Raw genomic sequence first — 115,272 nt, 5'->3', positions numbered from 1 at the left:
TAATAAAGTTTCCCAGGCTCATGTGGCGTGGGGCATACTTTATTTTCTCAAGGACTGCTTTAATGAACGGTGGAGCCGAGCCAAGGACGTACTTTGATCTCTTGGTAAGCGGTCAGCTTTAAACAAGAAAATTAAGAAATACAGAGAAAGATCAGGCAAGGTCTCAGGGCCATCTCCAGATACGAGATTTGCCTATGGCATCAGGTCCTATCTCGACCACTGATTGCCAGGGGGACCACCTGGGGCTTCGCTCCAAGAAGCTCTAACCCCAATCCTTCAGCAGGCAAAAGCCAGCGCAGAGGCATTTTGTCACTACACGGCAGTCACTGCTGTGGACGTGGCAGTTTTTTGTTCTGACACTACTGGAAATTGAACATAGGGCCTTGTAAATGCTAAGCAGTGACTGACTCTACCACAGGGCCACATCCCCAAACCCTGGAAAGCTTTTGCAAAAGACATTTAGATGCAAGCTAGGTGGCAGTGGTGCGTACCTTTAATCCCAGCACTTGGCAGGCAGAGAGAGGCAGATCTCTGTGAGTTCAAGGCCAGCCTGGTCTGCAGAGTGAGTTCCAGGACAGGCACCAAAAAGACATTTAGATATTTAGATGCACACCTTATACCATATACAAGATTAAATCTAGGGCTGGAGAGATGGCTCAGTGGTTAAGAGCATTGCCTGCTCTTCCAAAGGTCTTGAGTTCAATTCCCAGTAACCACATGGTGGCTCACAACCATCTGTAAAGAGGTCTGTCGCCCTCTTCTGGCCTTCAGGCATACAGACAGAATATTGTATACATAATAAATAAATAAATAAATAAATAAATTTTTAAAAAAAAGATTAAATCTAAACTGATTCATGAACTAAAGCAAAAAGAAACTAGGCTGTAGAAGGAAACATGGGTGAATTCCCCCTTATCCATGCACTTAGAAAGGCGTCCTACAAGTGATTCTAGCTCCAGATGCAGTAAAATACTGATAAATCTGACTTCATGTAAATGCACACACAAAAAATCTCAGATAGAGCCAATTCTGGCCGGATGGTGATGGCGTATGCCTTTAATCCCAACAATCAGGAGGAAGAGATGGGTGGATGGATCTCTGTGAGTTTGAGGCCAGCCTGGTCTACAAGACCTAATTCCAGGACAGGCCCCAAAGCTACAGAGAAATCCTGTCTTGAAAACCAAAACAAAAAAGAGAGTCAATTCTGTACTTTTACTGGTATATAAGTGTAACACTATGTTTTATTTCTAGTATACTCATTTTTCTTATGTGTTCTCTCTGTGTATGTGTCCCCACCATGTGAGGCCTGGGAATTGAAGTCAGCTTGTCGAGTTTCTCAATAAGAGTTTTTACCTCCTGAGCCATCTCACCGGTTCCCATTTTGTTGTTTCTTGAGTGAGTCAGGGTCTCACTGTGTCTTGAAAAAAAAACCCAAAAACAAAAATAAAAATTAAAGAAGAGGGGCTAGCAAGAGTCAGTGGGTAAAGACACTGTGTAAGCCTGATGACCTGAGTTCAAGGTTTATGAATGGTTGCCAGCGTGTATAAGTGAACTACATGCATGCCTGGTGCCCACTGAGACCAAATTGGAGAGAGTTCCTTGAGAGACCCCATCTTGCTGGATGTGGTAGTGCATGCCTATAATCCCAGCACTGGGAGGTAGAGGCACTTAGAACTCTGTGAGTTTAAGGTCAGCCTTATTTACTTAGCAAGTTCCTGTGTTGAGGAATGTTTAACTATGTAAAGATGTGTTGCTGTTTTACCTTGCCTGCTTAAGGTACCTGATTGGTTTAATAGCAAGAGGAGTTATAGGTAGAACTTCTGGGAGAAGGAGACGCCAAGACATGCCAGTGGCCAGCCAGACACAGAGGAAGCAGGAAAGTAGGACTTACAGAATGAAAGAAAGGTAAAAAGCCCTGAGGCAAAAATGTAGATGAATAGAAATAGGTTAAATTAAGTTAAATGAGCTAGTGAGACCAGCCTACCCTAAGGCAAGCAACGTCCATTTGGAAACAAAACGTGGCTAAGCTTTGTTTTTTAGTGTCTGGAATTCCTTTGCAAGCCTTCTCAGGTTTTAAGTGGATTTTAGGTGGCCCTACATTGGGCGCTAGTTTGTTGTAGGAGGTTGCTTGTTTGTTCTCGGCTGCGCAGCCCTGAAATAATCACACAGAAGTTATATTATTTAAATCACAGCTTGGCTATTATTCTGTATATTGCCACAAGGCTGTGGCTTACCAGGAAAAGTTCCGGTGTCTATCTCTGGCAGGACTGCATGGCTTTTCTCTGATTCTGTCTCCTTTCTCCCAACATTCAGCTTAGTATTCCCCCGCCTACCTAAATTCCGCCCTGCTATAGGTCCAAAGCAGTTTCTTTATTCACCAAGGGTATTCACATCATACAGAGGGGACTCCTACATCACAAGCATTCATAACTAGTAGTAACAAGTCTCTGTGTCTTTATTTGGGAGTTGGTTGGCAGCCCAAATAAAATGCCACCTATATCCCAGGACAGCCAGAACAACATAATAGAGAGAATCCCTGTGAGCATGAACACACACACACAGTGTGTGTTCACCACTGTTGAGAAGCCAAGGCCTGAGCCATCAGTTCAGTGATGAAGCATTCTCCTGGCATGTGCAAGGCCTATGTTCAATCTCTAGTACTGAGAAGGAAAAAAAAATGTCAGAGAGGCAAGAAGAGGGCACCCACAAGAGAGCAGGGAGAAGATCCAAAGTTTTCATTGGTTCTGTTTTTCCACTCTTACCCACACTGTCCCACAAGCAAACCCACAGTGGCAATCAATGGAGGGGATGATACAGGAGCAAGGCCTGCATCTCAAACTCTGGGAGGAACACTTGCCTATCTGGCAAGAAGAACCATGGTTTTAAGTATAAAGAGCAAATCCTCACTGTGTTTTGCTGTTTTGTTTTTATAGAAAGTTAGATGGGGGTAAAGAGATGTCATCTGCCTCTCTTCCTTAGAAGGGCTCCCAATGCCTACATAGAGGCTCATAACCCATCTGTAGCTCCAGGTCTGGAGAATCCAGTGCTCAATTTTGGTCCCTAAAGGCATGGATATAGATTCAGACAAAACTCTTATATACCTCAAAAACCACTAACTGTTACCTGTGCATAGGTCCTCAGGGAAGTGTGGGTAACATTCCCCCCATACCTCCCATCTTAAGCTGTTAAGAGCTTCAGTCTCCTGTCTACCTTGCATAGGTATTATAACTGCTGTGAGTTCGGAGTAGAATATCCATGCCATGCCCAGGCAGTCTGCATGGCCTCCTCTTGAGCTGATGAGCAGGGGAGGAAGCCTCCTGACCAGTTTGGTTTGCTTACTCTATGCCCTGCCACTAAGGCATGTGGGGTCTTCAGCAAAGTGATTTTATCTCTACTTCTGCTGGGCAACCAACTGGAGTAAAAATTGCCCTTATTGTTTTGGGAGCTTCAGGAGTTTTATTTTTCTTGAATTTTTTTTTTTCTAGCTTCTCTAGGCCTTTTCACCCAGGACCCCAGCTTTTACCAACTGACGAAGTAAAGTCGGTTTTAAATGGAGTACCTGATTGGCCAAAGTCACAGTGTAGCTGGGAGCCAATGTTATAATAAGCATGTGTGGGGATGGCTGCCCCAAACCTGCAGAGGGCACTGAAATGGGCAGGCCAGTAGAAACAGCAAAACTCCTGTGTATCCTTTGTGTATGTGGTAGCTACCCAAAGTGGCAGAGCTGTGGTCCTAAGGTGGCCATGCCTGGGGAAAGCTTTTTGTGGCTGTCTCCCCATCTTCCTCTGGGAAGACATCTAGAGACAGACTACATGACGGTTTCTGAATGGTGCACGGCTCCATTCATGTGCAGGCTCCCGTGAGTGGATGCTGGTGTGGGCACGGGGAGCTGGCAACTGAGATCATGAGACCCAAACGGGAACACCAGAGAACTAGCCAAAGAAACTGAAAATTCGTGGAGAAATGTAATGAAATATGGATAGAAATTAAGCTCCAATTGAAGCCAAAAAATGAAATAGATTATCAGAATAAATGTATCAGGTAGAAAAATGATTTAAATAAGATAACCTGTAACAGGCCCCCAGGCCTCAGCACAACTGACTCCATAATGGAAATAATCAGTCAGGCCATAAATCTCAGCATGTAGTACCATCTGCCAAAACGAAAACAAAGGCCTAATTCACCAAAGTCCATAGTTCTGGGACAGCTTCTAAATGTACTAACCTTGGCGTTTGGCTTCTTTAGTTCTCCTTCTGGCCAACTGTTCTTGCTAACTGAACTATGTCAACCCAGGATATGGTTTTTATGCTTAAAAGCTCACCGTGAGAAAGACTCGGCCTATACTGGGATCCCGAGCACATGGTGTAGTCATTGGCCAGCCAATAGATTTTCCATTGGCTTATATCCATGTCCAAGCAGTCTTCTTCTGGTAGATACTCCATTAACAAACCATATTCTTTTTGTTGTTATTGCTCTTTGCTTCTTGAGACAGGGTTTCGCTGTGTAGTTCTGGCTGTTCTGGAACTACCTCTGTGGACCAGGCTGGCTGAACTCAGAGATTCACCTGCCTGTGACTCCTGGGTGTTAGGATCAAAGGAGTGAGCTATCACTGCCTGGCCTTTTTTAAAAATTTATTATATTATTTATTATTTATTTTATTTTATGTGCATTGGTGTTTGTCTGTTGGATACCCTGAACTGGATTATAGCTAGTTATGAGTTGTCTGTGGGTACAAAGGACCTGGGTCCTTTGGAAGAGCAGCTGAGCCATCTCTCCCACCCCAAACCTATGTTCTTAAAGAAAATAGTTCATAGCTGGGCATGGTGGTACACACCTTTAATCCCAGCACTCAGGAGTCAGAGAGTTCGAGGTCAGCCTGGTCTACAGAACGAGTTCCTACGGGACTACACTTGAGAAACCCTGTCTTGAAAGAAAGAAAGAAAGAAAGAAAGAAAGAAAGAAAGAAAGAAAGAGCCAAATTAAGTAAATAAATAGATAGATAAATAAATGTAGCAATATAGAGCTAGGCTAAAAATGTATTACTACACTGAAAAAAAAACTCAGGTAGAAGAACTAAGTCTCTAAGCAGGTATTAGACAACTGTAAACGACAAACTGACCTTAAAGACAAAACTATCCATTGGTACATTCATAGGAAGAGATGTTAGAAGAAGGGCAAACGTGGAAAGGAAGAAATCTTTGTAAACATGCTTACTAAATATGAAGACCTACAGAAAAAGATGTCAGACCGAAACTGTGATCAGTGAAAACAACAGAAAATCAAAGAGAAAGGGCAGCCTCTAGAGAGAAAGTGAGTACCCAACCAAGATCCAGCCTGACAGCAGACTCTCTGAAAGAGAGGGACTGTGGAAGTAGGCATCAGAAGGGAAGAAGACAAGACAGTAAAGTCCGTCTCCTAGGTTCCTCTCTTTAGTAACTAGAATCCCTGTACCTGAAGTCATTAACCTAGAGGGGACAAAGGTGGCCCTGTGTCTGAGATTGCCTCCCAATTAAGGGTTGCTGCTGTAGCTCAGCAACAGCCTAGTATTCAAGAGGGGGCCAAGGTCCAGTTCCTAGCACAGCCCCAAACAACATCAAAATGGTAAAATGGTGACAACTGACAATTAATACACAGCAGAAACATTTCAGTCACAGAAGATTAAGTTTAAAAACTTCTTAGCTGGCCGTGAGAGCACACCCCAGTAATCCCAGCACTTCTAAAGTGAAGGCAGAAGGCTCAGAAATTCAAGGTCACCTTGACTGCAGGGTTCAAGGCTAGCCTGTTTTTATTTTTTCCAAACCCGTTGTTTCTCTGTAGCTTTGGAGCCTGTCGTGGAACTAGCTCTTGTAGACCAGGCTTGCCTTGAATCCAGAGATCCACCTGCCTCTGCCTCCAGAGTGCTGGGATTATGCCACCGCCCGGCATAAGACCCTGTTTTAAATCAACTTTTTCTTTAAAAAAAATAATTTTTAAAGAGAAATAATTTATTTTGTAACAAGAAATAAAAAGAACGTTTAGATTTTTCTTTCTCTTTAAATAATTTATAACGGATTTTCTTGGCTTTTTTTTTTTGAGACAGATCTCCCTGTCTCAAAAGGCTAGTCCTGGCTAGAACTGGTTATGGTGACCATGCAGCTTCGATTTGCAGAGATCATCATGTCCCTTCCTTCGGCTTAAATTTATGTTTAAAAACTACATCCGACTTAAAGGCTTTTTATTACAATATAAAACATACTGTAAAGTTCACAAAGCGAGATTGTTTTTACAGGAATGAAAACTGAAACAACAGATAACCACAGTTCAGCTTCTAATATTAGCAAACCTTACCAGTAACTCAATAGATGTGCTTTTTCCCCCAGTTTTATTTATTTATTTATTTATTTATTTATTTATTTATTTATTTATATTTATTAAAGATTTGTCTCTTCCCCACCGCCGCCTCCCCTTTCCCTCCCCCTCCCCCAATCAAGTCCCCCTCCCTCGTCAGCCCAAAGAGCAATCAGGGTTCCCTGCCCTGTGGGAAGTCCAAGGACCACCCTCCTCCATCCAGGTCTAGTAAGGTGAGCATAATAGATGTGCTTTTGAATTAAATACCTAGACTTGAATATTGACAGTCTTCCCTCGTGCGTGATTTTGCCATGGTATTTAACCTCTTTGGGTTTTGGTTAAGCCGTCTACAAAGACTCTAGGGGATAGCACCTTCTAAAATTGTTGAATTGGAAGAACTCGTATAATGTAAAAATGTCTATCTCAACGCCTGATTACAGCCTGATTGCAATGAACGGTAATTATCAGGCAAATGTAATAGAGACGGTAAGCAACTACCACTTCCTGCGTGCCTTTCACTCAGTTTTGAAAGTTGCTCGAGCTCATTCCTTTTCTCCTCGCTGGCTCCTCCTCCTGCCGTAAATGGCCTGCCCCAATTGTCGTGAAACGCTCTACCCCGCCCTCCATGTGGCGAAAACGCAGTCACGCTTGACGGCGCGAGGTGGCTCAGCCGCAAGATGGCGGCGCTGGCGGAGGAGCAGACGGAGGTGGCGGTCAAGCTAGAGCCTGAGGGACCGCCGACGCTGCTACCTCCGCAGACTGGCGACGGCGCAGGCGAGGGTAGCGGTGGCACTCCCAACAACGGCCCCAACGGCGGCGGCGGGAATGTGGCGGCGACGGCGGCGGCCGGCGGGGATGGCGGGACCCCCAAGCCCGTGGTGGCCGTCTCTGCCGCTGCCCCGGCGGGGACGGCCCCGGTGTCCGCCGCTCCCACAGAGGCCGGCGCTCCCCACGACCGGCAGACCCTTCTGGCAGTGCTGCAGTTCCTCCGGCAGAGCAACCTCCGCGAGGCCGAAGAGGCGCTGCGCCGTGAGGCCAGGCTGCTGGAGGAGGCTGTGGCGGGCTCCGGAGCTCCGGGAGAGCTGGACGGGGCCGGCGCGGAGGCGGCTAACGCGCTTCTCAGCCGGGTCACCGCTTCAGTCCCCGGCTCTGCGGCCCCTGACCCTCCGGGCAGCGGCGCTTCGGGGGCTACGGTATTCTCGGGTTCAGCCTCAGGTCCTGCGGCTCCAGGAAAAGGTGAATCGCGGGGTCCCGGGACAGGAGCGCCGGCGTGAAGGGGATCTAGCGGGGAAGGCAAGCCTGGCAGGCCTGCACCTCTGCGGGCTTGTTTTGAATTTCCTGGGCCCGCCTCTAGGGCCACATGCCCGCCCCTTTCGCTACGGCGCGGGCTGCGCAGTCAAACCCTCTTCTGAGCTGTCAGTTCCAGCCAGAGGCTGAGCAGAGCTGTGGAGCCGAGGGGAGGTGCCGGGAAGCCGGGCTTGACAGAAATGGGGGACCACGGGGTTTCAGTGTTTTTCCTCTTATTTAGATTTCTGAGCCTTGCATACGTTCGCATGAACACCACTAGGACCGTTACACTTCCATACTTTGACTGCAAGTCCTTTCTGTATCTTGATTTTTCACAGCTCCGTGGTTCTCATCTCCTTTTGAGACGAGAGAACGCGCTGTGGAGTAAAGGCGGAAGGTGCTTAGGACCGCACATCCAGAGTGGTGGTAGTCCGTATTTCTCAGAATGTGGGCTAAGTGCTGTTCAGTGTTTTGGAGGATGTAAATTCCTGAGCATCACTTCAGGTGTAAACGCTCAAGGGTTTGGGGCTGAGGACCTGCCCTAACGGCTTTTAAGGAGTACTGATGTATACTAATCTTTAAAAACCCAAACTTTACGGCTAGGTGTGGGGCAGACATTTTTGTTTCTGTTGCTCTCCCTCGTGTGATGTCAGTTAAAGGCATTTTTCCTAGTTTTTTTTTTTTAATTAGGTTAATACAAGCCTAAGATGTAAAGTGTAAAATAGTGAAAATAGTAAAGTAGTGAAAAACTTTAGTTCTTGAATCCAGTCCTAACAACTCCTCTCCACCTTCCTCCCAGACACTTGTCACAAAATTCATACCATAAACACACCATTCCAGCCCAGTGGTGATGGCTCACGCCTGTGATCCCAGCACTTGAGGTAGGCGGATCTCTGTGAGTTCGAGACCAGCCTGGTCTACATAGTGAGTTCCAGGACAGCAAGGGCTGTTAAACAGAAACCTTGTCTCGAAAAACATAAATCAAAACCTCTTGCAGCAATGTGATGGCACCATGGCTGACCATCTGTGGTGTGGAAGGAAAGACCCAGCTATCTAAAAGTTGTCTTTCACACACACCATATTTTAAAGATTTAAACCCACACCTAGTATAAATTCTCAAAGGATATCAGTAAATATTGAATTAAGTTAGCCAGTGTAGTGGTTCTAGACAAGTTAATCTGTATCTGTGAGAGCATTGCCAGACCTGGCACTGTAATTTATGTATATAAATAGAGACATGTCATGTTTATAATGCCGCCAGCAGTTGGGTTGCCGAAGCAGGAGAATTACTGTGAGATTAAAGCCAACCTACACTTAAGTATAGTTAAGGGGGAAGTAAGGAATGTGTGGAAAATGTGATTGAGAAGGATCTTTACACTACATTTTGTAAGTATATTGTAACATAAATTTTATTGTTTTACATTTCTTAAATATCTATCATATGTCCAGAAACTTGACTTAGTTTTTATATCACACTTGAGAAGCCAAGGAGGAAAAGAGACCATGAGAATGACTACAATATTATAACTTTATTTATAATTTTTGCTTCAAAGAGTATGTATATCCACTAAAAACCACAGAAGTGTGGAACACTATAATTGTAGTTTACCAACATTTCCAATATTCAAACTCTGATTTGATTGAAAAAAGCATTATTGTTTGTTGTGTATTGCTACATTACAAATAAATATTCAGCCTTTCAATCTTAAAGTGATTGATTATAGAAAATTTGCTTTAAGCATATACAATTGAGTTGTAGTCTTTTATATTTTATATTGAGCCATAACAAATGTTCTCTCTTTTCATTAAAGTGGTGATATTTTGTTTGTTTGTTTTTCGAGACAGGGTTTCTCTGTGTAGCCCTAGCTGTCCTGGAACTAGCTTTATAGACCATGCTTGCCTCGAACTCACAGATATCCACTTGCCTCTGCCTCCCAAGTGCAAGGATTAAAGGTGTGTGCCACCACTGCCTGGCTGAAATGCTGATATTTTATATGAGGGGATTGATGTTTGAATATGAAGGTATCACAGGACTAGATCTATTACAGGAGTGATATACAAAGAGCTTGAATGTGTTGTATCCATTTGCACAGAGATTAACATAATTGTTTGCTTTGCATATTTATTTATTTATTTGGTGGTTGGGGGTTGAACCTAGGACCTTGTACATGCTAGACAATTCCTGTCCACTTAGCCCCAATACCAAACCTGCATGTATCCTTTGTCTTTAAATAAGACGGTTCCAGGAAAAACGTTGACTGTTCTTGTCACTGATTTAAAAATGGTAAGATGTAGTCAAACTGAAGGGCTTTTAGCTTGGGTAACGGAAAGGCATACTAAATCCCATTAAAAGGTTCTGTGATTGTGGGCTAGCAGGTTTGCTCAACAGGTAAAGGTGCTTGCTACCAAGCTTGACTTAGGTGACTCCCTAAAGCCTCCATCTTGAAAGGAGAGAATTGACTACTGTAATTTGCCTCTGATCTCCTCTTGAGCACAGTGGCTTGTCTCCCCCACCCCCATATGCAGCCTCACACATGTACACAAAATAAACAAATGTAATGCAAAATTTTAAAAAAGATACATGATTGTGTTGGGGAATAGAGGTCAAGAGGAAAAGAACAAACTTGAGTAATAACTCTCCTTTGAGCCTTAGCAAACTTCCGCATTCACATTGTGCATTTTAGATCATTTTCTTAAAAGTTGTCATTCATTTTTTTAAACAGTTGGAAGTGTAGCTGTGGAAGACCAGCCAGATGTCAGTGCTGTCTTGTCGGCCTACAACCAACAAGGAGACCCTGCAATGTATGAAGAATACTACAGCGGACTGAAACACTTCATTGAATGTTCTCTGGACTGCCATCGAGCAGAATTATCCCAACTCTTTTATCCTCTGTTTGTACACATGTACTTGGAGCTAGTTTATAATCAACATGAAAATGAAGCAAAATCGTTCTTTGAGAAGTATGTGAATTTTAACATATTTTATTCATCTATATACGTATATGTATACACACACATCTGTAACCCCACAAATGTAAGATTGTAAAGCAGAAGGTACTTTGAGAAGGAGACGTACCTTGGGCAATATGAACCTAACATGGGGCTAGGGGAATTGATCTCCCAGACAAAGCCAGACTTGAAGTGAAGTTTGAAGAAGGGCTAGGAATTAGCCAGATGAAGAGAAGAGCATATCTGGAAGGCCTGGGAGAACGGTCATGGTTGTTACAGAGGGGAAAAGAAACTGGAACAGGAAGCATTGGTTGGGACCTGGAAACAGGCAGGTTCTTGCGCTGTGTTCAGGATTTTTGTCATAGGAATAATAGGGATTTGTATTGAATGAAATTAGATTTGATTGAGTCACTGAAAACTGATATAAATAAAACTTTATTCTAAGAGCAATAGAAACTATGTTAGAATTAGGTTGGACTTAAAATAACTGACAACCCAAATAGAGGCTTATATAAAATGGAAGCTTAGTTTTTTTCATAAAGGTAGGAAGTTTAAGACTAATAAGTAAATCCTTGATCGTCAGGATGTGGCCTTCCTCGGTTTATCGTCCTTGTCATATGGTTTCTGCTGTGTGACACAGATGGTCCTTTAGCAGTGAACAGTCCTCACCGTGTTCTAATCAGCAAGGGGGCATACATTCTAGATGCACACACTTCTTTATTTTTTTGAGACAGAGTTTTTCTATAGCTTTGAAGCCTGTCCTGGAACTTGCTTTGTAGACTAGGCTGGCCTCGAACTCACAGAAATCTGCCTGCCTCTCCCTCCTGAGTGCTGGGATTAAAGGTGTGTGCCACCACTGCCTGTCCCACACTTCTTTTTCTAACTTTTCAGTCAGTGCCCATCCCTGGCTACAAATGTAGGAAATACAGTCTTTCCTTAGGTATCTGTTCCCAGCCAATAGATAGAGCATTTGGGGACAATGAGGCATCTCTGCTATAGATGTCAATAGAGGATAATTTCATTAATTTTCTTTTTGTTGTTCTTTTTAGATAGGCTCTTATTACATAGCCATGCCTGGCCTAGAACTTACTGTGCAAATCAGGCTGGCCTCAGACTGGCAGAGTTCTGCTTGCTTTTCCCTTCCGAGTGCTAGAATTATAGGCAGGGTCTACCCCACCATAGCCTGAGTATACCTCTTTTACGTAAAGGACCTTTATGCAAAGAGGCAAACATGGTGAGGGACAGAGGGGCTTTGCTTGATCAGGGTTATTAAGTGTTCTTGATGGGGGTGATACTCCTTTTTCCCCTTCGACCGTTTGTAAATATTTCAAGGCATTTTTGTTTGTCATAATAACTGGTAAGGAAGGAGAGAAGGATAATAATTATATTATAGGATGTATAGGTAGTCCTGTTTAGCAGAGAATTGCCCTGCCTAATATCTTAGTAGCATCCCTGTGAGAAACAAGAGTCTGCGGGTGTAGGTGAAAAGTAGATTGATTCAACACTTGATGGGTTAGCTATGAGGTGAAATATAATTGATAAGCCAGGTTTCTGGTCTGTCTGGATAAGGATGACTTTACTGACAGAAACCCTTGTCAAGTAGGGGAATGAATCTTTAGTTCCAAATTCAGATGTGCGTTTGATTAATTTAAAAGTCCATTAAGAATCAATAACCTTGCCCAGCTTGGTGGCACATGCCTTTAGTCCTGGCACTTAAGGAGGCAAAGGCAGGTGAATCTCTGAGTTTATGACCAGCTGGTCTACCGAGTGAGTTTCAGGACAGCCAGTGCTACACAGAGAAACTCTGTTTTGAAAAACCAAAATAAACAAATAAAAACCATTTCCTCCAGGACTGGTCAGCTAATAATCACTCTGTCCCTCCATAATGTAACCCGGTTCCCCACCCCTATATAAAAGCTGCGAGGGGAGGAGGCACTGAAGCCATACATTGCCTTGAGGAGCTCCAACATTTTTTTTTTGTTTGTTTGTTTGTTTTTGAGACAGGGTTTCTCTGCGGCTTTGGAGCCTGTCCTGGAACTAGCTCTGTAGACCAGGCTGGTCTCGAACTCACAGAGATCCGCCTGCCTCTGCCTCCCGAGTGCTGGGATTAAAGGTGTGTGCCACCATCGCCCGGCCAAGGAGCTCCAACATTTAACAACCAAGTATAAGATCTAGAAAAGGAAAGGGAAGAGAGAGAGGAGGAAATCCAGGAAGGTGTTGAGTTTCCGATGTCAAGGAGGCAGCATTGACTTGACCGAAGGGAAGCACTTGAGTGAAGCCAGGAGTCATCCACTAACAAAGATGATGCTGAAAGGGGAGCGGCAGACTCTCAGCTCTTGTATTCATTATTAAACCCATATTCCCAGCTGAGGGGACAGAGAGCAAACTGAGCCTGAGCCCCGCCGCCCCCAGCTGAGCACAAAATTTCTATTCTAATAGTCCTGTTATCAGTCTCCTGAGATAGCATCTTCCTATGTGGGAAGCTGGGCTTTCAGAAAAGGGTCTCTGCTTCCATTACAGTCTACTATGACCCCATGCCCAATGAGGGTAAAACAAAAGTATATTTAAACTTATACCGAGGCTGAAGGCTTTATTCCATTGCCTTGGGAACAGTGAAATTATGAAAGTGCTCATTGTTCAGTACCAATATTTGTTCTTTAGTTTACGTTTAATGTGTCTTAACACAGGAAGTAATTGAAATGTTTAGGCTATGAAAATCCATGTACTGATTATTTCTGAGGCATATTATTTTCTACTTCTATGCTTGAAATGTTCTATAATAAAAATTTTTAAAGAGTTGGGTTTTGAGAAAACACAGAATTCAGTAAAGCAAGGGTTCTGACATTTTTATGTATTACCGAAGATGGTTTTCAAAAGAAATACATACTAGTGGTGGGTTTTACATTCCACTCAAATGTTTCGTTCACTCTGCTTTATTTCAAATTTTTATCTTGAAATGTTTGATACATTTCATTAGAGAAATTGGTCACTTTTAAGGGTGGGTTTAGAAACTGAATTATAATCATTTAAAAATGTATTATTAGTTATCCTACAGCCTAAGTCAGGGTTATTTATATAGTTACATTATTATATTGTAAATATATCTTACTATATACTAGTTACAGATTATTCTGGGATGGTTTATAAATGTATGAGGGGAAATATTATCTTAATGACACACTGAAAAATAACTTTTTAAAATCACTAAAACAGGTTCCATGGAGATCAGGAATGTTATTACCAGGATGACCTACGAGTATTATCTAGTCTTACCAAAAAGGAGCATATGAAAGGGAATGAAACCATGCTGGACTTTCGAACAAGTAAATTTGTTCTCCGTATTTCCCGTGACTCTTACCAACTCTTGAAGCGGCATCTTCAGGAGAAACAGAACAATCAGATATGGAACATAGTTCAGGAGCACCTCTACATTGACATCTTTGATGGGATGCCTCGTAGTAAGCAACAGATAGATGCCATGGTGGGAAGTCTCGCTGGAGAGGCTAAGCGAGAAGCAAACAAATCAAAGGTATGGGAGTAAGCCTCAGAAGCAGATAATGTAGACTGGAAATCGTAGGGTTTCCATTACATAGTTTATACTTGAGAATAACCTTCCACTGCTTTTAAAATGTGGTGTTCTAAGGATTACTAGTGTATGTAAGGGTTTGGGAATGGTTCCGTGTAATAGAGCCCCAACTACAGCGGCTGAGACAAGGGTCTTTTTGGGGGGAGTAGCATAATAGTTTCAAAGTGCTGTCTGTATCCCTTGGCTTCTAATTCCTGGTTCACCATGTTTAGAATGTGGCATGCATGTCTATGCGTGTATGTATGTGTGTGTGTGTTCACGTACAAACACACTCAAATGGCTACTATGGCATTGTAGCTGAATCCAGGGAGGGGGAGGGGCCACATTGAGAGGTCTACTAAGTCTCTTAAAACCAGGACAATATATGGGTTTTTTTCCTTTTTTTTTCCTTTTTGGTTTTTCGAAACAGAGTTTCTCTGTGTGTAGTCCTGGTTGTCCTGTTACTCTCTTTGTTCACCAGGCTGGCCTTGAATTCACAGAAATCCACCTGCCTCTGCCCAAGTTCTAGAATTAAAGGCATATGCCACCAAGCACAGCTTGCCTTTTTTTTTTCTAACTAAAACTATATGCGGTGTACGTCTATAAATATCAGTTGGTTAGAACTATGTTATGTGGTAATTTGTAGTTGCAGGAGAGCCTGAAAAGAGAAATGATTTAGCCAAATACACTGAAGAAAAGTTAAATAAAAAATGTTGATTCTTTTGACTTGTAGGTATTTTTTGGTTTATTAAAAGAACCAGAAATTGAGGTGCCTTTGGATGATGAGGATGAAGAAGGAGAAAATGAAGAAGGAAAACCTAAAAAGAAGAAGCCTAAGAAGGATAGTGCTGGGTCTAAAAGCAAGAAACAAGATCCCAATGCCCCTCCTCAAAACAGGTAGGGAAGAAACTTGTGTGGAGGTGAAAGCTATGTTACAGAGGCTGAGGCTTATTAATATTCAGAGTGATTCTTAGTCTGTTTCTCTTGTAGAATCCCTCTCCCTGAGTTGAAAGATTCAGACAAACTGGACAAAATAATGAATATGAAAGAAACCACCAAACGAGTGCGCCTTGGGCCCGACTGCTTACCCTCCATTTGTTTTTACACATTCCTTAATGCTTACCAGGTTAGTAAAATAACTCAACAATTTCTTCCAGAAAAGTCAGATAAAATGGTGCTTTACCATTGAGAGAAAGTAACTAAAATGGAATTTTATTATTTAAACTCTTGGTATTATTTAACTCGGAAACAAAGGAAAGCCAGTGTGGTAGCACATGCCTTTGGTCCCAGCATATTCTAGGCAGAGTCAGTGGGTCTCTGCATTTGAGTGCAGCTTTGTCGAGGACTGTCAAAACTATAACATAGAGAAGCCCTGTCTTAAAAGAATTTAAAAAAAAAAAAAAAGAGGAAGAAGAAGAAAATGACACTGGTCAGAATAGATAGATGTCTTCTGAGTTTCAAAGCCTTTAGCAGCTTGCAAGAGCCGGAATCCTGCTTATACTTGACCCCTGATGATTGACTGGAGTTCTAACCTCTGAGGAACCTTATCTGGCTCATCTTTTGAACTTGGTTTAAGTATTAATGTAAAGTTGGCACTTTTAACTAATTCTAAATGTCTTTACTTGACTTCTTATAATGGACTGCTGAGGATGAGGTATCTAGTAAAGTACAGGAATTACTAACACTTCTCTCATGTACTCCAAATACAGAGGCAAAACGGAGTGATATCATGCTCTTCATGCCTTCAGACATGGGGTTTTATTGGACAATGTTGTAGTTGGAATTTTCTTTGGGTCACCAACTAGTTCCCAAATAAACACACAGAGACTTACTTAAGTTATGGATGCTTGGCCTTAGCTTAGGCTTGTCCCAGTAGCTTTTTAATTGAACTTGTTTTTATTTATCTACATTTTGCCTCAGGGGCCTTTTTACCTTTCTTTCATTCTTTATATCTTACTTTCCTGCTCCTTCCCCATCTGTTTGTCTGGGCCCTTGTGTTTCCCGGATGCCCCACACCCCAGCTAAATCCCTCCTTCTTCTACTTACTCTCCCTGCTGAGAAGTCCCCATATATCTCCTCCCTTGCTATTGCCTGTTCAGCTTCTCATTAGACCAGTCAAGTTCTTTAGGCAGCAAGGTAAAACAGCAACACATCTTTACATAGTTAAACAAATGCAATACATTTTTTTAAACATAGTTAAATTTTTTTTTTTTTGAGACAGGGTTTCTCAGTAGCTTTTGGTTCCTGTCCTGGAACTAGCTCTTGTAGACCAGGCTGGCCTTGGATTTACAGAGATCCGCCTGCCTCTGCCTCCCAAGTGCTGGGATTAAAGGCGAGCGCCACCACCGCCCGGTCATAGTTAAAATTTTTAAACAAAAAATATTTCACTGGGCTGGAGAGATGGCTCAGAGGTTAAGAGCATTGCCTGTTCTTCCGAACGTCCTGAGTTCAATTCCCAGCAACCATATGGTGGCTCACAATCATCTGTAATGGGGTCTGGTGCCCTCTTCTGGCCTGCAGGCATACATGGAAGGAATGTTGTATACATAATAAATAAATAAATATTTAAAAAAAATTCACAACATAAACAAATTTAACACATCTTTACATAGTTAAACAAATACAGCACATCTTTGCATAGTTAAACAAATATATGTAACAGAATGTAACTTCTTTTTTTTTTTTTTTTTTTGGCTTTTAAAGACAGAATTTCTCAGTTTTTGGAACCTGTCCTGGAACTTGCTCTGTAGACTGGGCTAGTCTCGAGCTCAGAGATCTATCTGCCTGTCTCTGCCTCCTGAGTGCTGGGATTAAAGGTGTGCACCACCACCTCCCAGAAGATATTCTTATTTTTAGTTCTGCATGCTTTTTTGGAGAACTTCATCCTTGAGCACTGCATGTATATCTCTTTTGCCTCTCATCTCTCCCTGTGTCCCCTACATAATGATCTACTCTTAATTACTATTATATGTATATACTCATATGTACGTGTATGTTTATATATACAAGTGTGCATTTAACTTTGCTTATATGTGCTTGTGTTCAGATGCCCTTTTTGTTTGTTTACTGTCAGGGCCTCACTGCGGTGGATGTCACTGATGATTCCAGTCTGATTGCTGGAGGTTTTGCAGATTCAACTGTCAGAGTGTGGTCTGTGACACCTAAAAAGCTTCGTAGTGTCAAACAAGCATCAGGTAACTGAGATGACTTATTGGTGTACACTTGAAGTTATATCTGTTTGATTCCATGGAATGTAGACAGGAAGTTGTGATCTTTGCAGAATTGATTTCACTTGAATTGAAAGGTAACACTCCCAGCTGTGTGTGGTGATATAGGCCTGTGATTATAAACTACTTAGGAGGATGGAACAGGAGGACTGAGAATTCAAGAACTGGGCAGGTGAGATGACTCATCAGGATAAAGCACTTGCTGCTGAGCCTGATGACCTGAGTTTGGTTCCTGGAACTCACATGTGGGAGAGAACTGCTTCCCAAAAGTTGTCCTCTGACCTCGCCACATGTGCTAGGCATGTGTGCACCCACATAATCACACACACTAAATAATTTAAAATAAGAGAGAGTGAGTTAAAGGACTGCTGGACTGCAGGGAGAATTCAAGGCCAGCCTGCAAAACTTAGATAAACTGTCTGAAAATAAAACAAACACCAACTAAGATAACATTTCCAATAATGAAAGAACTGTTGGGATTGGCAATGATTAACTGGTTGGCCCTCAGTTTTCTCCTTTGTAGAATGAAGGGATTAGGCCAGACAACCTTTTTTTTTTTTTTTTTTTTGGCAGGGAGGCAGGGTGAAATGAGGTTTCAAGACAGGGTTTCTCTGTGTAGCCCTGGCTATCCTGGCACTCATTCTGTAGATCAAGCTGGCCTTGAACTCACAGAGACCTCTGTCTCTCCAAGTGCTGAGATTAAAGGTGTGGGCCACCACTGCCTGGCTTTAAGATTTGTTTTTATTATTTTATGTGTATAGATGCTTTGTCTGAATGTAGGTCTGTGTACCATGCATGTGCCTGGTGCCTAAAAAGTTGATGAACCTCCATGTGAGTGCTGAGAATCAAACCTGAGTCCTTTGCAAGAACACTAAATATTCTCACCCACGGAGCCAACTCTCTAGCCCTTTTTAGATAACTCTATAAAGTTAAAACTCTAATATCTGATGATTATTTGCCTGTAAATTTTAAGAAAACCATAGTGAGGGCTGGGAGGGCCCTGCAAGTTGTCCTTTGACATCCACATGTATGTGATGGCATACATGCTTCAAATTCACTTCATACACCCAAGTGCCAAGTTCAAAGCAGACCGAGCTACATCGTGAAGAGCCTGTCTCAAACATCAAAACAAGGGGCTGGATAGATGATGACTCAGTGGTTCAGAGCACTGACTTTTGCAGAGGATCTGGGTTAGACTTCCATCACCATGGCAGCTCACAACCAGCCGTCACTCTAGTTCAGTGGCTCAGCACATGCATCTGGTGCATTCCTCTACATGCAGGCAGAACACTGATACACTTAAAGTTCATTCATCAAAACAAAAACAAAGGCACAACAAAACAAAAGCCCAAACCTCTAATAAGGTCAGGATTTTTTTAAAAGCTTTTGTTGCTATTTTTCCTAAATAGTACATTTAAATTATTTTAGGATTTTTATGAAACATAGCATAGTAGGCAAACTAGAGAATCAGTCCTGGTTCTCATTCTGAGTAACTGTGTGGTCTAGCAGATTATTAACTGTTTGAAGGTTCATTTTATTCTGTACAAGGGATGTATCACTGACTTTAGAGGCCTTAGCATAGTGGTTTTTGGTGCATAGAAAGAAATGTTGAAATGTTAGTTCTGAGCTATGATAGGATTGCCTTAAAGTGTTTTAATGAACGAACCTAAAATAATATTTCTGAACCTTTTTAGATCTTAGTCTTATAGACAAAGAATCAGATGATGTCTTAGAAAGAATCATGGATGAGAAAACTGCAAGTGAGTTGAAGATTTTGTATGGTCACAGTGGGCCTGTCTATGGAGCCAGCTTCAGTCCGGATAGGTAAAATACAAACAAAATTAAATACTGATAAACAGTATTGAGATTTAAAAGTTAACTGCTGGAAATAAAATGCGTATGTGTAGACACTTTTTAGAAAAACATCATGATTGCCTGTAGTTCAGTATCTTTTAGAATCTTACATTTGCTAATTTATCTTGGAGTACTGGTATATAAAATAGCAACTAAGTATATGCTAAATTTACAGGATCAAGGTGCACATTCAGGGCTCACTGGTTTCAAAATTTAGCTTCATCTTTGAACAACCCTCTAATAGAGGTTGAATTCCTTGAGTTCTTGGTTGTTCTTGTGGCACTTTGTAAAATTTAACACAAATTCCTTATACTAATGGCATTAATAGCTATCCACTGAAGCATTAGCAGGCTATAATGGAAAGAATGAAGAAGGCTGGGCGTGGTGGTAAGTGCCTGTAATCCCAGCTACTCGGGAGGCTAAGGTGAGGGGATTGTGGTTGAGATCATCTTCTGAAATAATAGCACCATATGTGTTTAGCTATTTTTTGATTTTCATTTCTAACTTTGTGCAAAAATGACTGGAAGAGGGAATTTTCACCCATATTATCATTTGTATTCTACTTGGATAGTAGTTTTCAACCACTAGAGTTTTAACTGTATTTGTGAGATCTTGGGAGTAAAAAAAAATATATATTTAATAGTGATTTAACCAGATGGTACATTTTACTTGAAGAAATGTCTGATTTCAGTGAAAACAGTTGACTTTTGTATTTATCCCTGGAAAAAGTAGAACATTATCATTTTGCATGGGAGTAGAGTCTGGTTGAATGGTAGACTTTAGTACTCTGCTACTCAGCTACATTCCACTCCTTTTCTTTTTTTTAAAATATAGCCCATGTGGATAGGAAATAATATTCACAAGTTGACATTCGTTTTTTTGGCTGTCTTGGTAAACATACTTTTTATTATTCTGATTATTATTATTATTTTGGTGTTTTGAAATGGAGTCTCATGCTGTATTCCAGACTTGCCTTGAATTTGCTGCAAGCCTCCTGCCTCAATCTCCCAAATTCTGAGATCACTCATGAGTTACCAGACTATTTACTACTTTTTTCTTTTCTAAAGTACTGTGACCCCCTCCCCATAATCACTATATATTTTTAATAATTAGCTTTATATAGTTGATGTTCAGAATATAGTATGACAGTATTTCATTTTAACATTAGTTTAATAATTTTAGCTTTTGGTTCTAAGTATAAATAAAGAGGTGGGGATGAGATGGCTCAGTGGGTGGTAAAGTGCTTGTCATGCAAGTGTGAAGACCAGACTTTGGATCCCCAGCACCTACAATGCTGGACTGGCATGGCAGCCCTCCTGTAATCTCAGTATTCTGGAGCTGGAGATGGGATCTCTGGAGAAAACTGACAAGCTCTGGGTTCATCTGGGAGATTGCTCAAGGAAGACACCTGAACATGTCCATGCATACCTCATACCACACACACAGGTGAAGGGCTCAGTGGTAGATTTCCTGCCTGTCATGTGCAAGGCCTGAGGTTCAGTCCTCAGCACTATCTGCGCATCTCCACATGTATGTGCACACACTGAGATATACCTAGGTCTAAGTCATTTGCTGAAATGTGAGAATGAGAAGAAACTTGAACAGGTAACCAGATTATTCTGGAAATCAAACATATCACCTCCTCTCCTCAGGAACTATCTGCTCTCCTCTTCAGAGGATGGAACTGTTAGACTCTGGAGCCTTCAGACGTTTACTTGCTTGGTGGGATATAAAGGACACAACTACCCAGTATGGGACACACAGTTTTCTCCATATGGATATTATTTTGTGTCAGGAGGCCATGACCGAGTAGCTCGGTAAGAACACTATGATCTCATGGGTTTATTCACTGAACATAACTGATTCTTGTTGCGAATACAAAGTCCAGCAAACATCATATTCATGCTATCAGGGCTGACTTTTTGAGAAGATAAGCATTTATTGCCGTAGTTTGAAATGAATGTGAGGAAGAATATTACTGTCTTTCAGTATGTGTACACTAAGGGTCCTGCTTTAACGTAATTTATAACGTTCCCCACGCGAGATGTGTCTTGTTTCCCATTCCCACTATGAGCACCTTTTGTCTCCTGTTATTGTAAAGTTTCCATTGGCAAAATTGTTCCTAGAAACCATGTAGTTACCCAAACTACAGGAAAATGGTTTTCTGTGCATTAGGAGTGGGAAGCAGTGCGTTTACAAAGAATCATAGAATTTACATGCTGGCTGGAGAGATGGCTCAGAGGTTGTTGCCCTAGAGGACCCAGGTTCAATGCCCAACACTCAAATGGCAGCCGAGAACTGTCTGTCACTCCAGTTTCAGGGGATTCGACACCCTCACACAGTCATGCATGTAGGCAAAACACCAATGCACATAAAATAATATTATATAAACTGGGTAGTGGTGGTGGTGGTAGAGTCCTTTAATCCCAGCACTTGGGAGGCAGAGGGAGAGCTTAGTCTATAGAGTGAATTCTAGGACAGCCAGACCTACACAGAGAACACCTTGTTTCTAAAAGCCAAAAATAAATAAAAGGAATTTCCATGCCCATAATCCCAGCACTCTAGAACAGGACATGGTGGCACATTCCTTTAGTCCTAGCACTTGGAAGATTAAGGTAGGGGCCGAGTTTAAGGCCACCCTGATCTGCAGATATCTTGAGTTCCAGAACAGCCAAGGCTACATAGTGAGACCCTGTCTCAAACTAGGCCCAATCTTCTGTTGTCTTTCCTTAAGATGGCAAGGAGGTGCCATTGGGAATTTACTTTGATCTGGATGTACCAATTTTTTGGGTTAAATTTTATTTCAATTAATTACTATTTTTCGTTAATTTCAAAAAGGCTTTGGGCTACAGATCACTATCAGCCTTTAAGGATATTTGCTGGACATCTTGCTGATGTGAACTGCACTCGATTTCATCCAAATTCGAACTATGTTGCTACGGGCTCTGCAGACAGAACTGTGCGGCTGTGGGATGTGCTCAATGGTAACTGTGTCAGGATCTTCACTGGACACAAGGTATCTCACACCTTATTCCGGCACACACAGATCCTTTCAGAGTCAGAATACTAACTAGCAGCATGCAAGCTTTAAAGATAGTATCCATGCCACTAAACTACAGTTCTGTCTTGGCCTTATCAGATATACTTAACCTTATTTTGCTCTTTTCTAGGGACCAATTCATTCCTTGACATTTTCTCCCAATGGGAGATTCCTGGCTACAGGAGCAACAGATGGCAGAGTACTTCTTTGGGATATTGGACATGGCTTGATGGTTGGAGAATTAAAAGGCCACACTGATACAGTGTGTTCGCTTAGGTTTAGTAGAGACGGTGAAATTTTGGCATCAGGTAAATTATTTTAATGGCTTTGGGATAAAGGTTTAGTTTTCATAAAAACAAGGCAAATACAAAGTATACATGGGAAAATGTCAGACTCTAGATGTGACGGATACTAATATTTTCTTTGGCTTTCTTTTAGGTTCAATGGATAATACAGTCCGGTTATGGGATGCCATTAAAGCATTTGAAGATTTAGAGACTGATGACTTTACTACCGCCACTGGACATATAAACCTACCTGAGAATTCCCAGGAGTTATTATTGGGTACATATATGACCAAATCAACACCAGTTGTACACCTACATTTTACTCGAAGAAACTTGGTTCTAGCTGCAGGAGCTTACAGTCCGCAATAAACCAGCGGTATTAGAGACTTTTTTGGAAGCTACTGTTTGGAAAAGGGAGACTAAAAAAGCAAATACCTCAGTGATTAGTATTTAAGCTACAAAGAATGTTTTTGTCTACATGGATCTGGGAGTATGCTGCTTGGAAAATCTGAACAGGACAGTTCCACGTTTCTCTAGCAACCACATTGAACTAATTTCCGTTAGTTGAATGAGAGGTATTATGTTCATGGAGGGGACATTATGGTGCTTTGGATTGTGTGGAAACTATGCATTTTTCTGTTCAAATGCTATTTTAATTTATTATGTTTAGAAAGGAAGTCAATTTGATTTAAACAATTTATTCTGCTTCAAGATTCAAACTAAGAAATACAGTACCATCTTGAGTAGCCTAAGAGCTCTATGAGCATGTGTGTGTCTGCTGTAAAATGAAGTTACTGTATGGCACGCAAGCACTACGGCAAATGACCCACTAACATGCTTTCCTTCACCATGACTAGTGGGATGTATGTAACTGGGTAGGAACTACAGTTCCTAAGATCTAGAAGTACCAACCAGCCACTGACATCTCAATTTCTACCTTTTAAGTTCTGAGTGCAATCATTCTACAGACCAGGTGAAGAGATCTAGATCCCATACTATACTTCAACTGACATGGCTACATACGACCTAGTACACTTGAAGTCAGACATTTCAGTTGCTTACCTCCAGTACTGAGCCTTGCTTTGGAAAACTAAGAGATTTAGACCAAGTCACTGCCAGTTTTTGCTTTTGTTGCATTTTGTACAGTTTTATATTTTTGATATCTTGTAAATAAAGACAACCAGCTTTTCCAGGTTCATAATTTATTGTACAAATTGAGTATCACATGATGAGTTGACATCAGCTTCTTCAGGCATGGAACTTAACAGATGAGGTCAGACATTGAAAGACCCTACAAAACAGCAAAAACAGTTTGATACAAATGTGACAATCAGTAATTATCACAACCCCCCCAAGATAAAATACAAATTCATCAGATTCTTAAGAGTCAGTAGGACAGACATATAAATAGGTAAGATACAGTGTCCACTACTTTGTTTTCAAGATAGTTTTTTGTTTTTTGAGATAGGGTAACAGTCCTGGCTGTCCTGGAACTAGTTCTTGTAGACCAGGTTGGCCTCGAACTCAGAGATCCATCAACCTCTGCCTCCTGAGGGCTGGGATTCAAGGCATGTGCCAACACTGCTTGGTTCAAGATAAAGTTTTCATGGAGATATATTACCCTTCCAAAGTCAGAAGTAATTTCATGCAGAAAACTGGGCAAAGTACCCAAAAAGGAATAAGAATGTACTGGACTACATAGACCCCTACTTTTAACAGACTTAAGATGGGTAAAGCTTGGGCTGGAGAGATGGCTCAGTGGTTAAGAGCATTGCCTGCTCTTCCAAAGGTCCTGAGTTCAATTCCCAGCAACCACATGGTGGCTCACAACCATCTGTAAAGAGGTTTGGCGCCCTCTTCTGGCCTTCAGGCATACAGACAGAATATTGTATACATAATAAAAAAATAAATATTAAGAAAAAAGATGGGTAAAGCTTTTAAGAGCAGAACAAAAAGAAGTGAAGAAAGCATTCGACAGAGTTCTAGCCTTCTGGCTTTCTGCACAGATGTTGCTAACACCACATTTACTGACTTCTGGATAGGTAAAAGGGATTGAAGGGGACTGTAAGAAAACCTTAAAGGGTTTTTTTCAGGGGGACATTCCAGTATTCTATGAAAATATAAAGCTACCAGAACCCAGCAAATACTTGCAACTTCATATACTGAAGGTTAGGGTTGGGACTGTCACTAGGCAGAGCGGCAGCCTAGCACCTGCCAAGGCCCTGGGTTTGATCCCCAGTACCACAAGTTTCATGTGTGTTTCTGTATCAGAGTCCAGAAAAGGGTTTTAGATGCCTGGAGTTAGTTTTGAGCTACCTGGCATGGGTGCTGGGATCTGAACTCGAGTCCTCTATTCTTACAGTACTTGATCTTAACCACTGAGCCACTGTCCAGGCCTGGTTAATCCCGCCTCTGCCCCAGGCATGGTGGCCCAAACCTGTAATTTCAAAACTCAGCCGGGGCCCGGGCGATGGTGGTGCAGGCCTTTAATCCCAGCACTCGGGAGGCAGAGGCAGGCGGATCTCTGTGAGTTCGAGACCAGCCTGGTCTACAGAGCTAGTTCCAGGACAGGCTCCAAAGTCACAGAGAAACCCTGTCTCGAACCTCCCCCCCCCCAAAAAAATAACAAAACTCAGCTGGTTGAGGAGGAATTGCTACAACTGTGAAACCATTTGGGCTATAAACAAGACTATCTCAATACCCAAACAAACAAAACCCGACCAAATTACATAAGCTTTTAGTTGAGTTGAGGGGTATATGAAGACTTGAGTTTGATCCCAAGAATTTATTAAAAAAAAAAAAAAGCCAGATGCAGTGGCACATTTGTAATTCTAGCTCTCTTCTGAAGACTGGGGGAGGACAGGCTAGTTAGCTGGGAATGCACAGTGCAGCATGAGGGCAGAAATGAGACCTGTCAACAAGGGGGAGCGAGCCAACTCCCCAGAGTTGTTCATATATTTCCTCACCAGTGTCATGACATGTGAGTGTGCAAATAAATAAGTTCCCAAAAATAAAATATAGAAGTCATCTAATTGTATTAAGAGACAAACGGTGAGAGAGAAAAGTACTTCAACAAAGCCCAAAAGACAATTTTAAGCCTGAGAAAACACCATTTTGTTGTATACCTTTCTCTGGTCTTTTTTTTTTTTTTTTTTTGAGTCAAAGCAGACTCAAACTCACTAAGACCATCCTGCTGCGCCACCCTCCCCAGTGCAGCAGGGATTACAGGTAGGAGACACTACACCCAACTCCTTGTTCTCTCTCTCAATTGTGTTGAGACCATGTCTTGCTATGTAGCACAGCTGTTCTTAACATGCAATCCTGTCCCCATTCCCCCACTGTTGAGCTTACAAGTGTATTTATACCCAGTGTTTGCTTTCAGGTACGCAATAAATTTCAGAGTGCCAATAATTTATTTTTTTATAAGGGAAGAGAAAAACCTTGACAAGAGATGGCTAAGTTACAAACTTTAAAATGGCAATTCCTTACCAGTTATGATGCTTTCACAGCTGGAGTTTTTTTAGGCCTTAACTTGAAGTATAGGACCAACAAAGCAATGCCTCCATATGTGGCCAGAACACACTGAGGAGAAAAAGATGCAAATGGAAGTTATCATATGTCTTTTATTCTAAGATATAAGTGCTTAAAGATGTAATTAATACTTACATTCATTCTACCTGTGAGAGTATAAGAGTTGAAATATTTTTTAATACCAGTGAACTGGAACTGGGCATCACTTTCAGGACCAGCCATGACTTCAATCTTAAAAACAAAACAAAACAAAAAAAGGAACAAAATATTGATTTGAGTGCAATTTATAAGAAAATAAAAATTCAGTTTCAAAACCTATGACATCTCCGTGGTTTAGCTGACATTGCAATAGCAGAGCTGGTGGGAAAAGCCTAGCTAGCAAGGACTGTTAGGACCGTCCCCCATTGCTCTTCTAAGTACTCCAGAACAGTTACGCACTTAGCAGAGGAAGAGAAGATTGTCCTTCAGTGTCTTCTGACTCAGGACAGCTTAATGTTCGCATTCTCTATCCAGCCTGTGTTACATATAGTAAACACTGAATTAGATCACTTGTAATGCTTTTCACGTCTTCTCAGTGGTAAACAACTGAAGAGAGTAACATTCTCACAGCTTTTCTCACTATAAACACTCAGGACTCCACAGGAGACAGACCAGTTGGTGATGATACTGTGTCAGTCAACAGTGGTTTCTGAAGCTGGAACCCACTCCTTATACCCAAAAGGATAAAGGAATTGAGTGGAAACAATGGAGCTAAAACCTCTTGAAGAATATTGGCAACTATTTTACTTGTCTTTGCAAAGAGAAGTCTAAAGGAAAGGAAATAAAAAATGGAGAGTCAACCTCACAAGGCAATTAAAATCAGCTTGGTGTGGCACAGGTCTTTCATCCCAGCACAAGGGAGGCTGAGGCAGGCTGATTTGAGTTGTAGGTTAAACATGCGGCCATGCCCCCCCGCGCCCCCCCCAAAGAAGAAAGGTAAAACTACGAACTTACAATAAGCATTGTTACAACTGGGGTTTAATACTGTGTGGAGCGTAAACTTTAACATTTAAAGTGTCTGTCAAATTATATAATAAATATACCTTCTATCTAGCTGGGTCATTTCTCATCCAAGAATTTACCTTTCAGAAATATCACAAGGCAGAAATACATGGTTCACAGCTAGTTACCAAACACTGTTTACAAAAGTGGAAAGATGAGAAATCCAACATGAACTGATAAATGACAATTGCTACCGAAGGAAACTGAGTACCTATCCGTGTACCATATGGAAGGAGGCCCCAAGTGATACTAAAAATCAACTCTACTTCTGGGTATTTCAGGGCTCATCAATGGCTCTCAAAGTCTGGTCCCTAAAGTAGCAGCATAAAACTCACTGGAAACTTGTCAGAAATGCAGATCATCGGGCCCTACCACAGACATACTGAATTAGAAACCTGGGTCGTTATCCGTCTTGTAAGGCCTCTAGGTAATTTTAATACACACACACGACCTCTACGTAATTTTAATACACAATACACACACACCAGAAAAATGTTTAATGCTCAATAATTATATGGGGAAACTCCTGGAGAAAATAGAGCCCCCCTACCCCCCCGACAGAGTTTCTCTGTGTAGCCCTGGCTGTTCTGGAACTTGCTCTGTAGACCAGGCTGACCTGAACTCACAGAGTCTACCTGACTCTGCCTCCAGAGTGTTGGGATTAAAGGCATGTGCCACCATCTAGCTTTATTTTTTTTAATGTGAGAAATTACATAAAAAAAAGCAACACCACACCGGTGAAATGTGGGACAGAGGATCCTTACACAGTGCTGGCACCAATGTGAACTGGTTCAGCCACTGTGCAAGTCAGAGTGGTGAATTCTCAAAAAGTTAACAGAACTACCATACAACCCAGTTACTCCACTCAGTATATACTTGAAAGACTAAATCAAAGCACTGCAAAGATACTTGCATAACCATGTTTACCGCTAGACTATTCACCAAGCAAAACTGAACTAGCCTGGATGTCTGTCATCAGATGAGTAGACAAAGAATATGTGGTACGTATCTGCTGTGTAATTATTCAGCCATGAGAAAAATGGAAAAAACAACTTTTTCCCCTTCTCTTGTTTTTTTTCGAGACATGGTTTCCCTGTGTAATAGCTCTTGCTGTTCTGGAACTTACTTTGTAGACCAGCCTGGCCTTGAACAAACTGAGATCTGCCTGCCTCTGCCTCCCAAGTGCTGGAATTAAAGGCACACGCCACCACCCCACCTGGCCCCAAAAATGAAATTATGACACAAGCAGGAGAATGGGTACAACAGATCATTGTGTTAAATAAGCCAGACTCGGAACAAATACCCAATATCTTCTCTTGTATAAGGACCCTTGACTTAAATATATATGCATATATGTATGTGTGTGTACGTGTTAAATTACGAAAACAGAAAGGGGACCTTGAAAAAGGAGGAAGAGATTTTAAGGGCGTGAGGAGAGGGAGGAAAAAAGAAGCTGTTTGATACCGTGAAGGGAGATGGGGCACTATTTGGCTGTAAGGAAGGGATCAAAATGAGTTAGATGGGGTGGAGGAAGGGGACAGTGAGGGAAAAGGATGAAAAATGCAGACACAAATCCAGAAAGCCACAGCAGAATTCAAAACCACTCAAAGTTTTGTATGTATGACTGCCTACCTACCACGACCGAGCCACAGACCCCAATGACAACTTGGAGTAGCTGGTCGAGGTCCAGGCAAGATTGGTAGACTGGCTGGCTGGCTCTAGATGAAATGGAAGTGGGAGAGAACAGTAAGGGTAATGTTGCTACGGAAACTGGCATCCCCTTTGTTTACCATTCAAAGGGCTTCAGAAGAATTCATACTCAAAGATCTTGCAACAAATTCCAGACCTTAATTTTGAACATTTTCAAAATGGTTACTGGAACAGTGAAGGAAATCTAAACTTCTTTGGGTCCTTTTCACAGACCTTGGCCAATCTAGCCAAAGCAGGAAATCACCATTAAACAAACAACTTCATAGTTTGTCAAGTTTCCCTTTTGTAAACTACAAAAGCACATGCTTTCCATGCCCTTCAATGAAGTGGGTTCTCACGAGAAACCTTGCAGAAACTCACTGACTGCTATGCTAGCCTGGTACAGTGCAGGGTGAGCCAGAGCTGAGGTGCTGTTGGAGTCACTCTACAAGACACTGGAACAAGGATGAATGCAGTCAAAGACAACAAAGACATGGTATAGGAACTGGGGTCTTAAAGAAGCTTAGATGGAAGAAGAATAGTCATGCTGATTGTGAGATAAACAGTGGTATTATCATTTGGCTTTTCAAGACAGGATTTCTTTGTGTTGCCTTGGCTGTCCTGGAGTTCACTCTTTAGACCAGGCTGGCCTTGAACTTACAGAGATCTGCCCACCTCTGCCTCTGAGTGCTGGGATTAAAGGCATGCACCACCTTCAGCAAACAATTGTCATATTAAGGCTTAAAGCCTTACAGGTCTACACCTTCCAACGAACCGAATATTGCTTTGGGGTAATGACCAGGAACCTTTTTGTTAATACTGCCCTTTATGGGATTTTTTTTTTTTTAAAAGACAGGGTCTCAATATGCAAAGCCAGATGGTTTGGAACTCACAGCGTACACCAGGATGGCCTTGAACTCAGTGATCTGCCTGATAGCTTTGGGATTAAAGGCATAAGCCATTCACACCTGGCAATAAGAATGAACTAAAATGTGTTCTCCTTGAAATCACATGCAAGTCTAGAGCCATAAATAGTGAAAAGATCACCTAAGACTAATACTTGTGAACCTGTGATTTATTAAAGATTTACTATCGTTAAACAGCATTCTGTTAGAAAGTTTAAGCAGATAGATTTTGCTTGTTTTTAAATAACCCAATACCACTCTTAAAAACAACCAGTCTTTCCACGCCCCTCTCCCTGTGAAATGGGTGTTTCATTAAAGGCTTAGGGTGATCAGTTGCCCTTGCTTCGCAATCGGTTCCTGGATATTGCTATTCTCCTGTCTTACAAACACCTATCTGGAGTACCGAGATGACCAGGTCTAAGTAAAGGAAAGTCGCCTCAAAGGCGCCCAGGGTCTACAAGCAAGAGTTTTTTTTGTAGAACCTTTCCACTGATTCCTAATACCGCGGCCCTTTAATACAGCTCCTGTTGTGGTGATCCCCAATCATAAAATTAATTTCGTTGCTACTTCATAACTGCCATTTTAACAGTTATGAATCGTAATGTAAAAATTTTTGGAGATAAATATCTGGGAAGGGGGGGTCGGGAACCACAAGCTGATTACTTCCGGAACACAGACTTAAATCTAACCCGTTAATCGCGCCCAGGCCTGGAGATTCGCAAGGGCTACTCTGCGTTTACTCTAGTTTTGACAAAGACTGCCGCACAGTTAAGGGAGGGCTAGCTTCCTGACTGCAGCTCAGAGAAAACAAATAGTTATGGCCATATAGGCCAAAACACAGAATTTAGCCAGAGATGGGGTGAGAAGCCAGAGATCGCATCCAACACTGTAGGATGACCTTGGGGAGCTCCCCTCTCGACGGGTCTCACCCTCCCACTGGAAAATGGAATATAAGGTTCTCCGCGAACCGTGCGAGCCTTGGGGCGCATGCACCTCCCGGTGCTGAGGCTTCCCAGACGCACCGCAGGGCCCCGACCCTCATTTTCTCCAGCGCCATTCCCCGGCCCCTCCCCGCAAAGCGAAGACCTCTCGCTAGTGCGAGACGGGAGAAACGGCCAGGTTCTAGTCGGCCCTGCGAAGCCCAGTCAGCGGCCCGAGCAGCCGACAGCCCCTTCTCACCCACCTTCGCCCAAATCACAAATTCCGCAGCTGATGTCCTTCAACAAACCCAGCCACCAGCACGGCCCGACCGGAAGACACCCCCCTCCTCCACGCGACGGACTGGCCGCGGCGACTCGACCTTCTGCGTTGATTGGCTATCATGAAAAGTCCCTCCCCCCTACTTCCCTTCTCGGCCCGTGTCTGAATGGTCCTCATAACGGAAGTAGAACGGATCCTGCTGACGTCTTTAGGAGAGCGGCGTGGGGCTGTTGGCGCGGTTTCCTGCGCGTGCGATCGCTTCGAACCGGCCGGTGAGGTAGGCAGTCGCAGGAGCGACGGGGCTGGAACCCAGGAGCTTCGGCCAGAGGGAGGAGACCTCATGGCTCCCACCTCGGCTTCCTGGCCCGGGTCTCCGGCCATCCTGCTATGCACCTTTGAGTCGGCATGTGTGGTCTCCCCACCCATGCCCCTTTTTGCCTTAGCGGCTCTTGTAAGCCAGGCTGTCCACTTCAAGTACCCTTAGTGCCTTCTCTGCACGTGATCGCCAGGCTCTTCGGCGCCTCAGTCTCATCGGGTCTAAAATGGGAATTAAGGGTTGGATTGCCAGCACAGTGGCCCTATTTCTGTGACGCATGCACCCATACAGACCAAATCCTGCATTTCTTCTCGGTCGTCACTTCTTTCAGTCTCACGCTGTAACTGAACTTTTATCCCCAGGTATCTCAGAATAAACCAACCTGTCTTGTGTCTTCATTTATACCTTGCCCTGGTTCCCATGGTTGACCTGCTCGGTGGCTCTTCAACCCTTACACGCTGTTTCTAAAACTTGCCTTTGAGTTACTTGCTTTGGTTTCGTTCTTTTCCTCTCCAGTCGGTAGAGTGAAGAATGTTGTTTTCCATTATTCTGTCGCTTCCCCCAAGTCTCTGAAGTACCAAGTAAAGACAAGCTACTTAGTTTTCAATTATCCTCCACGGAAGAGCCCAAGTTGATTTCCAAAATGTACCTTGTTATTAAGTGGTTTACTAGAGGGTTCAGTTTTTAAAGAAGCCCTTCAAACAGTTGTTTGATAGGCAAATGACTGGCATGTTTTGGAAAATAGGCTTTTTTCAGTGCCCCCCCTTTCTACTTATATTACTATTTATTATTATTAGTTATTTTTGATAACTAATTTTTGGTAATTGAGTTAAGCCTGCTTCCCAAGTGCTGACGTTAAAAGGCGTGGCCCATCAGACCTGGCTTCCTACTTATTGAACATTCAGCTCAAAAGCATCTTTCTCATGAAGCTTGCCACCTTTACTGAATCTTGTCACTTTTTTGTTTATGCTTTATAATTTGATTTGCATTTTAAATTACTTACATATTGTATTTATGTACACACACATGCACAGATGCACACACACCTGACATTATTACAATAATTAATATTGAATGAACATTTGCTATATTGAATCCTTTCCTGGAAGATGGTACATAGTGTATATATAGTTCATGGTTTTGAATCATACAAAGTTGGAAAGACATGGATTAACAAGAACCTGGTATATCAACTTTATATAACATACTCTTAAGTCTTGTTTAGTGCCTTGCTAGAAGGTTCTCATGCCATGAATCACATCCTTTATGAAACCTGCCCCCAATGCTACCGCTCACCATTATTCTTTCTATCAGCTTTAGGAGACGCAAACATGGCAAACCTGGAAGAAAACTTCCCCCGAGGGGGTACAAGAAAAAGCCACAAATCAGAGAAACCTTCCCAGCAGGCAGTTGAACAGGACAACTTATTTGATGTAAGTGGTGTGCTGCTTTGGTGAGACCTGAAACTTGGTAGCATCTCCAGGATGACCGAGCCTTGCTGGCAGCAGTTATGTTCCAGTTTCTTTCTCTTCAATGTCACTTTTAGAAACTGAACTTGTTAAAGAGTCTCTGCCACCTCAGGCTTCTTTTTGATGTTTAGTGTTTGATGTTGAAATGCTTTTGTGACTTGTCCTTAGGGAGTCTGTGCCAGTTGATTAAGGATGGACAAAAGGGATTTGATACTGAAGTTTTGTTTTGTTTGTGGTTCTTGGGCTCGAACCTAGGACCTTGTGCATGTTAGGCAAGTTGTCTTTTCCTGAGCTCCTTTGCCCCAGTTCTAATCATTGTGCATTTATTTAAAAGGAGTCCTAGTAAGGAGAGCTTACATTAGAATTCAGTCTCATAGAGTGGTTTGTGCTCTTGATGCTGGAGAGAAGGAAAACCACCATTTAGGGGTGTGTGGCCTTAGGTCATCGGTATTACAGAATCTCTCCACATGTATTCTAGAGTAGAAGTCATTGTTCCATGCTGAGAAACTGAGCTGTAGGGAAGGTATATGTTTTGTTGAAAGCATAAAGTTTGTTGTGGAAAAGCGTTGGAGTTTTTCCTGAGCCTCAGGATTCCATTTCCACGTGACACGTGGCTTCTCAAGCTAGGGAACTCCAGTGTCCACCCCGCTCACCAGAGGAAGCACGCAGGACAGAAGAGACATTGGGAAGTTGGAGGAGGCTTCTCAGACCCTGGGCAAGGGGAACGTTGGCACCTGGATACTAGGCTTGGGACTGCAGCAGAAATGAAGACAATGGGGTGGGAGAGTGGAGTGGCCTGGGGGAGTAAAGTAACAGAGCAAGGTAACGGGACCCCAAACCCGTGGTGACAGCTAAGATGGCTGCGTATCATTCTTCTGCATCCGTGAATCTTTTTTCTCCTCTTAAGATCTCCACAGAGGAAGAATCCACTAAAAGGAAGAAGAGCCAGAAAGGGCCCATGAAAACAAAAAAACTGAAAACTGAAAAGAGAGAAGCCAAGAAATCTGTGAGAGAGAAATTTGAAATCCTCAGTGTTGAGGTTTGTAATACTTGGTGTTCTCTGTAACGTGCTCCTTGTTTAAGTCTGTGTCTCTTCCCTCTTTTCCTTTATTCTTTGTATACATATGTGCACACAATTATGTTTTCTGTATGTGTCTATAGAGACAAGTGCAAATTATGAGAAATGAGCTTTTCCTTTGCTTATTAACTAATGCCACCTGGTGTCATTCTATTTGGTTGGTTTGGGTTTCTTTTGGAGCCTGTCCTGGAACTTGCTTTGTAGACCTGACTGACCTTGAACTCACAGAGATTTGCCTGTCCATCCGACCGTGGTCCGAGTCCGTGCCCCCCCCCCCCGCAGTGCTGGAATTAAAGGTGTGTGCCACCACTGCCTGGCTCTGTTTGGGGGTTTTTTGAGGTAAGGTCTTATGCTGTCTGACCCGTCTATGTAGCCAAGGACCTCCATCTTGCACGTACAGGGAGTACTGTGTATAGTCAGCCTGCCTCCCATCTGTCCCCTATCCCCACTCTCTGTCCCTGAGTTTGAGCCTCAGCATCACATGAACCAGATGTGGTATATGCTTGTAATCCTAGTACTTAGGGACTTGGGTTAGGAAGATCAGAAGCTTAAGGTCATCCGTAACTGTGAGTTCCAGGCTAGTCTGAGATGCACAAGACTCTGTCTCAAGAAAAAATCATGAAATTGGTTAGATATGTGTGGTTTATATATGCTTGTCTTTTAGTAGAATTTAGAACTAGAGACCGAATCTCACTATCTAACCCTTGGCTAGCCTTGAATTCATTATGCAGACCAGGCTGACCTCCTACTAATAGAGATCTTCCTGCCTCTGTCTGTCGAACACTAAGATTAAAGGTATGTCAAACCATGCCTGACCTCTGCTCATTCATTGTGTAGATGTGAAATGGCCTCAGATTAATGGTGTGGTCTTACAGTTCTTAAAATTTTATTATTCTCATCTTCATCCTCCAATATATGTTCATTTTAAAATAGGAAAATAGATTATTCTGGGGTAATTCATTAGCCTGCAGAAATATTTTGTTTTCTATTGTGATATTTTAAAAAAATTATTTAACTTGGTGATACTTTAAAAAACTAGAGATTTCATGTAAAAATGTGATGCTGGTGTCATGAAAATTCAAACTCCTGACAAAAGAAAGCCCACTTTCCCCCATGTCTGAGGACTCTAGACGCTGTGTCAGAGTTGTGCCCTTTGACTCCAGGCTGCCGTTGCTTCAGTGGTCTGTCTCCTTCCCGTGCTGTCTTGTAGGGGTTCTGTATGAGGGCTGCTAGGGTATGGTAGAGAGTGCTGGCGGCTCTAGCAGTTCATCACTGTAGCCCTGTCTGATCAAGACCTTTCCTGGCGTTCAGTGAGATAGCTGGTATGCCTGGATATATACACATGCCTGTGTTTTCCTTTTGTTTATAAAATCCCTCTAGTATTGGTGTTGGGACAAAAAGCCATAGTCCCCCTAACTGCCGTTATTGTCGTCTGCTTTACTGTATGTAGTTACTATGTATGTTTTCCTTTCTAGTCCCTGTGTGAGGGAATGCGGATTTTGGGTTGTGTGAAAGAGGTGAATGAACTGGAACTGGTCATCAGTCTTCCCAATGGCCTCCAAGGGTTTGTGCAAGTGACTGAAATCTGTGATGCCTATACTCAGAAGCTGAACAAGCAGGTGGCCCAAGAAGAGCCTCTGGAGGTAAGGGGTGTCTGGGTGAAACTTGCCCCTGGAATTAGAATAGAAATGTTGAGAAAAGAAAATGCAAGTGCCATGGAAACCATTGGTTTTTTTGTGTTTCGTATTTATTTTGTGCTGGTGTGCACATGCCATATCACACATGGGGGTCAGAGGGGACAGCCTGTGAGGTTCGGGTCTCTCTTTCCACCATGTGGGTTCCTGGGAGCCAACATAGGTCCTCAGGCATGTTCAGCAAGCATTCTTACTGCCCATCCAACTTGCTGACCCAGGGGTTGTATTTTTTTAAACAATACAGGGAATTTTTTTTTTAAAGATTTATTTATTTACTATATATACTGTATTCTGCAGATCTCATTACAAATGGTTGTGAGCCACCATGTGGTTGCTGGGAATTGAAATCAGGACCTTCGGAAGAACAGGCAGTGCTCCTAACCTCTGAGTCATCTCTCCAGCCCAATACAGGGATTTTTTTGACTTAGTCTAGGGAACCTAGAACACCTCTATAAGAAAATACCATTGGAGCTGAGGTCTGAAGGATGAAGGTTTCCCAGGTACAGGAAGAGGGGAGTCCAAGCAAGTCCGGCTGTAGCAGGAAAGGAAGTGCTGTTAGCATAGGCAAAAGGTGGAGCAGCTTAGGATGAAGGTGGGCAGCTGTGAGGAGCTGGATTACACATGACTGTACATCTCTCCGGTCTTTCTCATTACCATTATGCAGGACCTACTCCGCTTGCCTGACCTTTTCTCACCTGGAATGTTGGTGAGGTGTGTGGTGAGCAGCCTGGACATCACAGATAGGGGCAAGAAGACTGTCAAGCTTTCTTTAAACCCCAAACATGTCAACAAAGTGCTGAGTGCTGAGGCCCTGAGGCCGGGCATGGTACGTATCTGGATGTCACAGGGAGGAGGAGCATGTCATGCCGTCTCCTGGGGGTGTGGCTTAGGCCACCTTTTACTTTCTGTTTAATGCCTGTTCAGGCGGTGGGTCTTTCTGGAGTCTGTTAGGTGCTCAGGGAACATTGAAGACTTGAACCTAATTCTGTTATTGTGGAGGGAAGAAAGAAAAGTGGAAGCTTCTTTGGTAGGCACAGTCAAGTGCCTGCAGGGAGGCTTGGACCAGGTGGTAAAAAGAGTGTCTTGTGATGCTCTCCCACTAGTTCTTCAGAGTGTAAGTCTTTCCAGAACCCTGCCTTGGGAGATGTCAAGGACCCCTCAGTGAGTGCAAGAAAAGGTCAGACAGCAGCCAGCCTACCAGCTGTCTGAATGCCCAACTCTGGAGATACAGGTGAACTTAGGCTAGATCCTCCAAGTCCATTAGGTATAATAAAGGGAGCTGCACACAAATGTTCTGGTGATTAAGGGTCAGATGTATCTTGAAGTGTTTGGTTAGAAGCAGTGGGGTTTAAGGAAGGCCTATAAAGTTGAATAGGATTTAGTTCTGTTCAAAGAGAACAAAAGTAAGCCATATTGCAACAAATTGACAAGTGTCCGGGAGGCCCCCTTCCTGACAGTGCTCTTTTTGGCACTTTGTCTTGTTCAGTTCTCAGAGCAAATATAGGACGTAGTAGACAGTCTCCCCTTCTCCATTTGAGATTTCAGTGATTTCACAGAGACCAGCTAAGGCCGAAGCTGCTCACTGTTTCTCATGAAATGTATACATTGTTGGCAAAATACGCTTTCTCAAGAGTTTAGAAAAAAATGAATGGAAGATAAAAGGATGGTTCTGGATTCTCTTGGTAATCCTGGCTCTGGGTGTGATTCTATAGAGCCATGGAACTCATTGCTTAATATAAAAGATTTTTCTGTTTTTAAACACTGTCCATGTATCATTTCAAACTTGATATATAATACTCCTCACTTTCTGGAGACAAACCCTTTAAGCCCCATGAGAGAGTTGACATCTTCCCTTCTGATTTCAGGTAGGGAGCTATGATGTCAAGGTTGAGTGCCATGATTAATGAGGAGTCCATTTGTAAAGTTTATGTTTGAATGGTAGTGGAGTTGGTGGGTGTCCTGTTTGCCTTTGATATGAAACTTCTAGGCCTGCTTCCCTTCCCCCAGCTGCTGACAGGCACAGTGTCAAGCCTCGAAGACCATGGCTACCTAGTGGACATTGGTGTTGTTGGGACCAGAGCTTTTCTTTCACTACAGAAGAACAAAGGTGAGGGCTAGTGGAGATGGGGCTGGTACATGGGGGTGAGCTCAGACATACGGGATTATATTTATATTTTATTGCCACTTTGATTAGAAACAGGACAGAATAGTGACCCTGCAGGCTGGTTGGCTTTGGAGAATTAATGACAGCTGATAGGGAAGATAATGCATGGAGGGTCAGAGAATGACAAATCTCTATGGTGAGATAGACAGGCTTCAGTATGCTTAATCTCAGAGAATCTACTGAACTTGCCTGCCACTCCTAGCTTATTTGGTTCCCATTTCTGTGAGAGAGTTGAATTCTAGAGCAGTTAGGTTGACATCCTACCCTTCTCATGGCTGATGAGCATCAGGTGATCACTGGGCGGGTGGGCCATGGTACTTTTCAGGTTAGCTTGGTCCCACAGTTAAGGGCCATTCTCATGAAGGTATACTCTTCTTTTGGTGCTGGGGCTGGGCTTACAGGTGCTAAGCTCAAAATTGGCCAGTACCTGACCTGTCTGGTTGAAGAGGTGAAAAGCAACGGAGGAATTGTGAGTCTCTCCGTAGAGCACTCAGAGATTTCTTCTGCCTTTGCAACTGAGGAGCAAAGCTGGAACCTGAATAACTTGCTCCCAGGACTCTTGGTCAAAGCCCAGGTGCAGAAGGTAAGCTGTTCGTTGTTACTAATGTTTGAAAAGTTTGTTCACCAGATGATGGTAATGCACGCCTTAATCCCAGCACTCAAGAGGCAGAGGCAAGTGGAGCTCTGTGAGTGCAAGGCCAGCCTGGTTCTCAAGGGTTCTAAGAATAGCCAGGGCTACACAGAGAAACTGGTTTCTGCTTCGAACCACCTCCCCAAAAGATTTACTTTATTTGTTGTTATGTGTGTGGGAGTGTGGGTATGTGCGTTTGTGTGGTGCTTGTGAAGAGCAGAGCCATTGCATCTGCCTGGAGCTCAAGTTACAGGAGGTTGTAAGCTGCCTGGTGTGGATTCTGGACACCACACTCTGGTCCTTGGCAGAGCAGGGCACTTTTTGACCGTTGAGCTATCTACCAAGACCCTGTAAATTATAATTTTTAATAAAATATTAATATGCTTACTAATAAAGCTGATAGGGTACCCAGTAGATCTTTCTGGTCATGGAGTACTTGGAATGTGGCCAGTGCCATATGTTGGTATGACAGTATTTTGGGCAAACTATTACTCGGTTTGTTTTTTGAGACTGTAGTTCTGGCTAGTCTGGAACTACTAGTATGTAGACACCAGGCTGACCTCAAACTCAGATCTGCTTACCTGTCCCTTCCAAGTGCTGGGTTAATTAGTGTATGCTACTATGCCCAGGCTGGTCAAGCTATTATTCAACCAAATTCCATCTGGTTTTGTTTTTGTTTTGTAAAACTAAAAATTTTTCTTTTAAAATTACATTTATGAGGTTATAGAGATGGCTCAGCAGTTAAGAACATTAATTGCTATTTTAAAGAACCTGGGTTCAGTTCCCAGTGCCCATATGATGCCATCTATAACAATTGTCTGTTCCTCCAGTTCTGGGGGATCTGACCTCCCCAGGCACTAGATGCACGTGCTCTACACTGGAGCCAGAGCACTTAGACATGCAGACTAAATTTAAAAGAGATTCTTTTTAAAGTTATACTGATGTAAGCACACATCATGATGCAAATGCGGAAGTCGGAGGCCAGCTTGTGGGATTCAGTTCTCTCCTTCAACCATGTAGTTTGCAAGGATTAAATTAAGGTTGCCAGGCTAGTAGCAAATGTTTTTACTGGCTCCTTGTAAAGTCACTTTTTAAAAAGTTAAGGTTACTATGTTGTGTTTTATATGAACACAGACATGTTGTTATTTGTTTATAATTGGTAGTTTTGAGACAGGGTCTCACTGTATAGATCATGCTGGCCTCAAAGTCTTGATCCTTCTGCCTTAGCTTCTCTGGGATTGGCTTTATAGTCATGGTTTTTCTTTTTCTTTCCTTTTCTTTTTTTTTCCCCCCTTTCAGTTTTTGAGATAGGGTCTCATTGTGTAGCCCTGAACTCTTATGTAGAACACACTGGCCTTGACATCTGTCTGCCTCAACCTACAGAGTGCTGAGTTTAAAGGTGTGTGCCATTACACCTGACCTTACTCATGGTATTTCTTTCTTTCTTTTGGAGACAGTGTGTCTCTGTGTAGCCCTGACTGTCTTGGTACTCAACTCTGTAGACCAGGCTAGCCTAGAACTCAGAGATCTGTCTGCCTCTGCCTTCCAAGTACTAGGATTAAAGGCCTACACCACCATGCCCAATTGTAACCATGGTGTTTGCTGAACACTGCTGATCTAAAGTCAGATGGAGCCAAATGTGGTGATGGCATCTCTGTAATCGCAGCTCTTCAGAGACAGACAGATGGAGTTTGGGCCACATAGTGAATCCTGTCTCAAAACAGTTGATTAAGCAGCTCAGATAGCTCAGTGGGTAAAAACACTCGTCTAGTCTGATGGCCAGAGTTCCATCCCTGCGATCCACATGATGGGGGACAGAGCCAATTCCTGCAGGCTGTCCTTTGACTCCCACTTGGGTGCTGTGCTGGTGTTATGTGCGCTCATTCACACACAGAATAAATAAATTACGATAAAAAAAATTAAGTTGATTTTAAAAAGTCAAGTGATATTAAAAAGCTCATAGTGAAGAACTGTGCCATCTCTCCTGATAATAGTAGCTTCTGCTGGTATCCCGTGATTTACCAATTTGAAGCATTGTTTTCTCTCATTTGGGTGTTGGTGACTTCACTGTCACCTTGTGCCTGCATTTATTCATCTTTCTGAGAAGAAGCCTGCTAGTGGATGTGAAGTGACACCTCATGGTGATTTTGATTGGCATTGTCCCAACAGTTGAGTGAATCTCTCCATCTTCATGATGATGATGTACTCACTGGCTGTTTGTGCAGCTTCTTTGGAGAAATATCTGTTCAAAGATGCTTCACTTTTTAAAATTAAGTGATTCATATTGTTAAGGGCTAGCTATAGGACGAGAAATGCATAGTTGTGGGCATTTGTGGGATCCAGTGTTTGCCGTGAAGAATATCTCATGTTCCACTCCATCGAATTCTTTTTCATAACTTGTAATGTTTACTTGTAGGTAACTCAGTTTGGACTCCAGCTCAACTTCCTTACGTTCTTCACAGGCCTGGTTGACTTTATGCATCTGGAGCCCAAGAAAATTGGAGCCTATTCTTCAGCTCAAACAGTAAGAAACATCTAGCTACCTTTTCTTGATTCTTGATTCCTAGCTGTGTCTTTTTTTTTTTTTTTTTTTAATTTTTTCGAGACAGGGTTTCTTCGTAGTTTTTGGTTCCTGTCCTGGAACTAGCTCTTGTAGACCAGGCTGGCCTCTGCCTCCTGAGTGCTGGGATTAAAGGCGTGCGCCACCACCGCCCGGGCTCCTAGCTGTGTCTTAGACAGCTGTCTGGTGTCCTATCTAGGACTTCATGTGAACCGTATGCAGTGAAATATGGGAAATGGGAAAAGGTGCTTTGGAAAAGACACAGGAAAGACCATTGGCAAGACTGAGAGAAGTTACAGCTATAGAGGGTAGCTTTGCCTTTTACTTTAAAGGAAGAGTAGTTAGTATAGAACACAGTTTGTTCAAGTAGGAAAATGTGCGTTAAAACAGTTATGAGGCCAGGTTTAGTGGCTCATGCCTGGATTGCAACACTCAGGAGACAGAGGCAGGATGATCACCCCAAGTTTGAGGTCAACCTGGTCAAGTTCCAGGCCATCCAGGGGGGAACTCAGTTCTCTCTTTTCACCATATGGGACCTGGGGGTCAGATTCAGGCTGTCAGGGTGTCAGATGCCTTTACCTACTGACATCCATTCAGCCATGCAGGTTGTCATCTCTGTTTTTTGGACAGTCTCTTGTAACTCAGGCTAGGCTCTGACTTTCTGTGTAGCTGCGATGCCCTTGGACATGATTCTGTTTCTACACCCAGAGTGTTGACATTACAAGTGTGTGCTAGCACACCTAGCTTAGACCTGACTCCTAAAATACACCGTAATAGAAAGTATACTTGATTAAAACACTGTATAATCAGATTTTAGTAGTGACCCTGGTGAGTTTTTTACAGTTACCTAAATGTTTAAATTTTCTACACTGAGCCAGGTAGTGGTAGCTCTTTTAATCCCAGCACTTGGAAGCAGAGGCAGGCAGATCTCTGAGTTCAAAGCCAGCCTGGTCTACAGAGTGAGTTCCAGGACAGCCAGGACTACAGAGAAAAAAACCCTGTCTCGAAAAACAAACCAAAACCAAAACCAAACAAACAAAACTTTTACAATGAACATGGGTACTTTAGAATGTATGTTATTTAGAATTTTGTAATTCTCAGATGACTCAGTTTCACTTTTAAAATAGTATTACATTCTTATGTATCTTACAGAGAAATGTTTTAAGAGAAATTAGATGTTCCTCCTGATTTCAGCCGATACTGTTGACACCATAGTGACTTTTCTAGTGCTTTTTTGCTGTTGTGTTGTTTTTGTGAAACAGGGTTTCTCTGTGTAACAGTCCTAGCTGTTCTGAAACTAGACCAGGCTGACCTTGATCTCACAGAGATCCTCCTTTCTTTGCCTCCTGAGTGCTGGAATTAAAGGTGTGCACCACCACTGGCCAGCTCTGGTGGTGTTATGTTTGTGTGAAGAAGAGTTGACACAATTCGAGTGTTCCCTCCACCCCCAGACAGAGTTTCTCTGTGTAGACCAGGCTGACCTCAGATTTACAGAGATCCACCTGTCTCTGCCTCCCTAGTGCTGGGATTAAAGGTGTGCGTTGTCACTGCCTGGATGGTTTGCATGTTTTTACTTTGTTGTTCAGGTGTATGTTGGGATGTTTCAGACAGGCCTTCACTGTGTTGGTACTGAGTTAGACACAGTTCCTCTGGGACATTTGGTTTAACTTCTCCACACACTGATTCCATGGGCTGATGTCTGTTACTCCAGAAGATTTTAGTACTACCTGATTAGCACAACTGTAGTTGACCCCTTAGGGTCTGGTCTCAGCTGTCTTATGTGGGCACCTCTTGTTCACTTTGCTTTTTTGTACAGGTAAAAGCCTGCATCCTCTGCATCCATCCTCGAACTAGAGTTGTACGACTGAGCCTGCGTCCCATCTTCCTGCAGCCTGGGCGTCCACTCACCCGGATCTCTTTCCAGAAGATAGGGGCTGTCCTGGATAATGTTCCTGTTCAGGGCTTTTTTGAGAAGGCTGGGGCTACCTTCAAGCTGAAGGATGGGACCCTGGCCTATGCCCGGGTGAGGAGGCTTCTTTGTTTGGTCAAAGATCTTATCACTGGAAGGACTTTAGGGAAGATAGGTTCTTTTCTGCTTCCTTCATCCCTTGATAATCTTGTTTTTGACAGTCTCCAATGTGAAAGACTGCCCCTAAAGTCAGGACAATGACAAGTTTGTTGTTTCAGAATGCTTAGCCGCACTTGGTATGTATGGTAACTGACCAGTAGGTAGAACAGGAATGAAATAGGATCCAGACCAAGGCTTGGCAAAGACTTTGGATGTCGTTGTTAAAAAAGAAAAAAAATCTTAAAAATTTTCTGATTATTTGTATATGTGTGTCTTTGTGCCTAAGGTACAGTTCTCATGGAGACAAGAGCAGGATGTCAGTTCCTCTGGAGCTGGAGTTACGGGAGATTGAGAGCCACCCGTCATGGCTGCAAGAGCAGTACACACTCTTTACTGTGCAGCCAGCCCTCCAGTCCCAGCAGAGCTTTTGTTAAAGGGCCGGATGGAGAGTATTTTAGACTTACAGGCTCTGATCTGCCCCAGCAGCTCAGCTGTGTTGTATGAAAGTGTTCACAGCATGTAACTGAACAGGCTCAACTACAGTCCCGTAAGGTTCTTCATTTATAAAAGTAGGCACCGGCATATGAGTATGGTTTATTGATGCATGATTTAGGTGGACTGTTGTTCATGAGATTCCATGATAGGAAAGGGTGAGAATTGCTTTAACAAAGTACTGTTTTTAAAAATATTTTTAAGTTTTGAATATTTTGCTTGCTTTTGTGTCTGGATCTATTGATACTGGAATTACAGGTGGTGGTGAGCTGCCATGGGGGTGCTGGGAATTGAACCTGGGACCTCTCAAAGAACAGCCGATGCTTGAACCACTGAGCCATCTCTCCATCTCACAAACTACTGTTTTTATAGTGATGATAAATGTGTTGTCATCTCAGTCATCTCAGTGGGCTTTGCACTCTGCCTCGGAGCTGTGTTTCTGACTTATCTTTACTTTTTGATATTCTGCAGCTCAGCCATCTCTCTGATTCTAAAAAATTATTCAGTGCTGAGACCTTCAAACCAGGGAGCACTCACAAGTGTAGGATTATTGACTACAGTCAAATGGATGAGCTGGCCCTGCTGTCTCTGCGGAAGTAAGTGCCGTTAGCACCCAGGGAAGCATGCCCCTGTGCATATGCCTTTTCACTTTCTCTGGACTGGCTGGGTGAGGGTGTCCTTTCTTGCTGGCGCGATTGTGGAGGTCCTGAATTATAGGCAGCCCCTTCCGTAGACTGTGTAACTGTATGTTTTTCTTTTGTTCTAGATCAATTATTACAGCTCAGTTTCTTAGATATCATGACATCACATCAGGGGCAGTGATAAAGGTAAGGACCCGAGCATATATAGACCCTTCCCCACCATCATGCATCCTTGGTTTATATGTTAACTGTCAGCTCACTCGTCCTCTTATGTTTATATGTTAACTGTCAGCTCACTCGTCCTCTTATGTTTATATGTTAACTGTCAGCTCACTCGTCCTCTTATGTTTATATGTTAACTGTCAGCTCACTCGTCCTCTTATGTTTATATGTTAACTGTCAGCTCACTCGTCCTCTTATTAATACATTGAAGACATGTTTCTACTGTCTAAAAACAGACACTTCTGTATATTCCTTAGGTGACTGTAATCAATTTCAAAATAAAATCTTACTAGCTCCACCCAACCATATGGAGACAATGGGTCACAAGTCTTGGACTTGGGATTTGGTGGCAGCTGTTAGAGCAGATAGTTAGTTGTGTGATATTACTGTGAACCTGGCTCCAGATCCCACTCCTCCAGCATGTACCACTAATGGAGCAGATACTTTTAAGGTGGAGTTCATTCCCTAAGAGACATAGTCCCCTTAGGAGGTGTTCCTGCATGGAACATAGGAATTACATGCTCGGCCAGAAAACTTGAACGCTTCATACATAGGCCTGGCTAATCTAGCTTGGGGGAAAGGATTGGCTTACCTCCATGAGATCTGGAAGGTGACAACCCCAGTAAGAGAAAATACTGTTCTTAGGAGATCATGGTGTCTTTTCTTTGGATCCTATAGGGTACAGTGCTGGCCATAAAGGCATTTGGAATACTGGTGAAAGTGGGCGAGCAAATGAGAGGCCTGGTACCTTCCATGCACCTGGCTGACATCATGATGAAGAATCCAGAGAAGAAGTACCACCTAGGGGATGAGGTCAAGTGCCGGGTGAGCCCCCTGAGGGAGTCCATGTTGGGTTAGGGTTAGATGGGAAGAGAGAGATTCTAAGCTGACGTTTCTGCCTTTTTCTGTAAAATGAGTGTGTAATATCGGCAGGGTATCCTTTACTGAACATTAGGAAAAGAAAAGTGAGTCCCTGGCTTGTGTAGTATAATGTAAGTTAAAATAACCACGCAAGCTGGTTTTGTGGTGTTTGTTGCATGGTTTGGTGCAGGCTGTATGCTGTGGTTAGAGCTCAGAAAGAGAGGTGGGATTCAACAACAGAGCCATATTGCCATTAGCCACTGCCATACACCACATGTCCTGTGTCTTAAAATCATTCTGTCAAGTAACTGTATTGTCCTCATTTTCAAAGTGCCAATTAAAGGGTTGGAAAGCCAAGTATCTGTCCACAACTAATAAATGACAGAACCAGTTTTCAGAGTTAGCTCAGTATAATAATGCCTTCTGGACTTCTGAGGATGGTAGAACTTGAAAGATGGACAAGGTTTGGAAGGTTGTGGAAGAGAAAGGAATATGTTCAGACTCAGAAATAGCCCTGAGATATATTATGTATGAAATATAGCAAATCCCATTATTATGTATAATTAACATATACTAATCAAAACCTTATTTAAAAAAAAAATAGCCTAGACCCTGGGAGGTAGCTCATGGGTAAGGGTGCCTGCTGCAACCTGACGATCTGAGTTGGGGTCTCAGGTCCCGCATAATGGAGGAAGAGAACTACCCTCTGACCTCCGCACACATTCACCATGGCACGTGCATACCTCCCACTCCCCTCCTTATTTCCCCACATACAAACACACGTGCGTCATGGCATGTGCATGCCCTCCAACACAATAATTAAGCAACTAAAAGAATAACAGCCTAGACTATGCCACAAAAACATGAGAGATTTCCACAGATATCTAAGTCCATCGTGGAGCTTGTTATGAAAAGTAAGTGTGATTCTGCATAAGTACCCAGAATAGGGCCTGCTGAGTTTGGGTAGTGGGAGTTCCTGGTTCTGTTTTGTCCTGGTACTGATTGTTGAACCCAGTGCTTCCTGTGTGCTAAGCATGCTGTTCCACTTAAACATACTACTGGCTAGAGCTGAGTTTTCTTATGTTTACTGTATTTTATTATTATTGATGCATAAAGGGCAGTAATTGCACATTGGTGCAGATTTTAAGTAGTGAGGTCAAGGGATTGGAAACGGGTTTCTCACCAGGTGTGGTGGCACACTCCTTTAATCCCAGCACTTGGAAGGCAGAGGCAGGTGGATTTCTGTGAGGTTTTTTTTTTTTTTTTTGATTTTCGAGACAGGGTTTCTATGTAGCTTTTTTTGGTTCCGGTCCTGGAACTAGCTCTTCTAGACCAGGCTGGCCTCGAACTCACAGAGATCCGCCTGCCTCTGCCTCCCGAATGCTGGGATTAAAGGCGTGCGCCACCACCACCCGGCTTGATCTCTGTGAGTTTGAAGCCAGCCTGGGCTACAGCATGAGTTCCAGGATAGCTAGAAATGTTTTTTTTTTTCTCTCTCAAGGTAATTGGATTGCTCAGTCTTAGATCATAACTAATAATACCACTAACCATATAACAAGGTAGGTGGGCATAAGGTGTGCTATTGTAAGTTTCTGAAACACCAGGCTAATGCTGCTATACGAGACCAGTCACACTGTATGTGTGCCTGGGAAAGGATTGTTAATGTGAGAGGAAGTACATTTGCAATAGAGGTTTTTATGCCTTAGGTGCCATCCTGCAAGAAACAAAAAATCTACAGCTGAGATTATTAGAGGTGAAAGGTGGTTGGTTCTTCGAGAATGACCTATGTCCTTTGAGTTCACGGGGCAGCAGATCAGTCAGTGACAGTCTTGGTAACAACTTGTTGATAGCCTATCTTTTCCCTAGGTTTTGCACTGTGACCCTGAAGCCAAGAAGCTGATAATGACGCTGAAGAAAACTCTCGTCACATCCAAACTACCTGCCATTACGTGCTACGAGGATGCCAAGCCTGGCCTGCAAACGCATGGTGTTATCATAAGAGTCAAGAGCTATGGCTGCATCGTAAAGTTCTACAATAACGTGCAGGGGCTGGTGCCCAAGCATGAGCTCAGTGAGCAGCATATTCCTGACCCTGAGAGGGTCTTTTACACTGGCCAGGTAACCCTCTTCTGTACAGGTGGTCTACCCTTAGTGACTCTGGGAATGCAGGTTTAATGGAGCAGTGGCAGACGGCTGCTTTAAAAGATAAAGTAGGCCCAAGCCAGTTAAAATGGGGAGGGAGTGACGACCCAGGAGCTCTCATTGGAATCCAGAGGACCCAGGCCCACTACCTGAATGAAATGTCTCATTACCTATAATGAACCAGAGATGGTCACCTCAGACTCTCACCATAGGAGGTATTGGAAAGCTAGTGGGTTTGAGTTTCTCTTAAAGAACTTAAAACTTGAGGCTTATAACTGGAAGTTATTATGTCGTTGTTAAGAAGGTTCACTTATGGGACTTTTAAATGCAGCCTCTATCATCCTTTCCCTGCCCTTGGATCTGACCCAAGGACCCTGTAGTGCTCGTGGAGGGCAATTTGCTCTCAGCTCTGAAGGCCTGCTGTTGCAGGAGATGGCCAGACACATGTGGTTTCTCACCAGGTGGTGAAGGTGGCAGTGCTGAATTGTGAACCTTCCAAGGAGAGGATGCTCCTGTCCTTCAAACTGTTGAGCGGTTCAGAGCCAAAGAATGAGAGTGTCGAAAGCAGTCAGAAGAAAGGAAGAGCTGTTAACATTGGGCAGGTACCTGGACAAGCGATTGTGTCTTATGGTGACATCAGTACTAGAGGAGAAGAGGGTGGCTCTGTGAGATCGGGGGCACCTTTCCTGCCTGCAAGTGGAAGCTGGCATGAGAGAAAAGTTATGTTAGGGCATGGCCTTACTGGTCTCCTCTCTAATTGCTAAGGCCAGCCTGCAGTTTCCTCTTCCTTCTGGGAATCACAGAGAAACTGGCAAGGGAACCCCAGAGGAATCGTGGTGTGGGTGGAGATGTGGGGTCTAGAGGAAGGTGTCTTTGTTTTTAGCCTCTTGCTGACCTCTGAGCTCTTTTCTCAGGACAGACCCTAGTTTTTACCTTTTGATTCTGAGCAGTTGGTGGATGTGAAGGTTTTGGAGAAGACCAAAGATGGGCTGGAGGTGGCCGTCCTTCCCCACAACATCCCTGCTTTCCTTCCCACGCCTCACTTGTCGGATCATGTTGCCAATGGCCCTCTGTTGCATCACTGGCTCCAGGCAGGTGACACCCTTCATCGAGTTCTGTGTCTGAGCCAGGGTGAGAAACATATTGTATCCTTGACTGATACCTGGGGCAGTGGAGGGCTATGGGCGCCTGGGTGTGACATTCTAGGCAGGACTAAGGGGAGAAAAATCAACTATTTGAGCTTGAAAATACTCTGTAAGACCAAACTGATGACCAGACCTGTGCATGGAAAGCAGGAACAGGCCCAGGTCCTACCAGGGGCCAGGTATGGCTGAAGCAGTAACTCAGAAAGGTTCTTGTTGGGAATGGGGCTTAGAGTGATTTCCTTGAGTGATGCTCACGGATAATTTTTAGGACAACACTGCCCTTTCTTATTATCATAAGATAAAATCCTTAGGGTAGCAGGGTAGAGTGGGGTTCATTGGCGGCAGACAGGTCAGTAGGGGACTCTATTGGATCGTGGACATGTGCTGTGCCCTGTTGGCAGACCTCTGGGATTCTGGAGAGGAGTTAGCAGGAAGAACTAAATTGATTGTCCGGCATCATAGAACATCAGCTCCTGAAGGGCAGCCCCACTGGAGCTGCTACTTTAGCAGTTAGGGAATGCTTAAGAACTTGTTGGCCTCCCAAGCTTTACTGTGCTGCTCCTGCTGTGGTTCCCTGCCCAGAGAGACCCATAGTAACAGTAAAGTCAGTGGACTAGGAGGAGGAAATGGAGTTATAGATATTTCATCTGTCTTTCTGGAACATTCCTTAATGAAGTTCCACTAGCTTCTTTGTAGGAAGCCAGCTTTGGTCTCCACAGTAGAAGGTGGCCAGGACCCCAAGAGTCTCTCAGAAATTCAGCCTGGAATGCTGCTCCTTGGCTTTGTGAAGAGCATCAAGGACTACGGTGTGTTCGTCCAGTTCCCTTCAGGTCTTAATGGACTGGCCCCCAAAGCGGTAAGTTCAGTTCTATGTACAAGGGCCCTTGGGGAGAGAGCTCAGACTCATAGACCTGCTGAACTGAGAAGCAGCAGGGGGCTTGAGTACTTTAAGGGGGCCAAGGAGAATCATGTAAGGTATGAATGCCATGAAGTCACTGGAAAAAGGGTGAATGCAACTGATGTACTGAATGAACCTCCTGCCTGCTCTTTTGGTCCTAGAGAAAGGGGCCTTTGTCTCTTTCACACAGCAGTATTGGGTGACAGTGACTTTGATAGGTGACTGTTTGCAATGCTAGGAGGACTGGCTTGTGTTTATAGCATGTTCAGACTGAATTTTCCTGAGTAGCCCAGTATAATTTTTAGAACCTCCTGTGGTTTTTAAGGTGTGGAGGCACCAAAATATCTTTGGAATTACTTTTTTCTCCTCTGTACCATTGAATTACAAGTTTTTCAGATGGAAAAGGTCCTAACGTTTCCTTAAGTGGAACTTTTCATGCCTGCTGAAGAAACAGGTATATAACAGCACTGCACACACAGCACAGGGCTGGTTTGTTGTGGAATGTTGGTTTAACTAGGCAAAGATGTGTTGCATTTGCGTTAATTAAATAAAATTAACCTGACTCAGAGAGGTGGGCTTAGCATGGGATTTTTAGTCGGGGCGGTGTGGAAGGAGAGAGGCTTCCTGGATGACAGTAAAGAGAGAGAGTTAGCCAGTTGCTACTCTAACTCTGAGCTTGCAGGTGTTCACCCTAGCCTTTGAATCTTAAGTTTTATTAGAATAGAGATTTGGTTAAAGCTGCCTTTAACCACAGCAACAGAGCCATTGTCTGGGGGAACAGAACCCCCCCAGGCTACAGGCTGAGCAGCTGGGCTGCTCTCAGTTTAAAGCCAGCCACTGTGATGAAGGTTAAGTAGCATTTGACGCCCCATGTTGGGCACCAAAGGTAGCAGGCTGTCTTGGGCTGCCAACCCCCAAACCTTAGCAAGGAGACTTATTAATTATGAATGCTTGGCCTTACTTAGGCTCGTTTCTACTAGCTAGCTTTTTAAACTTAAATTAACCCATTTCTGCTAATCCGTGTGCTGCTCCAAGGGTCATTTATCTCATCTATGTATTGTTCTTTCTGCTTTCCTGCTTCACCCCGTGTCTGGTTGCCTGGCCCCCAGCTGTCTGACTGACTTCTGTTTTCTCTCTGCCCACCAGTCCCGCCAACCATCCTCTGCCTAGCTATTGGTCAGCCAGCTTTTTATTAGACCAATCAGGTTCCTTAGGCAAGATGAAAGAGCAGCACATCTTTACGTAGTTAAACAAATGCAACACATCTTTACATAGTTAATTAAACAGTTATTTTGCAACATAAATATAACACATTTTTATTTAAATATTCTACTACACAACATCGTCTTTAGCCCTAACTGTATTAATGGACAACTGTTTTCCTTTTCCCATTTTTTATCTACTGTTCAGATCATGAGTGACAAGTTTGTAACCACTCCAAGTGACCACTTTGTGGTGGGTCAGACAGTCGTTGCTAAGGTGACCAATGTGGATGAGGAAAAGCAAAGGATGCTCTTGTCTCTGCGACTCTCAGACTGCAGCCTGGGAAATTCGGCTAACACCAGCTTTATCCTCCTGTGCCAGTGCCTGGAAGAGCTGCAGGGTGTCCGCAGCCTCATGAGTAACCAAGGTGGGGCATGTTTAATGGAGGCAGGAAGCAGAGGATAAGGTCCAGACAGGAGTGTCTACTTCTATTGTACCTGTTGTTAGGGTGACATGGGGGCTTTCTCTAATTTAAAAAAACAAAAACAACAACCCAAAAAAAAAACCTGGTGCAGTTTGATAGAGTTTTTGTATGGCCAGTTTGGCCGTAGACTGTGGGTCTGAGTGACTTTTGTACCAGAGTCTGAGTCTCCCCCAGTAGTATGGGGCTGTAGTTGCATGCCACCTTAGCAAGCCTTTTTTTTTCTCTCCATTTCTATTCTTTCTGTGTTACTAGAAACTGAGCCAACCTAGAAACTCAAGCAAGTGCTCTACTACTGACCTGTATTCTCCATCTATGCTTTTTTGAATAGTAATGTTCATAAAGTAATCATTATGTGTTTATGAAATGACATCCATTTACTACCCAGATTAAGATGAAGATCTTCTTGAATACTTACTAGGTGGTAGTGGTGTACTCCTTTAATTCTAGCACTTAGGAGGCAGAGGCAGGTGGATATCTGAGTTTGAGGCCAACCTGGTCTACAGAGCGAGTTCTAGGACAGTCAGAGATACACTGAGAAACCCTGTCTCAGAAAGCAAAAACAAACAAAGATTAGGTTGTGTGTGCATTATGAGAGAATGTGAGTATGCCATACAATGTGTGTATAGGTCAGAGAACCGTCTGTGGGAATTGGTTTTTTCCTTCCACCACATGGGTTGCAGAGATTGAACTCAGGTCCTCAGACTGGACGGCAGGAGCCCACTGAGCCATCTTACTGGCCATAACACTAGATTATTTTGTTTTTGTGTGGGATTTGTTTTGTTGAGACAAGGTCTCACTGTATAGCCCCGGCTGGCCTGGAGCTCACTACGTGTAGACCAGGCTGTCCTCCAATTCAAGAGATCTGACAGTCTCTGCCTCCTACATCTGATCTGACACTGGATGGTTTGCAGGAAGTGAATTCACCCTTTCAGTGTTTGGGTGTTCCTCTGCTCTGTGATGCCAGCACATTTCCAGAGGAAAGAAATGCTGCGAGTGTCCTTTACTAATTCCCTGCTTTCTTTGGGCCTTGGCAGACTCTGTGTTGATTCAAACACTGGCTGAGATGACCCCGGGGATGGTTCTTGATGTCATGGTGCAAAAGGTGTTGGAAGATGGTTCAGTGGTGTTCAGTGGGGGTCCTGTGCCTGACCTGATCTTGAAAGCCAGCAGATACCATCGGGCAGGTGAGTTTGCTCCTCATGTTGGGAGACCCTGTGCTTGCTTGCTCACTGTACTGGATACGGAAATTTCCATGGTCGTATAGTAGATGAGTTGATTGAGTTGAAGCATCCTTACCTTGTGTGAATGAAAATCAAGACTATTGATAGCAGGATAAATGTTTAAGCATGGTTCTTGTGATGGTTAGTATCAGTGTATAACAGGGTCTTGAATTACCTGGGTTGGCCTCTGAGCATCCCTAGGGAGCAGGGGCATCTTGGCTCTGTTAACTACAATGGGAAGCCTGGGCTGGGCTGCACTGTGTAAGTAAGGAAAGGGAGCTGATAAGTAGCATGCATCCTTTGCTGTCTGCTCCTTGGCTGGGTGCAGTGTGATTAGTGTGTCCAGTTCCTGCTGACCTTACTCCCCACCATGGTGGGCTGCACCTTGAACTGTGAGCCAGAGCTAATCTTGTCTCCCATAAGCTGCTCTGTCAGGGTTTTTTTTTTATGGCAACAGGAAACTAAGACAAGTGCTTTTATTGTGTTTGTACAAAGTTGGGATTTTATGTTATTAAATTGCATAAATTGAGACCCACTCCAGCTGTAGCTAGGTGTGGTAGGCCATCTTGGTTTCCCTAAACTGTGGGCCATCTTTGCCCTTTGGACTGAGGGACCCAGGAGAGCTAGCTTCCCTTCCCCTTTCCACAAGGCTGATTGCGCTATGCTTGGTTCTGCATTGCAGGGCAAGAGGTGGAGTCTGGGCAGAAGAGGAAGGTTGTAGTCCTACATGTGGACATGTTGAAGTTGGAGGTCCATGTTTCCCTTCACCAGGACTTGGTGAATAGGAAAGCTAAAAAGGTAAGCTTATTGCACCTTTGTGGCTTTGTGTTTCGGCTTCCACACTACACTCCCAGCTCAGAGAATTTGTAGTTAGAGTGACTGTGTGCCTGATTCTGTCTAGGATATTTTCCACTATACCTCTTATCCTGCTGTAGCTAATAGGACGGGTTTCCATACTGGTTAGGGTGACAGATTTTATGATCCCCTAGCTTTAGGGCCAACCAGGTACTGTACCACCATGCCTTTGGTTTTTAAGAAAAGGCAGAATTCAGATTTTATTTGAAATAAATGTTGTAAACTAACTTAAGAAAAATAAAAGTCACCTGAAACTAATCAGGTCTGGGCATTTCTTACATTCAGGAAGCATGTCCACACTCGTTCCTGATGCCTCCGTATCCTTCCGTCTGATGGAAGAGCTGGGCATGGTAATCCCAGCAGAGACAGGCGGATCTCTTGATTTTGAGACCAGCCTGGTCTACGAAGCAAGTTCCAGGACAGCCAGGGCTACATAGAGAAATCCTGTCTTGAAAAACCAAAAGATAGAGTAGATTTAAAGAAAAATCTCAATTTGTAGAAAGTTTCTCTGGGTAAGATTGTATAGGTTGTGCATTTATTCAAAATGAAATGATTGGGACCAGAAGTGTTTCAAATTTCTAGGTTTTTGTTTTTGTGTTTGTTTTTGATATTTGAACCAAGTTTTCCCTCTGTTACATGGGCTGCCTTCCATTTCCTAAATGTTGAAATCACAGGTGTATAGCAGCATGCTAGGCAACTTCAGACTTTGAACTTTGGAATAGTTAAATAGACATCGCTCATGTAATATTCCTAATTATAAAGGTCCGAAACCTGAACTCTCTAAACTATAAAACTTTTGAAGTCTCATATGCTAATAACTCTCAAAAACATGGATTTGGGAACATTTTGGGTTTTAGATTTTTCAATTAAATGTGTTCAGTCTGCATTTGATCACTATCCCAAGCATTTTGTGTGTGTGTGTTCCTAGTTGTTTGTTTTGAAGAGTTTCTCATGTGTAAAAATTCACCTAGAAATCACTAAGTGGCCCTTGAACTCTCAATAGGTGTCTTACCTCAGCCTCCAGTTGCTGGCTTTACAGGTGTGTGCCAACATGCCCAGCAGTCTCCTCGGTGGTGGCAAGGCCTTACCACCTTACTGTCAGGCATGAACACAGTGAGCTCCCTCCTGCCTCAGTGATGTAACAAGTGCTCTGGGCCTGCCACGGGACCGTCAGTCAGTCTTAAGACCACTGGTGGTCTCCTGGCTGTGCATCGGGCGCACCCAAATAACTACAGAGTTGAGATTCAATAGTTCCAGGATTGGGCATAGGAATTTACATTCAAAACAAACCAAAACCAGGCATGATAGCATACCTCTGTAATCCTTGCACTTGAGAAGCTGAGGCAGGAATAGTTGAGCTCTAGGCCACTGTGGACGACTTAGCAAAGCCTTGTCTAAAAGAAAAGAACCAATGAAAGGGGATTCTGGTGATCTGGGAATGAGTGTTCAGGAAAAGAAAGCCATGTCTGTGGAGGGGAAGCTAATTGCTTACAGCCCAGTCTACTGGTATCAGGGGCCTTCTTTACACGCTGCCATGTGGAGCAATGCACAAAGTAACCGTACTGTGTGAGAGTGAATATGACTTCCCTTTCCAGCTGAGGAAGAACAGTAGACATCAAGGCATCGTGCAACATCTGGAGGAGTCCTTTGCTGTGGCTTCCTTGATGGAGACTGGCCAGCTTGTAGCTTTCTCCCTGACCTCTCATCTCAACGATACCTTCCACTTTGACTCTGAGAAGCTACACGTGGGACAGGGTGTCTGCCTCACTCTCAAGACCACAGAACCAGGAGTGACGGGTTTGATTTTGGCTGTGGAAGGGCCAGCTTCTAAGAGGACCCAGAATCCAGCTCAGAGGGATTCCGAGACGGTTGATGGCAAAGAGGAGGAAGAGGAGGACACAGACTTGACTGTGAGGAATAAAAAGAAGCATGGCCTGGCTGTTGGGGACAAAGTCACTGGGACCATTAAGTCTGTGAAGGCCACACATGTCGTTGTGACCCTAGAAGATGGCATCATTGGCTGTATCCACGCCTCCCGCATTCTAGACGATGTTCCAGTGGGCACCTCTCCTACAACCACACTTAAAGTTGGGGAGACAGTCACTGCACGAGTGATCGGTGGACGAGACGTGAAGACATCCAAGTATGAGGTTTTGGGAGATTGGGCTGGCTTTGAGGGGAGTTTGCAATGAGGGGAGGAACAGGAACATAGGCAGGTAAATATTTCTCTCAGTTAACTACAAGGAAATCAGTCAGAACCTTTAGCATATTGTTTTTAAACATAGACTATAGTGGTTAAAAGGTAGATTTAAAGTTAGACCTGCCTTTGAATTTCAGATTAACTGCTGAGTTATTTCCATAACTTGTAAAGTGAGACTAATGGCCTAGTCTGCCTTGGAAAGCCATTGGGAAAATGGAAAAAGTGAGCATGTATGCTGCCTGCTTAGTAAGTTGCTTCCGCATAGCTCTTACTCAGTATGTATCAGCAGTTACCGTAGTGCATCCTCCGTGGCACATCTTTGTTTTAATATCTGTGTGTTTGCACACATGGGTTCACAGGCATGCACACACTGTGTCCCGTTTCTGGCAGTTAGAAGACAGCTTTCAGGAGTCACTTCTCTCCTGCCACCTTGTGGGACTGGAGGGGTGACCTAAGGTGGTCACTACTCCACACAAGCTGTCTTAAAGGCCCCTTACTTTAAATCTTGTTGTGTAGAATTTCTTGCTCTAACAAGAAAAGAAGGGGTTCAAAAGTCTAACATATAGTTGGCATACTGTTGTTGGTTGTTAGTTACCCATTGCTCTTTTTGGCTCTTTTGGGGGCTTGTCACCCAGCTCCCAAATAAATATGCACACGTAGTCTTATTCTTTCTTATAAATGCCAGCCTTAGCTTGACTTGTTTCTAGCCAATTTTTCTTAACTTAAATTATCCCATCTATCTTTTGCTTCTGGCTTTTATATTTTTCTATTTCTGTATACCTTTCTTTCCTTTTTTCTCTGTGACTTGCTGTGTAGCTGGGTGACTGACCCCTGATGTGTTCATTTCCTTGTTTTTCTTGCTCCTCTTCCTCCCAAATTTCTCCTATTTATTCTCTCTGCCTGCCAGCTCCACCAATTCTTTCTCTTGCCTTTCTATTGGCCATTCGGCTATTTATTAGATCAATCAGGTGTTTTAGGCAGGCAAAGAGTCACAGCTTCACAGAGTTAAACAAATACAACATAAAAGAATGCAACACATCTTTGCATCATTAAAACAAAAGTTTCACAGCATAAACAAATGTAACATCTTAAAATAATAATACACAACAGCATACTAATTTCAAGAACTAAGCATAGGATCTTCATGAAGGCATTTATCCTCTCTAGATCTCGGAATGAAACAGTCAGTCAAGCCTTTGTCAGCCTAGCGTGCGGTGTGAGGGGAGAGAGGTGGTGGTAATCAGTTTGGGGGAGGGTGGGGCAGAAAGACCCTGAGTTGGGATTGTTGTGTTAGCAGAGAGGACAGAGTAATTTGATTTCTTTCTCTCTCTAGGTTTCTCCCAATAAGTCACCCCAGATTTGTTCTGACCATCCTGGAGCTGAGCATTCGGCCAAGGTGAGGGAAACTCTGGCAGTGCCTCATGGAAAGAGTTCTGGGCTTTGGAACCAGTAATCCTGGGGTCTTCTGGTCCTACCAGGCTTAGGGCATCTTTGCCTCTCTTCGTCCAAGTCTCCTTATTTCTCTAGACAGAGTCTGTGTCTATAGAGAATTGCTCTCCCTTTTCCTCCTGGTAGACTCTGCAAACTCATCAGAGCATATCTACAGTTCCAGCTCAGCATCTCGTCAGGGAGTACCACACAGAAAGATTAGGCTTTGTCTGTTTTTAGAGAACAGAATTCTTGACTACATGGTTTTGTTTGAGCATCCTGAGGGTGGCAACCAAGGTCTTATGTTACCACACAGCTGTGCCTCAGCTCCTGGCTGCCTTTTTTTTTTTTTTTTTTTTTTACTCCCCTAAGGCTTGTGGGAGGAATGAAAACTAAAGTGGGCTTTGAGCAGCAGCTCTCAGCCTATGTTGTGACTCCTGGGTGTGTCAAACGGTCCTTTCACAGGTGTTGCCTAAGGTCATCAGCAAAACTAGACTTAGGAAGTAGCAATAGCAATGCAATCATTTTATGGTTTGGAGTCACCCCAGCATTAGGAGTGCTGAGAACCAGGGGAATAGAGGCTCATACCTGACATCCTAGCACTTGAGGCTAAGGCAGAAGGAGTGTCACAAATTCAAGGCCAGGCTAGACTACAGTAAGAGCCTGTCTCACAAAGCAAGAGTGGAATGTTAGCATTGCTTCTCTGGCCCCAATGTTTTAGGACTCAGTAATTCCTGAATTAAGTACCATAGCCAGGAATACTTATTCTGTCAGCACGTGTAGCTTCACTGCTTCGTGACAGATGTGACGTGATGTGGCCTTTTAGGTGTTCCAGTGAGTTCTGTGGAGTGACACTGTGTGAGAGACTCCTGGGAAGGACTGTGGTCTCTGTGGTAGTGACTCATGCAGGCCTGCTCGTTTCTGCTTTGTCTGTAAAAGACCCCAAGCTTTCAGGGTTGGTGGACCATCAGTAAATGATGCTGAAGACATGTGACCATGGGAATGCCATGCAGGGTCACCTGGGATGATACTTACTTTTTTCTTCATTAACATTTTGTTTTTGAAGAGGTCCACCTCTAGCTGATAGCAGAAGTCAATAGAGGCCACTAAGATCCTCAGTTATTCTTGCTTCTTGCATTAATGCTTAGGGAACACATCTAGGTCTATGAACTCTTTTTTGTTGTTGTTACTGTTTTTTGTTTGTTTATTTTTTGTTTTTCGAGACAAGGTTTCTCTGTAGCTTTGGAGCTTGTTCTGGAACTCACTCTGTAGACCAGGCTGGCCTCGAAGTCACAGAGATCCACCTGTCTCTGTCTTCCAAAGGCTGGAATTAAAGACGTGCACCACCACCGCCCTGCTGCAAGGTCTGTGACCTCTTACAAAGTGTTCTTTTCCTTTCTCTCACTAGTAGCTGTTCAGAATGAGTTATTGAAGTTTACTGTTCACGTGTGAAATACTTTGAATCAAATGTATATGTGTGTGTTGTTTGGTTTCTTTTGAGACAGGGTTTCTTGTGTAGCCCTGGTTATCCTGAAACTCACTCTGTAGACCAGGCTGGCCTTGAACTCAAAGAGTTCCACCCCCACCTCTGCCTCCAGAGTGCTGGAATTAAAGGCATGTACCACACCCAGCTCAATAATAAATTTTCTGTTTTCTTTAGGTAAAGACTGGCTTTTATTAATGCACTTCCTGCCCTCTGAGTTTTCTGTGTGTATGGGCACTAATTGGGCTAAAAAAAAATTGGTTGCATTATATTAAAAAAATGATTTTGCATGGAAGATTGTTGCTCGATAGTAGAGCTTACCCGGGATCTGCAGGGGCCTAGATCCCTAGCACTGCTGAAAAGAAAGTTTTGGAGGAGATCTACTCATTTAGGATCAGTTTAAATGGTAGTAATTTATCCCATCAAAGTGCCAAACCATACTCATTCTCAGAATGACGATTTAAGTTTAGGTCTGATCTTCCTTAAAATTACAGAGAAAACAGCTCTGAACTCACCACTGTGCTCACGTGTAAGCATTTCTTTCAGGTGGAGTCACTAAGTCAGGGTATATGCAGTTGTGCTTTTCTAGTATAAGGAGCGTTTCTACGTTCACTAGCACATTTGACTATATTTTGCATTTTTGCCAGCATCACTGTACTATTTAATATATGGTTGAGTTTTGTTTTAGAAATGATCTGAGTGGGTGAGTGGGATTAGTAGTTTTTCCTCTTTTACCATTTGCTGGTTTAGTGATGTGTAGATTGACGACAACTTTCAGATCGCATGCCCTTGCGTGTCTGAAGATAAATTGATAATGGTAGCTTAGCGGTTTTTGTTTGTTTGTGAAGTACTGAGATGACTCATCTGTGTAGCCCTGACAATCCTGGAACCTGCTCTGTAGACCTGGCTAGCCTCGATTTTAAAAAGCTCTGCCTGCCTCTGCCTCCCAAGTGCTGGGTTCAAAGGTGTGCCAACAACTCCTGTTAATAGAAAAATTTTATTAAGTTTATTAAAGACTCATGAGCTAGTTCACTGCTGGTTTATACATAGATTGATGACTTGGGGAAGAGACGATTTGTCCCAGGTAGGCTATTTAGAAGGGTCTCCTTTAAGGAGAAAGTTGGCCATGAGAGTAAGTAATAGCAGAGTCCCGTACCAACTCTGGCAGTTTTGCAGCAGTTCTTTCAATCTAGACTCTGCCCAGTGATTGGTTCATCTTTCCTTTGCCTTTTTGCAAACAGTGATTTGAAGAAGGATGACTACAGTGCTCTTAATACTCAGTCTGTAAGCCCCATGGAGAAGACTCTGCAATACCAGGCCGGGCAGACTGTGACTTGCTTCTTCAAGAAGGTGAGCAGTTGCTGCCCTCATTGCAGGGCTGACCTTCCTCCAGAGCAGCGTGGGTGACACTGGAGTCAGAGGCTCTGCACGGGGCATTCTGTGTCGTCCTTACTTACTCCCATGGAGGCTTCTGCCCCTAAAATCTTATCTCTATGTGGGACCAAGGAGTGGTGGCAGGGAGCAGATGTACCTCTACTATTCTCCCATCTGTGTATGTCCTGACTCTGGCCCCTGACTCCAAGGAGTGTCTGTCCAACTTTGCAGAAACATCTTTTACCTTAAAGTTTGAATGGAGTGAGAGTACCAAGAATGTAATACAGAGGGCTGCAGAGACAGCTCAGCAGTTAAGAGCTCTTCCAGGAGACCTAGGTTCTGTTCCCAGCTGCCACCTGGATCTGTCAGCTTTAGTTATGGGTGTCCAGGGATTCAACATGCTCTTCTGATCTCCCCAGGCACCAGGCTGCACATGCTACACATACATATATGCAGGCAAAACACTCACACATAAAATAAAAATAAATCTTTTAAAATTATGTAATAGAGAGGAAAAGGTTGAAAAGACCAAAATTTTTTAAAAAAACGTCAGAAAGGCAGGATAAACACAGACAATGCCAGAAGGACCAAGCAGTACAATTGGTTGAAAATGAGTAAACAGATCGGTATTTTGGCTTCCAGAGTTCAGTCTTTAATGACAATAGCAAAGTGACAAAGTCCATGGCCTGTGTGGTTAAGTGGATTGATGTGGTGTTAATCAGGACGGAGAAATTAAAGCACCATTTGTGACTGTAGCTGTCCAGCTGCAGCTGTCTAGTGGAAGACAAGAAGAGCAGCAGCAGAGCTGATACTGCTCAGATGCTTTGACCTCAGCGTGGAGCTGCTGCAGGGCCAGAGCACTCCATGGGCATTGTGGCCCTGGCTGAGCAGAATGAGCTGTCCAGAGACTGACAGACACCTTGATACTAAGTCTGATATGCCGCTGTTTGCTAGACAAAGACACCACGTGCTGCGATGCTTGCCGCTGTACTTTAACGCTGCAGCTTTCCAGACTCAGTAAGAAAGACCAGTCTTTCTCTACTTGGTGGGGTTTGTTTTATTTTGTTTTTAAGACAGGTCTAGAATTCATTTGTAGGCCAGGCTGGCCTTGAATCCATAGAGATCTGCCTGCCTCTCCCAGTGCATCACCACACTCAGCATGCGTCTCATCCATAATCAGCTTTCTGAGCATGTCACTAATATTTGATCCCTCTAGTCACCCCTGCCTGTGGACATTCACAGTCCCTAGATAGATGACTTAGTGCAGCCTTGACAACCATCTTTGTTTTTCCTCCTGTCAGTATCATGCTGATTCCCGTACCTGATTTACCTATTTTTCTTCTGTCTAGGACCCTTTAAGGGTCAGAATCTACCATCTTCCTTGTAGTTGATAACCAGCATATTCCTGTAGCATGCTGTACTTTGTATACACTGCTTAGAGCTCTAGTTATTTGCATGCACATTGAAGTTGCTTCTTAAAGTGTAACCTTGAAGGCAGGGCTTGGCTTTGTTTACCACTATGATAAGCCATTTTTAAAAAAATATTTATTATGCACACAACGTGCTGTTGGCATGTTTGCCTACATGTCAGAAGGGGGCACCAGATCTCATTATAGATGGCTGTGAGACACCATGTGGTTGCTGGGAATTGAACTCAGTTCCTCTGGAGGAGCAGTTAGTCCTCTTCACCGCTGAGCCATCTCTCCAGCCCCAATAAACCATTTTATTTTATACAGTGACTTCTTAGTAAATGTTTTATTTTATTGAGTTGAAAGTTAGAATTTATACAGGATGTGGTAGTGAGAAATAAAGATCTAAATTGATCTTGAAATAAAACGTTGGCCTCTGGAGATGGTTAATTGTCAGAGAACAGCCAAGTGCAGAAAGAGGGTGGGATTGTGGGATTGGTCCTGCTGTGTCCTGAGGATGTCTTCAGCATGTTTCTTTTGGTCTCAGCTGAGACACCGGAAGGACTCATTCTCTGCCAGGCTAGACTCTGGTTGAAGCCCATGAGATGTGGAGGTGGTCAGGGTGGATTCCTCTCCTTTGGAAAAATGTGGGGTTTGGACCTTCTCAAGCTTGTGTTCTTAAGAGAGTGTGTTTTACTGGTGGGGTAGCCCAGGAAGCTCTTACATCTGCCTTGTACCCCGCACAGTACAACGTGATTAAGAAGTGGCTGGAGGTAGATGTTGCGCCAGACATCCGAGGGAGGATTCCTTTGTTGCTCACCTCCCTGAGCTTCAAGGTTAGTGCCTGGTAATCCTTGGAGAAGACTCGAGTTCCCATGGGCTACAAAGAGCCCTGGGCTAATATGGGGTTTAGTGGTTTGGGAGATATTTACTGTAGAGATTTAAATGTTATGTTTTTGGCTATGTGACAAACCTTTATGGGGATATCAGAAGTTGTTTTTTGTTTTTTTAAATCCTTTAAGGTTCTGAAACACCCAGACAAGAAGTTCCAGATTGGGCAGGCCCTGAAGGCCACTGTGGTCAGCTCAGACATCCCCAAGGCTTTCTTGTGTCTGTCACTCATAGGTATGAAAAGAAGCGGTCTCTAGATGGAGAGGGGCTTGCAAGAGGGGCCAGGAGAGAGGGTCTTCAGTCCCTGTCTGGGTAAAAGAAACCCTGCAGTGGAGAGCTTCCTGGGAGTGGGTTGTTTGGCTTTCTCTATATACTTTGTTCTCTGGTTTGTATGATTGCATCACTTTCCTGGCTCTTCTTTTTCTAAACTTGATTTCCTCGGGTCTTTAGAAGGATTACCTGTCATATGACTATGGGGTTCAAGGCTTCAAGCTATGATGAGCCTACTCAAGTTGGCTGCCTCAAGTGTACCTGGTCTCTATCTCCTCTGGGCTGGCAGGCTGTAGTAGGCCAGACTGGCAGCTGCTATCTTGTTTTCTCTGCCCACCAGGTCCTTACAAACTTGAACAAGGGGAAATAGCCATGGGCCGAGTGTTAAGTGTGGCACCCAACAAGGGACTGACCGTCTGCTTCCCCTTTGGGAAGATAGGGAAAGTCAGTTTATTTCATGTGAGTGACTCCTACTCCGAGGCACCTCTGGAGGACTTCTTTCCCCAGAAGATCGTCAGGTAAGTAAGCCACAGAGCCCTTCCTCTTCTGCCTATGTATGGAGTTGGTGGGATTTCTTTTTAATTGATGTGCAGTGTGTGGTGTGTATGTGTGTCATTTTAGTTCCCCTGTTCCGCCCACCGAAAAATTTAACAGGTTTACTACAGTTGATACCAAGTTGATCTGCCAAGACCTTTTCACTGGAGCATCCTATGTTTATTAAAAATTACACACGCAGCTATAAATGGAAAAGCTGTTCTACCTTATTTCTGCCCCTGTTCTCTGATAGTCACTTCCCTGGGTCCTTCTGACTCTATATGGGGAAAATATCACTAGCATTAGAACTACTGATAGCAGGGAGAGGAAAGAAAACAGAATTGAAAGAGAAATGTTTCCATACACCATAGCACATGTGTGGAGGTCAGAGGACAACTTGTGAGAGTTGGTTCTCTACTTCCATCATGTGGTCTTGGGGATCAAACTCAGTTATTAGGCTTGGTGGGCAAGATTTATCTTAGACCCCTGAACCACCTCTCTGCCCCAAGAGTGGATTCTTTTTTTTTTTTTTCCCAAATATTTATTTATTTGTTATGTATACAATGTTATGTCTGTGTGTATGCCTGCAGGCCAGAAGAGGGCACCAGACCCCATTATAGATGGTTGTGAGCCACCATGTAGTTGCTGGGAATTGAACTCAGGACCTTTGGAAGAGCAGGCAATGCTCTTAACCTCTGAGCCATCTCTCCAGCCACCCCCAAGAGTGGATTCTTAAGCATGTCCCTCAAGCATGCAAAGTGGTAACTAGGTATCTTTTGACATATTATCATGTGTTCTGTGTGGATGGTGCACAAGGTGCCATCTTCAGAAGGCCCATCAGGTAGGCCTCACCTGCCCCCTCACAGCACCCGCAGCTGTGCCCTGGGAGCACAGCTATTTAGATGTCCTGAGCAGTTTTCCTGCCAGCTCTGCCAGAGGAGTCTGTGAATAAAGAAATTAAGTGGACTTCAGGTAGTGTCTAACTTCACATAGCCTGTCATTGTTCTGTGATGCTGTGGTCTCCTCTCTGGGCCAATAGAGAGTGCACACTCTTGTAAGCACCTTTAGAAGCTAGTTGTCTTGTGTGTGCATTTGCCAGCAGTCAGCTTTACAGCAGCCATGGCATAGAGACCTCTCTCCTTGAACTGGAGCCCCAAGAGCTAGGAGTGGCACTAACTAGAGAGCAGCTGTGGTACAGCTGAGAGCATGATTAGTTTGAACTTCATTAGCATACAAAATAATGGGTATCATTATGGCATTTCACGCATAAGATCATTGTACCTTGCTGAGACTCATCCTAGTACCTTTCTCCATCTCCTTGGCTGGTCCGCTTCCATGTTATTGGGGGTGGTAGGTGGTTGCAGTTAAATCTCAGTTCTGCATATAAGAAAATATATTTAGCCCCATCTCCCCTCCATTACTGTCTTTTGCTCTTCTATTTATTTATTTGCTTGCTTACTTTGTTTATCTTATGTGAATGGGTATTTTTCCTGCATGTATTCTGTGAACCACGTGTGCCTGGTGCCCACAGAGGCCAGAAAAAGACATTAGATCCCCTGTAACTGGAATTACAGGTGATTGTGAGCTGCCAGGTAGATGCTGGGAATTAGTCCAGGAACTCTGAAGAGCAGCTGGTGCTCATTATCCCCATCCATCTCTCCAACTATCGTTTTCCTCTTCCTACCCCCATAGTCCCTTCCTTTTCATGTTGCGTGCATGTGTGCTTGTGTTTGTTGTACACGTGAAGGAACTGTTGTGACCCTGTCTTTCTGAGTCTGGTTTATCATGATAAACTCCAGTTTTACCCACTTACCTACAAATGATGTAATTTTATTCTTTATAACCAAGCAAGATTATACTCCGTGAATTTGTAACATTTTCTTTATTCATTACATCCTATTGATGAACATCTAAGCTGAAACCTGAGTTTTTTTTACTGGAAAGAAAGCCTCAAATATAAAAATAGTATAAGTTCCTGTTTCTCCCCCCTCCTGCTTTTGCCATATATTTTGACCTCACTTAAACACATATGTGGGTATAATTTTACTTCATTTAGTAATAGAATTTATTTTATATATTATTTGCAACTTGCTTTTTTCTCAAAGCAGTTTATTATGAATTTCTTTTTCATGCTGATACCTTGTTCTTTCACCTTATTTTTAGTATTTATTTGTATTACCCTACTGTTATCTAGACTTACGCTGAAGTGCCTGTCTTACACGTTTGGATGACAGTACAACTCTGAGATACAATTGTAGTAGATTTCATGGACCAGTTGACGGTGCAGTCTGCAGGGTTGCCCCTTGCTTACCCTACCTAACAGTCACATATGTGACTGCTTCCCTTTGCGTCCTAGGTGGTAGTTCCCAGTTATAAGACTGGATTTGTTTATTTGTTTTGTTTTGTTTTATATGTATGAGGCTTATGGGTATGTGTGCCATATGCATGCTTGGTGTCCATAGCTGCCACAAGAAGATATTAGTTTCCCTGGAACTGGAGTTCCACGATGTGTGTGAGTGCTAGGAATTGAACCCAGGTTCTCTGACAGAGTAGCCAGTAATCTTAACCACTGAGCCTTTTATCCAGCCCAGACTAGGTATTCTTTTTTTTTAATTAATTAAACCTATTCATTTATTTTACATCCTAACTGCAGTTTCCCCTCCCTCCTCTACTCCCATTTCCGTCCTCCACTTCCTCCAGACTAGATAGGTACTCTTTTTGTTTTAGATCTTTTATTTTAATTTACATTTCTTAAGTAGACTTTAAAAAATATTTTATGTGTATATGTAAATCACCATGTGCATGCAGTGCCTGTGGAGGCCAGAAGAGGGCATTGAATTTGGAACTGGAGTTATACCCAGTTAGGAATTACCATATGGGTGCTAGGAACCAAACCTGGGTTCTCTGTAAGAATAGCCAGTACTCTTACCGCTGAGCCATCTCTAGCCTGTTAATTTGTGTTTCTTATATTGTCTCTTTTATGTTTTTTCTGTGCTCTTGTTTTCCAAGTCAATTGTTCATTTATATTTGAAATATTCATATTTTTAATAAAAAAATCATCTGTATGTGCTTTTTGGGGGTGGGGACTTTATAAACTGTTTCATATGCCCACAGACAAACCTGTCTGGGAATTTCCTTTGGTTATGTATTTTTGAGCTGAGACACAGGGTCTTTCTGTATAGTCTGAGCTGGCCTCAGTCTTGTGATCTTCTTAGAGGCCTTCCAAGTACTAGGAGCACAACATACTCCACAAAGCCCCCACTCTGTTTCAAGACCATTTTTGTAGCCTGAGAAAACTGACCTTGAAGAGCCAGATTTCAAGGTCTGTATTCTACTCCAAGCCAAGGCAGAGTCACTCATGGTAGAGTGCATACCTCTGGGAGGCAGAGACTAGAGAGCAGTCATGGCCCACTCCCATCCAAATGTCCCAGTTACCGACATACGCCTAAGTTGTCAACTACTTGCAAACAGAACAAAAGTACCCAGAGCCGGGCAGAAGAAACCAATCTGTGACGAGTCCCTGAGAGACACAGATCATCTCTGGCTTGTCTCTTGAAGCTTACAAAATGAGGGTGTGGTTTTAGCAACATAGTCATTTTGAATACTTTTTATGATAGCCAGACCTGTGAGTAGCGTGCAATTAGAATTCCCTTCATCTGTCAGATGTGGGTAGGCAATCATTTGCCTCAGGGTAGTGTCTGAAGTCTCCTTCCAGATTCAAAAAGCAGACGTTCTGCTGTGGGAACCTTTGCATGTATTGTGGCCGTGATCTTTTCTACCTCTCCTGTTTCTACTTTGTGATAAAGGCCATGAGTCAGTTTTACCTGAGCTGCTTGGGACCAGTGAGGGCCAACCCCACTTCTCTCTTAAGAGTGTTGCTCTGCCCAGACTTAACTGCTGCATGGCTGCTCTGCTGTTTGCAGCTTCACTCAGTAGTCCCTTGGCCATGTTTCTTTGTGGTCTTGGTGTCTCTTGGAGATCATAGTTAAGAATTAATGTGGGAGCTGGGTGGTGGTGGTGCACATACTTACTTGGGAGGCAGAGGCAGGCGAATATCTTGAGTTCAAGGCTAGTGTGGTCTACAGAGTTAGTTCCAGGACAGTCAGAGCTACACAAAAACCGGTTCAGAAAAACAAAAGAATTTGGAGTTGGTCTCATCTTTTAAGTACTGTTTATGCCAGTAAACTTGTAAGATGAAGATGCCAGAAGCTGAGAATACACTGAGAGTATCCTGTGTCTTACCAACCTTACCGGCCTGACCAAAAAAACCAATTTTATGTATGTGAGTGTCTCCAGAATATTGATGGTTGAATGTGTCCTTCTTTTGTCCATTCCAGATGTTATGTTCTGTCCACAGAACACAGTGTGTTGTCTTTGTCATTACGATCGTCCAGGTAAGTGTTGGTGTTGGGGTGGGGAGGGAGAAAGAACAACCCAGAAGACTCAGTATGGATCACATTTCCTGCGACAGAACTCCGAGCTTCTGCCTTTTCTGCCCAAGGGTCGGGTGGGATTCGGGTTGCTAGAAGAGCCTGGCTCTTGTCTCATAAGAAATGGTTCACTTACCTAAATGTGGAGTCTAAGGTAACAAGATGGTACCAGGGAGGGGAGGTGTCTGGTTCCAAAGTTCATTGTTGGGATAAGTATAGGGTAGGAGGGACTGGCCAGTGATCCATTTATTCCATGACTAGAAATAGGTGTGCCAACGTCAGGCTTTAAACAGGCCTCTCTCTGGCTTGTTTCTGCATAGCCAGCTGTCAAACACACAGCACTGGCCCGGCAGGTCTGCGGGAGTGAGCAGGCTGGGCTCTGTAGACTGTAGAGGTGCAGAGGCAGCCATACACAGGTGATTACTGCAGGTGTACTGGGGAGCAGCACTGGTTAAAGGGATGTCTATGTAAGCCTTGTATTCCTTTAGGGCTAACAGAGAAGCAAAAAGTAAAATTGAAGATCCAGAGATTAACTCCATCCAGGATGTCAAGGAAGGGCAGCTTCTGAGGGGCTATGTGAAAACTGTCCTGTCAGATGGTGTGCTCGTAAGGTGAGTAATATCCAGAGACCGCTTCTGTGGGCTGCTTGCTTGGTCTTGAGCATGCTGCCTCCTCCCCCAGGTATCTTTGATAAGAACGTAGAAGAAAGCTTGTATATTATCAGCTTGTAAAATTCCAAAAATGCTTATTTTTTTATCTTATGTATATGAATGTTTTGTATGCATGTATGTGTAATGTGTATTCCTGGTGCCCTGATGTGTGCAGAAGTCAGAAGAGGGTATCAGATCCCATGGAACTGGTGTTACAGATGGCTATGAGCCACCATACGGGTGCTAGGAGCTAAACCTGGGTCCTGGAAGAGCAGCAGCAAGTGCTCTTAAACATGGAGCCATCTCTGCAGACCCAAAAATTTTAAATACTTTTTTTTAGTTTTGAGTTATTTCTTGTTTGGTGTTTTAGAAAAAGAATATTTCCAGTTTTAGGTTCTGGATTTCCTGATTTTAGTGTTTGATCATGATTCTTTGTTGTGCTGTTGTTTTTATTTATTTGTTTATCTTTTTATTTTGGGGGCAAGGTGTTGCTATGAGACTGTCCTGTATATAGGATACCATATAGACCAGGTTGGCTTTGAACTCAGAGATTCACCACCACCACCCAGCCTCATGGTTCTTAATGTGGTCACATCATGTTCCTAAGCACAGCACATTCCCTGCTCTGTCTCCTCTCTTCTGTCTGTTTAGCAGTTTGTAATTTAGACGTGGTGCTGTAGTAGATACAGTGGGTGTGGTGCAGCAGAGGCAGGAGGATCTCTGAGTTCAGGGTTAGCCTGGCCTACGTAGCAAATTCAAGGCCAGCTAGGACTACATAGCTCAGTGATGGGGCTGTTGCCTAGCTTCCCTGGGATGGATTTTCAGTACCACAAACAAAATCTGAATTCATAGCTTCATTATACATGATAATTTGTTCCAGTTTCTAAAACCGACTTTATCCTCCTGGATGCCATGAACCAAAGTGGAGGCACTGGGTGTGGTTGGGACTGTGTTATGTTTGTACCTACAGGACTCTCTTGTCTGTCTCTCTTTCAGCCTTGGGCCTTCAGTTGTGGGTTTGGCCCAGTACTCACATGTGTCTCAGTGTAGCCCGCCCAGGAAAGAGCTTTATGACCATTACCTCCCCAAGGGAAAGCTGGTCACTGCCAAGATCCTACGGTAGGTGTTGTCTCTCCCTGTTCCTTCTGTCCCTCTTTGTTTGGTATGAATTAGACCCCTTCTCTGGGAGCCTTGGGAGGAGATTCTGAAGTAAACTCAGAACATGAGGGCATGGGCACTCAAGGAGTGAAAACCCTTTGATGTCAGCTCCAGCCTTCACCCTGGAGTAGACATGGCCTCTGTTGTTGGTGCTGAAGCAGGTCCATCCTAGATGATGAAATGTGTAAATCCTCCCTGAGATGCTGAGCATTCCAGGGCAGGTGGGCAGAGCCAGCTCTGACTGATAAAGAAGGCCTGGACACTGAACAGCCTGCGGTGCCAGTCACCTTCTGTCCTTACTTCCTGCCCTTATTCTCTTCCTGCATTAGCGTGAACCCCGAGAAGAGCCAGGTAAAGCTGTCACTTCTTCCCAGCGACACTGGGAAGCCGGACGTGTTTTCTGCCTCCCCAGAACCACCACTTCTGAACCAAAAGGAGAGGAAAGAAGGGGCTGAGGAGAGGGCCCTAAAAGGAGAAGAGAAAGAGCAAAAGAGCCAAAAAAGGAAAGAGAAGAACCAGAAGGGGCAAGAGGAGACGGAGATGTTCAGCCAGGAGAAGAAAGAGCCCCAGAAGTCACAGAGGAGCAGGCAGGGCAAGCGGGAGCGCCAGGAGCCTGCGAGTGAACAGGTGGGTGCTCGGGGAGGGTTAGCCTCGCCTCGCCCGCCTCCCAGCCTTCTCTCAGAGTGAGAGCACCATGAGGGCGAAGAGAAAACTTCTCTTCCTACACCCCCACCATTTCAGGAAAGAGTGAGCAAGAGACTGAAGCAGTCTGGGGCACCAGAAGAAGACGACAGTGGTGTGGAAGTCTATTACCGGGAGGGAGAAGATGAGATGGAGCAGCTGGGGGTGTTTCCCAGGGTAAGGGTCACCACCAAATGGAGGAAAAGACTTCTGGGGGGAGAAGCTCCTTGTGTTCTTCCTAAAGAACTCTGCTGTGCCAGCCCCATCCTCATTATCTCATTTTCTGTAAGGCAGTGGCTGATGGGTAGCTGCCTCAGCCAGTCTAGCTCCTTGACTGGGTCTGTAAACATTAATAACATGTTTATCAAGAGCTGAATGAGAGAGGTGGGCAGATGGAGCCCAGGCTCCTCACGGGTGCTGCTTGAACAGAGAGGCTTGGGAGTCTCAGCCATGGGGCAGGGCTCCTTCACGTTTGTCAGTCAGTACTTCTGCCATCAGCATTTCTGTCCCAGACCTACTACTGGGAGTGTGTGTGTGTATCTTACAAAGTCATTGTTGCCTGGCGGTGGTGGCGCACTCCTTTAATCCCAGCATTCGGGAGGCAGAGGCAGGCGGATCTCTGTGAGTTCGAGGCCAGCCTGGTCTACAAGAGCTAGTTCCAGGACAGGAACCAAAAAGCTACAGAGAAACCCTGTCTCGAAAACCAAAAAAAAAAAAAAAAAAAAAAAAAAAAAAAAAAAAAAAAAAAAAAAAAAAAAAAAAAAAAAAAAAAAAAAAAAAAAAAAAAAAAAAAAAAAAAAAAGCAAAGTCATTGTCTAAGAAATTGATTTAGAAAGAGGATTTTTAAGTTACTGTTGTCCCCCCAGGAGACTGAGAACTGAGGGGGGCTTTGGTATGGCTGTAGGCAGGGGACAGGGAACAGTCTGTTCTGTGCTTCCCTCAATGCTCTGTGATCCTGCAGGGAAAGCAGGCAGAGCCCGCAGAGGTGCCCCGGCTGCAGCTCTCTTCAGGCTTCATTTGGGACGTGGGGCTCGACTCTCTGACTCCAGCCTTGCCACTTCGAGGAGAGAGTTCAGACAGCGAGGAGGATGAGAAGCCACAGCAAGCCAAGGTGCCGTATTTCCAGGGCATTGCTTCTCTTGCAGAGACGCCTGTGCCCTTTTCCAGCTAGGTATCTTCCTGGTGTGGTTCATGGACTGTCCTGTGAGCCCATGGCTTCTGCCTCAGCTTTCCCTGGGCTTCATTGAGGGAGCAGGTGACTCACTTTCTTCCTTCCATGCAGAAGAAGAAGGGCAAGAAGGAAAGGGAGCTGGAGAAACAGAAGGCAGAGAAGGAGCTGTCGCGCATTGAGGAGGCACTCATGGACCCTGGGCGACAGCCTGAGTCGGCGGATGATTTTGACCGGCTGGTGTTGAGCTCCCCCGACAGCTCCATCCTGTGGCTGCAATACATGGCTTTCCACCTGCAGGCCACTGAGATCGAGAAGGCCCGAGCTGTCGCCGAGAGGGCCCTGAAGACCATCTCCTTCAGGTCTGGGCTAAGGCTCTTCACTTTGTCTTGGCTTACAGAGTTTGCCACCATGGCTCATTTCTTCCTGGACAGGCTAGTGGCAGTCCATGGTCTTTCAGGCTCATCTCTCAAGTGTGGCCACCAGAAACAGATTACTCATTTATATTTTATGGTCCTCTTCGATGAAATCACTATAGCAACATTTACTAGTCTCTGTGTGCTAGCAAGGTTCCTGGTGGCTTAAAACAAGCAAAGCAGGGAGAACTCGGCACCCGCTTGGGTGTAAACCTATTCTTGGCAGAGCGGAGGTGGCTTTCTGAAGCCTGGTGTAGAGCAGTGGCAGTTGTATGCTTTGCTCCCTTCGTGGGGGAGAGAATCAGACTCAAGATTCTGTTCCATTCAATATTAGTCCAGTTTGTAATCTGGAGGCTTCCTTCCCAGGTATGGGGGGAGAAATGGGGAGGCCCAGAAGTGGCAGTAAGAGCTAGGTCCCCCTTCCAGTGGGCTGCAGTGGAGAGTCTCAGTATCTGCACTTCAGGTGAGACTTGAGGACATAGATAGTTGTTGCCTGGGAGAAAGCTAGTTCTGGGCCTCCAACTCTGAATTGATGGAACTCATGTTCTACCCACTCCACCTCCAGAGAGGAGCAGGAAAAGCTGAATGTGTGGGTGGCACTGCTGAACCTCGAAAACATGTACGGCTCTCAGGAGTCCTTGACTAAGGTCTTCGAGCGGGCTGTGCAGTACAACGAGCCTCTGAAGGTTTTCCTGCATCTGGCTGACATCTACACCAAGTCAGAGAAGTTCCAGGTAAGATGTTAGGCTCTGGACCTACTTGCCCCTGGCCACCAGGCTTTTGAACAGGCCAGCAGTGTGTGAGAACCCCACCTCCTGGGTCCCCTGTACTGTCCCATTCCAGCCTCTTAGGCCCCTTCCCTCTGCTTTCCCTTGCTATTCTCACACCTGTCTTCTGTCCGGGACTTTCTTCCCTGGAGAGGTTACTCGGAGACTCCTCCCTCCCAGCCTCCCCACCTTCCTGGAACACCACATCTTGTCCTTTCCTTCCTTTTGTATCTTTCCACAGGAAGCAGGTGAGCTGTACAGCCGGATGCTGAAACGCTTCCGGCAGGAGAAGGCTGTCTGGATCAAATATGGCGCTTTTGTTTTGCGGAGGAGTCAGCCTGGGGCCAGTCACCGTGTGCTGCAGCGAGCCCTGGAGTGCCTGCCCACCAAGGAACGTGAGTGCTCTTCCCAGTTCCTGAACACACTCAGGCCTGACACCTGCAAGCGGCAAGTGGGATCTTGTAAAGGGTGGAGTCGCTCCTGAATTAGGAGAGCTGATGATGTGCTTGTCAGATGCTGGACCCCAAAAGACAGAGGAGCGAAAACAATTAGCACTGATTCTGTTGTCCATAGGCCTAAGAATGGGGGTGTCTGCAAGGCTTGTATGTGTATTTGGTTTCAAACCCAGTGTCCTTTTGGGGTTTAGCTCTTATCATATCCTAGATCTTGGCCCTAGAGCAATGAATTGGACTAGCCCTGTCCCCATAGCATAGTGTGCTGTGGGGAGGGGTCTCTGCAGTTGTCTTGCTTCTGACCAGTCCTTTCTCCACAGATGTGGACGTGATTACCAAGTTTGCCCAGCTAGAGTTCCAGCTGGGGGATGCAGAACGGGCTAAAGCCATTTTTGAAAACACACTGAGCACCTACCCAAAACGCACAGATGTCTGGTCAGTCTACATTGACATGACCATCAAGCATGGCAGCCAGAAGGAAGTCAGGTGAGGGGGACAACAGTCAGGGCTGACTCCTGGTGGGGTCTGAGGTGGGAGGGGGCTTTGACCATGCTGGTGATGTTTAGCCACCCATGGCAGCTCCCAGTTATCTGACTTGACATGGAAAAACAGCTTTGTCATGCCCCCCCGGTCCACTTGACTGAACCCTCTGCTGGGATCCCAGATGAGTCACATTGTGCCTGCCCCTCATTGACAGAACCTTCATGGGCAGACTTTGACTTTTGTCCCCCATAGTCCCTTCTAGGCAAGGAGGGTTGGAGGTGGGTAGATAGAGCAGGGTCCAGAAAGAACAAGTGCCTCATTCTTACTTTTCTGTGGGCTTACGTTGGGCTTCTGTCATTATGTATCCCATCCCAGTAGCTTTGTCCTCTTCACCATGTAACTAGGCAGGCTAAGTCTTTTGTCTGTGGCAGGAGTTCATACTTAGGATTACAGGGACCTAGGGCCTGAGAGCAAGTCGGGGAGTACTAGAAGTCATGAGGTAGGGACCCTGAGGGAATTGCTTCCGTGTTCTTCCTCATAGGGACATCTTTGAACGCGTCATCCATCTGAGCCTGGCCCCTAAGAAGATGAAGTTCTTCTTCAAGCGCTACCTGGACTACGAGAAGCAGCACGGCACTGAGAAGGACGTGCAGGCTGTCAAGGCGAAGGCCCTGGAGTACGTGGAGGCCAAGAGCTCAGCACTGGAGGACTAGTAGCCCTAGGCTCACTGGACACTGTAGCAGCAGGCAGCCCAGCCTGCAGCAGGCACCTTGGACACTTAGGAAGTGGTTGTCTGAGGACAGTTTAAGTGCTGCTTTTTCTGCAGCATGCCTGAGATAATCCTGTCAGAATAAAGAATTCTGAGAGGCTTTCTCTTTTAAAAAATAAAATTAAATTAAAATTTTTTATTTTTTATTTTTTTTGAGACAGAGTCCTCACTGGCTGGTCCTGGCTGGCCTGGAACCTGCTGTGTAGACCTGGCCAGCCTTGAACTAAGAAATCTACTGCCTCTGCCTCCCAAGTGCTGGGATTAAAGGCGTGAACTATCACTTCTTGTTTTAAAAAATATGTATATATATATATATATATTTTTAATTTAGGGTTCTACAGATTGAGCCAAGACCTTACACATGCTAAGCAAGTGTTCTTCCGCTAGACTCCACCCAGTCCTTGAGGTTTAATGCTCTTGTTTTGTTTTATGTAACACATTACGTCTTCCTTTTTCTTTCCTGAGGCTGCTCCGTTTTTCCAGGCAACAGTCTCTCGGGCTTTCAGAAAAACAAGCGTTCCTTTCTGGAGAGTTTGCTGCAGTCTTGGATCCGAAAGGCAAAGGCTAGTGTTTTCATGGTCAGGATCCCACTTTGTCCCTCGGCAAGCTCTTGGGCCATACCCAAGAGGGTGTAGGGAAGACATTGTCTCTGGTCAGCCCGTACTGTCTGCCCTGTTGTGGAGGCTGGGAGATTGAGAAGAGGAAGGAGGAAGAATCCAGAAGAAGATGGGAAACCTGAGGAAAGCTGAAAGTGTTGGTTCAACTATCTAGTCTCCACCCACTCCCAAAGCCTAGACCTCCTAAAGTCTGTCACAGCCGAGTCTGCTTGCCAGCACAGACCCTACCAGTTGGTGTTTTTTTGGGATGGGGGGCATTGTGCCTAAGGGAATTAAAAGCTTTCTCTCACAACCTAAATTGTTCTCTGAGTTTTCTGTGGGAAATGGCTGGGTTGGATGCCAGGACGTAGGACAGACAAGGGAGGAAGGGCATGAGGTTTTGAGTGTGTAGCTAGTTGATGCGGGCCTGAGGAGAAAGTGCTGAAGCCCGCTGGTTCTTGGAGTTCACTTAGTACAAGTCCTGGCCAGGCCAGGATCTTCTAATACCATGTTTCCCCCTGAGCGCCCCCTGCAAAAGGCCAGGCTGCCTCTGACCACATGAAACCAGGTAGAGACTGCACCCTGGGGCAGGACATGTGACTTGCCTTTGCGGTGCTGCCACTCTTGTGGTTCCCTTCAGTCCTGTTCCATCTCCTCTCAAAATGGGCTATACACCCTTGTCAATTGCACAAACACCAGTTTAGGCTTTTAAAGTAAGAAAAGCTTTATCAAAAAGTTTAAATATATAAAATTACACCAGAGGTATACAGCTTCCTAGTTGTATACACAGGAGTTCGTCATCCCTATGCAATTAGACACAAGTTAACTGCACAGTTACAAATAGCGAGCCCCCCAGTGGGTTGTACTGGCACCAGGCTCCACCAGCTGATGCTTCTCAGCTTGCAGGCCCATCAAAGATCACTCACATAGTCAAGGACCAGCTCTGGGGAAGCCTATAGCTGTGAACAGTGTGTTGGTGGCTACAGATGATTTCAGCAGGTCTCGGAAATCAGACCCCCTCCCCAACCTACCCCACCCCTCCCCATCCCCCAGTCTCTCTGGACCATATACTCCACAAGATCCTTACAAATTCCTAGCTGTTTTGTGTCACTTGGTAACACTGTAGTTAACAGATCTGATGCTGAGGTGGGCATGCCATGAGGGTTTGTTGCAAAGATGCAGACTCTAGGAGGTGAGCAGGGCCATCTCCAAGTTGTCAGGGGCTGTGCCATTACCTGCCAGGCCCTGGGCCCACTTGTGTAGGCGACTATAGAGTGGGAGGCCCTGGTTCTCACGGTACAAATAGACCCCAGTGATTGCATTCCACTGTGGTCGTGGCTGGGTGCCTTCCACTGGGAACTTGGCGACCAGCTCTTCGTCATCCTTGTTGAGGGCCACAAAGCCAAAGAAACGGCGCACGTTGTTGGCGGCCAGCACCCTTGAATGCACCTCCACTGTGCGCTGGAACAGCTGCTCCTCGTTCGTGCGGTACTGTGCCCAATAGGCCTCCTGGCGGTAGCTGAGTGGCGAGCAGTAGTGCTTGAGACACTTGGTCAGGAACACCAGGATGGCCACCACACCGATGAGCAGCCATCCAAAGAGCTGGCCAGAGAATAGGCAAGGCTCAGGGAGGGGCGACGACTGCCTGGACCCTGCCCGGGTGGGGGTGGGGGGGACGGAGCCTGGTGGAGGGGCTATGGGGGAGCCCGTGGAAAAGGAACAGATTCTGCTCTGCGGCAAGCAGGACTTCCTCTTTCTATTTTTAATTCTAGCCCACACACTCTCCGAGCTTAGGCTGCGCCTCCTGCCTTTTTTATTCTTCAGCCCCAAGGGTGCATTTTCACCAAACCCAGCTCAGGAGCCAGGAGTGGAGCTCAGCCACAGAGCACACGTTAAGCATTCGAGGCTCCCATCCACAAAAAAGAAAGAAAAACTCAAAGTGTGGGTCAGCTCAGATGCTTCTCTGACGGCTTCAGAGGTCTCAGTCTGACACATCACTGTCCTTAGAGCAATTGCCTGTGTGCTTGCTTCCCACTAGGCAGATGCGAGTCTGCAGAGGACCAGGACCCTCGATGCAGTCTTTGCCTACTGCTCGTCTATAAACCCGTGGATTAGTGACCAGTATTTCTGTATTTACCATCTTCCAGCTCTGACGCTGACTTTAGCCCCCTTTCTCTGCTTCCTCCCTGCCCCCACCCCAAGACAGAGTCTCATGTAGCCCAAGCTGGCCCAAGTACTGTTTAGCTGAGGATAGTCTTGAGTTTCTGCTCCTCCTGCCTCCGCCTCCTGCGTGCTAGGGTACAGGCATGTGCCACACCTAGTTTATACGGTGCTAGGGGTCGAACATAGGACCTGATGTGTGCTAGGCATGCGTTCTACTGAGCTCCATCTTAGCCTCACTTTTCCCTTGTGTTGTTACTGTTTAAAGAATTATTTTAGATGTTGTGTGTTGAAAGGGTTTACCTGTGTCAGGGGATATGTATATGCTTTGAGGGTATGGATATGTGTTGAGGTATGGACATGTGTTGGGGTATGTATATGTGTTGGGGGTATGTACATCTGTTGGGGTACATGTAATTGTTGGGATGTGTTGAGGGTATGTACATGTGTGTTGGGGTATATGTTGGGGTATGTACATGTGTTGGGGTATATGTTGGGATATGTACATGTGTTGGGGTATGTATATATATGTGTTAGAGTATGTGTTGGGGATATGTATATGTGTTGGGGATATATACTTGTACTGGGGTATATGTTGAGGGGTATGTACATGTCTTGGGGTATATATATGTGTTGGGGAGTATGTACATGTGTTGGGGTATGTACATGTATTGAGAAGGTTTTTTTTTTTTTTTTTTTTTGGTGGATTGCAGAGTCCAGAGGGTATCCGATTCCCTGGAGCTAGAGCTAGAGTTACAAGTAGTTGTGAGCTGCCTAACGTGGGTGTTGGGAACTGAACTCAGGTCTTCTGTAAGAGCCATACTTCAGTCTTTACCCAGCCACTTCTCCAATCTTCCTCCTCTTCATTGAGAGGATGGTCCAAACTGGCCCTTAATTTACTATGTAGCTAGAAAACTCAGATCCTCTTAAGTTTACCTCCCTAGTAGTGGATTACAGCAAGATACAGTACAGGCAGCTAACTTGGGTTTCTTTCTTTCTATCTTTCTTTTTTTTCTTTCTGATTTCCTTCCTTCCTTTCTTTTTTAATGTTTATGAATGTTTTGCCTGCACATAAGTCTGTACACTATGGGTGTGCCTAGTGCCCCCAGAGGCCATTGAATCCCCTGGAACTGGAATTACAGATGGTTGTGAGCTACCATGTGTGTGCTGGGAACTGAACTCTCAGGTCCTCTGAAGGAGCAGTGCCCCAGGTTCTCTCCAGCCCCTAGCTTAGGTTTTATATGTCTTTGTGGAAAGAGCATTCTTTTTTAAAAATATTTAGTTAGTTATTATGTATGCCTGCAGGCCAGAAGAGGGCACTAGACCCAATTACAGATGGTTGTGAGCCACCATGTGGTTGCTGGGAATTGAACTCAGGACCTTTGAAGAGCAGGCAATGCTCTTAACCTCTGAACCATCTCTCCAGCCCCCGGAAAGAGCATCCTTTAGAGAGTCTTGTGTCTCCCTCATCCTCTGCTTCTGAAGTTACAATCAGTTCAAACTATGCTTGTGACTTATTTTTATTTCTTTATGTTCATTGGTGTTTCACTTGAATGTATGTCTATGTGAAGATGCTGGATCCCCTGGAACTGGAGTTCCAGCTGGTTGTGAGCTGCCATGTGTGTGCTGGGACTCAAACCTGGGTCCTGTGGAAGAGGACCCAGAGCTCTTAACTGCTGAGCCATTTCCCTAGCCCCAGGCATTCTTTCAACCTCTTTCCCCTAGACCAACTTCCAAACAGGATGCAGGAAAGGCTGTAGCTAGCTGAAGCAGCAGTAGCCTGCCTCTTCCTGACCTGCCCCAAGAGTGAGGCTGGCTCACTGCTGGGGCAGGAATACGGTCATCCCTGGAGTCAACCAGGTTCCACTATCAACTCAAAGCCCACAGCAGCTATTTCTGAGGTGGCCTGCAGGGGCAATGCCCACTAAGCTAGGGTAAGGATAATACTCTCAGCAGGTAGATTAGGAATGGCCCAGGGGTGTAATGGGATGTGGGATGCTTTCTCTGGGATTCCTTAGTGCGTAAAACTGTCTCTAGGAGCTGCAAGTGGAGCCTAGTGGCAGAGCACATGCACATGCTCGGCATTCATGAGGACTTGGGTTCCATTCCTAGCACCCAAAGGCAAATCAGAGACACGTCCCTGTGATCATGAATCGTCCCTTGCTCCACAGAACACTGTCACAGTTACCTACTCTGAGGTCTAACATGGTCACCTAGGGCTTCCCTGGAGAGCTGCCCATTTTAACACTGGACCATCCGATTGCGTCCCACCCCACCAGCTCCCCTGTGGGAGGGGAGGAAGAAGGCTGCCCTTCACACAGCTCCTTACCTGGGACTCATACTTAAGCCTCCGGCTGACCTCCTCTCGGAAGCCCGACAGGTTGGCAGGGCCCTCTCCACAAGGGAACCTGGCGAGGATCTCCGTGGCGTGAGCTGAGGGGAATCCTTCATCCCTAGCTGTGAGCGAGGAGGGGTCCACAAACTCACTGAGAGCACAGACGTAGGCCTCCCCTCGTAACAGAGAGATGACGGACCAGGTGACAGGGGCCACGGCTGCACGGCCCAGGATGGAGCTTAGGAGAAGGAAGTTGGGGGCAGCGGAGCAGTTCTTGGCCCTCCGATACTGGCACTCAGCCACTAGGTTCCAAGTGTGGTTGTTGAGGATGACTCCGATGAGGAAGAGCGCCAGTGCAGGCACCCCAATGGCTGTCAGCCCATACAGGTAGTTCCGGGCAGGTGAGCAGGGACAGTGGAATGCCACCACGGAGAACAGCTCCTGACTGCCCACTGTGCCCAGGGCCACCAGTCCGTTGAAAATCATCACATCCTTGCTCTTGAAGAAGAGAGACAGGAAGCGGAAGTTCTCTGCGATCAAGGCAGCCATGGTGACTGGTGGGCTAGGGGCTTAGGAGGAGGCAGCAGAGGATGATGGAACTGGTGGCTTCTGGTGAGACTCGGAAGGAGCTCAGGCAGGAGGACATCCGATGGCAGAGCATGACTATGCCATTTTATCACCTACGGTGGCCGAACTGGTGCTTCCTGTGAAACACAGATGACTGATAATGGTTACCTCTGAACACGGGCTGAGGGATGCCGCTGTGGTCAAGCAGGTAAGGGAGGAGGGAGCACAGGGCCCCCACGGAAATGGTGGTACCCATGGTTGCTGCCAGGTGCCAGGTGCTCTCAATCCATGGTGCCTATCCTCACGAGTCTATACAGTATCCTTGGCAACCCCCTGGCATCCTTGTGTACCCCCCACCTCGAGCCCAGAAAAGGGTGAGACTTCCTGAGGGTGAGCCAGTTCCTGGCCAAAGTTCAAGATCAGGTCTGCCTCCCCTGAATAATTGAAGGTCTTTTTGCCACTGCTGGCTTCTCATCAGGAGGCTCAAGCATAGCCAGAGGTGTTAGGTGATGGGGATGACTTCTCTCTGCTAAGGATTTGGGACAATGTGGAGGATGTGATATGGGTATCAAAGCTGTCCTAGTGAACAAAGACAGCCTGCTGTAACCGTGGGTGGTGGTGGCGGAGTTCAGGCCCTCTGGAACAGGGCAAGTTTGACACAAGATGCCAGCATCCTTGGGTGCACAAAACCCTTTCATTTTGGAGACCTCACAGTCTCAACACACTTCACACCTTCTCTCCAGACCTCTGTACTCAACTGGGAAAAGGCTAAGTCATTTTGGTACCTGACCCCTTCCTAGGAGCGTTAGGGGACAACAAATGATGCCTGATTGTCAGTCGTTCAACATCCCAAACTCTTACCCTGTCAGGTCTACTGGTTGAGTATGAGTCTTCTGATGGCAAAGATCAGAAAATGAAGACCCGAGGAGGACTGGGTGTCTTGCCCGAGGCCAGGCAAATCTGGAGGAGTCGGGGGAGGTTTTGATCATGACTTGTGGACAAAATAAGTCTGAGCTAAGCTAGTGCCCCTGTTCACAACCTCCTTCAGACCCTGCTCCCCTCAAACTTCCCTACCCAGCATCCTGCAGGAGCACTGCTCCAAGAAGCCTAGGCCTGACACCTTCGGCACTTGCCAGTCACAGGCAGCTTTAGTGGGGTCCAGGCCCACCGTACCCATCCATCCTCCCCTGAATCGGTGACTGCAGGAGAGTTGGGACCTTGCCAGAAGTGGCCTTGGCCTAGGGCTCTTTAGAAGTTTAGCCCTAATTCTTTTCCCAGGCTCCACCCACACACCCGGAGAGACAGGCAGGGTGTGGCTCCGTGTCCATCTCAGCAGGGGAATGAAAAAAAAAAAAAAAAAAAAACCAAACCAAAAAACAAAACTTCCAAGGCCAAAAGAAGCCTGGAAGTGGAGAAAGGGGCTAGCTGTAAGGAGGGACAGGGGAGCCTGTGCCGGCTCATAGCCGCATCCCTTTTCCTGTTGCCGCCTCTGTCAAAGATGCCAGATGGGCACAGGCAGGGCCATGTGGCTATGTGGGCTCCAGGAGGAGGAGGCCAAGTCTGACTCCCGAGTTCAGAGCCCAGAGAGCCTGAATAATCCCACAAGGAAGGGACCTCGTCCTGCTGCTGGCGATAAACAGGCTAGAGGCCCCCCACCCCTCCCTTTCTCCCTCCCGTCCCTTCTTCTCTCCCTTCTGTTCCTCCCTTTCTCCCTTCCTGGCACCCAATTAGTAGTGGCCCTGGGCCCTTAAACCCACCCAATGTTAAAGTACAAAATGCCTGATCTGTGGGTAATGAGTAGAGGCCGGACCAGGCCATCTTCTGAGATTGTTACCCCCTAAACCAGGGGTTTCCTCGCCACACAATCCCTGGAGGCTGCCTGGGATCAACCTGCCAGTCACTTTGATACAAGCACACCCCAGGAAGGGGCGCCTCCTTACCTGGGGCTGGCAGCAGACACCCGTGGTCTTGACTTCCTGGAGCGTGGGCACTGCGGACCCCTGGACAGACTCAGGGCTGCAAGACAAAGTGGGCCTCACGGTGGCGGCTTCACCGCTTTTGCGTTTTGAAAGCAACGGGGCTTTGGGCTCCGGTTACAAACAAACTTAACGCCAGGCGTCTATAGGTGGAAGTGCAGGCATCTGCAGACAAATTTAACTCCAGAAAAAGAGAGACAGAAACAGCGGCATGGAACTTTCTCGCCGGCGAATGGAAAAACAGCCTCCCAGCGCCAGGCAGAGGAGGGCGGGCTGCTGAGGGCGGCGCGAGACAGAGGAAGTAGAGAAGCGGTCTAGGCTGCTGTGTCCTGTCCCAGCCCGCCTCTGGGCCCGCTGTGGCTGGCTCTACTGGCCCTGCCTCGACTCTACCCTGTGCACCCCTCGGGGGCCATCTGGGAAGGTCTAGACAAGAGTGAGGCGAGGCCCTCCAGGAGATCTTGCCCAGGCTCGCCCTCCAGGCCAGTTTAAAGAACAGCCCCCATGCTAGACGCCCACTGGCAGAGGCTTCTGGGAGTCAGGGCAGAGGCTGGCGTTCAGGACTGATGGTGATGTTCCAAAATACAAAAGGTCAAGACCCCGGTCCCATCTGCCCTTCTCTCTCGATCGTCCTGCTTTTGTCTGTACCAGCTATCCCCAGAAGCCGGACCCACCACAGCTCAGCTAACTCCCAGGCACCTCTCCATCCTCCTCTGTACAGCTGAATCAAGGAATCTGGGGATCCTCTGGGTGCCTAGGGCAGAGGCTGGGCAGAGGTAGAAATTAAAGGGAAGGAGGTTTCTAAGCTGCCCTGCCTGTCCCTGGAGTGGTCATGAGCTCCTATCTTTGGGAAGCTCACAAGCACAAGGCTGGAGAGTCATGAGTCAGGTACGCTGATGGGGAGAGTGCCAAGATGGACCCAGTGGCACCTAGGATTTAGAGAGATAGCCCCGGGGCCATCAGCTCTCCAGGGCTGTGACATTGGAACTCACACCCTGTGGCAAGCTGAACCTGCCCCCTCTCTAGTCTGGCTTGTGTGTGTGGCAGGGATGGAGAGGGATCCTTATTTCTTTATCCTTGCTTTTTCACGAGCACTCTACAAACTGGGGGACTAGCCTTAGCTCCCGCCACTCTGGTGTTGGAAGCCCAGGTCTCCCCAAAGCTTTCTCTCACATCTGTTTCTCCAAGCACTTTCTGGCATTCTGTCCTGAGCGGAAGCCCCCCCTCCCCCGCACACCAATGCCTACTCGGTCTGTGTTCATCTGGTCCCTTCATTCAGGGCTGGAGCCGTGTTCCACTCTCTTCCCTGCCACCAGGCCCTGGGGCTCCTCCTGAGAGTGGAAGGATGGTGGATGAGGGAAAACGGAAATGGGAAGGTCAGAGTGAGCTCTGAGGTGAACAGGGCTGAAAGATGGGAGCCTGCACCTCTCTTTCCTTTGCTTGGGCAAGATTCCTGTCCCTTGGCTGGGGTCAGGGGAGGGGAGAGCAAGCAGCCCAGGGCCTCAGAGATGAACGCGCACATTAACCACACTGCCCCAGATGTCCACTATGTGCAGCGTGAATTTATGCATGGGGAACCCGTGAGGTAGATGGCCCTCTCCCTCTTGCACAAATGAGGAAACTGAGGCCCAGAAAATGGGGCGCTCGGCCCAGGGACACTTTGCAAATGCTAGAACCAGCATTTAACCCATTTCTATCCCACCCTAGTCTTTACTTCCCCTCTTAGGCAACACCCTCATCTTCCCCACACCTCAGGGCAAGTTCCTCAGGGAGCCTATGAGAAAATAAGAGTTCTTCAGATTCCATTTCTCGCTCTCAAGCCCCATGATGGTCTGCTTCCCTAAGATCGTGGGAGGATGTTAATTTGGAACTTGGTGTGAGGTAAACGTGGAGTCTGTTTCAAAAGCTGTCTAATGGCCCCCGTGACACATACCGTGGCCTCCCTTCTATGGTCCTAGATCTCGGCATCTTATCACGTGTCACTCAGGCGTGTCACACCAGCTGAGTGTGTGACATTTAACCCATTCTACCTTCCCCAAGAAACTGGGTAAGATTATGAGAGGGCTGCTTGCCCTCGGATCCTTGAGCCAGAACACAAGAGAAGTCTAGAGCAAGAGGAAGTGCTGGGGTGTGGACTTTGGAAGCCGAAGTGGAGACAGTGAGCAGGGATGGAAGGAAGAGCATCACAGGGAGGCTGGGGAAGGGACTCGGGTACCAGTCCTGGTACGACGCATCCTGCTCCCACCCCAGACCTGGACACTTGTAATACTGCATCAGCAGGAGGCGAGGCGCAGGGTGACACTGCTCCCGGGTCACTGGGGCAGCATCACAGCTAGGGAGGTCCTTCAGCCCCAGGTCTCCTTTTTCACAGTAGCAGACTGCCTGGAATTGGAGCTGTGCCTCAGAGTTGGTTTTCCACAGAGGGGGCAAAGGGCTGTGGGTTCAGATCTCTGCTCCTGCCTCTGCAGTCAGTGACAGCTCACACTTTGCTGAAGTAGGTGGCCACCTCCTTGCGTGGAGGCCGGGGCTCACTCCCAGCCCAGCCATTGCCCATCAGCGGTGCCTCCTGGCCCAGGCGCAGTGGAGGTTTGCATTCGTGCCAGCTTGTGAGCAGCTTGTTCATGGTGCCTTGGTCCGTGATACCACGCAGCTTCTCCTTCTCTTCCTCCGTCCTGTCAGAGGGGCTCTGAGCAGCCTCCGTGGTTGTGGCTGTGGCCGTGGCCGTGGCCAGCACTCCGTGGGTGTGACCCAGTTCCAGGTCATGGTTCATGGCTTCAAAGAACTGTTGGATGCATACCTTAGCAAAGGCCTTGGCGTGCTCCGTGCATGTCTCATCAAAGAGCTTACGCTCGATGTCGATGTAGTGCGACCAGTACTTGCTCTTGAGAAAGGCGGCCTGGGTAAAGCAGGGCCGCACAGAGCGCACAACGAATGCCAGCAACGTGGTCAGCAGCACAAAGGACCAGCCCAGCGCCTGTGGGGAGAGGTGGACGTCAGCAGACCTACCTGCCCAGACCCCTAAGGTGCTTCTCTTCTACAGAGGAGAGCAGCCATGGACCACGTGACACCACCTCTTGGTCTCTATCTCCCCATGTGTAAAATGGCCACATATTTCACCTCGCAGGAACCAGATCCTGGGAGCATAGACCACGCTGCTTTGGAAAGGCACTCAGTGGACAGGAGTTAACTCCACACCCCAGAGTGAGGCCTCCTGGGTATGAATCCTGTTTCCACTTGATCTTTCTGTGTCTTGGTTTCTCTACTTCGAAGCTGGGTCTACTGGCAGTAACACCTACCTCACAGGGCTCTATGAGAGACAAATGAAACGACGAGTGTAAGACAACCCGGATATAACTCTGTTAGACATCATGGTGGCACCGCTTGGGGCCATGCCTCTTCCTTCAGAAGGTCTCTCCTGGCTCCCCCAGGCCTATTGGGAGCCCTGGGGCTTTCCTCCGGCTTCTGGGAATGACACCAGTTCTAAGTGAACACTCCCTCCACCGGTCTGAGCTGGACTCTCAAGGAATTCCAGAGACACACTGGACAGTCCCTGAACTCCATCAGAGAGCACAGGACACATCTCTGACAGTAGTTCAGCGCAGGGCACAGGGCAGGACCCGCCTAACTCCCATCACAAGTCAAGGAAGTGGGGGTAGGGGTGGCTGTGGTGTTAGGGGTGCCCAGTGGCTGCCGTGGGGGCGGTGGGAGAATTCAAACATCTAACTCAGTCAGGGAGCTGCTTCCCATGTTGCTTACTAAGCCACTGGGGTCACAGAGGACTTGGGTTTTCGCATGTTCCAAGTGATTTGCTCTCTTTTGACAATTTGATTTCTAGATAAAGTCATTTCTAAAGTGACTTCATAATTCAGTCTCTACAAGTCACAGGGGCTTGTCTACAACCAGGCTGCCTGTGGCCTCTGGGGGGACCTTCCAGCTTCCACAGTGTGGTAGTTTAAAAGCCAAGCAGACTGACAGCGGCTCCAGGCAGGGCCTGAGGCCTAGGGTGATGGGGCAAGGGCCCATGGATAGTGTAGACAGTCACAGTTGGAGAGGTCATCTGGGTGGTGACAGGGGCTGTACAGAGAAAAGCCTCCCCAGAGGCGGGGGGGGGGGGTCTGCACTGGCCAGGGCAGAGTGTGCATGTTTCTCTAGCCCCACTGAAGCAGACACTGCCTCCTGCCTGTCCCTTTCATCACACAATTCACTGCCCCAGGACGTGATGAACAGTTGGTCCTTAAAGCCTGCTCCCAACCATCATCTCCCTCACCCTGCTCAAGATACCCAGACCCTCAGCTTCCACTCCCAGAGCAGGGAGGCACCAGCTGGGGGCATTTGCCAGGGAAATGTACCCAAATGGCTTAGCCTCCCACCGGCCTCACTGCTGCCTGGGCCTGGGAAAGGAAATGAATGCAAATTTCGCTCAGCCTCTCAGCTTTGAGCCCAGGATGGAGGAGGTGGGAAACCATACACCTCTCCAGGTAAGCTGGCTGAGAGAAGACATGGGCTCTGCCTGGAGTCTCGGCTCGGAATGTTTGCCTCAACCCACAGCCGCCTGAGGGAAATCCCCACTTTGAGAAGGGACCTTCCCAGAGGGACCCTGGACTGTGAGGAGACCCAGCCCCCTCACCTGAGAGATGCAGCGCAAATACCGCACGGCCACCTCTCGGGCCAGCAGCCAGTTCCCGTCATAGATCTCAGGGCAGGGTACGCGAGCCAGCAGGCGAGCCAGTTCTGTCGCAGGCAGGCCGGGCACCAGGCTGCCATTGCCTAGTGTGGCCACTGGCACCGCTGTGCAGAAGGCGCAGAGAAAGCACTTGCCATCCAGCAGTGTGACGGCCACCCAGACGACAGGTGCGATGAGAGCTCGCTGGGCCATGGAACAGAACATGTAGCGTAGCACGGCGGGGTCCTTGGCCCGACGGCCCGCGGGGCGCTTCCACTCTTCCGCTAGCATGGAAATGTTGTTGTTCATGACTAGGCCAAGCAGGAAAAGCACCAGGGGAGGCGTCAGCAGAATGCCCATGCTGTAGGCCATATTGTAGCCCGGCAAACAGGGGCAGTTGAAGTCAAAGGCAGAATACATCTGGGCACTGGCCAGCGCCATGATGCCGCAGATGCCGTTCATGAAGGACTCTTGGTTGGACTGCAAAAACTGGAAGATCATCCGAAACTTGTCCATTGTGGCCTGCGAGGGTCCTCAGCCTCTTCCCTTCTCACCGTGGCTTCTGTGGCTTCCCAGACAGTTCCTTGAGCCACTCTGCCCACTGGGCAGCCACCGCATGACTGAGATCCGGGCTGGACTAGCCGAGCTCCGGGCAGCTGATGAGATCACTCTGACTCGGAGGAGCCTTCCTTCTACACAGGTGCTGGCAGAGAGGGCGCAGCTTGACCAATCCTGTGGGTACAGTCAGGACTGTGTCCCTCCCTCCCGCTTCCCGCCCCTTCTCTCAGCTGCCTGCAGCCTAGAGAGCCACAAAGCTGCACCCCATGAGGACCGCTTTTCTTTGGGTGCAGGAGGGAGAAGGAGATGAAGTCAGGCTGGAGTTGGAGAGGCTACTGGGCTCTGGGGAAATGTATCATTTCTCTGGGCCTTTCTCTTGAGTTCTCTCTGCAATGTCAGGACCCCAGGAAGCTCTTCCATCAGCTGAAACAATGATAATAAGATGACGGAGAAATGATGGTGGGCACAGAGGCTGTGGCAGGCAGTGATAGTTGGATTTTACTCAGAGTAGGAATGAGGTGGCCACTCAGAGGTGACCCGTGAGTGTGGCATACAGCAAAACTACCTGGGCTTTTCTTTCCTTTCTCTTTTTGAGACAAGGTCTCCAACTCATTATGTAGCCAAGAAAGATTCAGAATTTTCCAGTCCTCTTGTCTATACCTCTCGAATGTTGGGATTACAGGCTTGTGACATCACACCTGGCTTTGGCTTTGGGCCTGGATTGAACAGTTTGCCTAAGTCAGGGTTGCAGCCGGTTTCACATCTGTGTCTCTGTGGATGTGTCTGTGTTTGTGAGTGGCAAACTCTTCCAGGCTCCTTCTACTTCCACACCCCTAGACCCACAGGTGACACGGTTTCACCATCAGAAAGAGCCCTGTGTGTTGAGCCATCCAAGGGGAAGGCTCCCTTTGATCCTGCAGCATTCAGACAGGTGTGTCAGATCTGGAATCATCTGGAGATGATTCCTTGTCTGGGGCAAGGACATCAGAAAGAACCTTCCCCTGAGTTTCTGACCATGGTGCACTCAGTGTGGCTTCTGTCTGTATACAGAGGTGTGCTTGTAAGCCACACTAGCGGTCTTCTGCCTGCATCTTTGTATTTCTGACAAGACCTGCCATGACCTCAGCTGGCTTGTGTGCACCTTGCGTGTATTGTGTAACCCTTGTACAATTCTGTGGGATAGAATTTTTTTATCACTTTACGGAAGTGAGGTCTGAGACTCAGAGAGACAAACCTATTAGCTAAAGGCCACCAGGTCATCAGTGGAGAGATGTGACTGGAGCCCAGGTTAGCCCTCAGGGTAGGAGTGCAGGGTGAAGAAGGGCAGGGAAGGTTTCTGCTTGTTTACTTTTGTTGTTATTGTTTTAACTTATCTTCTGGTTGGGTCAAGTTTGTCCATTGAGTGGAAAGACTGCTGTGTCATAAATAGGACTACAAGAAGACTATTGCTTCCCTCAGCTACAGGCTAGGTGTCCCTGGGACAACTGGAGTCCCTAGGTTGGTGACCCCTGGAAGATTCTCGCTAGGGACTCCTCCAGAAGACATGCACCAGAGGTGAGTGGCATGAGGGAGATCCACAAAGAAGGTGTCTCTCTTTGGACATCTGCTGCATGGAAGACAAGGGTCGCAGCAGCTTCCGAGGCTTGATACCGCCCCAGTATGGCCATGGGGTGGGCCTGGGTGGCTCATGAAACCAAAAGAGGTTTCCAGCACCACGTGGACTCTGCCTTGTGTACAGGTATTGGACACAGCTGCCTGTTTGTAGCAATGAAGGGTCAAGAATTCCACAGTGGTTGGAGGGTACCTGCCGTAGCCAGGTTACTTGCAAAGTCTTGATGGGCCATGACATTCATGGGTCCTACATACCCTGTGAGGGTTGGTGCTGCAGCCACCCTTCCCCCAGGGTCTACGCTTCAGCTCCCAGCCACCTTTCACTCCTCAAACAGGGACAAACTTTTCCACCTCAGAGTCTGCGTAAGCACTCTCCGTGTCTCAGGTGGATGCTTCTCTTCTTCCCGGTAGACATTCCCGTTTGTCTTGAAAATAAATTATTCATTTATTTATTTTATGTCTGTGCATTTGTGTCTGTGCGTCACTTGTGTGCCTGTTGCTCTCAGATCTCTTAAAATTGGGGTCACAGATGGATGTGAGCTGCCAGGCAGGTGCTGAGAGCTGAACCCAGGTCCTCTGGAAGAGCAGGCAGTGCTCTTAACTGCTGAGCCATCTCTCCAGATCCTCCTACTTATCTTTTGTTTTGTTTTTAGAGGCAGGATTTCACTATGTAGCTCTGGCTATCCTAGAACTCACTATGTAGTTTCAGGCTGGCTTCGAACTCAGAGATCCGCCTGCCTCTGCTTCCCGAGTGCTGAGACCAAAGGTGTGTGCCATCACTGCCTGGTTTTCTTCCTTTCCATCTTTAAGAGCCACTTTTTTTTTCTTTTGAGACAGGGTCTTCCTATGTAGCCCTGACTGTCCTTAAACTCCCAATGTAGACCAGGCTGGCTTTGAACTCACAGAGATCCATCTGCCTCAGCCTCCAAAGTTCTGGAACTAAAGGCATATGCCACCATTGCTGACCTTCAAAATTCACTTTAATGTAATCCCCTCCCATTTATTTATTTATTTGTTTGTTTGTTTGACAATGTGTTATTGGTCTTGAACTCATCATCCTTTTGCCTCCTAAGTCTGGGATCACAGGGATGACATGCCTGCCTGATGATAATGGTCCCTCTTTAGAGGGGTCTTCTTGAGCTCTCGGTTTAGCTCCATGTCGCTCAGTTTCTCTCTCTGTATTTCTGTCCCTTTCTCTTTGTTTCTGTCTCTCTGTGTCTCTGAATGTCTCCCTCTGTGTGTGTGTGTGTGCATGTATGTTGTATACACAAGTTGAAAGATATTTGGTGGTGTGACTCTGGCAGGTCTCCTGGTGGGTGTGAGACCTTGGAGGGTGGGAGACAGACAGACATGCCATGCAGAGAGAGCTTGGGTATAGAGTTTATTTAGTGGGTATTGGGAGCAGTACAAGAGTAAGGGGCTATGGAGGGGAGGGGAGAAGGGGAGAGAGAGAAGGGGGAGCAGAAAAAGAGGAAAGAGAGAGGGGAGAGAAGAAAGAAGGGGGAAGGGGAGAAGGGCGAGAACAGTAGTTACTGCTTCAGAAGAGGGACAGACAGAGAAGGGGGGGGAGTGAATCAGCTTGCCTGGCCTGAAGCTTACCTTCTAAGCTGGGCTGACTGGCCGCCAATGAGCTCTCAGGATCTGCCTGTCTCTGCCTTCCATGGTTCCTAGCATGCAAACCCATGCTGGACTCTTACATGGCTGCTGGCGATTTGAACTCGGGTTCTCATGCTTGCAGAACAAGTGCTGAGCTGTCTCCTCAGTCCCTTATTTCAAACATAGCTATGCTGAGATGATGTTTATTTAATATCTGAGGCTCCCTTTGGACCACATAGGCTAAAGGTCTGCATCTGTTTTGTCTACTATTCTTTTTTAAAAGATAGCCAGGTGGTGGTGGCGCACGCCTTTAATCCCAGTACTCGGGAGGCAGAGGCAGGCGGATCTCTGTGAGTTCGAGGCCAACCTGGTCTACGAGAGCTAGTTCAGGACAGGCTCCAAAGCTACAGAGAAACCCTGTCTCGAAAAACCACACACAAAAAAAGATATTTTATTTTATGTGTATGAGCATTTTGCCTGCATGTATATACATGCACCCCGTGAGTGCCTGGTACCCTGAGAAGAGGGCATTGGATCCTCTGGAACTGGAACTACAGACTACACACAGCTGTGAGTGGCCATGTGGGAGCTGGGAACCGAACCCAGGTTCTACAAGAGCAGCCAATGCTAAGTACTCAGCCATCATTCCAGCCCCCTTGTTCACTATTCTATTTCCAGTACTGAGGACACTGTGCCTGGTACTTACAGATGTTCAGTTAATAAGTGCTGAGTGGACACCCCAACGGGTGGTCACAGGAAAGGCTAAATTTGAGGGGAGGTGAGACTCAGAACCAAACAGGAGGCTTTCCTGAAAGGTTTTAGTTTCCCTTCCGTGAGGGTCTGGGAGAAGAGAGGGCTAAGGGCCTGGTGGATGTTCAAAGCTCACTGCCCAGGTAGCTGCTACTGTCAGGTAACCCCATTGTTGCCTCTGTTGGGCCCCCACCTGTCTGTAGGTGGATTTTTTTGTCCTGCCAGTCAGTTCTGTCCCATCAGCTGCTCCCCAAATAACCATCCAGAGACTGGGTATTAATTATAAATGCCTGCTGATAGCTTAGGCTTGTCTCCAGCCAACTCTTACAACTTAACCCATTTTTGTCTTTGTGCTGCCCCGAGGTTTGTTTACTTCATCTGTGAACTTCCCATGTTGTTTCTTCTGCATCTTGCTAGTGACTCCTCAGACTCCTTAGACTCTGTCCTTCTTCTTCCCAGCATTCTCTATGCCCCCAGAATCCTGCCTAGCTATTGGCCAATCAGCTGTTTATTAACAATGAGAGCAACACATTTTCACAGCGTACAGAAGGATTAATCCCCAGCTCCTGTCTCTCCAAGCTATTTCTCACCTGTTTTCCCTAGACCTTCAGGGACCTCACCCCAACCTTACTCTCACCTCTTCTGAAAGAGACCATGAGGCAAAGAAGGGGAGAGGTTGGGTGCAGCTGGGTACACAGCAGAGTGCCTTCCTCTTCTATGAGATTTTCCAAGGTGCAAGCATTTAGTGTGAATCTGACTCCCCTGCTTCCCCTTGTGCTCCTCGGTCCCAGAATCTTTCCCCACACAGATGCGAATGGCTATTCCTTTATCAGTACCACAGACTGGGACAGGATCCAAGTCTCCACCTGCCTTTATAGTTCTGGAAGGGATAGTTAGTGGCCTGGGGATTGGTGTGGCTCCTCCAGAAGCCCCCTTGAAGTCTCCGTCCTTCCTGGCCTGTTGCTGTGCTCGCTGCTTCTTGGTTGTTCCTTTCTCTCTTCAGCTGATCCTCTTCCTTACCTTAAATGCTGCCTGTCCTCACTCCAGCCTTCCTCTCAACTGTCCTATCCATTCCTGTAGCCCTCAGCATCCTTTGCCTAGACAAATCCCAAGTCACACCCCTGCTTGACCTTGTCACTAAGCACTGCCTTGCTCCCTCAGTTGCTTGTACATAGCACGGAGTATTAAGCACTCCCTGCAGATGCCTACATGTCCCCCTCCTGTGAGCAGATGTGGGGGCTTTGAATGGTCAGGATGCATAAGATGAAGTGCACAGCCAAAACCAACGCTTTCAGGACATACCCACCTCGATCAATTGGATAGCGTGACTCCCTTGTGTCCAGGACAAGGACGGGAGCTGCAATCCAGGATTGGCTGAGACTTGAGGAATGTGTCTGGGCCCCCAAGATAGCTACTTTCCTTAAAAGGAAGGGTCTTTAGGAGCCAGGTGAATCTGTTACCTGTGTTCCTCATTCCTAGCTGGGTGGTACCTGTCGCTCAAGACATCGCACTGGCAAGGCTGTGAGCGAAAGGGAGTATGGGTGAATGATGGCAGAGAGGTTTGGGCTCTGCAGCTGCACCACTGGGGCCTAAGAGGTGAGAGATACCTCTCATGGTAAGGCAGGAGAGCCAGAGAAGGTGTCGTTGGGCTCAGGCTCAAGGACCATCACTAGATGGACTTCCAGTGTTCTTTACTCCTATCAGGCTGCACTGGGGCCCCTCTGCTTGGCTGTGAGTTCACTCATCACGTCCCTACCTTCCACTCCAGTCCAGAACATCCAGGAAGGGAGGACAGTGTCCCTCTCGTACTTGTACTCTGGGTCCCCAGCACCCCATGAGTGCTGCCTCGTGAGAAAAGGCAACAGGTTCCGACTTCGGCCAATTTCATTTTTGTGCCTGCTGTTTCCTCTTCATTTTGCTTTTTAAATGTCAAAAAAAGTCCTATTTCTTAAGACCCAACCACACAATATTGCCACAGTCCCTTGATCTAGAGCGTCATTGTCCCCCGAAAGGCTTCCAGGTACATGGCTTGCCTCTATTACACTGCACCGTCTGCTTCAGATCATGGACATCTCTGTCCCACAAACAGGGATCTCTCTGAGGTCACCTTAAAGTGTTTCCTGTCACAGTACCACATGCAGGAGGTGCCCCATAAATGCTCAGTGTGAGAAGGAAGAAGTGAGAATTACCATTGATGTTTTTTTAATAACCCATGTTGCTTCCTCCGAGAGCCCAAGGCGGCCCTCTCCCAGTCTTCTTTCCCAGGGTATGGGCTCACCCACACACGTGGGCTATCACCGAGTTCTTTTCTCCCCCTCTCTCTCACAGTTGCTGCTAAGAATTTGCCTAAATCATATCCCTCACCCCACGCTACTGCAGACATTTGCATGGCCTGACCACAGTCAGGAAGTCGGGGGAAGCTGAGCTGCAGGGATTTTCTGGTCTTACCAGGTCCCTTAGCAAAAACCTAGGGGAGTAGAAACGGTTGAATGGAGGGATTCAGGTTCCAGTGGTTCATCCAGGGTCTTCCACTCTGTCCAGGGCCCCGAGGAAGCAGCAGAGAATGGGAGTACGCCCGGCTTTGCATTTGGGCACAAGTGAGTCATCAGGTCAGGCTGAGGCTCAGCGGAGCTCACAGGCTTGAGCTGCCCCAGCTCTTCCTGTTTGGGCTTCCGGAGACTAAGTGGTGACTTTTCTGGCAGATCTACCGGTCCCTAAGCTAGACCGCACCTGATTCTGGAGACACCCTTACCAGACTATCAACCTCTGGCTGGGGATGCTGCTCGGGCTCCCTGGGGAGGGGGCTGCCTGGGAAGGGAATGATGCTGACTCCTGCTACATGTGGCATGCAGCAGAAAGAAGGTTGGGTTTAAAAAGCCTGGACCAGGCTGAGCTGTGGCCAGCTACAAACAGAACTGGTGGGACCTGAGAGTTATGAAGGGCACCTCTTCTTGACTTCACAGAAAAACTCAGTCCACAGGAAAATATAAACTATTTTTAAGCAAAGCTGCTGTCGTACTCATTGTTTAAGAATGAATGCATGTGGAGGTCAGAGGACTACTTGCCAGAGCTGCTGCTCTGCTTCTATTGCCTGGGCTCTGGGGACTGAATTCAGGTCTTTAGGGGTGGCAGCTGGTGCCTGCACTCTCAGAGCTACTCCCCAGCCCGATGATGTGGGAGGTGATGGGTGCTGGGAATGTTTTATTGTCATTGGTTAATAAAGAAGCTGCTTTTGGCCAATGGCTTAACAGAATATAGCCAGCTGGAAGAGATACATATATATAGAGAGAGCAGGCGGAGTCAGAGAGAAGCCACGCAGCTGCCAGCAGGAGTCAGACACACCAGAATCTTGCCAGTAAGCCACAGCCACATGGAGATACACAGATTAATAGAAATGGATTAATTTGATATGAGTTAGCCAGAAATACGCTTAAGCTATTGGCAAAACAGTATTGCAAATAACATGGTTTTGTGTGATTATTTCTAGGCAGGGTGGTCAGGAAACGAACTAGCAAACTCCACAAACAGCCCTATGTATATTTATTTATTTATTTATTTATTTATTTTGGAGGCATGGTCTTATGTAGCCCAGGCTGACCTTGACTTCACTTTGTATCTGAGGATGACCTCAGACTTCTGCTGTTCCTACCTCCACGTTCTGAGTGTTAGGCAGAAGAGTGCATGTCATGCCCAGTTTACACAGTGCTGAGGGTTGAACCCCCACTCGTGCTGGGCCAATATTTCACCAACTGAACTATATCCCCAGTCTGGAAAGCAAACTCTCTGGAGCAGCCAATAAGAGCCAGTGCATAGGGCTTTCACGAGGAACTTACCAAGCAGAATTTGCTAGAACCTGCTATGAGAACCCTGGTAGAGGCAGCAAGAAACCCAACAAGGGCATTGAAAGACAACGAATCAGACCTAGAGAGTAAACTGATGCCAGAGCTCAAAAGAGAACCCAGAGCCAAGTGTCCTGGGAGTCGATGCCAACTCCTACTCTGGTGACCTTGGGCAACTTCAACACCTTTTTGGTTCAGTTTTCTTCTTCAAACAGTGACCTAATAATGTAGCTTAGCTTACAAGGTGCTTGCTTAGCACGCGTCAAGATCTGAATGCCATCCCCAGCACAGCTTAAGCTAGGCTCACGGTGCACATCTGCCCTTCCAGAACTCAGGAAGTGGAGGCAGGAAGGTCAGGAGTTCAAGATCATCTTCAGCTAGACAGAAAGTTGGAGACCAGCTAAGTTCCATGGGACCCTGTTACACACACGCGCACACTCACGCACGCACACCCACACACACATGCATGTACGCGCGCACACACTCATGCACACACACACACACCCTTTGTCTCTGGGGTGTGCTGGCACACTTGCAATCCCTGCAAGTTCCAGGCCAGCTAAGGCAACAGAGTAAGGCTTTAAAAGGGGTAGGATGGGGCGGGAGAGATGGATCAGTGGTTAAAAGTCCACACTGTACTTGCAGAGGACCCAAGCTTGGTTCCCAGTACCCATATCTGGCAGCTCACAACTGCCTGTAACTCCAGCACCAGGGAATCCAGCACCTCTGGCCTCTGTGGACACCAGCACACACGTGCACATACCCATCCCCTCCCCACATACATAAAATAAAATAAATTTTTCAAAGAAGGAGAAAGGACAATGAGATGGCTCAGCAGGCAAAGGCTTTTGTTGACAAGCCCGAGCTTGATCTCTAAGACAGACATGATAGGGAGAGAGCTGGCTCCTATAAGCTCTCCTCTGATCTCTATACACACACACACACACACACACACGCAATCACACACACAATAAGCAAACAAATAAATGTAATTTAAATTTAAAGGGGGTGCTAATCATCATAGCTTCTTCATCAGGTTACACGAAGGTCGAACAAATACATATCAGGCATGTGATACCACGCGATCATTTTTTAAAGTTTGGAATTGATGTCTAGGATCCGTACCCACAACAGGTTTATTCAGACTGTGTCTACTCAAAGTTTGGTCCACTGACCAGAAGAAGGGCATGCTGTTGGGGCTTGTTAGAGATGAGACTCCGGAAAGCAGGGAATGATGGCTCACTCCTCTAACCCTAACACTAAAGGCACCTGAGGCAGGAGGATAGCCATGCAGCCCATGCCTGGAGTTCAAGCGCTTCAGCTAGACAGCTGAAGTGTGACTCTTCCTCAAAAAGAATGGGGGGGGGCAAGGAAAGAAGGAAAGGAGAAGGGAGAAAGGGAGGAAATAGAGAGGAAGGGAGGGAGGGAGGAAATAGAGAGGAAGGGAGGGACGGAGGGAGGGAGGGACGGAGGGAGGGAGGGAGGAAGGAAGGAAGGATAGATCAGGGACTCTGTCCTGGGTGTGGTGGGTGTGATAAATCAGAATCTGAACTTGATCAGGCCCAGAGGGACTGGTCCCATAGAGGAAGACATACCTAGAAACTAGGCAGATACTGGGCTTTCTGGGAAGGAGGTCTACAGGGCAGGCTGGCTTCCAGACCCATATCAATATGGGAATTTGACATGGGAAAACTGCCTCTGTTGGAGCCTAGCAAGATTCCTACACATCGACCTGATGGCACATCTTGGTACCCGGAGCAGCTACAGGGCCACGGTGATTGAGGCCAGGCCCCCAGAGCCTGGGGGATGCTGTAAGGTCAAGTGGCGGCTTGCTGGAGTACCAGGTACTTAGGAGGTGATCCACCTGCTCCCGGCTGGAGATGGCACGCAAGTGAGCCTTCCCGCTTCCACCATCCAGGTCCTCTGGGGGCTCTGGGGGCTCCTCTGACTCTGGAATTCCACCTGCCGGGTCCCGACGTAACCCCAGAGCTCGCAGCTCGCTCTGCATGCTCAAGAAGAAGTGCAGCACACAGCGGTGCGCGAAGTCCCGCGCATGCTCACAGCACGTCTCATCGAAAAGCTTCTGTTCCAGGTCCACATAGTTGCTCCAGTATCTGCGCTGTAGGAAGACCGTCTGGTCGAAGCAGGGTCTCAGGCAGCGGGCTAGGAAGGCCACCACTATCAACAGCAAGGTGATGCTCCAGCCGATGGCCTGGAGAATGGGAAAGCATTAGTGAGATGCAGTGCGGCTCTAGTGGGGTACACCGTGTGCGCGTCAAAGCCCCCCTTTCTCTCTATCCCTTATCACACTGGTACACTTTCCCATTCAGTCTCCATCCTGTCACTCATCCTCCAGACTCATCATCTAACCATCTCTCCACCCACTCATCCACTCCCCTCCTCTCCTTTGGCTATATGTCCATCATTGTTCCATCTAGCCATTCTTTCATTCGTCCTTCCTCTTAGCCATCCACCTACCCTCCCATCCGTTATACCTCCGCTTTATTCTCCTTTCTGTTTGTGGCCCACTCAGCTGCACATCAATCACTTTGTCTTTGTACCCATTCTCATGTATATTTCCCATCTAGCCTTCCAACTATGCTATACTTCATGAGGCATTAAGCAGGGAATAGGGACAACAGTGAGGGAAACCGGAAGTCATTCTCTAATGCTGGAGCCCACGCCTGCCTGACTCCTCTCCTCTTTCAAAACTTCAGTCTTTCCTAGCCCCACAAACATGAAAATGCTTTTCACTTGTAGATGTGAGTCCCACCCTTTACACAGTTCTCGGTCACACACAGGCTCCCTCACCAAACAAGTTGAGTATTTTCTGTATGAGAATCAGAAAAATGAAAAAATTCGATACACCAGGCTCAATTTGACAACTTAAAACTTGGGGTCTGACTGCAAGCTCCACGCGTTTTCTGCTGATCTTGGGCGAGCCTAGAACACTGAGCATCTTGCGTGCTGGTCCTTTCACCACACTGCAAGCCTGCATTTCCCCTGAGCCTAAAGGCTCCTCTACTCTAGAGCATAGGGCTCTCTGGAGTCGTGGAGACACTCCATGTGTAAGGGGCTCATAAATGCTCTGTGCCGGACACAGGCTAACACAGGCTTTGGTGATGGTGGTGGAATCGGGAGCCTGGGTGGAAGTTGGGCTGTGGATGCTTCAGGAGAGTAGAGAGGCTTCCCAGTAAGAATCTAAGCAGCTGGCAAAGATCTCCGTTGTAAGGAGAGAGAAGGACCAATGACTTGTGTATCCAGAGGTTTGCCCTGCCTCTCACAAGTTTTGTGACTTTAACCTCGGGAACTAAAATTCCTCAGTGCCTCCTCGCCTCTTCTGAAACGTGGGATGCTAACAACTGACTCCATCCCAAAGGTCTGTTCTGAGGGTTAAACAAACGGATGCACAGGAAATATTACCACAGAGCCTGATGTGGAAGTGGTCAATAAATGGCAACTATATGATTTCAACTAGTTATTTCTGGGCTGGGAGGCAGGGACACCACCCTACTCTTCTGCCGCCCAGCTACTGTGACTTTCAGAAGGGTCAGCACCCGGTGCATGTTCTGGGTAAGTTGGTGTGGTCGTTTGAATGCAATTGGCCCCCATAGCTCACAGGGGGTAGCACTAACAGGAGATGTGGTTTTGTTGGAGTTAGCGTGGTCTTGTTGGAGGAAGTGTGTACCGTGGGGAAGGGCTTTGAGGTCTCATATATGCTCAAGATATCACCCAGTGTCTCAGACAACCACTTCCTGTTGCCTGCAAGATGTAGGACTCACAGGCTGGAAGATGGCTCAGAGGTTGAGAACGCTGGCTGTTCTTCCAGAGGTCTTGAGTTCAATTCCCAGCAATCACATGGTGGCTCACAACCATCTATAATGAGACCTGGTGCCCTCTTCTGACATGAAAGCATACATGCAGCCAGACCACTGTATACATAATAAATAATTAAAAAAAAAAGATGCATGACTCTCAGTTGCTTCTCCAGTAGCATGTCTGCCTGCATGCTGCCATGCTCTCTGGCCATGATGATATAAGCCAGCTGCCCCAATTAAATGTTTTTATTTTTAAGAATTGCCATGCTCACTGTCTCTTCCCGGTAATAGAAACCCTAACTAAGACAGTTGGTATCAATGGCCCCGTGCTCATCCCTCACAGGTAGTGGTCCCAATCCGCCCACACCTTCTGCTCTTGGTCGTGGCTCCAGCAGTTAGGAGCATTCTCTGAAGTCATGAAGACCCGGCTCAGATACAACCTAAGTAAAACAGGATATCTGTCTTAGGGTAACTCTTGCTGTGATGAAACATAATGGCCAAAGTAACTTGGGAAGGAAAGGATTTGGTTTATATTTCTACATTGTAGTCCATCATTGAGGAAGTCAGGACAGAAACTCAAACAGGGAAGGATCCTGAAGGCAGGGGCTGATGCAGAGGCCATGGAGGGGTGCTGCTTACTGACTTGCTCCCTATGGCTTGCTGAGCCTTTCTTATAGAAGCTAGGATCACCAGGCCAAGAGTAGAACCACCTACAATGGACTGGACCCTCCTACATGAATCATTATTAATTAAGAAAATACCCTACAGGCTTGTCTACAGCGCATCTTATGAAGCTATTTTAATTGAGATTCCTTCCTCCCAGATGACTCTAGCTTGTGTCAAATTGATATAAAACTAGCCAGCACAGTATCTATGAGGGAATCAAGGCCTGGGCAGGACCCCACTTACCTGTGACAGGCACCGCAGGTATCGAGACACAGCCTTGCGGGCAGGGCTGTCTTTAACCATCTCATCCTCCTTACAGGGCACCTTGGCTAGGAAGAGCTGTACCTGGCTGGGGGTCATGTTGGCAAAATCCAGAAACTTCTCCGGGTCAACGGAGTTGCTGAAGGCACACACGAAACATTTCCCGTCAAGGAGGGCCAGCAGGATCCAGACCAGGGGAGCCGCTAGAGCTCGCTGCAGCACGGAGGAACACATGTACCTGAAAGCCAAGAAACACCATGCAGTTAGAGTCAGGGTGAACTGGGCTCGCAGCGTGGCCTCTTCCAAGCTGTGACAGTCTGGCTAGGGCCTCTCACTCATGTTCTGTCTCTCTAGTATTCTGCCCCCACCCTCTCTCAGCAAGGTCTTATGGGTCCCAGTTTGGCCTTGAACTCTCTGTGTAGTAGATGAGGGTGACCTTTAGCTCCTGATCCTTCTGCCTCCTTCCTGAGTTCTGGGATTACAGGAGTGAGCCATCCCATCTGGGGGATGCAGTGCTGGGATTCAACCCAGGCCTTGGTGCATTCTAGGCAAGCCCTCCGCCAACTGATCTACATGGTCAGCCCTTGGCCAAGGTTCTCAGCGTCTATGTGTCAAAGATTCAACATGCTGAAGGCACAGAACCAGGGCTGACGAAAGCGAACTTAGAGAAGCCTCTCCTGCAAGGTGCTCAGCACAGTGGACCCTGGCCCCAGCCAGGGGTGGGGGACGACGGGCATTAGGAACTGCTAAGCCTCACCAGCTGATTTGTATCCATGTCCCAGACCCTGAGGACATATGGCGACAACAAGATAGGTTCTTGTCTCAAGAAGCTTCCCAGAAAGGAAATACGGCCTTTTAAAGAAACAGTTGCCTCTTGCTGCGTGCACCAAACAAACAATTTTTTTTATGCACGCTATGGGTTAGATGTGACCCCGGTGATTCTTAGAAACCCCGAATCATTCTTATGGTTACAGTAGTGGCCATGGAAAGGTGAAAAATGATAGGAACAAAAATACATATTTTCAGGATCTGCAGGACGGGTCAGCAGGTAGGGTCCCTTGCTAAGGTTGCCAACCTGAGTTCCCCAGAACCCATATGGTGGAAGGAGAGAAGTGACTCCCGAATACTACTGTCCTCTGACCTACACACACACACACACACACACACACACACACACACACACGTTTCCAGATGGAAACTGAAAATGAGCACAGCATCCTTAGCTGTCAATCACTATCTGGGGCATCGGGGAGTATACCTGAGAGCATCAACTGCCCTGGGTAGTAGAGAGAGGTGTGGGACCCTACCTGATGATGCCCAGGTCCTTCTTCCGATGCCCCGCTGGCCGGCGCCACTCCTCCATCATCACCACAGATTGCCTGTTGACCAAGAGACCACAGAGAAAGAGGGCCAGGGGAGGTGTGAGCAGCAGGCCCAGGCCATAGAGGGCGTTGTAGCGCGCTAGGCAGGGGCAGTTGAAGTCGAAGGAGGAGTACATCTTGACTGTGACGGCAGCCAGCAGAAGGCAGATGCCATTCATCACGGACTCCGAGCTGGACTGAAGGTGCTGGAAGAGCATCCGGAACCTATCCATGACTGCGGCTGTGTGGACACAGCAGCGGGCGGGATGCCCAGGCTTGGTCACTCAGCGATGGGCCTGGGGTCCACAGGAGAATGTCTGTCTTCTCAGGCCCACAGTGGACAAAAGAAAAGGCTGCTTCAGCCTCCAAGCCTACTCTCCAGGGTGTAATGGAGACAAAGGTAGAGGCCAGCTTTCTCTAAAGATGCCTCTTGCCAGGTGATTGCCACTCCCTCCTCCTGTGGGGTGTGTCACTCTGTGACGAGTCAGACCAAAGTATCTCTAGGCAAATGGACCCTGTTGTCTCCTGACTGCCTCCACACCCCCTTGTACCTCTCTTGGGGGGTTTGTATATTTAGTTAGACATGGGTGGGGCTCCCTGGGGTAGGCAAATTCTAGGTGTGGTGAGACAAAGCAGAGATGGAGCAAAATCGTATTGTCTGATGAGGCCACAACCTGACAGCCCAGCCTGGGGACATTTCCTGTGTGCTTTTGGGCTGGATGGAAGATGGAGGGGTGTCAGCTCCTCCCCAGAGGCCTCCTCGAAGAGGAAGAACATAGAGTCCCATCTCAGGGTTTGCTCTGAGAAGGGCTGTGACGGGCAAAGGCTTTCCAGGAGAGAGTACTGCTTAAGCAAAGCCAGGATGAACCACAGTTTTTTTTTTTTTTTTTTGGTTTTTCGAGCCAGGGTTTCTCTGTGGCTTTGGAGCCTGTCCTGGAACTAGCTCTGTAGACCAGGCTGGTCTCGAACTCACAGAGATCCGCCTGCCTCTGCCTCCCGAGTGCTGGGATTAAAGGCGTGCGCCACCATCGCCCGGCCCACAGTTTTCTAATTTGGTTTCTGTTGTTGTGGTAAACACTCTGACAAATGGCAGCTCGGGGAAGGACCGGGTTTATTTCAGCTTACAGGTCAGAGTCTATCCTTGAGGACAAGTCAGGGTAGAAACTCAAGAGAGAACTTGAAGACAGGCCTGTTTGCTATTCCACACAGCATTTCTTCTGACCAGGGAACTCACTTCATAGCCAAGGAAGTACAGCAGAAACCATGGGGGAATGCTGCTTCCTGGGTCACAGAGGTTTATGTTTAGCTAACTTTCTTATACAACCCAGGACCATCTGTGTGGGTAATGGTGCCACCTACAGTGGACTGGGTTCTCTTACATCAATTCACAAGCAAAACAATCTCCTACAGAGACATGCTCACAGACCAGTCTGATCTGGATAGTGTAATGAGTCTCTCTCTGTCCTACCAGCCAGCTCCCAAATAACAACAGAGAGACTTATTAATTATGAAAGCTTAGGCTTGTCCCACTAGCTCTTATAACTTAAATGAACCTGCTTTTATTAATTATGCTTTCCCATGTAGCTTTTTACCTTTCTTTCATTCTCCATGTCTGACTCCCTCCATGTCTCGTTGGCATCTCCTTTGTCCCTCAGTTCATCTCCTACTTCCTTTGTTTATCCGGAAGTCCCACCTGTATCTCCTGCCAGTTCTTTATTAAATCATTCGCAGCAATATATATTCACACAGTATACAAATATTCCACAACATTTTCCCCTTTTTGTCTAAATAAAAAGAAAAGGTTTTAACTCTAATACAATAAAATTATATATAGTAAGAACAATTCATAAGTGAGAATTATATTTATAATGTCCAGTTCATTTGTGTTTGGAAAATTTGGAGAAATTATTTTATTATCAATCATATCTTGCTGAGCCAAAAGTTTTTACCTAATTTACTTTCTATCTTAACTTGTATTATCAACCCCAAACTATCTTCTTAGGCTTTAAATTGTTTTCTTGATAAGCAACTTAAGTTTTTATGTTTCACAACTTTATATCTTTTATGTAAGTTTTTTTCTGAATTTGGTAACAAGAAAAACTGTATAACTATCTAGTCTTTAACCTCATTAAAGACCAGAGAAGTACATAATATTACCTGATTAAACAGAAATTACAGAACAGGCAACTTCCAAAACTAAGAAATGTCAGACATCTGGTTTTCTGGACAATCACCCAAGGTTCTTCTGTAATGTTGGGGCATTCATCTCCATCTTCAGCCTACAGGCCTAGAATATCTGACATTTTGTGAAGCAGGAACTTGAAAGGACTGTCCTACCGTCTTGGCAAAGCTTGACAGTCACCTTTGTATCTTGCTTGTTCAGTTTGGACAGCATACTGTCAGCAGTTGAGGCTAGAGCAGTTTCTTGCCCGAATGGCTAGCTTTGCCACAAGAAAAGGTTCTTCACTGCCCATCATCCTCTTTTGAAGTAAACCATTGCTTCCAGGAGCAGATGTATCTCACTGTCATGTAAAGCCTTGTGTTATGAAAACATCTTAAATGTCATATTCTGTAGGTCTCTGAGGTGTTTAAAGACCATCTGTCTATCTAGAATATATCGCTATTTGATCTTGAAAGCATATAAATGACTCTGAATGTGGCTGACAATAGGGGCTGACTGAGAAGCCATTGATAAAGGCACTGGGACTTGTTTCTACTGCATGTACTGGCTTTCTGGGACCCTAGTCTATTTGGATGCAAAGCTTCCTAGGTCTGAATGTAGGGGGTAGGGCCTTGGATTTCCCACAGGACAGGGTTCCTTGCCCTCTCTTAAGGAGGGAGGGAGAGGGAGGAGAGTGATTGGGGGATCAGGAGGGGAATGGGAGGAGGGGAGGAAGTGTAAATTTTTGAATGGAAAAATTAATAAAAAAAACATAAATGACTAACTACTAACCTGTATTTCTTAATTACATATTACATTTTTAAATGAGCTGCATAGATACCTTATATAGTATAACAAAATAGCAAAATAACTTTAAATTGGTATCAATATATTAAAAATCCATACCAATGTAAAGTACTTGAGACTAGCAGGCTTTTTTTTAGTTTATAAGTAGAATCAATAATCTACCCTTTGATATTATCATCTCTATATCTTCCCTTTTTCCTTTCAGAATGAGATCTTAGAGTCTAATCTCCCTGGCTTAGTTTCCTCCCTGACCATGACCAATAAAACTTGTAACCAACCCCCTCTAAACAATAACAAGCATCCATAATTCACTGAATGACCACCCCAACTTTTGGGAATTTGGGTGTCATATTCTTAAAATTACTTTCTGACATCTGGGAAAGATGGAATCTTTGGGGGATCCTGAGAAAATTCAGATAATGGCCAAGTCCTGGGAGAGCTAGCTGTATGCTTTATTGTTCAATCTTTCTGTAGCGGGAAGGTGCAGGTTTAACTGAAGTCCTGGCTAGACTAATGTGTGAAGCTGAACCAGCTCACCTAGCAGCTTTGAAGCTGTTCTGGATGCAGACTTTTGAGGAAAACTGCAACAGAAGCATTCTGAGAGGCTGGATCACCTGGGCTACTTGTCTTTATTGGTGTCTGATCCTTTTGTTTTGAAAACACACAAACTTTTTTTTTAAAAAATTCATTTATTTTTATTTTATATATATAGGTGTTTTGTCTTGGGGGCCAAGTCCCTTGGAACTGGAGTTACAGACAGTTGTGAGCTGCCGTGTGGGTGATGGGAATTGAACCTATGTTCTCTGGAAGAGCAGTCAGTGCTCTTAACCACTGATTCATCTCTCCAGCCCCCCAAACACACAAACTTTTAAAGGTAACATATATTTCTGTATCTACACAAGTAATGAATCTGTAGTGTGTATAAGTCAGCTAAAGATGATTTTCTGTTTTATGTTTGAGCAGGTAAAAGACATCTGTCAACTTTATAAGTTTGTTTGAACTGCATAACCAAACCCCTATCCATGCCACATGAAAGGATGACATGTAATAGTAAGTCATGAGGACTCTGTAGCCAACAAGATTTATCATGTTTCATCCAGTCTCAGAGCTGTTCCCATGCAGAGGGATCAGCATACACACCACCTGCCCTGCAGGCTTTCCTGGCTTCCTCCCCTATGTCTGCAGCCAAGATCCTCAGGAGGTCTCCCCTGGTCAAATCTGACATTATTAAGTTTGAAGGAGTTCCTAGCTTTTTATTTCCTGTGGAAACAAAAGTACCACCTCTCCCCCAATGCAATACATTTCCTGACTTCCATTTTGAAGTCAAGACCTCTCTAAAGTATACAGACTGACTTAATTTCAGTGGTTCCTTTATAACCCAAAGTCTCTCAGACGCTGCCATTTTCTGTCATTAGTGTTTTAAAAATTAAAAATTAACAAAGCACCATAAAAGGTTCAAACTCCCTGTGTTATAATAGTTTTAATCCTTATGTGACTTATTTTTTGAATATTATTTTACTTTTTTAAAAGACTTTATTATTTTTAAACTATTTTTATGACTGTCTATATCCATTTTTTTCTTTAGCACCTAAGCACCCTTTTAAGCATAATGTACCTGTTTAGAGGTTTTTTGCTTGTGTCTTGACCTAGGTTTTTGTGTGTCTGCAGCCACACACTTGCAGCCTTTCCTAGATGTGTTGTTCTGTCATTGAGGCTCTGGTCTCCTTTAGTTCATCCCTGACTCTGTCCTCGCTCCTCCTAAAACTTGACTGTCCCAGGAAGCAATGAGCGGGCTATAGGTCATTTTGGTTTCTCTCCATCGCTGCCCTCTCCCCTTGTCTTTCTTGGTCACTTACTCTTTCTTTCCATCTCCCCAACTGTTCCGTGTGTGAATGTGCCTCTCTGACTTTTGTGCCTTCTGTGTCTCTGTTCCCTCTCTGGGTGCTAATGCCACCTTCTGTTGCTCCTTCCTAGCATCCTTGACACCCTGCCTTGTGTGAGGGAACTCACAGATCTACAAAAGGAATTTTGTGTGAGTCATTTGAGCCTATAGTTGAAGACAGACCATCCCAAAATTGTTCCGCAAATTGATAACTATTCATACATTAAATAATGAAATCTGGGTATTGTTTATTAACTGTTGCTATTATTTTTGTTTCTTAAAACGTTTTCAGGTTTTTGGCCTATACACATTTGTATATTTATGTAGATGCCAGAAGAGGGTTTGGAACATAGTTGTTAGCTGCTGTGTGTGTGTGTATGTGCACGTGTGTGCGCGCATGCTGGGAACCAAACCCTGGTCCTCTGTAAGAACAGTAAGTGCTCTTAACTGCTGAGCCCTCACCTCTCCAGGCTCCACTTTTGCTTTTCTGAGACTGTGTCTCACTGGCGGCCCAGAATGGCCTGCAATCCAGGGCTGACCTCTTTCCTTCACCTCTTGAGTGCTGGGATCACAGGTGTTTATCACCATGCCTAGTTATGACTATTTTGCACAAGATGCTTATTAGTCCTGCCTCTTTGAGATAGAATTCGCTCTTAGGAAAAAGGCCAGGTGAGGCCTTGGAGGCCAGCAAGAGTGACATTGAACAAAGGGCTGGTATTTGGGGTCAGATCAGAGGAGCATGTCTTCTAATGCAACCTAGAGCAACTTCTGCGACATTAGAGAGATGGACACACATGCCTACACAGATGCTGTACATAAGTTCTCACCTATACACAATAATTGCTTAATTATTTCTTTAAAACCTCCTGCAATGCCATGCATGTGGAAGTGAGAGGACGTTTAGCAGTTGATTCTCACCTTCAGCTGTGGGTTCTGGGGGCTGAACGCAAGTTGTCAAGACTACACATTTAGCTATCTTGTTGACCCGACATTTACCATGTTTTCCAGTGGAGAGTAACCTCAAGGAGCCTGTGTGTCATGCTTGAGGTCACAGCCTGGTGGGATGGACCTAGGGAGGGAGCTGGGAACTCCCTATACCTCTCTGCCTTGCTTACCTGGTTAGGTTGTGATACAGATCCTTCTTTCTCAACCTCCTGAGTGCTGGGATTATGGGCACACACCACCCTGCCAGTCCTGGAGTTATTATCGAGGGCCTGTTAGGAGTGGCTGCCTCCACCTGATCCAGGTATGGTGGCAAACTCCTACTATCCTGACACTTGGGGAGCGGGCACAGGAGGATTGCCACAACTTGGAGATGGGTCTGGTCTGCAGAGCAATTTCCAGGCGCAAGTTTGATACTTTGTCTCAACCAAAAACTAAACGGAAACAAAGCAAAAACAACTCAGTGTACATGTGTTCATAGTGTCTATTCAGAAGTGTCTGTGTGGTGGTGTCACTACTGGTATAGAACAATCACCCTCTCCTGAGGCTTCCTTAATCTTTCTTTCAAAGGAAAGGCACTGAAGGACCGGAGGGCTACTGTTTCCTTTTCATGTCTAGCAGAGGGGCCGGCTCACTGTCACCAGGTGACCTAGTTCTCTGCCACCTCGGGGTCAGAGGCTCTTCAGAGCCATGTGGTGCCAAGAGCGAAAGGATATCAACGAAAGGGGTTTCCTAACCAGTAGCACAGGACCAGCTGGCTGACCGGTTGCAAACAACTTGAGCTAAACCTTATTCCGTTCTTTTTTATAGGAGCCCACTCTAGAATCCAGGCCAGCCTGGAACTCGCTGTACATTTCCTGCAGCCTCTCAAGTGCGGGATTATAGGCATATGTCCCTACACCCAAACCCCATTCTTCATACCAAAATAAATTCAATGTCTCGAAGTTCTAAACATGAAATTAAAATGATAACGCCAGACAAGAAGATGTAGGTCAGTGTCCTAATCAGAGCCCAGGCCTCTGTGAGCAGCACTCAGGATCTGCAGAGGAAGACTAAGATGTCTTGTAAACTAGAACTTATGGCTGGGTGTGGAGGTGAATGCCTGTAATTTTAGTATTTGGGAGACAGAGGCAGGAGGATTATCCATTCAAGGTCAGCCAGGTTGAAGAACCAGTTTCAGGACAACTTGGGCCACACAATGAGACAGTGTCTCCAGTAAACATTAAAAAAAAATAAAAAATAAAAAGAGTCAAAATAAACACCATGAGAATAATGTGAACACATACCACACAAAGGCTTGTGTGCCTTAACTGGCAGCAGGTTCATCTGAGTTGTTACAAAAGATGTGAATAGCCCTTCAGGAAAATAGGCAAAGTGAGCTGGGGTGTAGCTCGGGTGCCAGAGTGCTAGCCTAGCACACAAAGCCCTGTGTTTGATTCCTAGGGCCACAGAAGCTGAGTGGATTGGCACACACCTGTAATCTCAGCACTTGAGAAATGAAGGCAGGAGAATGAGATGTTCAAGGTTAACCTTCAATAAATAGAGACTCGGAGTCCAGCCTGGGCTACCCGACTCCCTGTCTCTAATTCAAACAAATGAACAAATGCAAACAGGACCAAGGGTCTGGGCTGGCTATTCCCGGAAACTGAAAGGCAAGTGCCCCAAACCTGTGAGTCCTCACTCACAACGAAGCTTGTGCCTTTGAAGATTTGCCAAGTAGTTAGAAATGAGCGGGTTGGCAATACAGCGTCGGCAAGGCTTCCAGAAATAGTCACTTTCACACACAAATGTCGGAGAGTAAAACGGAGGGCTCTGTCGGAGAGCTTGGCAGTATATTTAAATACAGATGCCCTACCAGCAAAGCAATTACTTAGCTCTGAGTCTGCAGATGATGTGGGCAACATGAACAAACAGGGATGTTCGTTATAGCTTTGCTCTACTGGCAGCAAAGCTGGAAACAACTTAAACGTTGCTGAAATGAAAAGCGGCACATTGGCGAAGTGGGGTCTGTGGAGCCACTGACCTGTGCACATGCAAATTGGAAAACCTTTAGTGGACTTTGATAATCTCCAAAGGCTTTCTTCATGTGCTCTGCGGAGCATCGTCCCTTCTCAGCGCACCCACCAACACACACACACGACTTTAGCATTATATATACTGTTTTTGCCCAGTTAATACCAAAGGTGGACAGAAGTAAGAGAAGACTTTTACTTTCTCTTTTATACCTTTCCTGTTGGACTTTTAAAAACTATGCTCTTGTGACTTTTATTTTGGAAATATCAGTAGAGGTTATTTGGGAGGGGGAGCACCTATGGAATTTTTAGTTGTTTATGAAGCAAGGCTGGTCTTCAGCCTGTCAGCATCCCTCTTGCCTCAACCTCCTGCATGCTGAGACCATAGACTTGAATTAGGAATTACATGCCTGACTTGGATTTTTAAGTATGTTTCCATATGTAATCAGATGAATGCTATTCTTAAACCTTTTATTTATTTAGGGTGTGTGTGGGCTGGAGAGATGGCTCAGTGGTTAAGAGCATTGCCTGTTCTTCCAAAGGTCCTGAGTTCAAATCCCAGCAACCACATGGTGGCTCACAACCATCTGTAATGAGGTCTGGTGCCCTCTTCTGGCCTACAGACAGAATATTGTTAACATAAAAAAAAAAAAAAAAAATATAAAAAAAAAAAAAAAAAAAAAAAAAAAAAAAAAAAAAAAAAAAAAAGGGTGTGTGTGTGTCTACCCATGTGCATGTCTACCTAGCATGCAGAGGATGGGGGGCTGGGGAGGATCTGTGGGAGCTGGTTTACTAGTTTGCATCTCTGCTGTTGTGATAAAAACACTTGGACCAAAAGCAGCTCCGACAAGAAAGGACTTATTTGTTTGGAGAGTTGTAGTCTGTCAGCTAGGGAACTAAAGCAAGAGCTCAGCGCAGGAACCTGGGGGCCGAAACTGAAACGGGGATCACGGAAGAATGCTGTCTGCTGGCTGACTCTCCATGGCTTGCACAGTCTGCTTTCTCTACAACCCAACCTGCCCTCTGCCCAGAGCAGCGTCAGCCACAGGAGCATTGGCCCTCCCACATCAATCGCTAATCAAGACAATGCCCCAAAGACATGCAGACCAGGCCAGTCTGACTGAGGCCAATTCTTCAACTGAGGTTCTCTCCCCTGAAGTGACTATTTGTGCCAAGCTGGCAGAAACTCACCAGCACAACTGAACCCTTGTCAAACTGACACACAAATACATCACTATTAAACCAAAGCCTTTCTTTTCCTGTTGATCCCTAAGATCTCATACTCCACCCTGATGATAAAGAACTAAACTTCTGAAACTGTAAACCAGCCCCAATTAAACGCTTTCTTTTTAAGAGTTGCTGTGGGCATGGTGTCTCTTCACAGCAACAGAACCCCTAAATAAAACACCCACAAATGTCTTTAAAAACAGGATTGAAGGCGCTGGAGAGATGGCTCAGTTGTTAAGAGAACTTGCTGATCTTGCAGAGGACCTGGGTTTGGTTCCCACACCCACATCAGACAGCTCACTGACTACCTATAACTCTGGTTTCAGGGGTTCTGATCTCCTCTTCTGGCCTCCATACACACATGGGACACATGCACTCAGGCCCACACACATGCACAGAAAAGAAATCAGACTTGAAAGGTCATGCCTGATATACAATAAAAGACCCGAGAAGTGGTGGTGCGACCTTTAACCCCAGCACTTGGGAGTCAGAGGGAGGTAGACTGCTGGATCTCTGAGTTCGAGGCCACCCTGGTCTCCAGAGTGAGTTCCAGGACAGAAGGGCTACCCAGAGAAATCCTGTCTTCAAACAAACAAACAAACAAAAAAACCCCAAACAACAGCAGAAAGAAACAACAACAACAAAGCAAACAAAAGATGTGGATTCCAGCCCTAACATTCTTCCTGTTCCACAGGATGCAGAACAAGGAGCATTTTATTTTGTGTTAATTTGCAGTACTGGCGTTCGCAGGGCCCTGTGCTGGAAGGCAGGCCTCTGCCGCTGAGCTGTGTCCCCAGGTGCTATACATTCTAAGCTTCTTTCTTCTCAGAAAAAGAGACGGATGGCCATGAGCTTTATAAAATTATGTTCTCTTTCTCTTCTGCTTTGAGTAACACGCTATAAAAGTGAATTATAGTGACTAAACTTGTCCATCTGGCTGAAGGGACTGCTTTTCTGGCTTCCGAGATCTTTGACTACTACACCTGGGGCTTCATATGGAGGTTTAGGACAAAGCAGGTGGATTGATGGTTGTGGGGAGAGGGGTACCAGGATAGACTCCCACACTTTCATGCCTACTCCCCAAGTCTACCAAAGCCAAGGTGACTTCAGGTTTTGTTTTACCCCCTCCCCTTTCCTTTGAGGCAGGAGCTTACTATGTAGCCCTGGCTGGCCTGGAGCTCTCTCTGTAGACCAGGCTGGCCTTGAACTCAGAGATCCACCTGCCTCTGCCTCCTGAGTGCTGGGGTTAAAGGTTTGCACCACCATGCCAGGCTTCCTTTTCTCCTCTTGCTGATACTCTCAAGCTCACCAGATGACAGCCACCCCCAGCTGACCCAGTGGGAAGTGAGTGTTTGTGGAGAGATTGGACGGAGAGGGAGCTCTAAGGATAACTAGTCTGCGCAGGGAGCCAAGTCAAGGAGCATGGCCATGCTGGGCACACACAGACGTCCACCTTGGATAACTGGAGGCAGGAGGTGAATGCCTGCCTGTGCTCTGCTGAGGACCTTGGCTTTGCTGAGGTGATGAGTCCCGTGGGTCGTTTCTCCTTCTTTGGTCAGTTGCCACCGTGGGGAGGAACCCTGTCGGAGGGAAGATGAGAAGGAGCCCTGGTGCAGCAAATGTGGTGGGAGGGTGACCATCTCAGTGGCTAGAGCAGGGCCCATTTCTTCAGTGACATTCCCTTCATAAGAAGGTAGTTAATACAAGCCGCGGGACGTATATCATCCTTCCAAAAGGATCTTTGCCTTTTGAAAGAAGCCCAGGCCACAGGCATCCTTTAAGTAGTGGTTCTCAACCTGTGGGTCACAAACCCCCTTGGAGTCACATATTAGATATTTAAAATTTATAAAAGCAGTGAAATTACAGTCCTGAAGTAGCAACGAAATAAGTTTACGGTTGGGGGTCGCCACAACATGAGGAACGTCATTAAAGGGTCGCAGCATTGGGAAGGCTGAGAACCAATGCTTTAAGGTGTTTCAATTGGCCCGAGGATCTCTCCCTCAAAAGTTAGCAAGGCACAAGGAGGTTCCCATGATGCTCTACTGCTCCCTAGTGGTAGATGGAGACTATTAAAAATGAAAGGGGAGGTGGCAGGGCCCCTTGGATTGCCTTTGGTGTGTCTGTGGGACCCCTCTAAAGCTGCAGCTCATCCCCGCTGGGTGTTGGGACGAAGCGCATTTGGTGTGATTTAGCGCTAGGCTTGTCCGGAGAGGCGCCACCAGACTCCCATTTGTCTTCCGATGTTTGCCATGAAAGGGTTTTACAGCGCGCACGCAGTCATATTTATCATGCTTCCCCTTTACGAGTCTCTGGCCTTTGTAACATTCTCGGGAGGCTTTCTTGCCAAGTACAGGCCATTTAAATTATCTATGAGCGAGCAGGATGCTTGGGCATTGTACTCATTTCAACCACCTTTCTTAGGTTTCTCGCTGTTCTCGGTCTCTATTTTGTGTTCATTAGCAGTTGACTGCTCCCTGGCTAAAGATCCTGGGGAGCAAGGGTCTCTCAAAACGGGAGGGGCTGGTTCCTGAACCCAGCGAAGGTACTGTTCTTGCAGTAGGCGTCTCCTGCATGCTGGAGGTATGAAGGGATTTTAGTTGGCACAGGTACGGTACTGCAGGGATCTGAACTCAGACCTCCGAGAGTTGCAGCTCAGCACTTCACTTAACCAGCTTCTAGGCAACATCCCTAAGCCTCGAGGTTCTCCTTTGTCAGTGGGAAGAACAGTAACACAGACAACAACGCGCGCGCCTCACAGGACAGATCCCAGGAACTAACAAACACCGACAACAGCGTGCAGCTCACACGACGGAGCCCAGTGAACGAACCCATGCAGAACAGGACGTAGCGCACAGAAGCCATGCTCTACAAAGGCCACTTTCACTGAAGCAACGGATCTGTGCGTAGGACTAGATTTCCAGCACCCACAATGGTGGCCCATAGCCCTCTGTCACTCCAGTTCTAGAGGATCTGATGCCCTTTTCTGGCGTCTACAAGTATTGTACACACCCAGTAGTACATAGGCACACATGTAAGCAAAACACCCATACACATAACATATTTTTTAAATGAAAAGAATGAAAAGAATTCCACTTTCTGTAATTATCTGAGCCAGTGGCCTGGGAATGGCCAATGGGAGCTTGGACTTGGGGTCATTACACAAGTTTCCTAAATGGCATTTGTTTTCCTTCCTGCTGCTTGGAAGAGACTTCGCTTTTGCACCGAGCTGCAATGTGGAGGCTGGAGTCAAGCCTGGATTTTATCTAGAGGCACCCTAGACCCAGTACCGAGGCAGTGGTTCTTTTAGGGTCTGCTTATGACTGCTTATGAAGAAATGTTGGCATACGTGCTTCCAAAACTTCCAAAACTTGATATTATGTCAACTTCACTAATCATTCATTAAAAGTAGTGCTCATAAATATTTCATTATTCTTGAAGACCATGTTTTTTTCTAAAACCCTCAGTTGGCAAGAGATCAATCCAACACACACATGATTGCTCAGAAATCAAACCAGTTGTACATTCTGTGACTTCCCTGTAGTCCTTTGAGTCCAAAAATCACATTTGTAAAATTTCTTGCAAAATGTGTAGGGTGGTAAACGCTACTTCCTGTGAAGTGTAGTATATTTTATTCTTTAAAAAAATATTTGTTTTCCAGGTGTTAGTGGTACAAGCCTTTAATCCTGGGAGGCAAAGGCTGATGGGTCTCTGAATTTAAGACCAGCCTGGTCTACAGAGCGTGTTTCAGGACAGCCAGGGCTACACAGAGAAATCCTATCTCAAAAAATAAAAAAATAACAAAAAGATTTTATTTTACTTTTGTGTGTCTACATGTTTGTATGTGCATGTGTATAATATAGGTGCCTGAAATGGCCAGAATAGGGTCCCCTGGCATTGGAGTTACAGGTCATTGTGAGCTGCCTGATGTGGGTGCTGGGTACTGAGCTCCTTCGGTCCCCCGAGAGAGCAACAAGTGAGCACTCACTGAGCCATCTCTCCAGTCCCTGAGAATGGTATATTTTAGTACATCTGAACTGATAAAGTTGGACCCAAAGATAAGAGTATGGGGTTCCACGAATACTCCTACTATTGAGTTTTGACTCAGTGTTGCCCGGAGAGGTCAAGGCTCAGGAGCGATTGTGGTCCCTCATTCCAGTTCAGCTGCCTTCCTTCCCAGGTGGCCTTGCTGAGGTGGCAGCCTGTACCAGCCAGATTTGTCATGTGGTGCTCAGTCCCCCCAGGGAAGCCCGCGGGCCTGCTTTCAATGTCATCTTCCCTACCAGAACATGTAGCCATAGGCAGCTGCCCCCTAAGGTGTGACAGGACGTGACCTGTGAGCCATATTCCGCTGAGTTAGGGTGGGGGGCTGCATTTCAGCACCCCACCAAGCCCCAGTGGATGATCCCGATGCACACATGAGCTTCAAACCACTGCTTGCAAGGAACCGCTATCTGGCTCAGTGCCAGGCATGTAGTTAGTGTTCAGTGCAGTTACTGTGTGTTTGTGTGCATGCAGGGGTACATGTGTGCGTGTATGTAGAGATCAGAGCACAGGGTCCCTCACTGAGCTTCAGATTTAAACTTTGGGCGAGACCTCACCTAGTACGTCTCCTGTGGAGAAACTGACCTCCCTTACCCTGCTGGTATCAGTTGCAAAGAGCTTCGTGGTTAGGAGCAAGGGCCGTAAGTGCCCTTCCCCTTCCTTCTGTCAGAATTTGATCCAGCCTGAGCCTGTGGAGGGCTTGTCCTTGTTGTCACAGACCCACAGCTCCGTGAGGTGATACGCGTGTTGGTCCTGTTGTGTCTGGAAGCTGCTGTTTCCCTGGAGTCACCCCCACCTCTGGCTCTCATGATTATTTTCACACTTCTTCTGCATAGGTCCTTGAGCCTAAAGAGGGGAGGAGAGATGAGGGGAGGGGAGAGTCCCTGGGCTTATCAGCCACACTCCAGGCCAGGTCCCAGGCCCAGGAGTAAATGACCAATGGCAAATGGAGTCCATGGTTTTATGTGTGGTTTTTGTTTTGTTTTGGTATTTTTTGTCTCATATATATTGTTTGCATTAATTTTCATTTTGTTTTGAGAGACAGAGCATGAAGTTCAGTGGGTACGGATGTAGGGAGGATCTGATAGGAGTTGGGGGAGGGGAAATGATCAAAATACATTGTATGAAAAATATTTTTAAATTAAAAAATTAAATAAAAGAATTGGCTAGACTAGTAGGCAAGCAAAGCCCCAGGGATCTTCCTGTTTCTTTCTCTTGCCCAGATTTTTATTGGTTTAATTTTTTTTACACGAACTCAGTTCCTCATGCTTGCATGGCAAGCACTCTACTGACTGAGCCATCTCTCCAGCCCCACTAAACGGGTGGTGGGCAGTGGGTGAAGCTCAGTTCCTGGGAGTAAAGCCCCAGGTATTCTCAAGTTCAGAAGTCCAGCCCAGTTTGGATGAGCCCCACTCGCTTGCCTGGTGGACTGTTCTTGGCTAGCTCTGGGCTCAGCATCTTAGGGAGCAGGGAAGGAAGAAGCAGACGCTCCGCCGAAATATCCTGCTAGTTTATCAACACGGCTGAGAAAGGCTTCAGTCTTTGAATTCAGCCAAGTGGGCACAGTGAAGAGCAAGACAGAAGGGAGGAGAGTGAGCCACACAGAGGGATGGGGCGGGGGAGGGGCAAGAGGCAGGGAGGGACCAGAAGGGAGAGTAATGGGGTGAAGAGGAACTGGATGGGGAGGAAGTTTCCCAGAGCTGCTATTGATGAAATCCTTCTTTCCCCTTGGCTCTGTCTGGGATCCTTTCTCCCTTGTCCTACTAGCTGGTGTGATAGCTGGTGTGAGCCCTCTCTCTCTCTCTCTCTCTCTCTCTCTCTCTCTCTCTCTCTCTCTC

At 46.0% G+C, this 115,272-nt stretch overlaps 6 protein-coding genes across 8 annotated transcripts; 2 read left to right on the top strand and 4 right to left on the bottom strand.

Moving 5' to 3' along the window:
- The first annotated feature begins 6,477 nt into the window (after positions 1 to 6,477).
- On the top strand, positions 6,478 to 23,571 carry Taf5 (TATA-box binding protein associated factor 5). The gene is made up of 11 exons (XM_050145438.1): positions 6,478 to 7,563; positions 10,338 to 10,575; positions 13,777 to 14,092; positions 14,862 to 15,025; positions 15,119 to 15,254; positions 17,202 to 17,322; positions 19,050 to 19,179; positions 20,862 to 21,026; positions 22,048 to 22,225; positions 22,380 to 22,557; positions 22,688 to 23,571. The coding sequence occupies exons 1-11, from the start codon at positions 7,005 to 7,007 to the stop codon at positions 22,903 to 22,905; spliced, it is 2,403 nt and encodes an 800-aa protein (XP_050001395.1). The 5' UTR covers positions 6,478 to 7,004; the 3' UTR covers positions 22,906 to 23,571.
- Positions 23,572 to 23,721: 150 nt separating this feature from the next.
- Positions 23,722 to 31,010, bottom strand: Atp5mk (ATP synthase membrane subunit k). 2 transcript variants are annotated; one of them, XM_050145519.1, is made up of 4 exons: positions 30,886 to 31,010; positions 26,203 to 26,298; positions 26,026 to 26,118; positions 23,722 to 23,827 (listed from the first exon to the last, which is right to left on the bottom strand). In XM_050145519.1, the coding sequence occupies exons 2-3, from the start codon at positions 26,287 to 26,289 to the stop codon at positions 26,029 to 26,031; spliced, it is 177 nt and encodes a 58-aa protein (XP_050001476.1). In that variant the 5' UTR covers positions 26,290 to 26,298; positions 30,886 to 31,010; the 3' UTR covers positions 23,722 to 23,827; positions 26,026 to 26,028. The 2 variants fall into 2 exon arrangements, with proteins under 2 accessions (XP_050001476.1, XP_050001479.1); XM_050145522.1 differs by lacking the exon at positions 30,886 to 31,010 and adding an exon at positions 26,506 to 26,570.
- An 82-nt stretch (positions 31,011 to 31,092) lies between these two features.
- On the top strand, positions 31,093 to 74,523 carry Pdcd11 (programmed cell death 11). 2 transcript variants are annotated; one of them, XM_050145320.1, is made up of 36 exons: positions 31,093 to 31,179; positions 32,533 to 32,651; positions 33,595 to 33,726; positions 35,241 to 35,408; positions 36,124 to 36,285; positions 37,467 to 37,566; positions 38,025 to 38,206; positions 40,671 to 40,778; positions 42,631 to 42,837; positions 43,846 to 43,970; positions 44,141 to 44,201; positions 44,916 to 45,062; positions 46,965 to 47,216; positions 47,702 to 47,842; positions 48,191 to 48,385; positions 49,071 to 49,241; positions 50,694 to 50,913; positions 52,005 to 52,154; positions 52,873 to 52,988; positions 54,641 to 55,188; positions 56,579 to 56,641; positions 59,398 to 59,506; positions 61,686 to 61,775; positions 61,962 to 62,064; positions 62,441 to 62,618; positions 66,972 to 67,028; positions 67,553 to 67,675; positions 68,711 to 68,833; positions 69,202 to 69,499; positions 69,614 to 69,730; positions 70,515 to 70,664; positions 70,836 to 71,083; positions 71,703 to 71,871; positions 72,146 to 72,299; positions 72,677 to 72,842; positions 73,381 to 74,523. In XM_050145320.1, the coding sequence occupies exons 2-36, from the start codon at positions 32,550 to 32,552 to the stop codon at positions 73,550 to 73,552; spliced, it is 5,607 nt and encodes a 1,868-aa protein (XP_050001277.1). In that variant the 5' UTR covers positions 31,093 to 31,179; positions 32,533 to 32,549; the 3' UTR covers positions 73,553 to 74,523. The 2 variants fall into 2 exon arrangements, with proteins under 2 accessions (XP_050001277.1, XP_050001269.1); XM_050145312.1 differs by lacking the exon at positions 31,093 to 31,179 and adding an exon at positions 31,201 to 31,580.
- On the bottom strand, positions 73,928 to 81,634 carry Calhm2 (calcium homeostasis modulator family member 2). Its single transcript, XM_050145508.1, has 3 exons — positions 81,207 to 81,634; positions 78,694 to 79,403; positions 73,928 to 75,806 (listed from the first exon to the last, which is right to left on the bottom strand). Exons 2-3 carry the CDS (start codon positions 79,246 to 79,248, stop codon positions 75,390 to 75,392), a joined length of 972 nt encoding a protein of 323 aa, XP_050001465.1. The 5' UTR covers positions 79,249 to 79,403; positions 81,207 to 81,634; the 3' UTR covers positions 73,928 to 75,389.
- Positions 81,635 to 83,718: 2,084 nt separating this feature from the next.
- Calhm1 (calcium homeostasis modulator 1) lies at positions 83,719 to 86,418 on the bottom strand. The gene is made up of 2 exons (XM_050145490.1): positions 85,867 to 86,418; positions 83,719 to 84,213 (listed from the first exon to the last, which is right to left on the bottom strand). The coding sequence occupies exons 1-2, from the start codon at positions 86,416 to 86,418 to the stop codon at positions 83,719 to 83,721; spliced, it is 1,047 nt and encodes a 348-aa protein (XP_050001447.1).
- Positions 86,419 to 95,976: 9,558 nt separating this feature from the next.
- On the bottom strand, positions 95,977 to 100,595 carry Calhm3 (calcium homeostasis modulator 3). Its single transcript, XM_050145501.1, has 3 exons — positions 100,309 to 100,595; positions 98,984 to 99,239; positions 95,977 to 96,468 (listed from the first exon to the last, which is right to left on the bottom strand). The coding sequence occupies exons 1-3, from the start codon at positions 100,593 to 100,595 to the stop codon at positions 95,977 to 95,979; spliced, it is 1,035 nt and encodes a 344-aa protein (XP_050001458.1).
- Positions 100,596 to 115,272: the final 14,677 nt, after the last annotated feature.

Source organism: Alexandromys fortis, unplaced genomic scaffold (genome assembly GCF_014885135.2).
Source record: "Alexandromys fortis isolate MF-2015 unplaced genomic scaffold, M_Fortis_MF-2015_v1.1 scaffold_16, whole genome shotgun sequence".
NCBI lineage: Eukaryota > Metazoa > Chordata > Mammalia > Rodentia > Cricetidae > Alexandromys > Alexandromys fortis.
This window is presented reverse-complemented; position numbering and strand designations above follow the sequence as displayed.

Bases quoted from the DNA above. Each gene is read 5' to 3' on its own strand.
- Taf5 (XM_050145438.1), top strand. From the start codon at position 7,005: ATGGCGGCGCTGGCGGAGGAGCAGACGGAGGTGGCGGTCAAGCTAGAG. The intron at 17,323-19,049 runs GTAACTGAGATG...GAACCTTTTTAG, and splicing joins TAGTGTCAAACAAGCATCAG to ATCTTAGTCTTATAGACAAA. The intron at 19,180-20,861 runs GTAAAATACAAA...TCCTCTCCTCAG, and splicing joins GCCAGCTTCAGTCCGGATAG to GAACTATCTGCTCTCCTCTT.
- Atp5mk (XM_050145519.1), bottom strand. From the start codon at position 26,289: ATGGCTGGTCCTGAAAGTGATGCCCAGTTCCAGTTCACTGGTATTAAA. The intron at 26,119-26,202 runs GTAAGTATTAAT...TTTTCTCCTCAG, and splicing joins CTCTCACAGGTAGAATGAAT to TGTGTTCTGGCCACATATGG.
- Pdcd11 (XM_050145312.1), top strand. From the start codon at position 31,496: ATGCACCCATACAGACCAAATCCTGCATTTCTTCTCGGTCGTCACTTC. The intron at 61,776-61,961 runs GTTAGTGCCTGG...AAATCCTTTAAG, and splicing joins TCACCTCCCTGAGCTTCAAG to GTTCTGAAACACCCAGACAA. The intron at 68,834-69,201 runs GTAGGTGTTGTC...TTCCTGCATTAG, and splicing joins GTCACTGCCAAGATCCTACG to CGTGAACCCCGAGAAGAGCC.
- Calhm2 (XM_050145508.1), bottom strand. From the start codon at position 79,248: ATGGCTGCCTTGATCGCAGAGAACTTCCGCTTCCTGTCTCTCTTCTTC. The intron at 75,807-78,693 runs GTAAGGAGCTGT...TTCTCTGGCCAG, and splicing joins GGCTTAAGTATGAGTCCCAG to CTCTTTGGATGGCTGCTCAT.
- Calhm1 (XM_050145490.1), bottom strand. From the start codon at position 86,418: ATGGACAAGTTTCGGATGATCTTCCAGTTTTTGCAGTCCAACCAAGAG. The intron at 84,214-85,866 runs GTGAGGGGGCTG...CTCTCCCCACAG, and splicing joins ATTTGCGCTGCATCTCTCAG to GCGCTGGGCTGGTCCTTTGT.
- Calhm3 (XM_050145501.1), bottom strand. From the start codon at position 100,595: ATGGATAGGTTCCGGATGCTCTTCCAGCACCTTCAGTCCAGCTCGGAG. The intron at 99,240-100,308 runs GTAGGGTCCCAC...CTTGGCTTTCAG, and splicing joins AAGGACCTGGGCATCATCAG to GTACATGTGTTCCTCCGTGC. The intron at 96,469-98,983 runs GTAAGTGGGGTC...CCCATTCTCCAG, and splicing joins ACCTGCGGTGCCTGTCACAG to GCCATCGGCTGGAGCATCAC.